The sequence below is a fragment of the Idiotropiscis lumnitzeri genome, chromosome 12 (genome assembly GCF_059441095.1).
Source record: "Idiotropiscis lumnitzeri isolate Australia: NSW breed Sydney's pygmy pipehorse chromosome 12, RoL_Ilum_1.0, whole genome shotgun sequence".
In the NCBI taxonomy this organism is placed as follows: Eukaryota; Metazoa; Chordata; class Actinopteri; order Syngnathiformes; family Syngnathidae; genus Idiotropiscis; species Idiotropiscis lumnitzeri.
The window spans coordinates 9,746,087-9,886,354 of NC_142402.1; the positions used below are offsets into that span (position 1 = coordinate 9,746,087).

The 140,268-nt window shown below is 39.6% G+C and overlaps 12 protein-coding genes and 1 long non-coding RNA gene across 19 annotated transcripts in view; 8 read left to right on the forward strand and 5 right to left on the reverse strand.

The window, feature by feature from the left end:
• Positions 1–9,779, reverse strand: part of LOC148325825 (uncharacterized) — an 11,214-nt gene extending 1,435 nt beyond the window's left edge. The window contains exons 1-3 of the long non-coding RNA XR_015846099.1: positions 9,676–9,779; positions 832–1,195; positions 589–700 (exon numbers count right to left, since the gene is read on the reverse strand). This is a non-coding gene — a long non-coding RNA (uncharacterized LOC148325825). The remainder of the gene's footprint in view (positions 1–588; positions 701–831; positions 1,196–9,675) is intronic.
• hs2st1a (heparan sulfate 2-O-sulfotransferase 1a) overlaps positions 1–13,295 on the forward strand; it is a 38,197-nt gene extending 24,902 nt beyond the window's left edge. The window contains exons 2-7 of the mRNA XM_088310512.1: positions 3,294–3,547; positions 4,530–4,615; positions 5,593–5,731; positions 5,814–5,911; positions 7,447–7,604; positions 10,761–13,295. Of these exons, the coding sequence (XP_088166638.1) occupies positions 3,294–3,547; positions 4,530–4,615; positions 5,593–5,731; positions 5,814–5,911; positions 7,447–7,604; positions 10,761–10,984 (959 nt within the window). The 3' untranslated portion in view covers positions 10,985–13,295. The remainder of the gene's footprint in view (positions 1–3,293; positions 3,548–4,529; positions 4,616–5,592; positions 5,732–5,813; positions 5,912–7,446; positions 7,605–10,760) is intronic.
• Positions 13,296–17,510: 4,215 nt separating this feature from the next.
• pkn2a (protein kinase N2a) lies at positions 17,511–45,476 on the forward strand. Of its 3 annotated transcripts, none has more exons than XM_088310511.1 (23): positions 17,511–17,847; positions 27,385–27,549; positions 27,890–28,025; positions 31,693–31,847; positions 35,508–35,637; positions 35,731–35,876; positions 37,188–37,401; positions 37,695–37,880; positions 38,391–38,500; positions 38,591–38,734; positions 38,861–38,936; positions 39,083–39,239; positions 39,323–39,452; positions 39,760–39,917; positions 40,407–40,482; positions 40,737–40,828; positions 40,917–41,093; positions 41,296–41,358; positions 41,441–41,517; positions 41,668–41,810; positions 41,885–41,992; positions 43,102–43,182; positions 43,370–45,476. In XM_088310511.1, the coding sequence occupies exons 1-23, from the start codon at positions 17,827–17,829 to the stop codon at positions 43,571–43,573; spliced, it is 2,949 nt and encodes a 982-aa protein (XP_088166637.1). In that variant the 5' UTR covers positions 17,511–17,826; the 3' UTR covers positions 43,574–45,476. The 3 variants fall into 3 exon arrangements, with proteins under 3 accessions (XP_088166637.1, XP_088166635.1, XP_088166636.1); XM_088310509.1 differs by lacking the exon at positions 17,511–17,847 and adding an exon at positions 25,190–25,435; XM_088310510.1 differs by lacking the exon at positions 17,511–17,847 and adding an exon at positions 25,190–25,435 and having other exon boundaries at positions 39,781–39,917.
• Positions 45,477–46,685: 1,209 nt separating this feature from the next.
• gtf2b (general transcription factor IIB) lies at positions 46,686–52,437 on the reverse strand. Its single transcript, XM_088311213.1, has 7 exons — positions 52,297–52,437; positions 50,266–50,378; positions 49,568–49,701; positions 49,086–49,232; positions 48,748–48,877; positions 47,118–47,399; positions 46,686–46,827 (listed from the first exon to the last, which is right to left on the reverse strand). Exons 1-7 carry the CDS (start codon positions 52,311–52,313, stop codon positions 46,694–46,696), a joined length of 957 nt encoding a protein of 318 aa, XP_088167339.1. The 5' UTR covers positions 52,314–52,437; the 3' UTR covers positions 46,686–46,693.
• A 2,615-nt stretch (positions 52,438–55,052) lies between these two features.
• On the forward strand, positions 55,053–62,650 carry lrrc8da (leucine rich repeat containing 8 VRAC subunit Da). Its single transcript, XM_088311819.1, has 3 exons — positions 55,053–55,240; positions 55,359–55,510; positions 59,660–62,650. Exon 3 carries the CDS (start codon positions 59,662–59,664, stop codon positions 62,182–62,184), a length of 2,523 nt encoding a protein of 840 aa, XP_088167945.1. The 5' UTR covers positions 55,053–55,240; positions 55,359–55,510; positions 59,660–59,661; the 3' UTR covers positions 62,185–62,650.
• Positions 62,651–64,997: 2,347 nt separating this feature from the next.
• On the forward strand, positions 64,998–72,895 carry LOC148325829 (uncharacterized). Its single transcript, XM_088311410.1, has 11 exons — positions 64,998–65,177; positions 65,473–65,600; positions 66,493–66,586; positions 66,883–67,426; positions 67,759–67,834; positions 68,678–68,744; positions 70,074–70,221; positions 70,501–70,561; positions 71,425–71,555; positions 71,646–71,735; positions 72,615–72,895. The coding sequence occupies exons 1-11, from the start codon at positions 65,080–65,082 to the stop codon at positions 72,633–72,635; spliced, it is 1,458 nt and encodes a 485-aa protein (XP_088167536.1). The 5' UTR covers positions 64,998–65,079; the 3' UTR covers positions 72,636–72,895.
• znf644a (zinc finger protein 644a) lies at positions 72,508–81,981 on the reverse strand. 2 transcript variants are annotated; one of them, XM_088311409.1, is made up of 6 exons: positions 81,688–81,981; positions 77,448–79,869; positions 76,342–76,917; positions 75,414–75,539; positions 74,717–74,819; positions 72,508–73,683 (listed from the first exon to the last, which is right to left on the reverse strand). In XM_088311409.1, exons 2-6 carry the CDS (start codon positions 79,864–79,866, stop codon positions 73,479–73,481), a joined length of 3,429 nt encoding a protein of 1,142 aa, XP_088167535.1. In that variant the 5' UTR covers positions 79,867–79,869; positions 81,688–81,981; the 3' UTR covers positions 72,508–73,478. The 2 variants fall into 2 exon arrangements, with proteins under 2 accessions (XP_088167535.1, XP_088167534.1); XM_088311408.1 differs by lacking the exon at positions 81,688–81,981 and adding an exon at positions 81,388–81,650.
• Positions 81,982–83,721: 1,740 nt separating this feature from the next.
• Positions 83,722–97,135, forward strand: hfm1 (helicase for meiosis 1). The gene is made up of 40 exons (XM_088311355.1): positions 83,722–83,801; positions 83,889–84,004; positions 84,219–84,462; positions 85,652–85,980; positions 86,384–86,425; positions 86,753–86,823; positions 86,893–87,025; positions 87,745–87,896; positions 87,975–88,052; positions 88,186–88,341; positions 88,424–88,624; positions 88,715–88,803; positions 88,902–88,945; positions 89,070–89,171; positions 89,305–89,450; positions 89,578–89,672; positions 89,860–89,993; positions 90,101–90,148; positions 90,912–90,992; positions 91,143–91,234; positions 91,347–91,453; positions 91,655–91,702; positions 91,813–91,910; positions 91,995–92,129; positions 92,206–92,291; positions 93,699–93,782; positions 93,918–94,075; positions 94,151–94,254; positions 94,353–94,538; positions 94,606–94,671; positions 94,776–94,900; positions 95,050–95,129; positions 95,205–95,302; positions 95,786–95,863; positions 95,970–96,007; positions 96,082–96,265; positions 96,382–96,427; positions 96,689–96,761; positions 96,820–96,953; positions 97,084–97,135. The coding sequence occupies exons 1-40, from the start codon at positions 83,722–83,724 to the stop codon at positions 97,133–97,135; spliced, it is 4,413 nt and encodes a 1,470-aa protein (XP_088167481.1).
• Positions 97,136–97,747: 612 nt separating this feature from the next.
• cdc7 (cell division cycle 7 homolog (S. cerevisiae)) lies at positions 97,748–105,889 on the forward strand. Of its 2 annotated transcripts, none has more exons than XM_088311050.1 (12): positions 97,748–97,972; positions 98,076–98,154; positions 102,013–102,099; positions 102,209–102,344; positions 102,460–102,553; positions 102,665–102,807; positions 103,069–103,384; positions 103,885–103,986; positions 104,179–104,336; positions 104,410–104,492; positions 105,198–105,347; positions 105,415–105,889. In XM_088311050.1, the coding sequence occupies exons 2-12, from the start codon at positions 98,076–98,078 to the stop codon at positions 105,765–105,767; spliced, it is 1,701 nt and encodes a 566-aa protein (XP_088167176.1). In that variant the 5' UTR covers positions 97,748–97,972; the 3' UTR covers positions 105,768–105,889. The 2 variants fall into 2 exon arrangements, with proteins under 2 accessions (XP_088167176.1, XP_088167177.1); XM_088311051.1 differs by having other exon boundaries at positions 103,069–103,132.
• Positions 105,890–106,877: 988 nt separating this feature from the next.
• Positions 106,878–113,318, reverse strand: glmna (glomulin, FKBP associated protein a). Of its 3 annotated transcripts, none has more exons than XM_088311047.1 (19): positions 113,276–113,316; positions 112,940–113,001; positions 112,517–112,642; positions 111,707–111,820; positions 111,531–111,639; positions 111,133–111,427; positions 110,947–111,046; positions 110,538–110,719; positions 109,755–109,808; positions 109,532–109,562; positions 109,345–109,434; positions 109,207–109,248; positions 108,828–108,901; positions 108,410–108,494; positions 108,217–108,326; positions 107,931–107,994; positions 107,337–107,472; positions 107,192–107,262; positions 106,878–107,111 (listed from the first exon to the last, which is right to left on the reverse strand). In XM_088311047.1, exons 2-19 carry the CDS (start codon positions 112,976–112,978, stop codon positions 107,022–107,024), a joined length of 1,812 nt encoding a protein of 603 aa, XP_088167173.1. In that variant the 5' UTR covers positions 112,979–113,001; positions 113,276–113,316; the 3' UTR covers positions 106,878–107,021. The 3 variants fall into 3 exon arrangements, with proteins under 3 accessions (XP_088167173.1, XP_088167174.1, XP_088167172.1); XM_088311048.1 differs by having other exon boundaries at positions 113,217–113,304; XM_088311046.1 differs by having other exon boundaries at positions 112,940–113,318.
• A 15-nt stretch (positions 113,319–113,333) lies between these two features.
• Positions 113,334–121,187, forward strand: rpap2 (RNA polymerase II associated protein 2). The gene is made up of 12 exons (XM_088311049.1): positions 113,334–113,437; positions 113,507–113,552; positions 114,177–114,291; positions 114,427–114,525; positions 114,767–114,832; positions 114,930–115,018; positions 115,431–115,466; positions 115,856–116,798; positions 117,173–117,270; positions 117,744–117,824; positions 118,878–118,946; positions 120,957–121,187. Exons 1-12 carry the CDS (start codon positions 113,371–113,373, stop codon positions 121,099–121,101), a joined length of 1,854 nt encoding a protein of 617 aa, XP_088167175.1. The 5' UTR covers positions 113,334–113,370; the 3' UTR covers positions 121,102–121,187.
• A 1,497-nt stretch (positions 121,188–122,684) lies between these two features.
• Positions 122,685–128,853, reverse strand: gfi1aa (growth factor independent 1A transcription repressor a). The gene is made up of 6 exons (XM_088311136.1): positions 128,677–128,853; positions 128,386–128,562; positions 126,451–126,821; positions 125,778–125,915; positions 125,347–125,512; positions 122,685–123,017 (listed from the first exon to the last, which is right to left on the reverse strand). Exons 1-6 carry the CDS (start codon positions 128,786–128,788, stop codon positions 122,839–122,841), a joined length of 1,143 nt encoding a protein of 380 aa, XP_088167262.1. The 5' UTR covers positions 128,789–128,853; the 3' UTR covers positions 122,685–122,838.
• A 7,954-nt stretch (positions 128,854–136,807) lies between these two features.
• On the forward strand, positions 136,808–140,134 carry rpl5a (ribosomal protein L5a). Its single transcript, XM_088310689.1, has 8 exons — positions 136,808–136,954; positions 137,249–137,318; positions 137,718–137,833; positions 137,908–138,042; positions 138,171–138,373; positions 139,134–139,311; positions 139,739–139,830; positions 139,972–140,134. Exons 1-8 carry the CDS (start codon positions 136,952–136,954, stop codon positions 140,072–140,074), a joined length of 900 nt encoding a protein of 299 aa, XP_088166815.1. The 5' UTR covers positions 136,808–136,951; the 3' UTR covers positions 140,075–140,134.
• The last annotated feature ends 134 nt before the right edge of the window (positions 140,135–140,268 follow it).

Sequence of the window (140,268 nt, forward strand, 5' to 3'; positions counted from 1 at the left end):
TGAGAGGAAAATGAAAGGTTCAGTGGCTATAAGTAGTTAACTCAGCCCTGTCAAAACACCCGTTTTTTTTACTAACGTGAGGAATATAAAGCTGAACACATACATTTGAAAAGGAAACTGATTTGTTGAATTTAAAAAGAACAAACAAATAATAATAAACTGACTGCATGACCTCTCTCAGGCAGGTCATCAGGTGTACTATGAGAAAAGATCCATTTTCATTCAAATGGTCAAAATATGATTGATTTCCTTAAAATAAATGTATTTTGTTCATTGTCTGTTTTCACTCATCCTCCATCCTTATTACTCCACCCCAATCTGCCTCATAATGATGTAATAGTGAAAAGTAGTGCTTTGCCGCGATCTTGTGGTATCAATAGGCAATTAAGTTACACGAGTTATTCGAGGCCTTGAGATACGAGTGACCCAACTTACGCATTTTTAGAGATATGAGCTGCCATATATTTTTTTTGCACTGTATAAACAAATTTACAATCAAGATAATTACATGTGTATTTATAGTAATATAATAGTAATAATAGTATTGGTCTCACAACACATGTAGAAAGACAACGTAAGAATACTCACAGGGATATATTCTTGATCCACTTCCAAGAATTCTCCAGCATAGTGAGTTTTGACCAGCTCAGCATATCCATATGTCAGTATCATACTGCCCCTGGTGGCCAAGGAGTGTACACTAGAAGGAGCAGCACAATGTCCATTAAACTGAAGCATAAAACAATGCTTACCGTATGTTTTTACATATTATACTACTATAGAGTGCTATTTTTTTTTATTAAAACACATTATAAACATTTTTATGAGTACCTTTTGATTTTATTGCAACATTCAGTTGCTTTTTGCGTGGGAGTCTATCAGCATGGCACATCTTGACTTAACCATTGTGAGCACTCGTCCATGTAAAAGCCATCCACATTTGCGAGGACATCACTTGTGCACAGCCCTCTTGCAACTGTCAACTGGCTTGCCTGGGCGTTCGAAAACCTACATTTCCCTCTAGTGAAGCCATTCTTTTGTCAATTTGGATGTGTGCTTCGGGGTTGTCATGCTGAAAAGGTGAAATTCGCTCTTCATCTTCAGCTTTGCAGTGGAAATCCCTGGATGTTCTGTGACAGATTGTTTTTGGAACTGTTCATAATTCACTCTGTCTTTACTCGGGCACCAGCTGCACCTGGAAAAAAAACAAAGGCATGTATGTATGGTTGACTTTTTAACATGCGTTTTAATGTGAACAACACCACTTTCAAACATACTTGTACAACCACATTATTTTAGCTTTGGAAGTTATAACTTTCCTTTCGAAACACAAAGAATTTCATTGTTAGATTCTATCCTAAAAATGTGTGTTATTTTAACTAGGTGTACATGGTCAACATAACGAACGAAAACATACAGTAGTTATATAGAAAGTTGTCCGAGCATGATTTTAACAGGCTTGTGGGACATTTAGCACGCGGATTGCCAGAATAAACAAAGATGGAGCATGTGGGAGGAGAGCACACTGGTGTTTTTGTTCAACCCTTAAAACACTTGAAATAATATGTCAACTCACCAACAAACATAAACATGCACAATTTAATGCAAGTTTTCAACACAGACATTTTTTTTCCCATTATTATCATATTATTTATTATTGTAGTTGCATTTTGCAAAAGTTTGCTCTGCATCATCCTGAGAGCTGCTGCAAAAACTCTTGAACGTTGGGAATGATTTTTTCCTGTCTCATAGAAACGCATGGCAGGCCCAATCCAGGCCCTGAGGCAGCAAAGCAGTCCCTGCAGTTGATGGTGGTGTGCTGTGCTTTCCTCACACATGATAATGTGTCCCTTTCAAACAAATTAACTTTAGTTTAAACTCTCCAAAGAGTAGTTTTGCCAGAAGTACAGGACAACATCGCGGCGTATTCCGCACTGTTCTCTTGCAGTCATTCGTACCGATAATGGACCCGTAGAGTGGAAATTGCACTGAACTTTCTTCATTTAGAGCGGTGTGTCTGTCTTGCAGTGGAGTGGTTAACATCAAGGCTTTTAGAAATACTTTTATAACTCTTTCTAGCTTCATGTAAGATAAGAGTTATAAATTGTTGGTATGTGAAGAGGTGTTTTATGTGAGACATGGTTCACATCGAGCAATGCTTGTTGAGAAGCGCAAAGTCAAAACTGGTGTGATTTCAGTTTCAACCAACACCTCCAATCTCGTCACACTAATTGGACTCTGGGATGGTTGAATTTCTGACTCCAGTTAGCTTTTGGCGAAGTTAGCAGTTCTAATATATATTTTTCCAAGTTTGTTCTCTGTGTACATCAGGAGTGTCAAACTCAAATACACAGTGGGCCGAAAAGTAAAACTTGAACAAAGCCGGGGGCCAGCATTTAATTTTTTAAAAGCAATATAAATGCAGATGTTTGGGTTTTTTTTAATTGAAAATGTTTATTATAAGTGGTTTTATTAATGCAATACAATGTTTAGTTTTTAAAATGACTATTATCAGATAGAATGTAAAATGGTATAGTAGTCATTTGGGTATAGCCTCGCGGGCCAAATATAATTACACTGCGGGACAAATTTGGCCCACGGGCCAGAGTTTGACACCTATGGTATACATATTGTTTTCAGTAGCGCCCTAAGTTTCTGATGATATTTTTTTTTTCGTGACTTGCGAGCACAGATTTGAGGTATGTTGTGAACTCAACTCACTTCACAAAAATATTTATCAGATTCATTCAAGTCATAAAAAAAGAGGCTTCAAGTTATCTATTGCCACTCCCAGTTGAAATTTATTGTAAACTGTCTATACAATATTAAATAGTGGTATTTTCCTTAAAACTCACATTACATAACATTTCATTGGCTTATTTTATGGCTGCCAGGATGGCCGAGTGGTCTAAGGCGCCGCGTTCAGGACCCAGTCTCCCCAGGAGGCCTGGGTTCGAATCTCGAATTTCCCCATTGTGGGACTAATAAAGGGAGTATTATTATTATTTTAAGGAGCCTGGAAAAATATTCATAGGTTTTCTGTTGATTTCAATGGGAAAAGAGGATTTCAGGTATAAGTCTTCAGTTTCAAGTGTGGTGACAGAACAAATAAAACGCATATCTCAAGGCATAGCAGTGATTGTTTGCAGGCTATTCATTTAAGTAGAGTAATTATCCATTTTTGTGATCACATTTTATGACGGATAAATACAGAAATCTATTCAATTCCAAAGTGTTCACATACTAATTTATATCTATTTGTGACACTTTTCAACTTCCTGTCACCTTTCCAGAGCGGGCCATTGCCAGGCACGAGGTACGGGAGATCGAGCAGCGGCACACCCAAGACGGCTTGCGGGAGCGGGACTCATCATGGACGTCTGTCTCCGAGAGCGACAACCACGTGGTCATCATCTACAACCGCGTGCCCAAGACGGCGAGCACTTCCTTCACCAACATCGCCTACGACCTGTGTGGGAAGAACCACTTCCACGTCCTGCACATCAACACCACCAAGAACAACCCCGTCATGTCCATACAGGACCAGGTCACAAGCTATTGCCTTTTTAAAGTACTCACTCTACAAATCCCAATTCCAATGAAGATGGGATGTTGTGCAAAAACATAAAAACAGAATGCAATCATTTGTAATTTTTTTCAACCAACGATATTTTATGAGTACAACGTATTCTAAAAAAAAAAAAAAAGAAGCTTGGACAGGGTTAACAAAAAACTGGGAAAGTTGATGAATATGCAAACAAAACCAACATCTGATTGGAAGAATCCACAGGTGGAACCGGTTAATTGGAAAGCGTGACGTGAATGAGTATCAAAGGAGCGTCCCCGAAAAGTTCAGTTCCTCACAAGGACTGGTTGCGGTTCACCACTTTGTGAACAATTGTGTGAGAATAGTCCAACAGTTTAAGAACATTTCTCAACTTATAATTGACAGAATTTTTGCAATTTCATCATTTATGGTCTATAATATCATCAAAAGAGTCAAACAACCTGGGAAAATGTCTGCGTAAAAACGCAAGGCAGAAAAGCAACGTTGAAGGTACGTGACCTTTGATCCCTCAGGTGGCTACAGAGGAAAAGGACCATCCAGGCTGTTGTAGTGGCGCCTTAATTTAGGATCTCAATTCATTCCGTGACCAAATTCGTACATATCATACATTTTGTCCCCAAATTTTTAATCAAGAAAAATAGCAGTGTAGTGTTTGAAACGAATAAAACCAAAATAATGAAAGAATGTAAGGATAAATTTGTTTAGTTGGTGTTTTTACTGAACCTACTGTAGTATTTGTGTATTGGCGGCTGCGTGCATGTTTCTCTTTACTTGCTCACAACACAAAGCAAATGAGATGGCTCACAAAAACTCGGAAATTAAGGCACTCTTAATACAATGCAATACAACTTTATTTATATAAGTGCATTTAAAGTCAGGATACCTCTGTATGGTCATTTGCGGGGATTTACTGCACACTATTCACAATGCAGCACACTAATGAGTATGTTTCTTGATTCAGGTGCGGTTTGTGAAAAATGTGACAGAATGGAGGGAGATGAAGCCTGCTTTCTACCATGGCCATGTCTCCTTCCTGGACTTCACCAAGTACGAACGTGTGCACTTGACTCCTCCTTGTGGTGATCAAATGCTCTGTACTTGCACAGAGGAGGGAGCCTCTTGCCCTTATGTCAGGGACGGGTGGGCAAATTTGAGTGCTCAAGGGCACCAATGGATTTTTTTCAACAATTAGACAAGATAAGATATCCTCTACTGGTCCCCATAATGAAAGTTCAGGTTTTATAGCAATAATTAAAAAAAAATTTTTGAAAAAGTCAATAATATATTCTTAGTGAAAATATTCCCTTTTTTAAGAAAACATGGTTTACTGTTCTGTAAACTATGAAAAATCTGTTCGTATAATAGCATAATTATGTATTTATTTAGAAATACAATGTAAATTGTGATTAATTGCAGTTGTTTTTGAATATGCATGACATGTACAAATGTTTATGGTATTTTTTATTTTATTATTTACAATAAATGAATTAACCAATTATTTCCTGAGATAAATTAACACAAAATATATAAAATGGTTTATGATAATGTAATTACATTTAGATTTGTATTATTTAGATTTAAAATAGTTTTAAATAAACATTTTTGTGGATACTTTTGTATTTTTAAAATAAAACAAGTAACTAATTAATTTCTATTATATTTAGACTTGTAATTGTGATTAGCCATTTTTAACATAACAAATCCAAAATTGAGTTATGTGGGCCTACATGTAGAATAGATAATTTTATTAATATATGTGGGTTAATATTTTTAATACCTTTGTCCACCAATTATTGTAAAAGGTAAATAAATAAATACATGTAAAATGCTTAAACTCCAACTACAGCTGTACCAAAGTGCTGTACATTAGATAAAACACAAAACATAAACCACAATAGATAAAATAATAATACTGATAAAAGTTAAGTAAATGCGTGTAAAATGAATGACAAAGAAATCAATTGAATGAAACCTGGAGTTTCGTTTACCAAATACATTTTTAAGCCAAGCAAATCACTTTTCAGATTTGGGGTGAAGATGAAGCCGATCTACATAAACGTGATCAGAGACCCCATTGAGAGGCTGGTCTCCTATTACTACTTTTTGCGCTTCGGAGATGACTACCGACCTGGCTTGAGGCGCCGGAAACAAGGAGACAAAAAGGTCTCAGCCCTAAAACACCCCTTACACATATTCATGATACGTAAAATGAATGCACTGATTAAATCTTTTTGCCACGTTTCAGACATTTGACGAATGTGTATCAGCCGGCGGCTCAGACTGCGCCCCAGAGAAGCTTTGGCTCCAGATTCCCTTTTTCTGCGGGCATTACTCAGAATGCTGGTCAGTGGTGACAATGACACCCCCATAAAGATGAGACCAAACAAAGCGATATGTGGTTTGCTGTTTGAAACAGAAAAAAAAAAGTCAATTTACTAACATATTTGTCTGTGTGTCACATTCCATTAAGGTTGGAATGGAAGCCAAATGTGACATTTTTGCATCAGCGAGATTTATTTGACCACGCAGACTGCTCGCCACAAAGAATTGGAACAATTCCATTTGAGGCCAATTCCATTTTTTGCTGTCGGCTAAAAAGAATTGTCTGACTTCAAAAGATGAATCAAATTGGCATTTCATCTATTAATTATCATGATTATCTATGACGAAACAACACATGTTTAAGCTGAGGAACATTATTGGAGTAGATAAACTAAAAATAAAAAAATATTGCCTTGGACTTAATATTTTGTTTCAATTAACTTGAATAACTGCATCAAGCCAGTGAACTGGAGACATAATGATACCATATAAAAAAAAACTAAAATAAAATTGTGGTCAATATCACAACTTTACATTACAAAAGTAACTAGAGAGCACTGAACAATTTTATAAACATAGACAGTCCATTTTCAAAACAAAACTAAAGAGCATAAACAGAAAAAAATAAAAATATTTTCACTAAAAGGCGAAGTCAACGCCCCCAAAAACTATTTGTAATAATATCTTCAATGTGCCCTCACTAGTCTAAACATGGAATTCTGATTAATATTGTGTTGGTGATATGTGAGTTAAGCAGCAAAATCTTCCCGTTTTTAGCCATCTCAGCTAAAGCTCACCAGTTTTCTAAAGCAGAGCCATGATTGTTTGTTACCTGAGCAACTCTGATATCATTTTCAGTCGACAGCAAGTAGCAAAATGGTCGCCCCGTGTCATGTATAAAAATGGGTGGATTTTACTGTTTAACTCATATTCCACAAACGCAAATTTTAATCATAAGCCATTTTTCGACGAGTGCAGCCGCATATTCTTCTTAAGAATTTTTTGGGGTTGACTTCCCCTTTAACAGTACAACAAATGTAGAACAATAAAAAATAATTGTGAACTACTAAAATTTGCCCGCTCAGTATAATGAATATAGTCAATAATGAATATATATACCGTGTCCAATGGCTGCACGGCTAGTTAGAAGCAACTAAACAGCTAATGCTATGTGGGCAGGCTATGGAAACTTAAACTTACTTAAATCTAAGTAAAATATTCTAGACACAAATATCTGACAAGAAGGAATATATTCTGCATTGATTTGCGATACTTAATATAGATTGGATTTTCGTTTTTACAGTGTGAGCCTTGTGGGAGTGAATTTAGTACCCCCTGGCAACTATTTCCAACGCAGAAGATCAAACAGCTCCCAATTCTTGCCAGTTTTTTTTTTTCAACAAAAAGTTACACCTACCCACAATATTTCTTCGTCTTTATCCTTCCCTTTTGTCCTAATCCTTCCCTGTGTTATCTTTCCTCCTTCCCTTTATCTTGTCCTGTGAGCATTTCCCTGCCCATGCGGGATTAAAAATGCAACCGTTTGTCTTTTGCAGGAACGTGGGTAGCCAGTGGGCTCTGGAGCAGGCTAAATACAACCTGGTGAACGAGTACATGTTGGTCGGAGTGACGGAAGAGCTGGAGGACTTTGTCATGATGCTGGAGGCGGCTCTGCCGCGCTTCTTCAAAGGAGCCACTGAACTGTACAAAACAGGTGCGCATCCGAACCGCTAACCGTCAATTCGTTAGCCTAATAGGTCCATTTTGTATTTATTTATTTATTTTTTTTAAATGAGTCAAGTTGCCTGAAGTCAACATTTACAAATTACCATGACTTGGTTGACTAACAATATTCAGAGATTATTAACAAAAACAAGTTTTTAGTGAGCACTTTGTTTTTTTTTTCTCTGTTTTTGATATAGGACAGTAAGTGAAAAATTATTCAATAAAGAAAACAATTTACTAGCCTTTTTTATGTGCATTCTTTTCCAATATTGACACCCCCATATGTCTGATTTATTTATTTTTATTTTTTAACAATATTGTAATTTTTTTATGAGTTTTGAAATAATCACTGGTAGAGCTAGAGGGGGGAACTGGGGGCACTGCCCCCCCCTGAAATATACTTGGACCCTCCCAGGAGCCAGGCCATATTATTACCTATTGTTTATTTTCTGTGAATTATTTTCCACATTTCCTTCTGTTCTCCAGAGGGAACATTAGATGAAAATTTCTCAGCATTTTCTAAAAAATTTTCTCAATTACTCCTTTTTTTTCTACTTGACTGAAGAGATGACGTGTTGTATTTACTAAGTTTAAAGTGTGCAACGAGCTATTTTAAGGCTATTATGGAAAATAAACTATATCGCTGAGTTTCACTTATCATGCATGTATCATGTATACAAATGAGTGCTGTGACTTTATATTTTTGCGGTCTGAATGATTTATCAGACTTTTGATAACGCCACATGCACTCGTGCTTCACACTAATGTATGTGCTAATTAGTTTCAAAGACGGCAACTGGAATGAATAGTGGAGAGCCATGCAAGAATTAAATCCTGCTCAGATATTAAATACATTTTGAACAAACCATTGTCAACACCAGCTGCAAAATGTCATGGTATTAGATGAGGATTGACTTGATCCCTTTTCAAAAATGATTAAGGAGCGTGGAGGTTGCATCAAAGATTTATTTCATTGTTGTTGCCTTTACAAAGCATTTTCTGAATATATCCCTCATATTTATACATACAGTGGTGACATTTTCTCAGTCAAACACATAAATACAAAATGAGGACAATATAATATGCCTTGTATAAAAAAAAATATACAGACGTTTAAATAGCGTTACAAGCTTGGTCACTGATCGAATTGTATTGCTTGTAAGGCACCACTGCACAGTTTTTCTCCTCTTCTTGTAGCCATATTGATGACATGCCAGAGGCTCTTGTGCACGCCTCTAAAAATATATTTGTATGTCAGGGGATTAAGTCTTGTTAAGAATGTGACTAATTATTAAGCTCAAATTTTAAATCTGGTAATATAACCTTCTATTCTGCATTCCCCTCACTTGTCTTGTGACAGATGTCATAACCCGGAGGCGTTAGAGTCTCACATCACCTCAGCTCAAATAATTGTTAAGCACCTTCCAAATATAGACGTTTTCTTTCCTCGTGTAATCATTGAAGAGAAGCGACATCAGAGAATAGGGTGAAGCGAGAGGAATAAAAAACCGTGACAAAAGTGAAGTCTGCTTTATGTTCTTGACCTTATTCCTGCCTCCTTGATTAATCATGTTTAATTAGTGTCGGAGCAGATCCAAGCAATTACCAATCACTCACTGAAACCTGCCGTTTTCCCTAAGTACCTGCTAAGCCTCATTTAACCAAGACCGATCTGCATTCTTCTATTTTTAGGGCTCATGCATACAGTACATATGGGCAGATCTGAGAGGGCATGGGAACTAGTCAGTTTTGTCGTCATGTGATTGCATAAGTGCGTGCCCTCCTAAAGCTGGGATGTGGCTGTTTTCAGAATTAACAAGTCACATTCAAACTCATGTTAAATGGGATTCAGCACACACCTGCTGCAATCTACAATGTCACTGATTTACCCCAAATATATTTGTGTCGTCGCAGTAGCTTTTTTTTTTTTTTTTTTTTACTTTTTTGCTTTCTAGCAGAAGCCAAAAGGTTGTGTGCAAACACTGAATGATAGTTGGAACTTTTGTTGATTCCCTTCCTCAACACAACGCTGCTTATCACCAAAAGAAGACCATACTTACAATCAAGCACGATTTGGGGCTGTTTTTCTTCAACTCTAACTGGGACCTTAGACCAGGTGGGGAAAAAATAGAAGTCTGCCTGAGCAGAAAACCTTCAGGCTTCTGTGAGAAAGAAAAAACAACAACAAAAAAACAAATGTCATGAAAAGCCCACTTAAAAATCTGAAATGCATTTGCGGTTGATCAGAGGCACTTTAAATGGTGACAGAATCTCATTTAACATGAGACTGGTAAATTCTGAGCACAGCCACGTAAACCGTTATAAGGCGTATTTATATTGGTGTCGTTTTTTTTCCATCTCAAAAGTCTGGCATTTGAACAGGCAGGGGTGTGTAAACTTTATAATCACTGAAGTGTACATCTTCAGCGAAAGTCAGACTTTTCACGCATTTAATGTACTGAAGCCAGTTAGTTCAAATTTGGAAATGTTATCTTTTTGGTGTACGAGGGTAAATTACAGCCTATTTGTTTTTATAAACTAAAATTGAGATGACGCCGGCAATTACAAAGCATCTTTGCCGATTGTGCAGGTGCACTTAAGGTGCTTTTTTAAAAAAAAAAATCAAATCAAACTTAAAAAGCTAATGTAAGATGTGTTTGAAATAATATTAAAGTGTTTTCATCATCATCTTATTCATGAGTCTGAGTTTTCCACTCTTAACAGCTGGGCTTGGGCCCAATCATCCCCCCCCCTCCCACAATGATCAGTGGAGCAACTTGTGAGCCTCCAGCAAGGATGTTTTTGCCAGGACTAATTAATAGCCAAGTGCATTACTTCGTTTTACTTCAACTGGCTTGGGGTGAATAACAACTTCAATATGATTGAGGCATAAATCACTCAGTGTTGTCTGGAGCTCCTCCTTTCATTAACACAATGGATACGAAAATTAATTCGATTCAACGCAACGGGTTTTTACTTCATTCTCTTTACAAAGTGAGAATTTTTTTTAATTTTTTTTACCATCCTGTGCTGCGATCTGTTGAGCTTCATGTATGCGTCCTAAAAGTGTATCATCTTTAATGTAAATAGTAATGTCATATCTTTTATGGCTATCCTCAATCCCCACTCTTTCTTATGATCACAGGGAAGAAATCCCACTTGAGGAAGACCAGCGAGAAGAAGCCGCCCACCAGGGAGTCCACGGCCAAACTGCAGCAGTCAGCCATCTGGAAGATGGAGAACGAGTTCTACGAGTTTGCCCTAGAGCAGTTTCAGTTTGTCAGGGCCCATGCGGTGCGGGAAAAGGATGGCGAGCTCTACATGTTGGCGCAAAACTTCTTCTACGAGAAGATCTACCCCAAAAACTAACATGGTTACTCAGAGGTTGGGGCGAGATGAGGACGACACAAGGGCGAGACGTCCAGGTGTTCACTGGTGGAAATGTGATGGCAGTTAAACTACTTGACCGAGCTCTGTTGCTGTGAACATTCAGTCCGACGGGATATGCCATCAGACTGCAAACAGTTCGTGTTGCTCACGCAACGGGAGGCCGAGCTCGAGTTCCGTCTCCTCCCTGCAGGTCAGCGGCTTCCTTTCACTTCCCGGTCCACAGAGGGCCTCGGGGGGGGGGCCCTGAGACAGTTGATGACGAGAGACGAGCAGATGCCCGGTCCAACGGGCTGAACATTAATCCGACCAAGACTAAACTCCTGCTTTTTGACATGGGATAGGGATCGAGCCCTGCTGTGAATAGTACTTGATGCCCGTTTGTAATTGCCTAAAGATGATACAAGTTGGTAGCAAAGCACTATTTTTGCCTAAATGAAACTCCTTATGTCACTTAAAGATAGTTCCTTGTCACCAAGATCCCACAAGTTAGCGTCAAAGCACTACGTTTATTGCTTTGGCCTAAGCACAAAAACACAATAGTTGTGCGCTCAGTTTTTCAACGAAGGACGGAGCATAGTTTTATTGCTTTAGTTGAGGCTCTCTTAATTCAAGGTAACACTATACTACTTTTTTACCAGCCAGTGCTTTGGCGGCATCTTGTGGCATCTTGCGGCGTTAAAAAAACTCACAAAAAACACGAATGGATGATTGTTCCAACAAATAACTGAGAATAGGTTCCACCGAAGGGAAAAAAAAAAAAAACACAAACAGGTGAATTTGTGAAAAGCAAACCACGAATAGGTGGAGCTTCACTGTATTGTCTCTTGGATGTGAACATGGCGCCATGACGTCTGCCCTGTCTCGCTCCCACTTAAATATTACAGAGCTGTAGTATTCGGACTTAAGTAAAGAAATTAAGAGTTTTTTTCATAAAATTAAGAAGAAAAAAAAAAAGAAGTGTGTTGGTTTTATACAGTATGTTTTTGTTGGCTCTGGTAAGTGTGCAGCTTGATAGCCACGCCGCTTCTTTCCATGTGCTTTTATTACAGTGTGTATGAAGGAACACAGTGAAGATGCTGCTTGTTGTAAATATACATTTTAAGTACGTTACTCTATGGTGAGACTGGTTCCTGTTTGAAATTACTTTGGTTTATTTACATATTTAATTAAACAAGTCTGTGTGTTTGTAATTACTCAGTAAATAGTCCTTATGTATATAACTGATTTTATTTGTTACGCTAAAATGCCAATGGCCTGAGGACTAACTGCCACCTTTTGGAAAGAAATGTCTAAAGTCTGCAACAAGAATTCATGACACTTATTTGTAGTCGCAATCACAACTCGTTGACGAGTTGAATACAACTAAGTGATTTTTTTTTTTTGGGTGAGTGTGTGCCTTCCTCGTGCCCAAAACAGCGCTGCAGCTGTTTCTGATACAAAATAGAAACAAACATGGCTGCATTTTTTTAAAAAGCTTTTTTGGGGTCAATATTAAGTGACACTTGAATGTTCTAGTATGACGGCATTTATTTGATATCCTTTGTGTACTAGTACACTCTTTGTATACTAAGATGATTCAGTGGCACATAACTACTGTTTCACTGACATTTCTGCACACGAGTAGGACTCGAAATGTTATGTTATAAAGTAAAGTAAGCAACAATTCTCTAACAACTCTTAGACCTTTATTCTTCTATACTGACGTATAGCAATAATGAAGTAAAAACATTTGAATTTTTTTTTTAAATGAACCCCCAAAAGCTCATGTACAGTATGATATTAACTGAAAAGATTAAAACAATTGACATGTTTAAACTAGCTTTATAAATGTAAGAGATAGTTTCAGGGTCATTTTTTAAAAATGTTTTTCCTCTCAATTTTAGAATTTTTGTTTTTGTTAGTTTTCATTAACCATTACAACCTTGCTAGTAACACACAATTTGTCAACTAGTGTACAGCTTTGCGAATTGTTCCACTCGAAAATGAACCGTCCTTGAATTGCATCGCTTCTCTTGTATCAAAATACGAATCGAATAATTAAAGACATGTTCCGGGTTATGGTTAGGACAACTAGATGTTACGAGCGAGGCAAAATCACTTAATTCGTGTGCTGAATTGTCTTAACGGTAAAGACAAAGAGCATACTTGTACATTAAACTGCATGTCAAGGATATTGAATCAAATGGCTTTCCAAAGTGGAGGGCTCAGGAATGTTTTACAACTGCTGACCGAAAGAGGGAGACAGAGAGCTAACATTTGTTGTCATTAAAGTTCTACTCACACGAAATGATTAATGACTTGATTTGTTTTTACATGCATTATATTGTATATTATTATTAAATTATCTGCTACAAAAAAATTGAAGATGAGAAGAGTAAAAGGATACGAGTGAAAGTTTAGATGGGCCAAAGCCCTTCACTCAAAAGGGCTCATCTAATCCCTGGCCAGTCATCAATAGTGGGACTCATCCCCCTTAATCTCATATTGTCGTTCCGTAAAAGCTTCCCGGTTTTGGCCTTATGACACATAAATACTGTACGTCTATACGCACTTTTGGTCTGGATGTTTGAGCAGTCTACTACATTGCTTTCGTTTCAACGGTCACTGTCATCTGTTTTAGATTTTTGTCCATTTTCACACTGTGTTGTTTTTAGCATGTGAAATGTGAATTTGCATCCAGAATGTTTGAGGCTAAAATTCCATTTCCGAATAACATAGCTGTCACATATGCGGTCGCTATGAAATGATATTTCACCCTCAAAGATGTACTGATTATGAATTTATATGCTCGGGTCCTTTACATGCTCGTCACGCGACTTGAACCGCTTTAAAAATACTGTGGGAATTTACACCTTTCCGAAACATGTTCGACAGCATTTGGAATGGCAACATATGGTTGAAATTCCTGAAAAACCAGGGACGCCACAATGTCACGGGGAGGATTCCAAAAGCTGTATGAAGCTGACTGGAAAACCACACATTTTTAGTTTAAGACTGAACATTCATAACTCTGGTGGAGCAACAGCAGTTTCCTGCCAACTCAATTAAACTAACCAATCATTATATTACTCTTATCCAAAGCAATAATCCATTTTATTGTGGGCAAACAGCCATGAACCAAAGTGGCTGTTGAGAGCATGATATCCCTCATTGCTTGTCTACTTGAATTCCTCAAGTGTCAATTTCATTTAAGCTTAATCATAGACAAAAGTGACATTATCCGTCCATATTGTTTATCCTGTTCAGGGTCACAGGGAGTTTGACCCTATTCCAGCTGACTTTGAGCCAAAGACTGCAATCATGGGACGGGGCAGGGTGGCCATTGGGAATTTCGGCAAAATATATACATTTTGCCGAATGGCCGGTGTATTTCCAGGATGGTCCTGACAATAGCCAACTTTACGTTCTGTAAATTGTGGCATCCAAGGAACATGCGTTTTTGGGGTGTAGGCATAGCTAGCTACTAGCTAGCATCACGGTATAACAAGCCAAGTAATTATACTGTAACTGTGTAACTCGAAGTTGCGCACGATAACTACTGTTGTGAAGTTGGACGTTCGAGTTTTTATATGGGAGGCAAGGGGCGACTCGTGCCAAACACCCAAAGTACATCACTGGACAGAGTTAACTCCAACATTTTAATGCTACATCTCCACAATTCAGCACTATCCACTGTAGTTTTGCATTCTTAGCACATTTTAGTTGTTTGTTTTCAGAAATTATTTTCAAACATGTATAAGGTATTTAGAAACAAACCAAGGATTTATTTATTTTTTCTTCTGTACTTGTTCACGTTTACTTAAGGAGCTGAATCGGACTCTACTGTTACCAATCTTTTTTTTCCCCAACACAAGCATCTCTACTTCTACTTAAGTACAATCCAGAGTACAAGTACTATTTTGTACAGTAAATGTAGATGTTGCAAAACATGCTGACGTTTGCAATGTGACGGCTGCGCCAAACAAGCGAATTTACTATGGAGTTGCCAAGTCAGCTGGATCGGCAGGAGTTGCTATGACGAAACCAATGGACGAGAGCTTGAGCCGTGTCTTCTGGGGCTGCAGCATGACATGTCACACCTCGATGAGAAGACTGACTTGACTCTGCATTATCTAACTCGCTACGAAACAGTCCTCACATGTCTGCGACTGGAAGCTCTTTGTGCTCGTACTGCCATCACTTAAATATGTAATGATGTGGACAACAACAACATTGTGGTCTCATAAGATGAACATTGTTCTGTTACAGAGTAATAAAAACCACAGAGGTCTTGTTGAGTCGCTGTATCTACCTTGTGCATCAATCCAAGCCCATGATAATGTCTGCTCTGTTTTCATGTCTCCATGGTGACCATCCTCAGAGGCTGATGGGGGGCACAGGTGCCCTGGACAGGATGCACCATGAATCATCCTTATGATGTAACAGCTATACGTCACGATCATTCTCACTCAGTCGACACAATCCAGGCAATAGCAAGCAGAGGTGGAAAAAGTATTCTTTTGCAAACAAAGTGACAAGTATTATATGTGAACATATTTAAATGATTTCAACTTTGATTAAAAACTATGTAATTAATTACATAAATTTAAACTAAAATATTGAAGACAAAAGACAGATATCTTTGGTTGAAATATTTTGGATTTACTAGAAACACAAATATTGACTGAATCCAGATCAATTTTTCTGAGAAAAAGTGGACCCCCACTATTCCCAGGGGATTGGGACTGAGCCGTTGAGTGAATTGTGAATACCCCAGTATAAATAAATACAATAAGAAGAAATAAAATTAAATAAATGAATTAATAATAAAAAACAAAATCAAAAGATTGTTCAAAAAATGCTGATACAAATTTTTTCCACCAAAAATGGAGTTGAGGGAGAAAATACAAATAAATATATTCAAGAAAATGAAAAACATGTGCAAATCTGTGGGTCCTCTGAATTTACTATAAACCTATCTAAAAAAAAAAGTAATTTAGATACACCAAACAGCTGAGTGGTTTTGAGAAATGAATGTTTGACTTTACTCTTATCTAGATGAAAATGATTTATATTTACCACATACTTGGATGATGATCCCTTTCTCCATTTACGTCTTAATTACGTCTCAGCAATATTTTACAGGCAATAAAAATTGTTGACGCAAGGCACATATTTGAAAGGGGGAGTCAATTCAAGTAAAAAAAAAACATTTACAATAAGTTTCACACAGCCCCACTAGTCTAAACACGGTATTCCGATTACTAATAATAAAAGTGATGTTGCATTTGTGGAATATAAATTCAGCAGCAAAATCCACCACTTTATATCCATCTCAGGGTTAGGCCATTTTGCACTTGCTGCCAACTAAAAATACCTTCATGGTTGCTCAAGGCTCAGGTAATGAGCAATCATGAGTCAGCTTGCGAACGTCACATGACTAAACTCAAAAAACAGTCCCCCCCTCTACCAAAAAAATGCTAATGGACATTCAATATAACTTTTTTCCAAGAAACACAGGGGGAGATGTGCAAAATAAATGCTATACTACAAAGTGAGTACACAAAATATTTTTGGGTGGATTTGGACTGATATGAAGGACAAAGCTAGCACCTCTATGATATAACAATTTTGAGTGAGTTCATGTTCGTGAAAAAAAATTACAAATTATGTTCTTGCACAAAATGTTGCTCTAATGTACAGGAGTTTTGTGCCGTCCTTGAATGATACATTTTATGAGGGCCCCTGCTCTGGAAAAAAATACAGTATGGATATTATGTTTTTTGCTCCAAACCCTTTGTTCCTGGGTCAGGCTGGTGCATCTTATATGCAGTCATTGAAAAAAGGATTATCAAAACTGAAATACATGAATACATAAAATATATATATTATAAAATAGATATATGTTGAACCCTTGCACACAACTACTGTTGCCTTGTAGAACTTTTTCAACACTCTTTTTGTTTGTGTTTTTGTTTTATTTATTTTTATACATTATTAATTTATTTGTATTATTTATATTTGCACTGGAGAGGGGAGCTCTCCAATTCCGTTGTACTCTGAGTATAATGACAATGAAGAGCATTCATGTTACTGATATGAGATTCAGGAGTTTTGAGAAATAAGCTTGGTCACAGAACAAATCAAACTCGTATCTCAAGGCATCACTGTATGTACTTTGGGGTTTTTGGTCCCCCGGTGATGTGTTTTGACTTTTTTTTTATGTAAAGTATGATTCTCGGCTCAATGTTGGTTAGAAAACACTGGGTTAATTGCACCTTCTGCCATGTACCACTACATGCTAAATAATCAGGGTTTTGCGAACAAAAAAGTGAATATGAATGTCTGCACCAATGAGCATAGTGATTGCGAATCACTGTTTTATGTACTAAATTCAAACAAAACACAAAGCAGCTTTTGGTCCAACAGGGTATCCCCCCCCTTCCCATGTTGGTGTTATGTGTCAACTTAGTGTGTGGACGTGATTAGCACCGGGCTGCTGTGTACAATTCTTACTTTTTAGGGAGGCTGAGTCGTTTGGAGGTGGTCGGTACTTGTTGGCGTTGACTCGGCTTCTCTGGGCGGACGCTTCCACCCTTAACCACCGCCTCTTTCTCCAACTACACTGGGACAGCCTTTAGTCTTCACTTTTTTTCCTTTAAACAAGCGAGCACTGCGGCGCGGGCGGGCGCGGAGCAAGACAACCATGAGGAGTTTATCTTAACCGAGATGACCGAAAATCGACGTTTGTGCTGGGAAACGTCCAACAAAAAAACTTGTTTTCGGAGTTCCACCTCCCCTCCTGTCTCCCCGTAGGATTTGATTCAAAGGCGACAAGCAAGATGGCCGCCGACTCCTTGCAGGTAGGAAAAGTTGACAACTGTTGACGAAAAAGTGAAATAAGTTACTCGGGCATTGGGATAGAAAGTCAAGGGGGAAAGTTTGACTTCTTTCGGGCTTTGTCAACGAGGCCAAGCAGTATGAGTATGAGTTAAGCCCAGAAAAGTTTGTCTGGTGGTCGGGAATGATCCTAGGATTTGAGGCCTGGGAAACAATTATCCAAACTTTACAACTTATCCATAAACTATCCCACGTTTTAAAACAATGACGTTACGTTCATTTCACGGCCACGATATTATTAATAAGAAAGGGTCACTAGTTCCACTCGTGAGGTGGTTAAACGTTAACTTTCAGCTTGCTAACCATAATGTTTTCTTTTTTTTTTTTATTTGCTATATTTAGCGTTATTGGCAATATCGTCAAGCTGTCTTTTCTTTTACACGCCAACTGTACACAACACTTGGACATGTCATTTGTAACTGGGTCACTAGTTCCCTTAAGTGGTGGTTAAAAAATAACTTATAAGAATATTGCTAACATTGTCATGTTTTCCTGTCTTTATGTTTGCTCTATTTACATTGATGACAATTTTTGTAAACTTGGCTTATCTTTTTAATGCGAAATATACACAACACATGGACATGTCACTTGTAATAAGGCCACCAGTCCCCTCCAATGGTGGTTAAAAATTATCTTACGTATTTTTTTCCCAACTTAAAGACATGTTTTACTGTCTGTTTGTTACATTTAGTATAACTGACAAATTCGTGCTCTTGTGTTTTCTTTGCAATGTAAATCGTACACACCACATGGACATGTCACCTGAAAAAGGGTGACAGCAACACACAGACCGCATGGGGACATTAAAAGTGCACGTTGTTGCCTCTTTTGTGCCATGCAGCTGAGTGTTTAGAGGTATTCCCTCCCTCTTTCTTATGATTTAGTCATAGAAAAAGCATGAGTCACGATTGTATGTGGTTTCACTTGAGCGACGTCACACCCGAGGTGACTTTCGCATAATAACCTGCAGCTGTCGTACACCAATAAAGCATGATATATTGAATTTTGAGGACATGTCCGCTTCTTTTTGTTGTTGTTGTTGTTTTTAGTTGCCCTCCTGGACGTTAAAGATTAGGGGATGTTAATCTTTGTTGACTGTGGGCTTGTGAAGCCCTTTGAGACTCTTCTATATACTTTGATTTGACATCAGGTGTTAGGAGACTACTAGATTGTTTATAAGTATCATTGTGACTATTTTGTAGTCAAACTTAAACGGGAAGTCAAACTCCAAAATGTTCTTAATGTACTATGCAGTCCCACTAGTCTGAGCATTGTATTCTGATTAAGGTTGCCTTTGTGGAATATGATCCCGGCCGGCTCAGCTAAGCCGTGATTGATCTTTACCTGATCCCAGAGCAACTGTGGCTACGTTTTCATGCAGTCAATAAACCTTTTAGAACCCGAATTTTAAAGCCCAAACATCATGCCTGGGCTACTCAATTTCTAACCCGGATATGTGCGCATGTATACACCAATTGGAATACCCCGCATGGAATCTTGGTCTTTGTAGTACAGGAAGTGGTTGTATGCGCAGTGGTCAGCGCGCAACCCAAATACAGAATTAGTTATAAATAAAACGTGGTGAAAGTAAGTACTCCACACTCATGGAAGCGGAAGAACATGTGGAGATGACTTATAATACGTGAACAAGTCCGTGCATTGCCGTTTCAGTCGGGTTATTTAAATGTGGGGGGTAACGGCTCAAGCCATGTGAACAGTGAATTCAGAATTACTCAGAAATTGACATTTTAACTTTAACCCGAATATTGACTGTGTGTTTATGTAGTCTGATGTCATCTTCAGTCAACAGCAAATGGCAAAATGGCAGCCGCTTGAGATGGATAAAACAGAGGGAATTTTGCTGCTTAACTCGTATCCCAAAAACACAATATTAATTAGCATGCCATGTTTAGTCTAGAGAGGGTGCTTACCGCATACTAGTGTGAAGAATTTTTGGGTTGACATCCCCTTTAAGGCTACTGTAGACAGAAACTTGGCCATCAGGTCAATGGGTCAGTGTATATAAAGTATTTATTTATTTTTTTTACTGTCATTTACGCTACATACTGTACAATGCTCATTTTGAAAACTTGTTTTTCTAACTGTATTGACGCACATTTGACCTAAATGTACTGTGCAACGCGAGGCGTTACAGATACGGGACGTCTGACTCTGAACGCTATTCGGGGCACGATAAAGGAAGCACATAGATAAGTGACCTAATAATGCTCAGTTTTGACACAACTGGGCATATGTTTATTATTTTGGTTGCAATTTACATTGGGGAACTGCACTGCACCATACTGAACAGTGTTTTCCCCATTTTTGGTCACCATATAAACTAGATGTTTTATTGTACATGGACAAGTTCTCAATTAATTTAATTACATGGCTGCTCCTGCTCTTTTCACTCATATTAAACCTTGTACAAATTTGACACACAGCTGACCATTAATTTGTTTCAAGACCTATATGGGACTTGATATATAGATCTCTCTCAGTGTTAGTGGCCAAAGAAGAGCTGACCGTGGGATGGAAGGCAACTGAGATAGGCATCATGCCGAAGGGAAGGCGCGGGGAGCGGGAGCAGGATAATGGCCTCAACTTTTCCATTGTCCTATTGTTTGAATGAAGCGCTTGTTGTAGGACTTTGAGATTTCCAGATTTTGTGAACAGCATAGGCTTGGACCTAACATATTTTCCTACGCCTGCCAATCTTCTCTCATGTGATTTAAAAGATCAGTCGGGTTGGACACGTGCAGGTAACAGTTGTTGACCTTTTGTCAGAATGGTATCGTGCAGTACCCTAGGGGGCTGTCTGCAAGTCAGTTATAGCTTTATATTTTTTAACAGGTGCTACAGCATGTGGCTGGTATTGTTTTCACCATGTGCTGATAAACTCCAACAGTGACTTTTTATAATTCGCATTGTGTATCTCTAAATGTGCATTGAACACAAAATAAGACACATTCGCAAGCATTTGTGAGCATTTTAAAACCCCGGTTTGTTTTGATGTGGACATTTTCCAGATATGTTTGAATTTGATGGGTTGAACCAATTGTCAAGTTTTCTGCGATACAAGCCGGCCTGTTTATTTCTCCGGCTATTTGTAGTACATAGTCACGCTAACAAAACCAGCATCAACCTCAAGGTAGTCCTAACTTAATGTTATAATTATAAATAGATTTATGCACATAAAAATAATAATCAGCATAGTGTCCTCCTTTAAGATAAGATCATAGTACACATCTATTCTCGGAAAGATGATTATGTGATGTCTCTAGGTATGGTTGTGCTTGTAAATGTATGTCTGTCTGTTTGTGCCCTGCAATAGGCTGATAATCAATTTCGGGTGTACCCCGCCAACCGCTCAAAGACAGCTGGTATAGACTCCAGCACGCCCACAACCCGCGTGAGGAGAAGCGTTCTGGATAATGGCTGAATGGATGTTTTATGCGTTATGTGTTTTTAAAATCACTAGGTGAATGAAGAGTCAGTGTGAAGAGCTTTGAGTTACCTTTATGAATCAGTAATCAGTGTTTTTTTTTTTCTGCCGAAATTCAACATCGGTCTCCAAAAATCCATATTGATTGTGCCCTATACATTATATAAAATAAAGAGAATTTGGACGTTCACTTTCTCTTTGAGCAATGGATATTTGAACACAACTGTTGCAGCAACACACCTAGACAGACAATTATACATTACTCTGAGGCATATATTCTATATCGGCCTGGTGACCGGCGAGGCAACGGCTCTCATTCAAGTGAATGGGACCCAACAAGCGGTCCGTGCATTTGCCAAAATTTTTACCCAAAGTTTCAATGTTTATAATATTTTTATAATATGTTTTTTGACTGAAGTGGTTGTACCTGTACAACCTATCATTTTTTTAAATTTGTCACATCTTGAAAATTGGGCGCAGCCTAGCGCATTGTTACACTCATTTTATTTGAACTTTCAATGGGGTGAAAAGTTTAAAGCTGGTCATCAGCTTGTCAGGGTTGGTGAGTCCCAGCTCTCTTTTTTTAATGTAGTTTCTGTTGTTTGATGTTCAATTAAAACGAATACCTTTGTAGGTTTTATCAGCCTATTTAGTTCCGTCTTATCTGATTGGCCTTTCATGGAGTTCCGTGCATTGTGGCTCAGTAAAATGGGCCCTTCAGGGTGTCCTCACACTGTCCTGGTTCAAGCTGGGCAAATATGGCAATAGTGCAGAGCAAATACGTTTCACAGGGCTGCAAGCGTTTTTCATGCTGCCATTCTTTTCACTTCCCAGGGGTTTGACCTCTATTTCACCGATGAGTCATCAGGTTAGCGTCTTGACCAGGATATATACAAACTATAGTTTCCTTAAATTGAGCAGCTTAAGGTTTCTTAATGGCATGTCAACATGGCAGTTCCACGTTCACCTGGCTTGAATCCAAAATGTTCCCACACTGCTGAGGCTTTGGAACTTATTCCATTTATGCCGCTCACCTTTTTGTGATTGTACAGTTCTAGCCTTTGGAGAACGTAGCTATAGAACGGCTTTTGAAACCTGTTTAAACAGTTTGGTTCGACTGTGTCAATTCGGTTCTTGTGTCTCGGTTTAGGCTTGTGCACCTCTTTTTTTTCTTTTCTTAATAAAGTGCTACAGTGTACTGTAGTGCTAATAATAGCCAAGTCGTGTTAATGCTAGCTGGTGCAACCAATGCTTTCGGATAACAATGCTGCAATACTCCTTTTGTAGTATTGCATTGCTTGTTTATGCATTATCGGTTCTTCAAACATTTTCTACGCCCGCCAGGATCTTAAAAGGAGCACTGACTGTTTATAACATTGCTATAAAGTGCCGTTGTTGTTTGTGGGCTGTTGTTTTTAGCAGTTGCAGCGATGAGCTCTACTGTTTTGCCTTTTCAATTTGAAGCAGATTATGGTTACAGACCTGAGAAACGTGAAGAAGAAGTCCGTAATAAAAATGGAGATCACAGACTTAGACATTTTGGTCATGTCTCTGTCTGAATGGATCCATCTGTCATAAGTGGTGAGCATTGTTCACTTACAGATGTCAGGCTGCTTGACTGGCATTTAGAGTTGTTCATTTCCTCTGTGTTGAATTCGAGGGGGTGGGGGGTCATCCTTAGCTGCAGCTACTGAAAATATAGAATATGGCCGGCACTGCATTTGGTTTTAAACCTCGTCTACAGCCAGGGACTCGAGTAACCTCTCTCATGAGCTGAGGACAACTAAAGGCCCTAAATGCATCTTGGCTAAAACGACACGAGAGTTCAGCTTGGGGTCTTTAGGCACGTGGGCTTGTCCAACTGCATCCTCCCTCTGTTTTTTTTTAATGTCTTTCTTTAGGAAAGCTATCGAGGTCTACCCCGCTTTCTTTATTCCCATTTGATTGAAAATTATAGCCAAATATCAATATATCCTCAAATAATATATATGTTCTCCTTTTTGCTGATGCTAGTTGAAGTTTGCAATTGTTTTGGTTTCTTCCGCGGACGGCTGCAATGAGGACAGCAACCATGCTGTTTCATTTAATTAAATGAGAGTGAGCCTCGCTTTTCAACATATTCACTCTTTACTCATCATTATCGCTCACGACCTGTATTTGTCGTTGCCTGCCACCATCTTTTTTTGGATTATTGTGAAGATAGGCGGTTCAGATAATGGATGGATAGGAAAAAAAGTCATACAATGCAACATATTGAATAGGAAGCCTCAAAAGGTGATCCAGGCTGGTATAGGTCTTATCGCTGGGAGTCCACAAGCTGGACTACATATCTATCCAATTTCTGAACTGCTTATCAACACCAAGGTCATGCATGGACGCATTTGTATGAAACAACACACACGTTGATGACGTTAACACATGCACCTACGCAAACACAACCAACAATTCTGTTGTAGCATAAAAATCTCTTCATCCAAGCACAGTTGTAGTCCAGTGTGAATTTAGTTCTTTTTAATTTACTGCTCACTTTGTTAATGTTGAAAAAAAAACTGCTACACTTCCCACATCCTTTTGGACTGATAGTCTGTCTTTTCTTTTAAAAAAAAAAATGCTTGGTTTTCACTGAACCAATAGTAATATTTTATCTTTATCGAGGTATCTGGCAAAAATATTGAGATTTTGATTCATTTATTGCACAGCCCAAGAGTGGAACAAAACACACTCACTGTTGATATCCGAACGCACCCATAAATGTGGCGTCTGCTACTCTAGTTCCAACAGGAGAGCGCGCAGTAGGAGACTGGCTAAAGCAGTGTAAAAAGACAGCAACTTTCACAAACCTTTTTTTTTTTTTAACCGAATGCAGAGTGAGCATAAAAACATCCACTCGTGCTGTACGACTGGATAAAATTTTTTGCCGCAGACACTGAACAATTGCCGGCATTTGCGAGCATTTTGGCTGCAGTCTCGGCCCAGCAAAGTTTTGAAGAGGGACACTGTTGAATTTATTCATTAAACTTTAATTCAATCCCACTTAAAACATAAAGCATGAATTGGATATTTGTGGTGGTAGTAATAATTCAGCCTCACAGACGGTTCAATTTGTTACATACGGCAATGACGTGTCGCCATCTTTAGCAGACGGCTCATTGAAATTAAAATGGAGGAACGTCGTCTCACTTCTACTTCCACCTCACGCCTTTGTCAATCTGAGACTGTGTCACCCGCTTTGTTTTGTGCCGATCACGGACGCATTCCGTTTACATTATAAGTCACAATAGTTTTTGTAACGTGAACAAATACATAAAAGGTTAGGTTTGAACATAAAAATAATCTGAATTGGCGATTACGAAATTGCTGGGGATAGGTTTCACCGGAAAAAAATGGATGTAAACAGATGAATTTGTGAATATACGGTGAATGACTGTATTATTATCTTCAAATTCAGTGCTAGTACTTTTCCCATCCATTTTTTTCTTAAAATAATTTAATTGATTGATATCCCCCACAGCCAATGCCCATTGCTCATTCCTACCTGTTTTGAATTAGCAACTTAATATATTCTTGCAAATTGAGTCCGTGCTGAGCTTTGAACAGCGCTCTTATCAGCAGAGTGAATTGTTATCGTCTGGGTGTAGTTTAAATAGTGTTTGTAGTGTTTGTTCCTCTCCTGTACCAAACCAGCATGGGAGGTCGTGATGGATGGCCAATGTTATGTTTTTAACTTGGGTTAATTTTAGCCACTGGAGTGAGATTAGGTCCCATTCCGGGCTGCTCTGACCTCACAGAGTGAGAAGCTAATAGGGATTTGGCCGTCGGCGCTCAGACGGTTTATCTTCCACAGTTTATGTCACTGGCGCGTGTGAGAAAGACAAAATGAGACGGCAGGAGAATATCTTGTGGAGTGAATGAATGAGAGTGGCGTTGAATGGAGCGTCTGCTTGCGGTGATTTCCTCTTCATAGTGAACGTTGTCATCACGCTTTTACAATGGCAGAACTTCAATGGGGCTCCTTTGATGATCAGTTAACTTGTCAGCACAACTTGCCTGGGATGCTTTGGTCAGCCGATCTTGAGATGGAATTGGCTGAAGCTGATGATGTGATGGTAAGGTGAAGAAATTATAACAATTGTGCTTTTGTTCAAACCTCTTTGAATGTCATTTAGTTAGCATGTTGCTTTGAAGATTCAAGATATTCAAGATTTTAGAGCTGCTTGCTTTAAAAAAATAATAAACTTTGTTCAGCTGAACAGTCATTTTGGTGGAGGAAATGACATTATGACAACAATTCTCCCGAATGTCTGTCAACTGTTATATGCGCAATTATTTTTTATTACCAAATAATGAAAGCCAACAAAAACTTTGATCCGAAGTGAAAGTGATTGAACCGTAATGTTTTTTGTTTTTATTTGCAATTAAACACAATGCTGCCTTGACATAAGAGTTAAGAGAGAATTCATTCTGGGATCGCACATGTAATTCAAAACACTAGGATCTCCAGTCATCATTCCCCATTGAAATTAATTTAAATCCCATTCATCTATTTCCATTGACCCAAAATGACTTTACAAATATTTGTAATATGTTTTTTTCAGAAGGAAAATCACACTCTATAATATTGTACTTTATAAAAACATACAATACTCATGCAATTAAATAGAATGTAAAGAATAGAACATTTTTTGCCATATGTATTGCTGCAATTTAATGGACATTGTGCTGCACTTTCTGGTGTTCACGTCTTGGACACCTGGTGTTCGCATAATACAGATAAAGAGCTATACTGTACATGGAGACGGTTCTCCACAAGCGGAAGTTATATGAAGCGTTTTCGAAGTGGGGAAAGAACACTATGTATGCCTGTGAGTTTTATGTTGTCTGTCTAAATGTGTTGCTCCACCGGACAATTATCTGTTGTTTAAAGCAGTGGTCACCAACCACTGTTTAATTTTTTCAAAGCACTGTAATTTTTTTTTTAGAACATATAGCATTATTTTCGGTCCTGGGGGAGCCAAATTTCTGAAAATTATTTGTGTTACTACCGTATTTAATTATTTTTACTGTTTTAAATACTTCTTTGATTAGCTATAAAAGGGCTATTTATTTTGAAAATAAGACTTATTTGCAGCCTCTGTATAATGGGATCGGCTAGTAGTACGTCACCACTGTTTTCACGATGACCTCTGACACTAGAAAGGAAGAGCCTCCTAATCCTTCAGTCACATATGTAGAGGCTTCAAGAATGCAAGTCAATAGTGACTGTAAATATTGATTTGCCCGCAGAGCATTCATATTTACAGTTATGGAGCTTTGGCCCCCAAGTTTGAGCTGATACCAGGCTTGTCAGTCTTTTCTCCTTTATCACATCGGCTTATACCAAGACATTCAGAAAGTGTTTTGAACAAGTGGTTGTATGTTAGAATAGCGGCCAGGCAAACCTGGTGGAAAAAAGGAGGCAAAGTGTATGGTGTGCACTTGCCACATGGAGCTGCTTTGCCTGTACGTCACAGTCTGGCAAAGAGCCCTGTGCCAAGTACATCAGCTAATCTGTGCATCTCATTGTTAAATTTACACCCACCAGCTGGCTAACACGGCAATGCTGTAACACGCCAGTTTGAATAATTGGCAATTTGTTCACCTTTGACTCTAACACTTATTTTAAGCATGGGGGTGGGGAAATTATTTAAAATATCTTTATTTATAAGGTATTGCTTTTTTTTTATCTTATGTTGATCTATTATGAGTGGGTCTTGATGGAATGTAACCCCCATGATAAACGGGGGTTCCTGTGCTACCTTCTCAGCCAACGTTCCATTCTTGTGGAGCCAAATACTACATGGGTGTCAACAGCGACATGCCGAGATATAAAGACAAGAGATGTTGCTTTTCTTCATTGTTGTTTTGAGAATGTTTCAATTCAATTGATGTATTAGCTGCAGTCTGTTTTCCTCAGTTTCCTGTGCTACTATTTTGAACTGCAAAACTAGGAATCTAGAACAAATTATTTATCATTTATTGTCGCTCATCTCCTCCCTTTTCTACTCTCCTATTGTAGGGGGATGCCAGGGGCCACCTGGTGTCAGAGCGGCTGGGTCTTGGCAACAATCTGGACCTGTCAGACACCATGGTCCAACAGAAACTGGAAGAGATCAAGGAGCAGATTCGGCGTGAGATCCGAAAGGAGCTTAAGATCAAAGAAGGTGCAGAGAATCTGCGCAAGGTACTGTCACTGTCACTGACAACAAGGTCTGCGTTTACGTGTAACAGAACCAAAAATATAAACCACTCCCAAAACGATAGAGATAATAGGCTTTCAGGATGTAGTGGATTTTGCCATTCGACTCCTTATTCAAGTACAAGTTATGAAAAAGTACTAAAACATTGGACAGTTGGGCATCCCTGTTGAAAAGTTTATCGAAAATAAGTTCACCTTAAAAGGTTACAGTGTATCCTTAAATTTAAAATAAGTAAAATATCCCAAACTTTCTGCGAGTATATGTCGAGTGTGGAGTGTTATGAGATTCCCGAAGACTGACTGGATTCATGCCAATTCTCCTCAGGTCACGACAGACAAGAAGAGCCTGGCTTATGTCGACAACATGCTAAAAAAATCTAACAAGAAGGTTGAGGAGCTTCACCAGGAGCTGCAGGAGCTCAATGCCCACATTGTGGTTAAAGACCCGGAAGAACTGCAAGGTAACTCATGCAAACGTTGTTCACTCTCTGTGCAAATAGTTGTTAGGCTTTACAAGATCACTATTTTGGAGCCGATAAGGCATCAGCCAGTTTTTTTTTTTTTTTGGGGGGGGGGGGTCACTGATTCGATCTTAAGATGGACCAGCCTATACAATCTGTTTAAACAATTTTTGTACACTGTGCAGTTGACCCATAACATTCTCGGGGTATTGTATATTAACCATTTGAGAAGGAAAATTGAAGAAATATCCAACTTTATGTGCTGTGTACCTTTTGGATTATTATTTTAGCCGTTCTATCTGCATGAAAGTAATAAAATAAATTAATCATAATGCACAAATTGTCTAATTCTTATTTTTATATATATATATATATATATATATATTTTTATTTTTTTTTTTTAATACAAACATTTTTATCAAGTACAATAATACACAATGTGATATTCCTTATTAAAAACCACATTGAAAAATTCTTCCTTTTTGTTGGGGCATGGGGTGGAGGCTGGAACTGATCAATGGCAATTCTCAATTTTGAGATAGGAGCGTGGTTATATAACAAATGAAGCTCATTTCTCCAGGCACCACTATTTAATTTTTGTAGTTTACACAATGTGCTTCAACTTATCTTCTTGCTTAAGTGTGTGGCCACTCTGTTGTTTCATTAGCAGCAAAGTGTCCCCTATTACCGGGTACTTGGACGCCAAGTATCACATAGTAAGTAATTTTGACAGCGTTGTGTCAGAACACACCAGTATCAACATCAGCATATCCACGTACGCACACACACACACTGCCGCAGTCAGCCTTTGGAGGTGACTCAGTCTCAAGAGACTCACATTGTTGCATTCCACATTCCAGCGACAGTTACAATGAGATGACGATTGTTCCCCTCCAAAGCTGTTGAAAGCTTGCTCCCGTGCCTCTGTCAACAACGGCCAAACTCCCTAAGAGTCCACCACCAGAGCAGCGTTTGTTACACCGGCGTACTCATGAGGCAGTTGTCCGGAGGCGAGTGCTCGCATGAAAGGAAGTGAAGGAATGGTGTTTGTCTGCCTCATGGCGTTGACACCCCCGGTTCAGTTGACGTTGGGAAGTAAACGAAGAGGGCCGTGGGTTTTGGGGGAGGGAAGCAGTGTTGTCTTGGTAAATGGTTATCTTGAGTGGGAACAAATTTTAGCCTCACTCTGTGACCCTTTGTCTGATGAACAAGGTCTTTCTTTCTTTGTGTGACACGTCACCACCGGAATGTCGCTGACCATGGTGAAATGATGGGAGAGCTGGGAATTTAGTGCGTCTCGGCTCCGCAGTCATGGGACAACCTCTCGACATGCTGTCAACTCTTGAACAGCACTTGTTTCCCAAATTAGTCAGAAACAGAGTCTGTGTCTCTTCAAGCAGCCAGAATGGATGGGTTTTGTTGCTTGTCAAGACTGAGGATCGGTGGGTTGTATGCTTATCTGTGGTGCTCGCTTTAGGTTACAAATAAACTCTCTCGGGCACTGATGGAGGGTCACCAACAGCATTTACGCTGCCACTTGTGAGTTGAATTCATTACGGGGCAACCTTTGCAACTCAAAAGACTGATATCTCAAATCATCTTTTCCCATTGAAATGATTGGAAACGCCATTAATATGTTTTAGTCACAAAAAACACAACTTGCAAGAGTTCACTTTTGTTAAAAAATTGTGGACTAACGTGCGTACTGGCATGACCTCGCTTGCTTCTTTCTTTTTTTTTTGCTATATATTATGACGTTGTTTTTCTTCATGTCTTCCTTGTTGGCTAATGTGTGTCTATTGTCAGGTCGTAAATTATACACGTAACGTCTTGTTGGACCCATCATAGACAGGTCATACTCGTATGTTGTAAATGTTGCCATAAAAGTGAAATATATAGACATGTATGTTTCAGCTCGTATGCTTTTTTTCCCCCCAAGTTGCACTACTTAGTTACTACCAATTAAACCTTCCTTTAATTTATGTAACCACTTTATGCCAACAAAACAGCACCTAATCTTCTATAATGTTTCACAAGATGGCAGAATACATAAAGAAGGATCTCAGACCATTCCACTTGGCACAATCTCTCTAAATCATCCAGCGACCCGGGTCCTCTCCTCTCCACACCTCTATAGCTCACTCCATAGGTTTTTGTTGGGGTTGATTGAGGTCTTGAGCCTGAGATGAGAGCCTGAGAGGTGCATGATTCTGTGTTGTGTGAGCCGTTTCTAGAATTTTCAGTTGGAGAGTATGCTTCTGCAATAAAAAAGGTAACTGTCATTAGGTAACCACCATCAGTTGCACGTCTCTCTCTATGATGTCATTGCCGAGGTACCATTTCTCTTTGCATTCCCATCGGAAACGGAGGGGAGCCTTGCCTTTGTCAGCTGTCCAGCAATGACATCATCCCTGCAGCTATTTAGTAACTCAGTGTCTTGTCCTCCTGTCTAGTGGGGACTGAACCACATTTTGAGAGAGGAGGAAATTCTCAACTTGATTCAACCTTGACCAAATCAACCCCACCTCCACTTCCTCTCCCAGGGAGAGAGAAATACCCAAGCTTGAACTCCATGGCTTGGGGAGCAATTCTGCACACGCTAGACATGCTTTTGGCATTTGTCTGCAACGTTCACATCACACTCATTTAGTGTTGACTGACTTTATTGAACACCTGGTGAGAAAACAGAATGAGGGGATAAAAAACATGATATGAAGAAGTAGTCGGTGACAAACTTTTCTGAACTAGAGTGGAAGTTTTCCCCAGTAATATTTCTGATTCTGTTTCATTAGTTGACTCGTTTTGATGTTAAGTTATAATATGAGCACAGTTCCTCATTGTTTTTATGAACGAAGAGAAGACTTGCTGGTTGGCTTATTTATTATTTACTTGTCGGTTAATTATTTTAATTTCCGTTTGAAACATCTCCGGTATTATAGCTAGGTATTTTTACCACGAAAAAATGTCTTAAGTGGGGGCCCCCTTATTATGCGGAATTCAACAATGATACAATGGACACAGAAACTGAAATTGAACTTGCAATTCCTGTCCGGAGAAGTCAGGCTGGTTTTCTTGTGCGTATGTACGTGTGTAAGGACATGTTCTGCTCTATCTGGGAAAAGATCACCGTGACTCTTTCAAGTACGCCAGTGAAAACGTATCCATTGGATATTTTTCAGTTCACAGATTTTGAGAAATGTTTTCATCTGATGTATTTCACTCAGGGTTTGGTCTGTTCAAAGTTCCTGTCGCAATTCAAAGAAGCTTGTTTAAAGAAACATTTCACCCTGTGACTTTATTATTTATAACAGGTTATGAAAATTGGAATTTCTTGTCTCCTGCCTTTTATAAATCTTAATGTTATTGCAACAGTGTTGTCTTTGTTCTTCGAACAAATAATGTCCTGTAATAACAAATTATACTCCATTGCCCTTCCTGAAGTTGCTACCTGACAGGCTTTCTGTAAACAAACTTTTAAGTAATCATGCTAGGCTGCAGGATTGTTTAGCTAACCTCAACATGGCCGCATGCCAAAAATAGTACATATGAGCAGAGTTCAGTTTCAAGTCTATTCGTGACAAACTCCAGCAGCAGTCATATCCTGTAGCAGTGCTTGTTTGCAAAATGCCTTAAGTACCAACTCTTGCTTTTGTATCTTTCTCTTCAGAATGCCCCCTGACCCCAGATACCCCAAACAGTGAGAGCAGAATGTGCACAAGCAGCAGCCGCCTGGCCGCCCTGAAAAGACAGAACGACATTGAGCTCAAGGTCAAACAGGGTGCCGAGAACATGATTCAGATGTACTCCAACGGGCCGTCAAAGGTAGGCTTCACAAATACCTCAAGCTACCTAAACTATGCATTAGATATAGGCGCCTGACAAAAAAAAAAAAATGAAACAACTCCCTCTCAGACTCAAAATAAATTATTAAACATCTGTTATTAAATTGTTGAAAATGGCGTGAGTCCATGTAGAAAAATTAGCACTGAGAATCTTCAAAGCAGATTTTTTTTCCCCCTTCAATTTCTTTTGTAAGCGCCCCCTCAATCCGTGTACCCTCATCGTGGATGTGTTCGGCTATACGCACCTTGCGCGCTGCTTCACTCAGACTATTTGGAAATTTTCAAATGTGCCGTTGGGTTATTCAAAGTGCCCCATAAAACAATAAAAAATCATTGGCAGGCAGTACAAGGAAAGTAAATAGCGGCTGTGTTAATAAATTAACGTGAGCGGAGCGCGTTCTGCACCTCGGTAGCGGATAAGAAAAATGAAACATTGGTTAATAACTACGTTTAAGTTTTTATCTTAAAACGGGTTTCTTTAACTAGAATCATGTGTTACATCGTAGCCAAAGAAACAATCCATTAGGCCTGGGCGATAAACCGAAAATTTACCGTTACCGAAATTTATTACAATGACCGAAGTCATTTTGCCCATGTCGGTAAATTCGGTGTTAAAAAAAAAAGAAAAGCCTTTTCTGTCTGCGGCAATGTTCATGCCCCTTTAAGACCGCAACAGCGCCTCTAGTCACGTGACTCTACCAGTCTGCTCGAGAAAGAAAACAGACGTCGCTGTCGTAGCTGGGATTCAAATCCAGAAGCTTTTTCACCACCCACAACACAACCATGCTGTGCTGAAAGTTCAAAGTGAGAAGCAAGGTTCGACAAGTGACAACAGCCCATTAACGGAGGCAACACCATACGAGAGAACGTCTCAGAGGTGGACGCGATAGCCTAGCACATAGCTAAAGATAAAGCTCTTCTAGTTACAGTGGCGCGCACAGGATTTAAACGCTTCATGAAAGCCGTATTTCCCGGGGGGGGTTATCGTGCATTTATCTTTATCGAGGTAAAATTCCTCAATTTCTCGTGATATTGATTTGAGGGCATATCGCCCAGCCCTACAATCCATGGCCGCTAACTTTCATTTTGCACAACAAGGATTTAAAAGGCGCATTAACCGACCCGGATTTGCAATAGCTTAATCCTACTTTACAGACTTCGCCTATTGCGGTTAATTTTTGGAATGTCCCCGCCACGATGAACGAGCGACCACTACGTTTGAGTTAGTTGATTAATCTTTTCAATACCCCTTTCAACCAAGGGTTATATTACACTCTACCATCTGCTGATTGTGACCTTCACCAATATTTATTTTTTTTTTTAATGCTGTAATGCCAACTGCATTGTAGCATTTTCCAAAACCCCTTATCCTCACCAGGGTCGCGGGCGTGTCCTTTGACCCCGAACTGGCCTTTTGAAAGATTTCTATGTAATGACAGAAATTTGCCATATTTTCTTTCAATTCTGTAAAACCTATTGAATAATTCTTAAAAAGAAAAAACAAATCTGGGTTTTGTTCAATAAAACACCCATTCTTATTGAAGCCAAATGAATCATTGATTTTCAACACTAGCATACTCGATAATATGTCACACAGTGTCGTGGATATAAGTAACCTCAGTGCACCCAAAACAAGGGACAATCACTGAAGGAATGGCTGAAAGTAAATTTTTTTCAGTTTCATGGCTTACGCTGTATGTTAATGATGTGAGATGTTAATCAGTATTTACTCTTCAATAATAAAACGCATTGAGTGTCTTGAAAGCGGATTGTTTCCTGAAATTAAAAACAAGCACACTTCCACTTTGGAGATGAAACATGTGCTGATACATGGTGTGTCATGTTCACAAAGCATTTACGGGCATTGTTGCTTCCGTCATGCTCAAAGTAACGTTATAAGCTATAATTTAGGTGGTGTGTGCTCGATTTAGCAGAGGCACGTCAAGCCACCTGGTTCCTACTAAGCCAAGGCCTCATTGCCGCTGTGACAAAAGTTAGATATTCATAGTAAATAGAGGAAGCAATTTCTGTATAAATTTGTGTGATTGCTGAGAGATGGACGCTAAACTGAACTGCCTTATAATTAAATTCACATGTTGAAATACCGAATGAGAGATTACATTTCTTTTAATAATAATAATATGTGTAGCTTTAACGTGTTGAATCGGTTGAGAAATGTCTAAAGAGGTGGTCAGTATGTAAAACTGTCTACATTCATTTGTTGTCATGGAAAAATTAGGAAATTTTTAAAGTTAAAAATTGGTTTCAATATGGGACAAATGATCACAACATAAACAAAGATTTTAATGGGCTTAGTTGTTTGCATTTCGATTGCTGGTTAACGAATTTGGATGGTGTTTGTTGTGGTTTTGTATTTGTTGTGACCTGTCTCAGCCACCGTAGTATCTTACTGGATGTTGCTACTTAAAGAAAAGATATGGTGTGTTGATGGCCAGTGTCTCAACTGTAGGGCTGGGCATTAAGAATTTCACAATTTGGTTGGATTTTGGTTCTTAAGGGCACAATTCAATTGGATTCTTTAAGTTGCAATATTGATTTTCTGATTTTGATTCAGTAAGACATAGAAATGTACAAATACGGATACAGCTTGACGATTACATTATATTTATTTTTAATGCCATATCAACGTGGTATGTCTCATCACATTTTAGCAGTAAAAAATCAGAAAATAAATTCAATGGAATAATTAAGAGGATAATCGATTGCAAAACGATTTCTTTGCGACCGCTGTAGTCTGTACCATTCTGTCGATGGATAGAACTTGGTATGCAGGAAAATGATCTGTCAAGTGTCATCGGTTTTGTGGTTGTACAGGTTTGTCGCGTTATTGTAGTAATTCTGCCTGACGCAGCGCCAAAAAGACCTTAATGCTCTCCATTTTCTGTGTTCCCGATTGACACCTCTTATCACCTCGAACATCATAATTCAAATAAGGCACTTGCTTCGCGCAACTCCAACTTGCTGGAGCTGCCTTTATTGTTGTTTGGTTGAATATTTCTTCTGTTTGTACAATGTGAAGCACACTCAAAAGCGACCTCAGTGGCCAGGAGGTGAATCGCTTCAGAGGTTTTTCGAATCCATTTTGAATTGTGCGAGATGTGTTGCTGAATTGATTTGTGAATTGCAGGGCCAAGTGTTACAACTCATTGAATCGATATTTTTACCCACCCCTACGCTACTGTCTGTGACTTTGCGCTGTCACAATGTTTTGTCATCGGTCTGACAGACAGAAGCTCCGAGCCAGCTTCTAGTTAGAAATAGTCCTGTCATGATGTCAGAGAGGAAATTCCTGTTGGAGAGACTCCGTTTCCTCCAGGCGCCGCCGTCAGTGACCTGGGGTTATGTTCGGAGGAATTCTAAAGTGTATCTTTGTGTGTTTTTAAGAAAGGCCAGTTATTACGCACACTATGCCATGACTGTTGTTTTGGCCAATCAAGATTTTCCAGTAATCACAGTTTCATAAGAATTTGTTCCACGCTCATGACAACCAAAGTTTTTTGTTTTTTTTTTCCTTTTCTGTTGCATCAGATCATTTAGGATTACATTATTCAAGTAGTGCTTTGCTGTTATATCGAGCAGGTCCTTCCAGCGGAGATAAATGCTCTGATTTTGCCTCTAGGACCGCAAGCTGCTGGCAACGGCGCAGCAGTTGCTTCAGGACAGCAAGATGAAGATCGAGTTCATCAGGATGCAGATCCTCAAGGCAAGCCAGGCCAATGAGTTGAGCTTTGAGAACAACGACGTGATTGGTAAGATGTGCTTTGTGTCAAAGTATTCAACAATTTAAAAAAAAAAAAAAATGTAAAAGATGTAAGTGAGTCAAGTTCTTCATTGTCCTCCAGACAAGGCCATCATCAGCCCTTTGGACCTTCGGGTGGAGGAGCTTTGTCACCATGCCAGGATAGAGTCTGCAGTGGCTGAGGGAGCCAAGAATGTTATGAAACTTTTGGGCACAGGAAAAGTCACAGAAAAGAGAGCACATTTGGAGGTAGAATGTCATATTTACAGATCATCAAAAGTAGATTACCGTATTTTTACGGCCAAAAGGCGCGCCGTATCAAAGGGAGCAGTTCCAGTTGAGGGTGCTATTTCTTTATTTGATACGTAGATAGAACGCACCGTATCATTGGGATCAAACAGAACCGAGCAGTCGCGCTAGCGTGTTTTTAAAATGGCAGCGGGAGTTCGGTGGTACTTTGTTTTAGCTTTTAACAACGTGCTGAAGTTGTCCTCATCCAAAAATGCACCAAGTCCTTGTCTTCTGTATCCAAGATAAACAGCTGGACACGTTCTCCACCAAACACGAGAGTCATTATCAGTCTGCCTCTCCGTCTCGTTGCCACGCAGCCCCTCAGATGGGATGCCGGTGTGAGCAAGTCACTAATCAACAAACGATGTGCGGTCACGGTGTTGCATCAAAACTAAAACTATCACTCCAAATCAACTGAATAATAATAATATTCCTTTATTAGTCCCACAATGGGGAAATTCGAGATTCGAACCCAGGCCTCCTGGGGAGACTGGGTCCGGCACGCGGCGCCTTAGACCACTCGGCCATCCTGGCATAAGAGTGTAGGCCCAGCAAAATTCCGCCTCCCAGCCTACCATACAATACCTTAGTTTGCATGCATGCACACTAAAACAGGCAACAGGAGCAAAACTGAGCTTGGTTGTATTTTATTGAACTATTTAACAATGTACTCACATTATTATTAATCAGTCATCATCCACAAATCCATCAAAATCGTCTTCTGTATCAGAAATAAACAGCTGGGCAAGTTCCCCCACAAACACGCCAGGTTCCCTCTCGTCATTGTCAGATTCCCCGTGTCGCTGCTGCGTGCGGCTCCTCATGACGCCGGCTTTTGCGAAAGCCCTAACAACAGAGCTAGCAGACACGTTTGCCCATATAGGGGCATTGGGGGCGTGCCTTCGCGTTGTCATTCACGCCCATCTCCCCTCTCACGTCCGCCTGCTGTCGTTAGCCACGCCCGCCTTCTCTCTATATAAGGCTAAGCAGTGTGCAGACAGTTAATGTTCGCAGTCAGCCCAGCGGTGCGCTTGGTCCGCATAATGGGCGCTCCGCCTCAAAAGGCGCCCTGGCTTTTTTGGACGCGTTTCAGGACTTTAAAGTGCGCCTTATGGCTGCGAAAATACGGTATGTATGCCAAAGTTAAACGTTTCAAATAAACCTCATGGTTTTATAACAGTACCAAAACTCCAACTATTCATGGGACGTTGCTGTCTGCTCTTGCCTTCCTTAATCTACAATGTGCATCCTCTTTCGCCTCCAATTCAGGCCCAAGCTCGCTTTAATGAATCCAGCCAAAAGCTCGACCTCCTTCGCTACTCTTTGGAGCAGCGCCTCAGCGAGCTCCCCAAGAACCACCCACGCAACAGCAGCATTGTGGAAGAGCTGTCACTCCTATCCACGCCAGTCCTCAGCCCACGATCCAGCATCATCTCCACGCAGAATCAATACAGCACGGTGACCAAGCCCGCCGCGCTTACAGGTACTGTAGGGCATTTTTGGGATTCAAATGTGTTTTTTGTTGAGACATATGCCTTTGTGGGTGCCAAATATGATATCTACAAAAGTGGTTCAAAGCGAAAAAAAACTACTTGGCTGTCCAGGTCCCGCCATAAATAAATATTTGAAAGCAAACAGTGGTAACAGATTAAATTCAAATTATTTATGCATCAGACGGTTGTTTAAAGTTTATTTGACCAAGCAACCCGCTTTGTAACTGGATTACTGAACAACCATGACAAAGTTTGTGTGCTATTTGTCGCCCTCCACAACCAGGCACCTTAGACGTCAGACTCATGGGCTGTCAGGACCTGCTGGAAAATGTTCCCGGCCGCTCCAAAGCTGCATCTGTCCCACTGCCTGGCTGGAGTCCCAATGAAACACGCTCATCCTTCATAAGCAGAGCGAACCGAAACCGTAGCGTGAGTTCGCGGAACATGACGAAAAGCGAGGAGCTCTCCAGTAAGTCTGTCTAATCAAGTAGACAATAACGCGTACTGATGAAAGGACTTGCAGTAGTATTTTGACTTGCGAGTGCCCCAACCTTTGAGTTACAAGGTGTTGCTTTGATTTGGTTGTTTTGCTTCTATAAAAGGAGCAATTAAGGTACTGTGATGCCTCAACGTGTGGGCAAGGAGAGAGACGGTTGCAAATGCACTTCAAGTCAATTATTGAACATTTTGTGTAATTAACTAGCAGTTTGTTAGCATCCTAAATGAGCGACTGAATACGATTTCGGGATAGCGTTCTGTTGATGTTGGAGGCAACTATGTTATGTCAATTAAAACTGCGATAAGACAAGCCGAAACTAAAATTTTGTTTATTTATTTGGTTGTTTTTCTATACAGCACAGTGACATTCTTTATTAAAAGACAAAACTACAGATTAAGCAAACTCATAAGTCAAGATACCACTGTAATTGATTCTATCAAGCAAGGCCAGTGTTTGTAAGTAAGGGGTGTGTTTCCTCAGACGAGATAAGTGCAGTTTTGAAATTGGACAACACGGTTGTGGGTCAAACCAGCTGGAGGCCGGTCAGCAACCAGGCTTGGGACCACAAGTTTACATTGGAGCTGGACCGGGTAACAAATATGCGCACATCAACACTGAGTCGACATTACTGATATTAGTTTTTGCGAACGTGTCTGTGACCTATTGCTGTGCCTTTCTAGTCTCGTGAGCTGGAGATCTCGGTCTACTGGCGTGACTGGCGCTCGCTTTGCGCCGTCAAGTTCCTGCGTCTTGAGGACTTCCTGGACAATCAGCGTCATGGCATGTGTTTGTACCTGGAGCCACAGGGCATGTTGTTTGCTGAGGTCTGTGCACACATGCTCACGTTCACTCTCATACCTATTCTAAAGCATTGCTGGTCAAAAGCGTAAATTTATAAGCTTGCTAAACCGTTAATGCTGTTCAATAAGAAGATCATATGTCTTGTTTAGGTAACATTTTTTAATCCCGTCATCGAAAGACGACCAAAGCTGCAAAGACAAAAGAAGATTTTCTCAAAGCAGCAAGGTGAGCGGGCAAAATTTCACTCTCCTTTTTTTTCAAGAATCCTCAATTTATAAGATTTAACGGCCCATTTAATTCCCCTTGCGTTGGCCCTTATCTTTTAATTATATTCCGCTTTCTATCCGTCATCCTCCCCGCCATGTAACCAGGTAAGACTTTCCTGCGAGCCCCTCAGATGAACATCAACATCGCTACTTGGGGCCGTCTGGTGAGAAGAGCCATTCCTACTGTGAGCACCAACTCCTTCAGTCCGCAGGCAGCTGAGACCGGGTCCAGCAGCATCCCGGGTTCACCCACACCCAGCAGGCAAGCAAAGGCACCATTCCATGCCACGAGACCTGCTGCTTCAACCGGACTTTAATAACTTCTAAATTGTATTGTTTCCATAGCGACCCACTGGTGACCAAGCTGGACTTTGACCGAGAGCCAACCCCAGGACCCAAGTTCTACCCTGCGCCCGACAGCATACGAGAACCTCCGGAGCAACACCACATGCTACCTCACAAGGAGGAAGTACAGGTATTGAACTCAGGAGTTTTGTTATGTCGTCGTGAATGATTTAGCAAGGAAGAAGACCACGGAGGTTCATTATTGTTTGGAGAAACAACCTTACTCGCACACAGTAGATTTTAATCATTTGGATACCAGATTCTGGGCAGGTTTCAACTGTCAGCACTTTCCAAATATGTTCCTCGATTGTCTTTTGTGTAGCCTTAAGTAGTTCCAGTAAGTCAACCCAGGCGCCGATGTTTATTTCATTGTTTTGTATGATTTCTGTTTGATTTAAAGCTGTCAGAGTCACTGACTAATTTCACCTCATGCGCAGCATTTCGGTCCCTCCCTCCAGGACGCCCTCGCCTCATTCGACTTCCTGAACCAGAGAAACAGCGTGGCGGTGAAGCCCGATCTGGACCTGGTGGCGGAGACGGAGCTTCAGCATCCGGACTTGGAGCTCACGGCCTTCCCAAAAGATACGGAGATAAGGTAGACCTGGAACCTCTCTTGGGGAAAATAAAGTTGGCTACAAACACTTGACGCTGAATAGAGTTAGGAGGATGTGGTCATAAAACTCTTCTGTTCATTTTAGCGGCCGGGGGCCTTATGGTAACTGTGTCGTCCAAAGTTGCAAATGTGAGCGTCAATAGTTGTTTTATATGTGGCCTGTGATTGGCTGGCAACCAGTCCTGAGTGTACCCCAACTCTCACCCCAAAGTCAGATGGAATAAACTCCAGCTCAGTCTAATGAGGACAAACACTGCACTAGTGAAACTAGATGGCTGGAAAATATATGAATTTTAAGAACTGTTATTTTTTTTGTATTGCTGTGTGACTTGTTTCTCACACTGGTGTATAAACAGCACCTCCTGGCTGTCACTGCTGTTGCTTTACTTTTTATTCAGGCACTTAAAGCGCCTCACACTGATGTTGCATCTACGTCTTATGTAGAATTGCTTACTCAAATGTGTTTTTCAGGGAAGAGGAGCAGTTTCACTTCAGTCTCAAAGACTTCAAATGCGTTGCCGTCCTTGGACGCGGCCACTTTGGAAAGGTCAGTTTCATGTCATTTCCGTTATGGAACTAAACAGGGAGTTTTTTTTTCTTTTTATGATCTCATTTTGAGGTTGAGAATAACAGGCAAAATTCCAAGCAAAATTCATGCTTTTTTTTTTAAATGTGTGGGGCTCGGATGTATTTGAAGCAGTAGCACAGTGGTACAGAGTTTTGCGCCGTTCCCTCCTCAGTCCGCCCTGTGGCTTAAATAAATCATCGACGGCTTGTCTGAGACCTTTCTGTGTGTCGCAGGTGTTGTTAGCTGAGTATAAAAGTACAGGCGAAATGTTCGCCATCAAAGCTCTGAAGAAAGGCGACATTGTGGCTCGCGATGAAGTCGACAGGTAACCGCAGACCACCAATGAAAGTTCAGCTACGTGAAATATTAGCAAAGCACACAAACCTTTTGACCTTGTCATCGTCTTCTTCCAGTCTGATGTGCGAGAAGCGGATCTTTGAGACGGTCAACAGTGTGCGCCACCCGTTTTTGGTCAACTTGTTTGCATGCTTCCAGACGCAGGAGCATGTGTGTTTTGTCATGGAGTATGCGGCGGGAGGCGATCTGATGATGCACATCCACGCCGATGTCTTCTCCGAGCCGCGGGCCATGTAAGCGTCGTTGTCAGACTGTGCGTGAATGAATGAATGAATGAATGGTGATTTGATTGATTTGAGAAGATAAGATTTACTTAGTGGTACTTCAGGGACTCAACTATTTGCATCAAACAAAAAGTGATTTTCTTTTTTCCCTTGTAATTTGTCCACATTTTAGTGGATTTAACTGATTGAGCCTTTTGGGTTTTTTTTCCAGATTTTATGCCGCCTGTGTCGTGTTGGGGTTACAGTATTTACATGACCACAAAATTGTGTACAGGTGAGCCCTTATTTCATAAATGTAGTTGTGCTGTCCTATGTGTTATGTTAAAAAGTTAAACGTGGATACTTTTGTTTGCCAGAGACTTGAAGCTGGACAACCTGCTCCTGGACACTGAAGGTTATGTGAAGATTGCTGACTTTGGCCTTTGCAAAGAAGGTGAAATAGAGCTGTGTGCCTTTACAAAGAAAGTGATCTTTCTATAATGCTCTAACATCCCCCAAGATGGCGCTAAAGCCTCGGCTAAATGGGAAAGGTGTAATTGGTTATTTAATTATTTTTTATACTAATAGTACTTGTTGTTGTCAGGAATGGGCTTCAGGGACAGAACCAGCACTTTCTGCGGAACGCCAGAGTTTCTGGCCCCCGAGGTCTTGACCGAAACGTCGTATACGCGCGCCGTGGACTGGTGGGGCCTCGGCGTGCTCATTTTTGAGATGCTGGTGGGGGAGGTGAGTGCACGTTTGGGCATCACGCTCACTTGATCTTGGCGGTGTCTTAAAGCCATCTCGATGTGATCTTTCAGTCGCCGTTCCCCGGCGATGATGAGGAGGAGGTGTTTGACAGCATCGTCAATGATGAAGTCCGCTACCCAAGATTCCTCTCCACCGAAGCCATCTCCATCATGAGGAGGGTATGTCGGTAGAGCAACAGTGGCTAAAAATAAAAAGTCTGCACACACCTGTTCTGTTCAAATAGCAGGTATTTGACCAAGATTAATCATTTCAAAACTTTGTCCAGTGCAACTCACGGTGGGTGTTTTTTTTTTTTTTTTGAGTGTCCTTTTATTGTAATCAGCCTAAGAGCCCTTTGCAATTATCATCGTCGAATCTGCCTTCTATGGTATGCCACACCAGTGAGGTGATTAGATTGGTTTGGCAAAGAAGTGCTCACTACACTGACAGTTTTAGACGTGTTTGTGAACATTAATTGAGAGAAATTGACTTTCTTTTAGTTCATGAAAAATGGGAACAAAAATAAAGGTATGGCTAATTTGAACATTGAAATTCATTATCATTTACATTGACTACACTTCACTTACTGTGATATTTAATGTTTTTTCAGTGATTATCGCTTACAACAAATGAATGATTTACCCCCCCAAAAATTATATCATCGGAAAAACAATGAAAAATAATTTATTAATTAAAAAAAAAAAAGGTTGGAATTTACATTTTGGATAAAGCAGTTGCATTTTATCAGTTGAGCTCCTAAAATACAGTGAATTAAATTTTCTCCAATGTTCACGTTTTTTTTAAGATGCAAATACTTATACACAGGCATTAAAAGCGGCGACCGCATTGTCTGCGACACCTTGTCAATTATAAAAGAAGAGTGACCTATTTTCATCAGTGTTCATTTTCATTCACGAACTCGGCCGATGCAACAAATTTATCCTCTTAATGTGACCACTGGCAACTCTGCGGGGGTGGCTGCCATTTTCAAACCATTTGACCGAAGGATGCGTTTTGATTGGTCACTGCTTGAGTAGTGCACGCAAGTCAAACACTTCTTGAGGAGAAAAAGACCGTTGGATATTCGCCTCAAAGGCTCGTGAGACATAAAACTAACGGCAATTAATTACAGCATTCACATATCTGCCTTTGAAATTAGCAAATCACATTTTATGATATTTTTATTATGTTGCAATTGCAATTAATATCTAAACCTGATTCTACTATACCTTTTTTGGTGGGACTTTTTTGTTTATATTTCCTATTCTCTACCTATATGTGTGTTCAGCTTTTAAGAAGAAGCCCGGAGCGTCGTCTTGGAGCTGGAGAAAGAGACGCAGAGGAAGTCAAAAAACACTTATTCTTCAGGGTGAGGAGCTCAATTCAAAAACATCATTAAAGTCTCCTTTGAATCCATAAAAATACATCTGTCTGGAATCAATCTGTCATTACCAAGTCCCTAATCACTATTTCGGGATTTTTGGTGGACTTTACGGAACTAGGTCCATTGTATATAAATCTGACTCTCCTGATTCATTCTCCATGTGTGCGTACAGAACATGGACTGGAACGGCCTCCTGTCCAAGAAAGTCAAGCCCCCATTTGTGCCGACCATCCAGGGCGCAAACGACGTCAGCAACTTTGACGATGAATTCACCTCAGAGGCGCCCATCCTTACCCCACCCAGGGAGCCGCGGGTGCTCAACTCGGATGAGCAGAACATGTTCTCCGACTTTGATTACATCGCCGACTGGTGTTAGCACCACACGCGACTATGACGCTCGTAACTTTTCTGTGCAAAAAGGCTTGAGGGATCGAAGACGCTTCTCTGAGGAATCCCACTTTAAAAAAAAAAAAAATTGAATCATGAAGAATTTTTTTAATGAAAAAACAAACTTGTTGGGGAAACTAAAGGACGATGAGCATGCTGTCTGACCACTGAGAATGTTTTTCATACGAACTCTGAGACTGGAGATGGCAATGCCGACCATTCGCGGACACTTATTCATCATTATTTTTTTTTTAATATGTACAGTTTCTTCAGTGGTATATTTTATTGCATCGTGTTCAACTATTATGATCTCTATCGGAACTGGCATTCAGTCAATTAAAAAAAAAAAAATGCTAAAGGCATCACTGAAGCCCAGCAACACATCTTGACTACTACTATATATATTTTTTTCCAGTTTCTTTTATTTTTGTTTTGTTTTACTTGCATATGAATTCAACAGCTGTCCATCCAGTGTTATGATCCATTCTGTTGGGAAAAAAAAAGATTCATATTATTTTTTGGGACTCCAGATTTGGAATTAAAATATTTGAAATGAGATGATTTAAAAGCCTTCAGGCCAGGGATTCTCAAACTAGGGTTTCGCAAAATTATTTGCAATAAATTGTCATATCAAGAACGTCCAAAATAAACCTTACTCCTCCCTCGATACAATTGTGCTTCACGATCTAACAGTATTTTCTATTTAAAAAAATCTTACAGGAATAAAGTGTTAATTTTAAGAACATAATCATTTGGGGTTTTTTTTTATAGAAAATACTCCTATATTTTAGAGAATAAGGGTGTTTTAGGGAATTAAAGAGGTGTAATATAATGAGAGTACGTTTGAAATTTGCATGTTAAAATGTGGCTTTCTTCTCTTGTTATGCTTTGACTTTAAGAGCATATTACAACTGCATCTCAGGAATATATAACTGTACTCTCGCAAGAATACAACTTTTTATCCCGACAAAATATTGTTAGCCAAATAGCATACTTGCCACAGTCATTTATGAACGTTTTCCGAAAATGTAGACAAAAAGACGAGTCCAATTGCCGTAGTTCAACCTTTGGGGATTTACACATTGTGATAACTATTGTGATTTGGGTGGTACATTAAAAATGACTGGACTTTTCATTCCTTGAAAAAAAAAATGCGACTTTATTATGACACCCATCTTTCTCTAAAATAATTTGTAATTGAAACATTACTGCGCTATTTTCTTCCCACTTTTCCCTCAAAAACCGGAAAGTCTTTAAATTCCTATAGCATTTAGGTATGATTGTTGGGGTTAAATTAGTGCCAGGATTTTGATTGGACCCTAGGAGAAAAAAATATCCTAGGCCGAATAAGTTTGAGAACTCCTTGCTTTAGGCTAGATGCAACCCAAACTAGGTTGTTTTTGTAATACTGGGCTAGCTGAGATCAGTCTGACATTTTTCTAATTACCTCAGTTAACGTGACTTGCAGCTACGCCACCAAATTAGTGTTGAAGTGACAGCTCTTCATGAATGAATTGTACATAAAACCTGGAGACCAATTAGAAAATGCTTCCTCGCTGTTTCGGGGATAATTTCTGTCAATTTGCATGGTTTATGTAATATAAAGGGGTGGTCTGTATGATATATATATATATATATATCATGTAAACAATGAAGCTGAAAGCACTAAGTTTATCAATAGATTTAGATAATTATAATTTCTCAATGGAGATTGTACAGTTTTGTTTTTTTACTCCTTATTTGTGCATGTTACCAGAACAGACACAAATTTGATGGATGGTACAGCAATATGTTTCAATTCACGACTGATGCCCTTCACCCTGGTGTAAATTTTGCAGTCATTGTCGCCTATCAATAATGCACAAATTAAACGTAATAGTGGATTATGTGTATATTGCATCTTATCACTCTTGTCAATGTTATTACTGTTGCCCAACCTTCATTGAGAAAAGCCACATTTTTCAATTGAAAAATCACATAATGCCCTTTTCCAGAGTAAAAAAAAAAAAATCTTAGATGTTATTAATGTAGGGTGGCACACTGTGGCCTGACTGGTTAGCACAACGGCCTCACAGTGAGAGACAGCATCGGTCATGGGTTCAATCCCGACTCCGGCCATCCTGTGTGGAGTTTGCATGTTCTCCCCGAGCCTGCGTGGGTTTCCTCCGGGTATTCTGGTTTCCTCCCACATTCCCAAAACATGCATGGCAGGTCGATTGAACACTCTAAATTGCCCCTCGGTATGAGTGTGAGCGTGGATGGTTGTTTGTCTGTGTGTGCCCTGTGATTGGCTGGCAACCAGTTCAGGGTGTCCCCCACCTACTACCTGAAGATAGCTGGAATAGGCTCCAGCACCCCCTGCGACCCTAGTGAGGAGAAGTGGTACAGAAGATGGATGGATGGTATTAATTTAAATAAAAAAATTTGTCTGAGTGCTCAATTGGATAAACAGTATATTGATTCTAAAAATATTTGACAATTGTAGCCCTATTTCTCTTATGAATGCCCAGTTCTATGTCCTGCGTTTGGCTGGCAGTTCAGGGTGTACATAGCTGGAATATGCTCCAGCACCCCCCGCGACCTTTGTGAGGAAAAGCGATACAGATAATGGAAGGATGGACAGTTAATTCTACCTTCTGCCATTAAGTGGAGGAGCATTGAATTGTTGTCGGTCATAATAAATTGCTGGCACAGATTGCTGAACAAAGACACAATCTGTGAAGTTGGATTTAGCCAACATTGAATACAATGAGTAAAAGGTGTAAAGTGACTTGAGCAGGACTGTGCTTTCATCTCCAATGAAAATGTTTTTTTTATTTTTTAAATTACAAGTTCAAACAAACTAACAAAATATAAGCAGATCAATTTCCTACAAAAAATGTATGTATACAGTATGAAAGCAGCCTAAAATCGCAAACAATTTCTCCACTTGAACATGATGTCCGTTCGATAAAGAGAGTTCACTGGAATGTGTCCATCTTTCTGCTGGGAGGGCGCGCCTTGTAGGCTTGAAATCTTCGGTACAAGAGAAACCAACGACAAAAAAAAAAAAAAAAAAAAGAACAATGGTGGAAGTAGCAGACACTCATGCTGCTGGGGGGGGATCTTTTCACAGTTGGGGCAGCTTGTCGACAGGTGTGTCGAATTTGAAGTCTGGAGGGAAAAGTTCTGCGGCGCGAGGGTAGATGAGCCGGTACGACTGTCGGATGGTCACGTCTGCAACACCGGCGATGTCACCAATTTCTGTAGTGGCACATGATAACAAGTGTAGTACAGTCATTACACAAGAAAAATCTCTGCACACCACCAAACAAAAATGGCAAAAAGGTCTATACACTGAAATTGATATTTATAAATTATTCTAGTTTAATTCTAACTTCTGTCATCTAATGGAAGAGAATTGCATTGTTCTGCTTGTCACTCAACGTCGCTGGCATAGAAAGATGTTTTGTGGTATTCAGTTAGGTGTTGGATAAAATGCCTCGACTAGTTGTTTGTGAACGGCTGATTAAAGTCCACTACTGGATCGTCACCTTTCTGCGTCTTCTTCTCGGCGGAGGCCTGCGAGGCCATGTAGATGGCAGCAGCGGCCACGGAGATGGGGCTCCTGCCGGGTACCAGGTCCAGCTCGACGGCCTTCATGGCGATGTAGGTGGCGGCCATCTGCACCTGCTTGGGCAGGCCAAGGTTGGAGCAGAAGCGGGACATGAAGTCTCCTGTGGTGATGAGGTCCACGCTGGTCTCCAGGGCCTTCAGGATCAGCTTGAAGCAACGGCCGATCTCCTTCTTGGAGATGCGGGATACGGCGCAGATCTCTGTGGAGGAACATAAGTTCGAAAATGAAACTGACAGGACAACTGAAGTTATACTGGGAGGCAGCATTTGCAGTGCTCTTAAATTGTCACGTTTTGTTCCTCATTGCACCTATATATGCGCCCAAGTTTTTTTTTTTTTTTTAAATTAGCGTTCTTGAATATTTTTTGTTGCTGAAAACCTTCAGGAATATAGTTAGAATGAATTGAGTGACTATTTGCTGCAAAAGATGATTTACAGTGAGTGACCCTAGATTTTCTAGTTGTGCCCCTATAATTTTAATTTAGTGGCCACTGTTTCTAGTAAAAAATAAATAAAAAAATAAAGTTGGTCTGGGGCCCTGCTGTGAAGTTTATCTGGGTTTTTTTCAATTCGTATTTGGGGGTTTACGAGATAAGCTTTTATTTTATTTTTTTTTTTACATCCAATACTTAATAAGTGTCCATTGTAATTGGATTTACAGTATTCACTGGAGAATAGTTGGGGTCCACTATATAGTTTTAAGTAATAATACCACCATTCACCACTCGATGGCAGACAAGGCCTAATAGCACAGCGTCTTATATTGCCTTATACTACAACGTGAGTTGGACTAATCACTTTTTGAAGATTCAGAATGACATGCAGTACAAACATATTACAGTCCTTGAATAATAATACAATTTTGTGTGTGTTGATGTACAAAATGAGTTTTTGCACTCCATATTGGTTTGCTGTTGAACAGGTTTTTTTTTTTGCTGCTCTTGAATGTTCATGTTTTAATGCACAAGAGCCCATGAATTGGAAAAAATAATGACTGACAACTTTTCGTTGTTGAAGGCTGCATCTTTCAAACGTGATCCCGATCTCGTCCTTTCCAATGGGGACCGAGGGACCGATGTGTTTTTTCTCCAAAGTAGGGGAGGACGACCCCCACTGTGATATGCAAACATTCCAGGGATTCTCACACCCAAACGGGGATAGCCGCAAGAACTGCAAATGCCATTTTGCATGCGCCAGAACAAGGAAATACCAAAATTTCCTGCCTATGCAATTTCAAGCATCACCCCTGTAAAGTATTTTGTGATGTTTTATGTCTGTGCAGTTCTTCAGCCTGCATTATCTAGATGAACTAGATTACATGTAGAAGAATTCCATTTTTTTTGTTCCCGCAGAATCATTCTTGAAGGGACTGATTGAATATTTGTTGGTTTTCAAAGATGTATTAATCTGGTTATGAAGTGCGTGGATGAAAAATTGTGGCCCACTCCATCGTTTAAGGTGCCCATCCCTGCCCTAGAATCTTGGAGAGGCCCAAACTTGGATGCTCAAGTAGAAGCAGGTAGTAAACACAGATGCTTGTGGTCTGACCTTTAAATGTTCTGGGAACACCTTCTTGTCTGCAGGCGATGTAGAGGCAGGCCGATGCGATGGCGTCGTTCGCGCGGCCCTTCAGGCTCTTTTGTTCATAAACTTGCTTGAATAGGTTGTTGGTTCTGTCCTTTGAGGCAAAACACATGGACACCGTGAAGAAGACTGATCACGTACAAAATGCTGCAGCTCCTACAATCAGCGTAATGGTGAGAATTTTATAGATTTTTTTTTTTTACGTGAAAGTGGTCCATGGCACAAAAAAGTTTGGGGACCATTAGAGTAGAACGCTGAGGTTCCCCAACTGTACCATGATCGTTTCAGTGCCTAATACTTACTATAATGTTCCTTGGCAGGTTGATGCGGTCCGCCATGGTGGTGATCTCTTTGAAGGCGTTGAGCATGGCACGGTCCGAGCTGCTCATGGTGCGGCGGTTCTGGTACTTGGAGTTACCAAACTCGTCAAAACTAGCTGCGCCTGTTCCCTGTGGCGGTAACAAAGCACTTTGACTTCAATATTGTCGTATTGTACATCACTACTTCTTCAAAGGGGATTCTAATGTATGGGTTCGCAAATTTTGGGGGTATGGGGAAACCTTACACGGAAGACATTTTTCCAAGGACCCCATCTTAAACCTACCGCCAATTATATATTACTACAATTAGTACCCACACTATCAATAGGTATTAAAATGGTGCCAAATTTTGGGAACAAGTCCAAACGTTAAGAACACAAATTCAGAAAACAAGTCTTAAATATGTCTAAGGACAAAAACATTTTGTCGCACAAAGAAGTGATCATTTTCATGACAAAGTTGACCTTGCTGATCATGGTGGTGAGGTCTCCTCCATTCAGCAGTGGGTTCTGGGCGTCTCCCACACGGGACGGATCTTTTAGGGCTTTCTCGTTGGAAAACGTCCTCCACTCTGAGCCAACGTCGATCACACGATCGCCTGAGAAGAACCCAAGAAAAAAAAGGACACTTAAAACTAGGACAAAAAGTCTCAAAGGCAATGGTGTTGGTTCACGCACACACGCGCTTGCATCAGTACCAGCCGGCATGCGTCATCTCCCTCCTGGTTAAAAGCTCAGGAGGCTCATTAAAGAGACCTGTGTTCTGCTAAAGCTTTAACTTGAAGGTTGCATCACAAGACGGCATTGTGTACGTCACAAAGATTTTATCTATTCAAATACAAGCTCGAGTAACGTAGTACAAGTGCCATGTATGTGTGCAGAAAAGACATCTGCACTGAGTGGAACAAATACTCCGCTGTGGAAATGAAGGTAGCTTTTTTAGTTTTACATAAGAAGCGTATTCACAGCAGACATGGTGACAGTCATACATAGTAATCCATTGTATTAGCGCTTTAGAGCAGTGACTCGCAACCAGTGCACCGAGCACATTCGGGACTATGTTGTACCCCGCCAACTGCCTGAAGATAGATGGCTGGCTGGATGGATGTTCACTTGGCCCTTGTGGCCCCCTTCGAAAAACTGGAGTAGGCTGCTATGCATACCTACGACAAGGCCGCACTCGGGGCAAATCATGTCCCCTGCTCGGTAGTCCTCCACCAGGATGGCATCGGGGTGGTTGGGACACTGAACTCTGGGAAGGGTTGATCCATCTCCACTGTGGAAGCAAAACGAATGATGAGAAAGAGACAACCATTCACTAAATGAGCTTGGTCATATTTTTCAAGGCCCAGCCGCGATAAGAAGGCATAAATACAGTGTCGGTGTGAGGATTTCTTGTTTGTATATGAATAGTTGTGTTAAATTGGAACTGAAACAGGGAAATTATTACGATGAATTAAGGCTCAATGGTTTTGAAAAACAATTTAATTGCTGTCTTTTCTCCTCAATATTGGAATTGCAATTTAATACGAGATTTATCATAGGTACTTTCCCCATTTTTTTTTCTTAAAAGCGACGATTTAATCTGTACCATGATAATATCAGATAGGGCTGTCCCAAACTAATCAATTATTCAATCGATTACATTTGGTTTTTTTTCTTGTATTACCTGTACAATGTTTGTGACTTTTTTATTATTATTTCACCCATGTAAAGCACTGTTCGAGAAGCCTTATACAGTTTTTTGGCTCATTTTTAAACAAACACTCAATAAATACATCGCTTAAATGGTCTCTCTCCGGTTCTTCAGATGGGGCCAAAGCAAGAACACACACACCATACATTGTGTTTTCATAGCATCAGAATCCACACGGTTCAAGCTCACTTGTCTGCATCCTTCATTTCCTAAAAAGCAGCCTAGCCTCGGATAAGATTTAATCTATAATATAATATAATAAAAAATACTGTGAAGATAATTGAAAATGTCTAAAATTAATGCAAACAAATTATTTTATTTTTTTTATCTTCACCAAATATTACTCAATTTCCATAATCTACACATTAAATGAGAGCATTTCAATGCCCTTACATAAAATGTATCCATCCCAATTTCTTAAAATTGACCCAAGTTCTTCATTTTGTGCAGGAGGGTCACATAATACAAAATAAATCATCAGAATATTTAGGGATTTGTTCTAACCAAGATGCACCCTTCATTGCCTGAATAGAAAAAAAAACATTGATGTAGTCCTATCTTATTGGTTTAGCATTATGGTGAGTTATGTATTTTCATGCGCTTTATATTTATTCTGTGATGGTTTATATAGGTGGATTTCAAGAGGACACTGCTTATATAGTTGCATCAAAAAGTGGCGTCATATTTGATGTTATATTTAAAAAACATTTTTATGGCTCATAGAATTTTTGCAGTTGATATGAATTCTGTGGTATCTGTTGCACGTTTAAGCGTTACCATAGTGACCATATTAAAGCGTTTTTGTAGCCCTTGTTATGGTGTTGGTGCTGCTAGTAAAGGTAAATCAAAATACAGTGAAATTATTTTGTCGCACTTTTGTAACTTAAGGCCACAGTGAACGGTGTTCAAAAATGTTTCAGAACTCTGCACGTGGATACAAATATAGATGTTCGCACTTTTGTTCGCTAGTTTTAACAAACTGAATAAGCAACGTGGCAAACGGTGATTTTATGCGTACTCTTACACTCCACGTGATTACCACGCTTAATGATACTTAATTACAATGTGAACCGCAATTATTAAAGAAGTTTTACACCCCTGGCTTAAATACAACATAAAAATGTTCCAATGAATGTGATGACGCTGCGCAATGCCTGTCAATGAAACAGAAGGACAGCTGCTGCGCAAGCTACGTAACTAGTATTATAGAGTATGAGGCGGAAAAAATACATCATTTAACATCGGTGACAACTTGGACTCATTATTTGCTTTTTTTCTACACACTCAACGCCAATGAAAAACAGTGTGTGGGCATAATGACCGGAGAGCTAGCACGCTATGCTAACCTACAAGGTGCTACCTTATCGAGGGGCGCGAAGTGATTAAATGAGCGGCTGTGTCGTCTACGTCTTCGGTCGCTTTATCTCGCCCGCGTGTCCCAAACGAAGTAAATAAAGTCGTTGAGTTATTTGTGACGAAGAATGAACGCCGTACTCACCGGCTTGTCGACGCCATAGCACAAGAGTCTGTCAAAGAAACAAACCACTTGGCGTAGTGGTACCAGTATTTATAGATTTTTGATCACGTGGCTTTTTCGGTAAGGCAAACCAGAGAGCACAAATGACCTCCTATAAACCGAATGAATACGACCGTAAAATACTGCTTTCGTATGTCTCCAACCTTTATTGAGGGACGTATATTACCTTAGAAGCTGAAACTATTATACGAAAAAGTAAACATGCTGAAATTATAAACTTATTTTTTGTTATAAATGTGACTAATCACAGTAAAATATGAATTCTGTACTTGTTGAAATGTGCTATATAAATAAAGTTGTATTGTATTATTTTATATTATATAAAAATACTCTTGTTTAACTGGAATTACTTAACTCGAATTCCACTTTTACTTAATTAAAAACATGTTTAAAAAAATGTAGACTCCACTCAAATTTATTCATGTTTAAAACATGTTTAAAAAATGTAGACTCCACTCAAATTTATTCATAGAGCAGTTTGAAAACAAAGCTATACAATCCGTAGTTGTGAACCGAGCAGAAAAAAAACCCTTCTCAATTTGCTAAAAGAAATACACTATGTGTATGTGTGTGTGTGCGTTTTAGACTTTTTTGGGGGGGGTAGAAGCTGTTGGGTTTTTAGGCTGCCAGAAGACATGACACATTCGCCACAAATCATTCTTTCAGCCCATATCGAACTTCCTTAATAATGCCATGGATGGGGAATATCTTGCTTCTCTATCTGTTGTGCCATGAAATCAGAACCCCGAGCCTCTCAACTATGAGGCGGATCACCTTGGCTTCCAGGTTTAGGCCATGAATCTTTTGGAAACTCTTGTTCCAATGCACTCCAAGACCCTTTCCAAAATCTAATTATAAATATTGGTGCCAAACTAATTAGTGATCAGCATTAATGATTGTATAAATGGATGTACTGGCTTGCGACTTGACTCATCCTTTGTTTTCTTTGCCCATGTCACCAAAAATCATTAAAAATAAAAACATTTGTTTGTAAAGCCACACCCAAAGCTAAAAAGGAAGGTTAATTGGTTTACTGTTTGTTTGGAAATGTCGAGATACGCATTTTTTTAAAATGATATGACATAATTTATTGCAAATTATCTTGCAGGCCCCAAGCCAGCTCTTGAACCCCAGTTTGAGAAACACTGTTCAAACAAATTGCTAGCGTGTGTTTCTCAGGTTATGCATTTGGATTGAACACTTAGTAACTGCATGTTTTGCATCTGAGCACCTCCAATTCAGCAGTGTATTATAAATATACATATACTGTACTTGCATTCATTTTAATTATGTTTTCATGCATGCCGATATTATTGAGGGCTATTTAATAATCAATTACAAATACTTTTGTTCTTTTTTTTTTGCAAAGGCTGGAATTGATTGTCATTTTCATTCATTTCAATGGGGAAAGATGAGTTAAGCAACAACTGCTGCGTGTTATAAGCGTGGAGACGGAATAAATTGCACTTGTATCTCTCTCGGCAAAACTGTATCGTAATTCCATGGTAAAAATGAATCATCCATTTAGTTCCTAGCCACCTTCACAGATTGTTCAAAGGTCCACTCCAGATTTAGCACACAACTCTTGATATCCTTGAGCAGATCTAATATAACATACGGATAACAACCCTCTGGAGTCTGTCAAGCAGACAAAACTACACTAGTTGTAGAATAAATCTGCATTTGTCATCATGCATGACTTCCATATTTGATTTTGTAATACAGACTCAGAGCAGAACACGCTCCAATGCTTGCTTTCTTTTCCCTCTTTTAGCCCCCCCTCCATCAAAGTACTGTACATGAATACCGTGAGAACAGAGTGCGGGCAAACAGCAGTCAGCAGCCCAAGACCGGTTGGAACCTGTATTGGTCGCAACTATGGAGACACTTCCTCCCTCAAGTGCATCATCAGTGAATGATGCATGAGCAATGGGTCTATACGGACTGTTGATACAGTGCTTCTACTGAAAGACCCATACAGATACGTAAGGTTACAGCTGAAGACAATAAAAAAAACAATAAAGCAATCAAGTCATGAAGTATTATCGCAAAAAATCATCAACATTTGACCTGACTGAAAAATATAAGCAAAATAGTATATTTGGTAGCAGAGTTAAATAATTGCAGTCTCATTTGAGATCCAGGGACTTTTGTTTTTACCAGGATGCAAAAAAAGGTCGCAAGTCTTAGTTTAACACAGTGGTTCTAGAACTTTTTTTTACACCAAGTAGCACATCAAAAAAACTTCTCTCCAAGTACCACCATCATAACCGATATGAAATTACACTACGTGTAGCAGAACAAAATGATAATCAAAAACGCTAAATATGCAAAAACGCGACTAACACTATGCACAGTTTGAACACTAACACTATGCTTAACTATAAGAAAAAAACTTAAAACCTGCTTAAATATGGATTCAATTAACATGTATTACACATAAATTGTAACTAAATAAGTGATTGAAAAACAGTTCCCAAAAATTAAATGACAGCTAAATACAACTGAAACTAACAAATGTACTGTACTGGTTTCCTGCCACATTCCAAATACATGCTTAAAATGTTAATTGCACTTTTTAATTTAGGCACATTTTAGGCTTGGGAGTGTTTGTCTTTGTGTACCCTGTGATTGGCTGGCAACCAGGGTGTACCCCGCCTACTGCCCGAAGACATCTGGGATGGGCTCCCGCCCACCCGCGACCATTGTGAGGATAAGCGGTTTGGATGAGGGATGATGAATGAACGTTTGGTACTTACTCACAGTTAACCACTGGTAATCGAACTGTTAGCCGGTGTCGGTGTGACATTATTTTCCCCTCATTCACTTGAACGCAGCATGAGATAAAGTTAGCAGGCAAGGGCCGTCTTCAGGAAGTAGTCTTCTTTTCATCGTCCAATCAGAGGTGAGCAAAGCACAACAACGGTTCCATGTTGGATCAGCCTTCTCTTGTCTCTCCTTCACCTGCCCGTATCGCCTCTCTTCTCTTTTGTCTGTCTGCGCAAATTGTCTGGGACCAACAGGCCTCAACGGAGCTCAGTTAAGCGGGGAACGAACACTTGATGGATGTAGTCGCCACTCTCACCGACAAATGTCAACTGAACCGTGGAATTGGCGAAATGTGGAACGCGGGTTGAAGAAGGAATCACCCAGGTCCTTTAACGCCGCACCGGCAGTAAGTGATGTATACAGTATATTTGTAATCATTACTCCTTGTTAGTTATCAAGTATGCATTTTTTTGCAACACACACTAAATTACATTACAAAGTCAACAAATAACCTTACAAGTTAATCTTAAAAAGGTGGCAAAGTCTGCCCTGATCACTAAGGGGAAAAAAACTAGCTGTTCTATTCTTTACACGAACTGTTCCTCTTCTTATAATTATAAACTCATGGGTGTATTATGTCACAAGGTACCGGATACGTAAGTGTTGTCATCAGTGAATGGGTTTGTGTGACGCAAAGGCCCAGTTTTATTTGAACGCATTTCCGTTAAGTTTGTACCAGGAAAAACAGTTATTGGCTCTCTTGATACGATACGTCCATTCACTGCTAACAGTTACGTCACAGAAAAGCCTTAAACCCAAGACAAAGAAAACAATCCTGGAAATAAATGTACAGTTTTTCCACTTGATTAGCCCTCACCTCCACCACACACACTAACGCGCGCGCTCGCACTCACAAACAAAGAAGCGTGATAAAATATATGTCAAGCTCACAATGTGACGACATAGAAACATAAATCCCACAACTCTCCGTCCCATATGCGCCGAACAAAGAATTACGTATGTGTCTACGCCATTAATAAAAGTGTGGTGTGACGTCACATTTTTGCGCGCTTGGGCACAACATCGTAACCACCGTTAACACTAGTTAACTAACCTATGGGGGTATGTGAGTTTTTCTATCGCGCGTTCACGTTATTAACTGTTAAGCCCATTTTCCTGTTTTTAAGCTTACAAGCATGGATTTTATCCATAAAATTAAACCATTACACGTTACAGATAAGTATTGCACCCATTTTGATGATTTTGGTCAACGTTAACGTGGTTAAACAGACTAACCTTAACACTCATTGTTGATACATCTAGCAGTCTGTTGCGTTTAATGGCCTGTTAGGTAACTCAGACTTTTCAAGATTCCATTTTTCCCAGTTGGAAACCTAGCGCAAGTTTTTGCAAACTTTGACACAAGTCACACATTTAACTTGAGAAAAACCTCACCATCAAACCAAAATGTCATAGAAAGAACGTCACAACCGATAATGGATTTTTTGAGGCAGAGGTCGATGCAGAATTCTAGCAGAAAAAAAATAGATTAGCGATTAATCCGACTACATTGTTTAAAACAACATAAAATATTGTAATATAAAATCTGACGAAATAAACACATTTAACAAAGTACCATCACTGCATATGTTGTGAGTTGGGTGTGTGCCTGTAAGGGGCGTGACCTAGTGAGATCTGGCAGGAGCTCGTTCGTGTTCACGTGGCCAGTTACCAGTTGTGAGTTTAGTTGATTACAAGTGCCTCGACTTAACATGTTTTCAGGTTAAAAGCTATCACTAGTTTGTTTTGTGTCATAAGCCCAAATGTCAGATACTAGGGAGCTCAGATGCGCCGCCCCTAGTGAAAGTGATAACAAAATGGAGCAATTAAGATAACGATTTTGGTGTGGAGAGCCACAGTCACCAGTGCACATTCAACCGTTTATTGAATGGGACAAAAATATAAATACAAAATGTAAACACTTGCAAAGGGCTGCTACGGGTCACAACTCGCATCCCTACCCTCACACGCAGAATAACGGCCCAACACGAATCCAGTCTCAGACATCACTCACTAAACCACACACTTTGAGTATGCACCCAACACACGGATATTACTGTAAAAACAGTAATTATGCTCTATAAAACCAGTGTATTTATTTACAGACTCCTTAATTTTTTTATACAATACAGTACAGTTTTCCTTAGGTGTTTTTTTGCTGCTGGAACAAATAAACGGCATTTCAATCCATTTTAAATTGATTAGACGTGAAAGTAAATTGAGTCATGAGCTAGGTAGCAGAACAAATTAAATTCCTAACTCTCAAAGATTCAATGAATTAAACAGCTATGTAAGGGAATGTGAAAGGTTACAGATTCATGCCATGTAAAGGCAGCTGGACTAAGTAATTAAGAGTTTTAGCACCTTTCTAGTAAGCACCTGTGGATTTAACCCTCTGACAGGTTTAACTTTGTGACCTGCGTCAGGCTTCACAAAAAGAGAGAGGCATGCTGAACAGGGAGGATTATTCATGTTGGACCGTAAGTAACAAGTAACAGCATTTCACAGGGCAATTTAAAGCAGGGCTACAATTTAACATCCATTTTCAAAGGGGTTATTCACATATCACGAAATCAGTGGGCCTTGTCTAAGATTCTGTCGCATGATGCAATGTAAATGTAAGTACAGAGGAACCTCTTAAATGATCAGGAATTCATTTGAGCATGCTGGCTTATTTCCAAAGGGAAAAAGTAGGACTGCCACTAACGATTATTTTGATAATCGATTAACCTAGCAATTATTTGGTGATTTTGAATCATATTAAAAAGCATGTTTTAATTTCCATGTATTTATTAAAAACAAGATAATTTCAATTAGACAACAATTGATTATGATTCAGTTACTGGTTTGTTCCAGAACATGTCACAAATAATTTATGTTGTCTCACTGATGCGCGTAATATACTCCAAAATAGTTTAATTCTAATATTTTCAAACTATCTATGGCACTTGCCTACACGGGCGCATAAATTTCACAATTTTTGTACATTTGATTTATTATTATTATTATTATTGTTATTGTTATTATTATAATTATTATTATTTTATGTGAGTTAATGTTTCATCACAACAAGGCAACTTGGAAAGGCAACCCTAAGATGTGAATAGAATGAAAAAATATAGGTAATTTCGTTCTAATATTTTCAGACTGATTATCACATGCCTAGAAATGTCCACCGAAATTTTGGTGAACATCTGTTTCGTGCTATATTATGCCACTGTAATGTACCACAACATTGCACAGTCAATCCTGCAATAACATCTCACTTCAGAACAAGCAACTTTTTTTGAGATAGTGAACAATTCTTGGAAAATGAGGCCCTTTTGAGTTTAAGTTTACCGTGTAAACATTAAACAAAGATGTGTACTTAGAAGCACATAGTTTCGCCGATGTCAAAGTCAGTTTAGCTTAATACTAACACACAGTGATTATTAAACAATGATGAGTACTTTATCCTATTTGACGGTCCGTCCTTCGTCCGTGACCTGCGCACCTTTCCGTTATTGACCCTCTATACTTATTCCTTATAGAATAAATGTTCTGCGCCCCCGTCCGTCCTGCGTGCTTTTAAAGCGCTTCAGCATTTCACAGCTCTCAGTTAAAGGGGCAGTACATGCCAAAATATTACACAATTTCATTTTCATTCTGCTCCAAGTGCAAATATTTGAACTCCATACACGCTGTACTTGACCCAGGTAGGGACGATTAAAGGGACGGACAAAAACCCACTTCCGTCCTTGCTTCGTCTGTCCTGTCAAAAAAATAAAATAAAATAATTCCCATCCTCTGTCCCCAAAATGGGCGTCCATTTCTGTGGCGAAATACCCATCTGTGCTATTAAATATACAGTCCACAACAAATTGATGGATAACTCATTTTGAAATCAGAAGTCAAGAAAAATAGCTTGTTCAACTATTAGTCAAATTGCTGTAATAGCGTGACTATTAAATGTTTGCTATTCCTCAGCGATATATATATTTTTTATTACATGTGACAATTTGACATTTTGGCAAGTTTCAGTGAAGTTGGCATGGTTCATTTGTTTTGCAGGCTACATATAAATGATGTCGCAGGCCAGATATGGCCCCCTGGTCTTTAGTTTGACACCAGTGATCTAACGGTTCTACTTTGAAAGCGTTTGGAACCAAATTTGACCCACACAAGCTTATAGAAGAACTGAAATTCACTTTAAATTCGACAAAGGCAGAACTTTGTCATTCTGAATTAAACTGAGAACACTACAGATCGGACTCGTACCCAAAATTCCCATTCACTTTTTGTGTTCACATTAATGGGTTATTCATTTTACTTTTGAATTTAATGCTCTTTACAAGCCAGCTGGACATTCCCATTCGCGAGAAAAAACTTCCAGGGGTCGCTGTAGGAGGCTTCACGCGACGCTGTGCACCACCTAAATACATGATATATTTTCTTAAATAATCACATGTTCTTATACAAGTACACGGGTCACTCATTCTCCTTCCTCTTGTTGCAGTAATGTTCACGGTGACAGAGTTTGCGTCCTTGAATGACGTCCATCCAACGTACCGCATCTTAAAGCCATGGTGGGATGTCTTCATGGACTACCTTAGCCTCGTCATGCTCATGTTGGCCCTATTCGCCATGACCATGCAGATCACCAAGGACCAGCTAGCTTGCCTCCCTTTCATGGAGGACTCACCGGAGAACTCCAGAAATGACTCGGATCCCACGCAGAGTTCACCGCAAGTGGCTGCCGCAATGGACACCCAAGGCATGTCGCAAAAAGCTGTACAAAATGTTCAGACCCTCTATCAAAGTGGTGATAGGGGACGAGAGAAATGCAGTAATCAGCCTCAAGCACCAGGAATCATAACCAATTTGGATTTCCAGCAGTATGTATTTATCAACCAAATGTGTTATCACCTTGTCTTGCCCTGGTATTCCAAATTCTTCCCCTACCTCATCCTGATCAACACCGTTATCCTCATGGTCAGCAGCAACTTCTGGTTCAAATTTCCCAAGACGAGCTCAAAAATAGAACACTTTGTCTCGATTTTGTGTCGCTGTTTCGAATCTCCGTGGACCACTAAGGCTGTGTCTGAAACAGCCTGTGAAGAGTCTGAGAAGAACAAGCAGAGGTTAAGTGGCACCTCTTTTGCACAGCAGAAAGTGTCGTTAGAGGGGCATGAAGAAGGTTCAAGTTCCACCTCAACCTCCCCTATGCTTGAAGGTGTGGTCTCTGCGGATAATCCCATTGCCGAAGCCCCAACGGCCAGTATGCCCATTTTGGATAAAAAGGACGGGGAGCAGGCCAAAGCCCTGTTTGAGAAAGTGCGAAAGTTCCGAGCTCACGTGGAGGACAAGGATTTCATCTACAGGTTTTACGCAGCTCAGACCATTTTCAAAACAGCCACATTTATTTCAATGCTCTCCTACACGTCCAGCTTTTTGGTTAAAATTAATTTTATACACATCTGTGAGACTGACGTCAAAGCGCTGGTGGGGTACGGCAAGTTCTTTTGTACGCATAACATGGCTTTCATGTTAGACAAAGTGCTTATTTGTTACATAGCTCTGATGATAATGTACGGGATGGTGTGCCTCTACTCGCTCTTTTGGGTATTTCGAGGGCCTCTGAAAGAGTATTCTTTTGAAAAGGTCAGGGAAGAGAGCAGCTTTAGTGACATTCCAGATGTCAAAAATGACTTTGCATTCCTCTTACACATGGTCGACCAATACGACCAGCTATACTCCAAGCGCTTTGGCGTATTCCTGTCCGAAGTGAGTGAGAACAAACTGAGGGAGATCAGCCTCAATCACGAATGGAACTTCAAAAAAGCCAGAAAGTGCGTGACCCGTAACGCACAAGATCAGCAAGAACTGCATCTTAAGAATCTCTTTGGTCTTCCAAACGTGGTCTTTGACCTCACTGACTTGGAGGTACTCAAGCTCGAGAAGATTCCTGAAGTCAGATTCACTGCTAATGTTTCTCAGATGACAAGTCTGAGAGAGCTGCACCTCTATGAGTGCCCCGCCAAAGTGGAGCAGACCGGTTTTGCGTTCCTCCGCGACCATCTTCACAGCCTTCACATCAGTTTCACTGACGTCGCAGAGATCCCGACATGGGTGTTCTTGCTGAGGAATTTGCGACAGCTTTACATCTTTGGGAACCTGAGCTCGGAAAATAACAGGATGGTGGGTCTTGAATCCATGCGGGACTTGAGGCATTTAAAGACATTGTGCCTGAAGAGCAACCTCCCAAAATTGCCCACCAACATCACCGACGTGTCGCACCACCTGGTGAAATTAATGGTGTACAATGATGGCACAAAACTATTCGGATTGAATACTCTGAAAAAAATGACCAACCTCATTGACCTGGAATTGCACAGTTGCGAGCTGGAGAAGATTCCTCACGCTATTTTCAGCTTGCTTAACCTGCAGGAGCTTGATCTGAAGTCCAACAACATCCGAACCATCGAGGAGATTGTCAGCCTTCAGCACCTCAAGAGGCTGACGTGTCTCAAATTGTGGCACAACAAAATCACAGCAATCCCGGCCTCCATCGTCCAGGGCAAGTCCCTGGAGGCGCTCCACCTCTCGTACAATAAACTGCAGTCCCTACCCCCGGCGTTGTTCAAGCTACCTAAACTGCAATACTTGGATTTGGCCCACAACTTAATCCAGGTGCTCCCGCCGGATGTCGGTCTCTTGGTGGACCTGCTGCACCTGGACATCACTTCCAACAAGCTGGAGACGTTGCCCAAGAATCTCTTCAAGTGCACCAAGCTGAGGGCGCTTTGCTTGGGCCACAACGACCTTCGGGAACTGTCGGAGGCTGTGGGCGAGCTGGTTCTGCTCAATCATCTGGAGCTGAAGGGCAACAGTCTGGAAAGGCTGCCCGCACAGCTCGGCAACTGCCGCCGGCTGCTCAGAAGCGAGTTCTTGGTGGAGGATCACCTCTACATGACTCTGCCTGTGGAAGTCAGGGAGAGCATCAGCCGAGACAGCACCGTGGCCAGTACGAGCGTCTTATAGCAGGGTCTCGCAAACCTTTTGGGTCTAGGGTGATTTGTTTGCTACAAACCTCTTCAAATTGCCAACTCCAAGTCAACATAACTACCACATGTACCGCGACCCACCAGAATTTGATTAGCGATCAGTAATTGATGCCGATTCCAATAGTTTGTAATTGCCTATGAATGACACGAGATGATGGCAAAGCACTTTATGTCCATTTAACAAGACAAAAAGCTCCTCCCCTTCAACAGAGTCGCTTGGCCAAAGATGCCATATGATGGCGCTAAAGCAATATTCTTTTTTTTTTTTTTTTTTTATAAAACATGGCTTTGGGGGATTAGAAAAAAAATCTGTGAATGCGGAACCACGACTATGCGGGGTTTCACTTTATTCCTTAATGACGGGAATTAAGAAGTTGCCTATTTTGGGAAGGAATAAGTCTGACAAACAACAAATTAGTATTTTTAGAGAAGTAATAAGACAAATTATAGCTTTACAAGAATAAATATTTATTTTTCAAACTAAATAGTTGTTGCTGTGTTTGGAGTTACTTTCCTCTACAGTTAACTCCCGTATATTCAAGATTCAGCATTCTTGTATACATATTAGCAGATTTTTTTTTTGTGTGTGCTGAGGTCAAATCGATAAAAGAATTGCTTTGTCACCATCTTGTGGCATTGTGGTTCTTGGCGTCAAGAAACTGTTGAAGTTCATTGAGAGGCATCATGTTGACATAAGGAGTTCTTTGGCACCATCTTGTACTTTGTTTTTTTTTTTCAAATGTATCCCGTAATGCATCTGGAAAAACGATTTTCAATTTGTGGGTTATTGTCTGATTTCTGGCGAGGAAAAAAATTCATTAAATTGTGGCGCTAAAATAACTTTAATATTAGCGTTTTTATATTTTTGTAAAATACACTCATCTTAAAGCATCCATCCATTATCTAAGCCGCTTCTCCTCACTCGGGTCGGGGTGCTAGAGCCTATCCCAGCTGAAAGTGTATTTTTTGTTCCATCTTATCTTCATTTGTAAGCGACAGCAATGATGATGTAGTAAATGCGCCCGATTAGTGTTCCAAAACGTCTTTTCATTTCCCCGATGAGAGTATTACACAGTCCACTATACAAAAATCGCATGTGATGATAGCATAGGCACGCGTAATGATTCCAAACACATAATGGGGAACGAGTGGATAATTCTGAACACAACCACAGTTTCATGAGAATAAAGTAGATTTTTTTCCTTAAAGTCTTAACATTGTAATAGTAAACCTTCTTGGAAAAACAATTAACTCAAACGATAAGCCCTTTATTCCAGCAAGAAGAAAACAAATTGTGCAGGGATGTCAGATACATGATAAGTCAGTGATATTAAAGCTTTTAAGTGTAATCTCTGATCATTTTTTGGGGGGGGCACGTTTAATTTATAAGCAAGCACTCTTTTTATTTTTTTTTATTACATTTTGTAAATGATGCAAATTATTTTTGATGACACCTAAGCTATGGCTCATGTGCCCAATTTGAGAACCACTGTTTAAATCACCAAACATCCAACGGCTGGGCAATGAATACTTTATTTTATGATGACATTAATAGATTGTCTTAATTGCGCATTGTTAAACAGCATGAATGTGTACCCGGCATTTAGTAAACTTTTTTTTTTTTTTTTGCATCAAGCCTAAAAAGACCTTGAATTGGTCTAATGCCAGACCTGTTTTCTTTTTTTTTTCTTATTATTTTTATGTAGACCTCTTGTATTTTATTCTCTCAGGAACAATTAAAGTCATGGATTAAAATTTGTTTGGAGGGATTTCATTTTCTCCAAGTGGTTTTGCTTTTTTTTTTTCTTCACAGGGCCCAAAATAAAAATGACATTATCTTGTCCATTGTTTGTTGTGCTCACTACTTGAAGAATATTTTCTGCTCTTGCCTTGATTCAGATTATTAGTGGTGGTTGTTGATCAATGTCATAAAGGAAGTAGCAATTTTAGAAATTAGTAATCATTGACCACTATGTTATAGATGTATGCAATTCACTTTCACAAAATGATCAACGAATGTTCTCTTGATGCTGTTTTCCTAGATGAGCAATTCCTTTAAAACCTTTTCTCCATGCGCTGAAATGTAAACATGTACATTTGTCTTCCACTTTGACTAATTCTACATTATCGACAGTTTTCTGACTTTAATTTCCCCTCATTGTATTTTTGTATACTGTAGTTTGATGTATTCATTCAGAATTGCTGTATCACCTCAGTGTCCTATGCTCAAAAGTTCACAGATTTTATGGCTCAATAAACACTGAAAAGATAAGTTGTGTTGTAGGTCATTCGTGGGGAATTTTATAGATGATAGATGAAACTAATTCAGTGTCTCTTAAGTTTGATAGTGAGAAAAGAACACTTCATGGAGTGAATTGGGAAGACCATGGTGCATTGTTGCCATCCAAATCTCTTTCTGAGTCTCAGTCACTATTGTGGTGTCACAAAAACAAACAACAATCGTTTCAAGGTCACTGTTCTAATTTTGTGTTTCGCAAAAAGCTCGTTTTATCCCTTTTTTGAGGGTCAGAAATTTTGGGTGCAACTAAATCATGTACTGCTGGTAAAAGACTGGGAAAATTTAGAAACTTTTTATTTTCCTGGTGGAAGACAAGTCTTCATTTGGCTTTGGGTCTTGTGAGACGGTACTGTGTCCTACAGCAAAATTAATCCATACGCCTAAAAAAAAAACGCCTAAAAAAAAAAAACGAGACTTCGTCGTAACTCGAGGACCTGCTTTACGTTATCACCAATTCTAAACGTATACTGTAGCACCACCTACTAGTCGTTTAGGGCAAGGCAAGCGTGAGGGGGTGGCCACTTTGTTCTACACGGCTGTTTGTATCGCTACTGTCACAAAGCAAATCAAATAATGAATCCCCACAAAAACACAGTTTCAAGTAACACTCCACGGTTAGGAGAGACGAGGACTCGGAGACCTAGTCGGTTCAGTGACCTACACCCGGGCAGGTAATTTTGTACTCGATTAGCAGTTAGCAGTGTGTTAGCCTCGCGTTTTCTTTTGGGGCGATAGACTTATCCCGTTAGCAAGTCCATTTGTTGTTAAATAACACAATAAAACCACTTTGGTGCTGTTATTCATTCAACTTGCATCTATGTATTGAGTTTTGTAGCTAAACCCATCATGCTTTGCAGCTAGCTTGATACGAGTTGTACTTAGCATTGTTAAAACGACAAGCCGTGTTTAGCCTCGTGCATTTGGCCCATTATAATAGCATGTAACTTTTTAATGTATAATTGCCAGAGTGCCTGAAGACTTTAAAGAAAGCATGGTGCACATTCCAATGAGAGCCGAAGATGAGTCCGAGAGTAGAAGCGCGTCATCTGCGGTGGTGATCGGGACGAGGACAGCTCGGCCTCACACTCAGCCAGGTAAACAAACAAAAAAACATTTGGGTTTTGGTGTCAGGCCAGCATATGACACATGTCTAAACATGTTTTAAGTGTTGTAAGTACAATGAGTTAGTGGCCACACCGAAAATAGAAAAGATACATTTAGCATTACGAGATTAAACTTGTAATTTTACATTAAAAAATTGAGGTTATGTAACACAAATGAAAGTATTTCAAATTGTGAAAAGTGGTATATTTTTTTCGCTAAAAATAAAGTATTTTCAAGTTAGATTTTTGAGATTGAAGTCATAATATTACAAATTAAAATATATACATATATTTTACAGGAAGTGGTTATTTTATGAAAACATTTCAACATTAAAATATTAATTTTATGAAAATAGTCATTTTTTCGAGAAAAGTCCCATATTGTCTAAATAGAAAGTATTAATACAATGAGAATAAACGTGTACATTTTTTAGAAAAATGTGTGTTTTTAATCAGTCATATTTTTGCTATATCATCATAATTATAAAATTATGTATTTTCAAAAACAGAGTTTTATATATTTGTGTGCTATCTTTTTTAATATTATTGACATTGAAGTCCTTAAAATTTTACTGGCGGGCATAAAGGTGTGTGCTTTTATAACAAAATTGTGTATGTTTTTAAGCTAATCATTCAGATATTTTTGTAGTACAAAGAAAGAATTCCCCTAGCTCCATCCTGACTCGGTTTACTAAATTTCATGACTTAGCAAAATGACACCCTAAAAATATCCAAATACTGTTTGTTGTATGTGCTTAAAAAGATACCAAAGAAGTGACCATAAATTAGGGGAAAATGCAGTGTGCAATCAAGGATTGCAGTTAGCTATAAACAATAAATGTCCACTGAGTCAAGATAATATTTTCTCATTTAATTTGTCTAGGGAAATCAACTCCTGGTAAATGGAAGTCTTCATTCAAACCGATTGATCAAGAAAATCCTGAAGATGAATCAGAGAGGGAAAACAGTGATATAAGGTAAGTTCCACGCCTTCTTTAAACACCAAATACAGCAGAACCGATGAACTCAAATGCCCTTGTTGTCTCTCAGACAAAGACACACGCACACACACTAAAGTCTGCTGGACAGCGTTCATATCTCTAAAATCTTGCATGTCGAGACGTTTACATGTATCTCAAGACAGCCGTATTAAGAAAAAAATCAGACAACAGTGATCTGTTTTTTTAAAAATGCAAAATTACTGTTAGGATGACAGAGAATGACTATGCCAGGTCTCTTACACTAACAGTCATCCTCTCTTTGTTGCCTTCAGTCCTGAACTTTACGACCCCTTTGACCCTCCTATGGAAGGCTTGCCCAATGTCAACTTGTGGGACATAAGCTGTGACTCCCCGCCCAAGGAGGATGACAACCTTGAGTGGCAACGCTCCCCACCCAAGCAGGATGGCACCCGAAAGTGGCAACGCTCCCCTCCTGAGCAAGATGGCAACCGAAAGTGGCAACGCTCCCCACCCAAGCAGGAGGACAACCTTGAGTGGCAACACATGTCTCCGAACAGAAGTGGCCGTGTCACCCCCCCGTGGATGACGGGCCGAGCTTTGGACGTACGTGACTTCAGCCCAGAGAGCAGATTTAGCGAAAGTCGCATTGTTAGTCCAGGTCATTTCCGGCTCTCTGAGCGTCGGTCCTACAGCCCAGACTTGAAATCGACGGAGCTTCTACGATACAAATGTAGTCGAAGACCTTTAAGCAGTGACACTACTGATGGCTCATCTAGTCGACAATATTCGGCATCTTATAGAGGAGAGCCGACTAACGGGGAAGAGAAGATGACTACGTCTCAGTACAGGAGCCAGGTACACCTTTGCATTTAGTCAATAATCCTCAGATTTACCCTATATTGCTGTCATCAAACCTCAGAATTTTATTCCTCTTCTACATTTTTACGGTAATTGATTCTGATGGCTCTTCATAGTGATATTGACCTCAAAGCTAATAGTTTGAACCGTAACTACACTCCTAGCTATAATCTTAAAACACTTGATCGTTGCACTCGCATTGGGGCAGCAACCCACCAGATCCAGTTGATTCCATTATTTCGATGTCCAGGAGTGGACAATTAACATGACTTTTGTTTTCATGCACCTCAGGTTTGTCTAATCCAACTGCCTCGTTTTCACCTCCGCAGATGCTCCCTCGTGTTAGATTATCCTCGCCCACGTTGCGGCGGGACTTTGAAATGAAGGAGGACCCCACAGAAGCAGGTGAATAACAGTTTTGTTTGTCCAAGTCCATGGCATATAGTTTAAGTATAATTTATTTACAAAAATGAAAAGATGTGCATTCGAATAAATATTTAAGTGCAAATAGGCCTAAAAGAATAAACTTAAATTTGTTTACCTTATTCCTATAAACCTTTGTGTGAAATTGGCGCATGACTTCCGATATAGCGTTTTGTTTACAAGGAAACTGTTTGTGCGAGTCCCCCTGCAATGACTGTTACGCCAGTTGTTACAGCTTATAAGAGAAAGCATTTCAGTTCCGCTATCTTCTAATATAACAAGGCAGGAGGATGACAAAAAAAAAAAAAAAGAACAGCAACAAGGTACTGTCACGTTTAATTCTGTCGCTTCAGAGGTAATGAGCAAGCGCCAAAGGTCGGAAGCGTATCAGTAGCTACACTGTAAAATAGTTGGTCGCGTTTTCTTAAGAGAGCTTGGACACATCTTATTTAGCGGCAAGCAGACGTACGAGCTAGCCAAACGGACTACTTTCCACTTCATGGTAACCGCATGAGCGGGATTTAGAATGTAATCAAGCTTCATGTCGATGTCGGAAAATTGCAATGAATCTTGAACGTTTGTGCACACTAATTCTGCCCACTGCAAATATCACTACAATCTGCCCAAATATTTCAAATCTTACTACAGTTTACTGACAAAAATGCTCGTCCTGGGTGCCACTTCAAAACACTGCTCTTGCAATCACAGATTGAACATATTTTGCTTGTTGGTGTATCCATCCTCATGCCAAAAAACCAGCTGGGATAGTCTCCAGCTCACCCGCGACCCAAATATGTTTAATGTGTTTTTCTTAATGCTTTGCAGAACCGCAGCACAATTTAGGGATGGCAAGGAGAAAAAGACAAATGACAAAATCTGTACGAATGGACCAGTGAGTACGACAAAGATTTCTCCATATGTTACATCCTCAGCCGAAGATGTGGCTTGCTTGTAGACGTTCTCAATTCCACATTCATGTTAATACACCAAAATCACTGCATATGAAATATTTCATGAACTCCATGCGGAAGTGTTAACGTAAGTCTCGGTGTCATCGTAGACGCCAATGTTATCTTTGCATAAACATATGTACAACCCGATCAGCCTACTTCCCCTTGCGTATCAGTCTCACATCCCCAACATCTATTCTTGTCACCTCCCGTCTCAACTACTGTAACTCTCTCCTCTTCGGCCTCCCTCACAATTCCCGACATAAGCTTCGACTGGTACAGAACTTTGCTGCACGTGTCATCACAAGAACGCCCTCCTCCCATCACATCTCCCCTGTCCTCCCGCAACTTCGCTGGCTCCCTGTCAAATTCTGTAACCAATTGAAGCTTCTCCTTATCTTCAAAGCTATTCATAACCTTGCGCCACCTTATCTGTCTGACCTCGTCTACATCACCCCTCCAGCCCGCGCCCTCAGATCCTCCTCCTCCTCCTCCATCCACCCGACTGTACCACCTGTCCGTCTCAGCACCCACTCTGCTTCCCAGAACTCTGATTCCGCAACTCACTCTCGCTTACCACCTTCAAATCCTATTTAAGACTGTAACGGCACTGTCATTTTCATTCGTATTATTTTTTTTGTAATCAAATTGTCTTGATTATTTTGTGTAATTCTGTTTTTAATTGTTGTACAAGTGTCCTTGGGGGTCTCGAAAGGCGCTTCCAAATTTAATGTATTATGAATATTAACTGTTCACATGTTGATATCACATTCCTTGATGATGCATTTGAAACAGTATTCAGATCTTCTTTGCTCATATTCAGAACACAACATCTTGTTGTTGTTGTGGCACACGCAGTAGTTTTACTTCCGTGTAACTTTGTGCTCTTTCCGTTGATTTCTTTCTTACAGTATGTTTTTGTTTTCTCTCGTACTTTTATGTATTATGCCCTACCTCAATTGACGCTGTTTAATTCAGCAGATGGCTCAAAGTTCTCCAAATTACCCTAAATTGGTCCTGCTTCAAGATGGCATGCAGGGGGAAATGCCATTGATGAATTAACGGAATTAGGGTCCCAATTGTGATTATTTGTAAAGCAACGAAATCAATACAGCTGTTACTTTAGCATCAACACGCCAGTAAAATATACAAATAGAATATCCGGCGATACTCCCAGGCTAATCTATTTCCCTTTTATGTTTTAATTAACATGTTTCCAATAGGACACAATGGTTTTACAAATATTACCATATTATAATTGTCTTTTGAAGGATAACCATCAACTGTGACCTGTGTGACATTGAAGTCAGCAATGGGAATGAGCTGGAGAAACATTTGCAAAGCAAAATTCACTGGGACACAATGGAGCATGTCCAGGAGCAGAATACCTATGACGATATGACCATTGCCTTCCTGCAGGTACGAGTCATTCACACTATGACTGTTTTAAACTCACGATTACTCAACACATTTGTGTCACCAAACACTACAGCGAATAGTGAAAAACTCCGCATGATTGCTGTCCTATCCGGTCTACAGATTAAACCATGAATAAATATACGACAGGCTGTTCTCCCAAAACACGTCATTTCAAATCATTTGACATCAGCCTGCACCAGTATTGAAAGTCAACGTATAGATACAAGTAGCTTTAGTGTCTGTATTTCATTTTCTTTCTTGTTTTTAATATATTTGCAGGACGTCATGCTGTATAAAAGCATCAAGTGCAGCCGAGCCATCGATCACAGCGCTCTTCAAGGTATTAATTAATTTGGTAGGATTTAAACACCCTACTTTCAAACCACTGTTTCCCAAACTTGTATTGAGTCAAGGAACATGCGTATATTTTTAGTATGAGAAATCTCATGGCACACTATTAAAAGTGTGTAAAGAAAAAAAAAAGTGTTGACAATACATCAGTTTATGGGGAAGATGTGACCCATCCACAACTGATGAAAATCCACAATGTGGTGCTCGCTGCGTATCGTGCAGAGCGAACGTCGTACGTGGTGTTTTGTAGTCATTGTGGTAGTTTTTGGGTTTAATTGCGTAATGCGATCATGACAATTAGCGTCTTGACATGTGTCACTTTTCCAAGTCAAATAATTTTTATAGTTTTTTTTTTTTTAGTAATAAATAAACCAGAATTTCTGCAAGTTCTTTTTTCCTTCCTTTTATCCATGCGGCCCTGTCCAAAGTGGTCCACTGCCCGGTGGTTGGGGACGGCTGCTTTACACAGTAGTTTATTGGCCATTTAAAGCTTTTCAGTGTTCCCCCTCATAATCACAATTCCAGAAGGCTTCACATCCTCAAAAATCTGCAAATAACTGATGCTGCCTAAAAGGGGTTTGAAATTGCATTTTGATGCCAAAATGAAAATAACTTGTACACAATCATGAACCCATGTTAGATAACCGACTATATTCAGTGATTAGATTTTCCAACTCAAACCTCCTTTGCATCAGGTTGATCAATCCTATTTGCTAGCAAATGAGCCTAAATAACATTAAAAAAAATCAAATAAATGTTTACACGAACAGTATTAAGTCACTTTTTGAATTTGGAATCATTTCCCAAGCTATTCCAATATGGTGGTTTTTTTTTTTTCTGTTCTGTGGTCAGCTCTGCAGGAGAACGAACACATGACAAAGGTGTCATTGTTTCACTGCGCGGCATGCCAGGTGCTGGTGTCCACGGCGGCAGCAGCCGTGCACAATCACATATCCTGCCCGGAACACCTCTCCAATACTAAAGTAACTAACATCCATCTTCATTTTCGAACCCGATTGCTGAATGTGAAATTTTGCTAAGAAAATGCTCCCAATTTTGTTGATTTCTTGAAGGAATTTGAAGCGCAACAGAAACGTGCTTCACTTGACAAAGCAGATACCATCATGAGAGAGTTGCAGTCTCAGTTTGAAAATTTCCTCAAGGTATAATTGGAATATTAATGAGTCACATTATGTTTGCAGTTGATTATCCTTGATATCCAGCTTCATGTCCATGTACTAATATGCACTTTGAGATACATTACTTAAGTGCAAGCGTTGGTTGCGTGCTAATAGTACATATCGCAAAATTACAAAATTCAACCTACCAGTGATTAACTTCTCGCATTTTACTCATACTAGTAGTACCATGCAGTTGTCAAATAGTACGCAGACTAGTAACATGCTCAACTAGTATGCCAATGTTCTGCTAGTGTGAAAATATACCATAGTAGGTAGTGGGAAAAAAATTACTGGCAAGGCACAGTCAACTTACTGGCATTTTGAACTGTCTTATTAGTGAGAACAAGTAGCGTACGAGCACATGGACCTTAAGGTAGTAGGACATATTTAGCATACCCGTACTACTGTGCACTAGTTTACAACTAAATTGTTATTAGCACACAGTCATCTAATGCAGTTTTGTCCCACTACATGTCGGTTCCCTACTAGTAAGCCAAACTTGTCCTACGCGCTTAGTGTCTTTTTCTTTACTGTATGACATTTCGGCTTAATAATAGGACAAATAGATGTTATTAGTGAGGCAAAATTTCACGAGTTGACAGGCTAAAAGTTTATTTTTTTAAGTAGAATTTGATATCACTTGTAGTCCTTGTCAACGAGTGCAGTTTTACCTCACTGGCACAGTGTGGATGGAGTCGACTAGTCGATGGCCCTTAGGCTGGATATCAAATAAATGCTCCAAGTGCTTTCAAGGCAAAATTCAATGGTTTAAGACAGATGCATTGATGTGCACTCATTCATGTTCTATCACTGCGTTTTTTTTTTTTTTTTTACCGACTTCATCTTTTTTTTTTTTTACAGGGTTTCAGACAATTTGAATGACAACAGGCTTCGAAAGATGAACTACACCTGGTGCTTGTAAAATTTGCCATAAGTTAAACTTCCCTACCATAACAACAAACGTCAATGCTTTGCATACACGAGCTGTAGAGGTAAATAAACTTGTCTGCCTGAACCAACCTTCATTAGAAAAATACCATCAATGAGTTCACTTGTGCATTTTTTTTATTTAAAACACAAATGTTTTAAGCCTTGTATTTGTGATATAGTACATTTGAGAATTAAATTATTTCAAAACCGTATGTTTCATCATTAAATATTGTTGATGTGTCAAGTGTGGGATGTTAGGGTTTGTCTTTTCTTAAAGAAATTTAACTTGTTCAATTATAAACACGAACACTGAAATACTTTTCAAAAAAGTTTCAAATATATAGGCCTTTTGTTCCTGTCAATTTTTTTTTTTTTTAGAATTTCCAGATTCTTGGAATACTCAAATTGTGTGCCATAAAAAGTGGCACTAGATTTTTCATGATGGAGTATAAAACAAAGTTGTTTTTTTTCTCTTCATATTTTATAAATCGATACAGTAGAGGTGCTCCCAAATTTTGAAAAAAAAGGTTGAGGTAAAAGTTGTCTTGAAAAGACACGTACTGCATGAAATTAACTGTCCCGTTAGGAAGTGTACTCCAAAATGGTGGAAAATGTGAAAACGGAAAAAGGGCAATATCCAAAATAATTGGCGTAATCGATGTTCTTAAAGATAAGTGTACTTTCGGCAAGTACTTGTTTGACTAAAAAAAGTGAAAAATGTACATACACATACAGTCTAGTGAAAAGCTAACACCCCCTAGTCCCCGCCTCCCCCCCAAAAAGTGCCTTTTGTCTTCAGGAGGCATCATGTGCGGCAGTCTGTTGTGAGCTCTCTGGGTCGGTCTTGGCGCAAGAAGCTAAGTCGGCGGCGGGTAGAGAAGTGACATCCACCATAGCCAGCCCAGTGTGGGGAACACCGGTGTTCATTATGTGTCTCTGTAAATGCTTGACCCAGTCCTCCTGGACAGACAAGGGACCCTGGAACACCAGGTCGCAGAACCTGCAACCATAAAAAAGAAATTGCTAGTACAAATGACTTCAAATGGATTGATTTATTTTGTATTAATTTTTAATCAATATATCGAATGAAAAAAGGTTTGTTTTTACAGAGCATTTATTTTTTAACCAATGATTTAATTAGCATTACAACAATTATAAATACAATTTTTAAAAAGAGCATGATCACTTCAGAAAAAAATACTAGAACATATTTTTAATTATGATGAATATTATTTACGATTATATTATTTATTTAGAAAAGTGTAAACTTAAACCATAATAAAATAAAACATGATTTCTTAAATTAAAATTGACCATTTTACATAAAATTTAGTAATGGTTTGTATGCTTTTATTAAATAATTGGCTAAAATTAAAGATAAAATAAAGTGTGAACATAAAACACCATAGATTATTAAAATAGAAAGGTAGAGTAAAAAATTATTTTATTTTTTTACCTAATACAAAAATAATATACTTCAATAAATTAGTCTTATTTTCAAAATTGACGAGGAGCAATATCAATGAGCTAATCTAATTTAATAGATTTTCATACATGAGGCACACCAGGTTATAAGGTGCATTATCTTTGTGAATCATTGCATTTTAAATAGTTTATTGTAATTGTACTGTATATTTATTTGATAGATTCAGATTATGCTGGGTTAAGAAATATTGGGTGGTGCGGCATGTCTCGCTTTCTTTTGTTTGCTGTGCAACTACGCGGGGGATGCTCCTCGCAGAGAAGCGGTGGGGATCCTCAGACAGATGACCGGTGGTTGCGTGATTACTGTGGCTAATGCTAAATGCTATCTTGAGTGACAGTTGTATTTGTGTTTAAATAAATGATTGACCTGATTAAAAGCAGACTAAAATGACCATGAATTATATTTAAAAAATTAACTATTTTCCATAATATTATTCAAATCAAACCTCAGCTACAAATGACCTGGGCTCTGTTTTAAAAATGTGTTTCAAATGTGGTCCTTGAACAGAAAAGTTCTGCCTCCCCTGAAAACAAAGAAATACATTTACCTGCATGTTAGTCTGTACGTTTCCTCAGGAGTTTGCGTTAACGGAAGAACCTTCTTCTTTGAGCTTGGCCTTAAACGCTGTCTCCTCGTTTTACAATCAAACTCTGAAAGAAACCATTTACAGTAGTTAAAAAAAAAAGACTCGACTATGGAGGCTAACATATAATGGATTGATTTCAAACCGCTTTTTGACGAAACAAAATCCAAAATGATCTGGAAACAAAATAATGCCTCCAAACTTGGGACAGGAATTTGGAACTCAAGCATGATGTCACCTGACGTGAGACTTCATCAAAGAGTGAGTCATTCCACTTTTTATTTCCCATTTCTTATTCTTATTTAACAGCAGTTAACTAAATGTATATATACCAGCACATACTCTCCATACACACGCAGAAACTTTATTAAATAAAATACATTTTGCCTACCAATTCTTTTATGCCATGAATTCAATTAAACCATATTGCCTTCCTGTTTTATAATTATAATTGATACTGAGATTTTGGCGATTAGCGATAGACCAATTCAATCAATCAATTCAATTGAGCCGATTATCACTGTTGTCAGCATTCTTACATATGTTTTGTTTTTTTTTAATACGAGATCAATTTAAAACTGTTAACTTCAGTGGACTATTTATTCAAATTTTCCTGACCATTTGAACTCACTGCACCAGTATAGTTTTTAGTATGGCTTACCGCTTCCTTCGAGCAAAGCAATTCTTTTCCTTTTTGCACATGCCCGCAGGTGGTTAGACAGGCTAACGCCACTGTGGAAAGTTGCTTTGCAGTGGACGCACACCTTCCGGTTGAATTCGCCTTTCTCTGGAAAAGGCACATTCATGAACCAGCTTAATTAGCTAAACCGAGACAATTTGCTTTGTGCAAAATACTAACTGCTCAATTTTATTATAGAAATACGGCTAGCGGTAATGATAGTAGTACGAGTGGAATGTAACAAATTACAAATACTTCATCACTGTATTTGCTCAGGTTGTTGATCATTTTCTCACTTTTGAAAACTTCCAACTCCTTAACAGGCTCAACAATTTTTTTCAAATTAAAATAAAAAAAAGATGTACAGTTGAAGGTGCTTTTTGTTTCATTAGTTATCATTTGCTAATTTACCATTTTTGGGGTAGTTTGCAATGTTAGCAAAGCTATGGGAACACAAAGTTATGTCACCAGTGGGGTTTTTTTTCTTCGACTATGTACCACAAAGAAGTATGATAATGGCTAATTTTTTCACTTCACTAAAGAGTGGAGTGTCTGAAACACCACCGTAACTCAAGTTAGTGTACTTAAGTCAGGCAAAAAAAAAAGAAAGAAAAAAAAAACGAGACAAGCGACAACTCGTAGATCTTAAAAATTTTGAAGGACTTATGAGTACTTCAGTGAAAGAGTTGAATTGGGGCTTCTACTTTTACCAGCCTTTTTCTTTTTTTTACATGAGTATTGTTACTTCTGCTTAAGTACAGATTGTAAGTACTTTTCTCTGGCTACCAGGCTACAGTTAACAATGAGCTTTTTCTGCACTAAAAATCTTGATGTGTTGTGAAAAATGTGACTATTAGATCTATGCTTCAAAATGTAGGCAATGAGGAATTTCATTTCCTCTGTGACTTACCTGATATTGGTATTGGCAGAGAAGACGTGACCCTTGGTCCTGAACTTTGTTCACCAGTTGAGGAAACTGCAACCGAGTACCTTGATATGGGCACCAATGCCTTGGGCTTATTGTCTTCCTGGCACTTTCTCTTCTTCAGAATTCCTATTAATGCGGTTGTGTCCGTGAGATAATCTTGCTCCTGTAACTTTGTCAGTGATTGCTTTCTGTCAGAGTCACTTTCCGAAACTGAAAATGGAGGCATGAGTGGTTTGACATCAGCGCACACACTTGAGTCAGAGTCGTCTTGGGGGAATCCAAAAGAGGATGGCATGAAATGATTAGCTCCGTAATGAAAATTATTTCGTCTCTTTCCAAGAATGTGAACGGCCCTCAAGTACTCCTTCTTGTTGCGCATCAATTCCTTGAGTATAATTAATGGGGATTTGTTCTTTGATAAATGGGCTCGACCAATCTTTTTGAGGTGGCCCCGTATGTGGTTGGACTGTCCTTTCCTATTATCAAACATGTCCCCACATAACGGACAGGAGTGGATGCCGGTCTCGGTTTCCTCCGAATCGGGCGGCAACTGCAACACTGCAACAAGACAACCATTAATGATCGTACAATGTCTATTTATTTCTAAATACACCACACGTTTAAAACTTGTCTTAAAACAAATTTGTATTCATTGGTTTTTGAATCAGCATGAGACTTGCTTTTGGTTTTTACTGTTTTTGTACTTTTTGTCTGTCTTCATTATTACCGTAATTTTTTAAATAAATTGTTTAGTTGAGCAGTAAGTACATTTTCAATGCAGATTCGTTGTCGGCGACGCAACAAAACGTTCACATTTGCAAGCCCTGGCAAAATATCGCTTCATCCGCGCCACTTGGCATCCAACCGCACCTGACTGCGGAAACTGCATTGACTATATATGGAAACGCGTTGCCAGAAAGCTTCTATTTGGTCTAACCGCAGCACAAAAAGATGCTTGACAAAGTAGCATCTCTTTTTCAGGTCATCATAGTGTTATTTGATGGATAGTTGAGCAGAGACATTTTCACTTTCCAGGGACATAAAAACAACAAAAACCAGTCATTGAGTCACAGCAAACGAACAAATACCTTTTTTGATTTTCCGGAATGCTGTAATCTTCCGTCGAATTTTCGGCCTGTCTTCACAAGCCACTTTCTCAGGAGTCAGAACATGGCGCGCTGTGTAGGTCAGTCCGACCCTGTGAAGATGTCCTCTCACGTGATTGGACAGGCCCACTCCCGACTGGAAAATAGCTGGGCAATACGGACAGTTCTTAGAGTCCAAATCCAACTTTGGCATTTCGTCCGCAAAGGAGTCGATCAACGGCATCGGGTGCGAATCGAATGCTTGTTGGAACACTTCAGTTTCAATGCATTCTTCTTTTATTGCCGGCTCCATTTCGTCCTGTTCTTCATTTTTCACTTGTTCAAAGAGCCTCTTTGATGCCTGCAGAGCACCACGTATTGACATTCTTCTACTATACGTATAAATTATATTATTATTTTCATGATTGAAACCACTGTTAAGATCATTTTCTTCTTCTTTAATGTGAGGAATGTCTTTTTTGTTGCTGTCTTCCGAGCTTGCCAAAGGTTTTGGCGAGACAAAGGATGACTCTTGGTCAGACGTGTTGCGGTACGGTGTTGACATCTTTCTTTTTGATGGAGACTTCTTGACGGACGATTGATATGTGGTGCACTTGGGCAAACTACCTCTGTTTGGAACTCGGTCAGCCTCATGGGATGACCCTGAGAGGCCATTTGGAGATAAAGTCATATCATCCTTATCTGGTGTTGTTGCTCCCTGTTGGGAATCTTTATTCCCATTAGTTGAATTGTGAGCAGATTTCCTCTGTTGCGCAGTGTTTTGAACATGTTTTTGTCGAGATAGCAGAACGTTAATGGATTTGTCCAATTTGGATTCAGTGAGTTGGGACTTTAAACCTCTTTTGATCTCATTACTTTTGAATAAATCTGAAATGTCGTTTGACTCTGCGGGAGAAGCTCTATTAGATGAGACCTGATTCTTGATCATGATTTTTGACGTTAACTCTGCGTCTTCGACGGATGCGTAAGGAGGAATGTGAAGCTCTTCGGCTGTTCGAGTGCTTACCTTGCCAAACTGCTCGACTTGGTATTCCTTCAAATCGAGCTGGTGGCGACGCCAAAGGTGATTTTTAAAAATGGTTTTGCTCAAAGCTTTATAAGGGCAAATGTTACAAGAGAACATATCGTATTGATTGGCCTGAGTTGGCTTTCGAACTGCATTTTGCGTGTGCAGTATGATGTGTCCTCGGAGATCGTGCCAACTCGACGCCCTGAAGTTGCATTTGTCACATTTAAAGTTTTTCTTTTCTTTAGCGTGGGTTTTTGCATGTTGCACAAACGTGTTGGGGCAGCTCGTTCTGAACGGGCACTGAGGGCAGAAAAGCTTGGCATCTTTATCCTCGTTATTCGCATCGCTCCATTCTTTCAGTTTCTTAGGTAGTGTTGATCTTTTTTCATGGTGCATGTTCACATGCTCAATAAGTACACTACTTTGACTGAAAGACTCTCCGCATTCTCTGCAGATAAACGTCTTTGGCAAATTTTTGGGCAGGTCTTCGTGACTTTTCATATGCCGTTGCAAATTAGAGCGCCTCTTGAAAATGAGCTTACATTTGATACACGAATAACAAGACGCTTTTTCTTCGGAATGGGAATTTAATGTGAGCGTCCCCTTAAAGGACGAAAGACTTGGGTTGTCCTCTTGGGAATGTCTCCCAGGTGCACTGCAAAGAACATGCTTGATAGCCTTCATGGTTCCATTGGGATAATTTGGAACGTTCTCCACTTGGGATGACTGCAATTTGGAGAAAGTCCTTGACTGTCTGACATTAAGAGAAATGGAGTCCACATGGTCTTCTTTATCAGAAAAATTCTCCGATAAATTGTGAGGCAAATCAGGGCATAGTTCCTCTGAGGGATCCACCATCATAACCATGTCCATTTTCCGTTTCCTCCGGCTCTGGCTATTTAGAGGATGTACTTCCTTTTGAGGCTCGTCACCAGAAGAATCATTGTGATTCTCCCACACAAAGTGCATAACGTCTCTACGGGGTTCCCATTTGAGGTCACTGGTAGTACTTAAGTCAGCTGATGATTTCTCAGGTGAGTCTATATCAAACTCCCAAATTCCAGCAGTGTCAATTTCATGCACAGTTTTTAACTGGGTTATGCTTTTCTCCTCATCTTTCTCTGTGGTTATGCTGTTGAGTTCATCGGCCTCTGTTGCCTCATGTAAAGCAAGTCCATTTCCCAGGCCAACTGGAGACAACATATCCGCATTTGACAGAACATCGAGGACACTGGATTGCTTTTGAGAAGGCTTGTAAAAAGAATCATCGCAAGGGGTCGAGTCTTCTGTCATTTTCACAGAGTCTTGCAGACGGTTGAGGGAACTGATGTCAGGATCGGCATCTTTGTCATCTCCATCAACACCAGCCAGACATGACATTTCAGCTGCCATGACCTAAAGAGAGTAAAATCCATTCAGAATTTTTGCAATCACAACTAAGTATATGCAGTTCCATGCACAATTCGGATAGATTTCTGTCAGAACATATGCCTATAGGGACATCACTCCTTGGTTGACACGGACTGATTACTGGTTTGACGGTCCACCACCATTTTGAAAAGTCTTACTTTCAATAACAATAAAACTGTCTGTCATTGGTGGAGGTGTAATTCCAATAACTGAATCCTTCTCGTGTGAAGTTGCTTAATTGTTGTTTTTTTACCAAACAATACCACATATACGTGTTAAAAAGCAATAAATTGGTTACAGTAAACCGGAAAACGTTTTGTTGCAAAGTAACATTTTATCACATTATTTTGTCCTAAAAAACAACAACAATGTTGCCAGGGTTCTACAAGTTAGCCCCATGGACAACTTGAGTAATTCACGAGTCTTTGAGCCCCTATTCAGAATGGTTTAGATCTCCCTCCTCCAAACACACCTGATTCAAATGATCAGCTCTCAGCAAGCTCTTCGGAAGTCTGTTAACAATCCTAATGATTTGAATCGGGTCTGTTGGAGGAGTGCGACATCGAAAGCATGCTGGATCGGGGCACCCCTGATTTAACGCTTCTAGATGTAAATACAAGCAAGAGTTCTGAAATTTTTCTCATTTAACCCAAATGTCCTCAGTATACAACAAAAACAAAGGAATTCACTTTGTTGGTCCAGTAGCTTTGGAGGAGACTTCTAAAGAGGGGGTGGGGGATTCACCTGAAGCACAAAATCCTCTAAATTGCTACAAATGAGACTAGTGAGGGGCCTGCACAGTATTGCAGTTTACCATGTGCATCACTTCACGGACGTATTCCATTCACATTAAAAGTAGCTTTTCATCGCTGTTCTGTGAAAAACACGCATGTCGATTTGTGACATTTTATTAAAAAAAAAACTTCAATGGTGAGTCTTTTTTTCACAGAGCAGCGCCAATTTGTATTACTAACATAAATGACTAAAAAGATTGGATTTAACAAAAAAAATCCAATTTGGGAATCATGCTTTGTTGTCAATATAGCCTGTGTGACAATTTTGTTTGTGATGTCCTTTGATTTTTATTTATAATGCTAACTTGTAGGGAAATACTGACTTCAATAAACGTTTTTCTTTTTTAGAACCAGATTTTTGTACCAAATACTTATGTCACCGGCCAGAATTGCAGAAACTAAATCTGGTTAGTCCAATATTAGCTGTTTTGATGTTTTTTACAAGCTCGCCTACAAGCTAATACAGCATAACTGACCATGGCTTGAATATTTAATTGTAACCATTTTCTAAAGAACACAAGGTCGGAGCCAGCGAGGTATTGTAACTGCAGGGCAATAAATGTGTCATAACAACCGAGGGAGCCACAACAAAACACGTTGAAAAGTTTCACACAATATTGCAAAGGTATAAATCACATGAATTTATTTCGCTAAACGCCTGAGAATTGTGTGCAAAACTGAAACTTGCGTCACAGGAGTTTATGCATACCGGCTCACAATGTAGTTGGGATGCGTTTCCAGAGCAGCTTGGCTGATTCACATTGTTTAGTTTTGTTTCGTATCCTGAAAAGCACGTCATATTTAGCAGGAATATTCGATTGTATTGTTGGATGCTGCTTGGCACGAGCTGCAGACCATTTCCAACAAGGCTGCTCCATAACCCCCGCCCTCCTACTCCCCAAAACCTCATTACCTTGGCTAAACTAGAGCTAATGACAAAACACTACTCGCCACATTCGACACGGATAACACGGAAATGTTGGGAGGGGAAAAAACAAGCACACATTACCCCTCAACGAGGTGGATGGAGACTGGAGACGAGGAATAGCGCGCATTTGATCATTTCTGACTTTCGTCTTCCATCTACTTCACAGTCGCCATTTTCCGTGGTGGTCTGGTGTGGCACAAATCATTTTGTTAAAAAATTGGGTAGCCGTGAATACGTCTGTCTTCCTGGTGATAAAATAAAGAAACTCTACATTCTTGGCTTTTAGACCAGAAAGAAACATACATAGAAGCTCAGAATAAAAGTGAGCGGGGTTACCGTCTTGTTTAATTTTGTCACGCAATACTACGAGTCGGCGCGTGCACCCCCAGGAGATGTACTAATGGTTTGATCCAAATAGGAGGCATAAAAAGGAGGTAATGAACCTATTCCCTGGTGTAATTTTGGTAGCTTGATGGCTCATAAATATATATTGGTTTAATCGGCGCCAATATCACTTTACAGATACGTGTTGTTGTTTTTTTTCTCTCAAAATAATATAAACCAATCGGTTTACGTAAATAAACTTTGTTCTGTCATGATTAATGAACCCAGGATAGGCTTTGCTTTGTTGTTGTGCTGCATAGCTGTTAGTACACGCACCACACGCACACATATATACACATATATATATATATATATATATATATATATATATATATATATATATATATATATATATATATATATATATATATATATATATATATATATATATATATATATATATATTTATATATATATATATAATACTCAATTTACACCATCATAAAAAAATCCCCTTCCTATTGTTCACTCCAGAATAAACATCATGATAATATATATGATAAAATTCCCGCCTACTCATTAAACATCAGTTCATCCTATTCAACCCGGCATAAGTGGCGACTCCTAAAAATCTCTCAATCCGATTCGGATAATTTTAGCATCGAAGGACACACCATTTATGAACAAAGGTGGAGTAATAACATTTCCTATCATTAGAATTTTATTGGAAAATATATTGTACATCAAAATTAAATACAGTTTGTTGTAATGCGACTAAAAAAAATGGCAACTACAGACGTGCCGTGCTATTATTTATACTGTTAGCTGATAGTTTATTTCTCTCAATTAGCAATGCTAACTCATTTTCAGTCTGCTTTGAAAATGACCTCTCGTAAATTCAGCAAGAGTATCTATCAATGTGGAATGTCTTTTACAAGTATGAAACTTTTAATTTCATTCAAATATAGAAAACAATGACAGCTGTTAATATATGAATAGCATACAGTGTTGTGCTAAAAACAGGTGGAAAGCTAACTTGCTAATTTAAGAAGCAACTGTTACATTAATATGGATTCAAATCGATATTGCATTGTATTGTATTGTATTTACAACTTTCTTACGTTTCTTCCCACATTCCCAAACCAAGTATGTGTGGTCATTGAACACTAACAATTATCCATAAGTATGAGTACAATTGCGAATGGTTGGACATATCGCAGCATAGAAATGGATAAAAAAAATAATGTGACTATTAAAACTACAGAAGAAAGCTTGACTGGCAATTTGACAAATATTCTGTTGAATTCAATAGGGTCCTTATACTCTACTCAATGTAAATAGTTTATCGCCACCAAAGTCAACATTTTCAAGACGTAAATATTTATATTCATTTACCTTAATGTTGATATGTCACTTCATGTATAAATATATACTTTTGTTTTTGTACTGACAGTGACACACCATCACTATTCTATTTGATCCAACTTCATTGTTTATCTTTGTCTATCTGTACCAGTGACTCATAATGAGAGGTAGGACAATTAAATGCTTATCTAATAGATGGCAGAAGCTACAGTTAATCTGTGTACTCATCCTATTTCCATTATTATGACTGAATAATAGCTTTGTGTTCTACTAAACAAGCTCAGGTTTTGAGTGACAAATTTGTCAGCAAATTGAGATCATCATTATTCCAGCATAAAAAATATATATTTTTGTTGTTTGTCATTTTTCTCGGTGTGGTGTACTGAAAGATTTTTCTCCTGTCAAATTTGTCTTGGTTCAAAGTGAATGAATAAGATGTTGGACTCAGATGACTGCACACTGTCCTTGGACAATCTATTTTTTGAGAAACCTATCGTCCACAAAGTGTGAGTACAACAAGAAAGCCCTGAAACTCGCTGTCATCCCTTTTATTTCAATTGATATTTGTGCCCCTTTCGGGTTGTAATCAACAGAAAACCACTGAACCGGAAGGTCAGTCCATGGCAACTGGAAGCACCTCCAGCTCTTTCCCAGATTCCCTCCACTCAAGTTATGCAGGAAGAGGCCGAGTCACTTGCTTCCCTGTACAGTAGGTTATGTTCTGGAATAGGGTGAATTCCTTTTCACTTGCCTATCTTGGCAATTAAAGTCTAACTATGTTGAATTGTGTGACTCACAGCGTAATTGTTTTAATAGGCTTGAAAAAATTTACTCTTTCTTTATCTCATAAACAAATTGGGATGTGTTTTAAGTAGTATTCACATAATAGCTGCTACACAACTCAGTTCTTCTAACAGCTTTAGAATTTACAGGTTGCCAACGACTGTCAAACAATCTCTTTGGGAGGAAGGATGAAGCGATCCAAGACAGCGCCCACGTCAGTAGCCTCGATGGCCTTTGGGGAGGTGAAGGTTTTGGGGACATCTGTCGTAGTCCCCGTCAGAGTAGCATAGATGAAGATGACAGTCCACTCGATATTGATCGAGGAACCATCAGCATGAAATATTTACCCGTGGGTGACAGAAAAGGACCCCCTTTGCAGAGAAGGCAAGTGGAAGTTCATACTCTTGTTAGCTGTACATTTGCTTATGAACAACTGTATACTTTCTGGCACTCGTGTTCATTTTGGAGACTGGTCTGCTATTTAGGGAAATCGGTTCATTGCAGGTTTAATGTCTTAAAAACAGCATTTGGTTTTTATAGTGGTACCTTGAGAGATGAGTGACGCAACTTTCTTAAATTTTTATTACATTTAAAAGTGAAAAGTTTTTTTTTCTGGGGAATATCAGAGTCTTCGTACTGTGGTTGCAAATCATACGTCTCAAGTATTAAATATGTTTCAAAATATGTTTCAAACAAATTCGAAGTAACTGTGCAAAAATCTTGCATATAAAGACACACCTTAACTTTTCTTCAAATTACAATGTTGCTTTGTTGCCTTTACAACATAAAAGTGTAAAATTGGTGACACCTAATGCTGGAACAAATGAGTTCACTTCACATTATTTCTTATGAGAAGAATTATTTCCAAATTGGGATGACATGGAAGTCTCATTTCCACTTGGGAGTTTATGTGCCGATAAAGACATTATTAATATTAGTACACTTTGTGGAAAGGACTCATATTTGACATTAAAAATATCTCACAGTACACCAATTTGTAGTGGTGGTTTCAAATGCAAGTTTGATTCTTTCTGTTACGTTTGTCATGCAAAACCTTCACATAGCAAATTAGGTTGTTTTAAACACACTAAATGTAATTCTGCTGATTTTATGTTTTTTACTCTGGCAATATACTTCCACAGGGTGTGTCAGTAAGAAAATTCAGGCCTCTGTTTTGAAGATTTGTTCGCTATGTTTGTTGAAGTGAAAAGAGCCCACTGCAACCATAAAAGGCTCATATCTCTAATTTTGTCTGTCAAGAAAAAATGGCAGGAATGGTATCTCCTATTTTGAAAAAAAAAAAAAAAAACTCATGATTTGGGTCACTCATATCTCAAAGTACCACAATATCAGTGAAACAACGTTCGTAGTCAAAAATTTGTAGTCAATAAATAATAATTTCTGGACCTATTCTGTAACTTCTGGCACAGTGTTTTCACAAGTGTATTTCATGAAGCAGCTCAATCTTCAGGTTACTAATGTTACTGGAAGTCTGCTTTTAAAGTAACCGTCACTGAACTGCAGACACGAAAGTCTTCATCTTTTTCCTCTGCTGTACTCCCGCCACCAACAGCTTGTTCAAGGTTCCCGTGCTGAGTCGCAGAGGTGACTCGTCAAACACAAGCGACCTCTGTAGTCGTCACACAGCATCCAGACCTCAAACTTTTCCCAGTCCGGTTACCATGGCAACAGCGCCTCCTCCTCTTCAGCCACTGACGGCGACATTGAGCCAGGCTGCTCCTCCTTCCCCCTTCCAGCCAGCCTCCCTCCTCCCCCCTCTTCTGGTCTCATCTGCAATGAGCGTCAATCCCTCCCAGCAGGCGGCCCATGTAGAAAGGCAGGACAAGGGCACAATGAGAGCCTTGGTTCCACCCAACATCCCCCAGCCGCTGCACATCCAAGGTGCTGCACAGCGATGACACACTTAAAAAAACGCACCTCTGAAGAACTTGCCGACAGATTACTGTATAGCCTCAGAATACGGTTGCCGCTAACGACCGTGCAAATGTGCAGCCATGACAGCAGCTAGCTCAGTGTGTTTGGGTTGCAATGAGGTGAACCGAGGTGAGCTCCTCCATTGACTGTCTTGTTGTTGGTGAACGTGCTAACCACTAGGTGGTAGAAAGGAGCAGCGGGCAGATAGAAACAATCTCAGTATTTTTGTTTATAAGTTTTTTCCAACCCTTTATTGAGCCATGGCACATCTATTTACTTTAAAGAATATATCTCACAACACTCCAGCAAACAAAAATGTCCCAAAAGATCGATACAATATATTTTAATGGCTGGATTGTGTGTATTGTAGGGTCTTCAGGATCTGACATTTTGCGCCCTGTCTCTGAAATTCGTATCCTTTTTTTGACAATTTAAAAGCACAATCATTAAAGTCCCTTTAAGTAAAAATATGTCTTTCAATTTGACACACTCCAAAATGCGGCACGTGATGCGGTTTTAGCCATAACCCAAAAATATAGTAAACTGAATAAGTGAAAAATAAGAAGACTTTATCACCACAATTGAGTGCTAACAGTTTTCTCTGTTTCTTCTTCTAGCTTTGTGTAATGTATTTAGAAACAAATTTCTGAAGTCACATTAAAGGGCCTTTAAAATAATTATTTTACTCTTGGGTTTACACAAATACTTGACATTTTCAATTCTTGACCAATGCGAACAGCAGCTAAGTTCAGACCCGTCTTCAGCGAGTTCCCCTTTTTTAACTATGTCCAGTCTAAGGCTCTTGATGACGTAAGCATAATTTAAATTGAGTCCTCTTAGAATTTGAGAAAATTGACTTTGATATTGTGGGCATGTCAGATTCTTTACACAGACAAGAACTTTGTGGCATGTGCTCCTACCGGATCTGGCAAAACTGTGCTGTTCGAGCTGGCTATCATCCATCTGTTGATGGAGACCTCGGAGCCTTGGAGAGGCATCAAAGCTGTATATAGTGAGTTGTCTGTAGAATTCACACGAATCTTCGTTAAGCATTAAAAAAAAAAATACTTCACTAACGCCTCTTTGAAATAAGCTTTTGTGGGTCATGTGGGATGTATTTTCGCATCTTAATTGATGTCCAATTTTCCAGTGTTATCACGATTGTTAGGATTTCTGCTCTTTGACAGCATTTCTTGGCATTCCTACAATTTATTTTTATATAACTTCAACGAATTCAGTTCCATGCCAGTTATAAGCCCGCAGCTAATGTATTAGTGTATTTTAACATTTTAAGACAATTACCAAGCATCCAACGCAATTCAGTTAAAATGATGGTACTAGGGTAAATATTTTTATTTATAAAGATATACAAATAAAGTGAACAGTGAGAGTAAGCAAATGTATTTGTCGAACACCCTTCATGTACCAGGCAAACCCAAAGTGCTTTACAGAGGTAAATAAAAATAAATAAATCTGAAAAAATGATTAAAACAAGATTCAATGAAAAGATGTAAATCAGATAACATTGCAACATAAAAACAGGATAAATTAAAACATTAAAACTGTGAAATGGCAAAATGATTAAGAAGGTAAAATCATAAAATAAAAGCAAGATGTTCAGCTCAGGGAAGTGAAAGAAAACATCAGTATTATGTTAATAGGATCAGTGGAATTTTTTATTTCAAATTCAATCAGAAAAGAAGATTTGATACATTTGTTTTTGCTCGCCAGTGGCCCCCATCAAAGCTCTCTGCAGCCAGTGCTTTGAGAACTGGACAAAGAAGTTTGGCCCTTTGGGGCTGATCTGCAAGGAGCTGACGGGCGACACCGAGATCGACGACTTCTTCGAAATTCAGGACTCGCACATCATCTTGACCACACCAGTGTGTGACTCCAGGGGACAAAAACGGATGCCAAAAGCTTACTTGAGTACATCATATAACAATGTATTCTTTCCCCAGGAAAAATGGGACAGCATGACCAGAAAGTGGAAGGACAACTGTCTGCTGCAGTTAGTCAGACTCTTCCTTATAGATGAGGTGAGTGTGTGAAATTGACTTCCTTTTTGATCACCACAGATAGAAAAACTTTCATTTTTAGTGTCTGACTACCAGCATCCCATGAAGCGACTGCTCTCATTAAATTATTCGAGATGATCTTTTGTTCTTCCAGGTTCATGTCGTGAAGGATGCGACCCGTGGTGCCACTCTTGAAGTGGTGGTTAGCAGGATGAAGGCGGTACATGCCGACAGAGCAGTCCTGAATCAAGACGCTGGCATCTCTATGAGGTTTGTGGCTGTATCAGCCACCATACCCAATATTTCTGATGTAAGAACACTAGAATTCTGTTCTCATTTCGAGCTACAGTGGAGTTAGTTTACCAGTCATTTTATTATCGTCCTGAGTTTAGATCGCAGACTGGTTGTCCAATGAAAAGGGTCCAGCTTCATATCTGGCATTGGATGAGAGCCACCGCCCAGTGAAGCTCAGGAAAGTGGTGTTAGGATTCCCTTGTAACCCAAACCAAACAGAGTTCAAGTTCGACTTGTCTCTCAATTACAAGATGGCCAATATCATACAGACTTACTCTGACCGCAAGCCTGCTTTAGTGGTGTGTCTACTCAAACACTAAAGTGATATTGTGTTGTTGAATTATTATTATACTTGGCAACCCTGTGACAACTTTCACCTTCTTCTATAGTTTTGCTCCACCAGAAAAGGAACCCAGCAGTCAGCTGCTGTTCTGGCTAAGGATACTCGCTTCCTTATGGCCACCGAGCACAAGCAAAGGTGTATATTCAACAACATGATGGCAAACTCTTGCATGTAACATCATCAAGATAAAAAGCTTTGAAAGTCTGTCATCTCTTTGTTTCCTTGACTTACAGGTTAATTAATTATGCACAGTCCGTTTTGGATTCAAAATTGAAAGGTGATTTTTTTTTTTTTTTGGTCATCTAAATTTCTGTGTGCTTCAGCTAAAATGTGGTATTTTAATTCACTGTGAATTTGGCCGACAGTTTGACATTAATGACGCAGTTTTATTTGGTGTATAGATCTGGTGATGTTGGGAGTCGGTTACCACCACGCTGGAGTTGAGGCGTCAGACAGAAAAGTGATAGAAAAGGCCTTCATTCTAGGAGACTTGCCTGTCCTTTGTAAGATTGACAGTTTGTGAAACGTGATCCTGCTTTCCTTTCTGCCACATTTTCCAACAACTGCTCCACGTAGCATTACTTTTTCTGTCCCTTGTTTACTGTGTTGTTGTCTGTCTGTGTTTTTATCTTGTAGTTACCACACGCACTCTGGCCATGGGTGTGAACCTACCTGCTCACCTGGTGGTGATCAAGTCCACCATGCAGTATGTTGCAGGCTCCTGTGAAGAATACAGTGAAGTGGACCTGCTGCAGATGATTGGCCGGGCTGGAAGACCACAGGTAATGCCGGAATTGGTTACGCCAACGTACTGGCTTGATAATGAAAAAAAATGGAATGAGAAAATTAACTATGGTCTTTGGATGGGCTACAACTGTGTTTTTTGCTGATTTTATATTCTTGTCTTAGTTTGACACATCTGCCACTGCAGTGATTATGACCAAAATGCAAACCAGAGACAAGCATATGAAACTCATGAATGGGATGGAGATTATCGAGAGCAGGTATTGAATTTTTCTCAGAGTGAAAGTTGATATGACAGTCTTACAGTGAAACCCAGTTGACACAGGGATACATTCCTTGTATACTGTTAAAAAAAAACATTTAGAAGAATTTGAGATGGAAGGGATGCTAATGGTGAACCGCGAGAAAACTCTGAACATTACAGAACACCAAATGTGTTTTGGACAGTTTGCATAGTCATCTGGTGGAGCACCTGAACGCAGAGATAGTTCTCCAAACCATCAGCGATGTCAACATGGCTCTGGACTGGATACGCTCCACCTTCCTCTACATACGAGCGCTGAAGAACCCAGAACACTATGGTTTGCTCCATGTAGAAAGTCTCATCATTAGGAGACAACTTTAAAGTTGTTATGGTCAATGTTGCAATGTTTAATACCAATGCAAAATTTGTAAATCACCCTTTCAGGTTTCTCTGCTGCCATAGGAAAATGTGGAATTGAAGCAAAACTTCAAGGTAGGCTTTTACTTTGATTCTTGGACTGAATTTTCTATGGCCACGCAGGTGCTCAGACAGCCTCCCACATTCCAAAATAATAATGTGAGTTCAGTTGAAGACTAACAACTCTATTTTTCATAGAGCGGTGCATGTGAACTTGAGGTAAAATTGGGTGCATCCGGGGGCAAGTCTAGTTTACCATGTTTGGAAATTTGGCAGCCCAGAGTACACCATGCTGGGTGGAGGTCTACTAGCAGTTCCTTATAAACATGCTTTGCACGCTTCAATCTTCTACATGCGGTCAGTCCGGTTATGCTTTTGCCATATCGACTATGCGCCTCTCCTGTGCTGAATTTAAAGGGAATCAGTGAGGTCGCTTTCGTTGGTCAGGAAGTTAAGTTAGCTGTTTGCGCTCCCACGACAGCGCAAACACCCTTTACTACTTGCCCCTCTCCATGAAAATACCAAAAGAAAGAAAACTCCCCCCATGTGCACACTTAGACTGCACTTTTTGCTCTACTTGTGCTGAACACGAAAATTAAGGCTCTAAATGTACCCCTGTGATGTCCCCCACCTCTTGGTCAAAGTCAACTTGGACTGGCTCAACTCACTCGTGCTTTCGAAGGATGAATGAATTATCCATTTTGTGGATCGTTTGAGATTATTCAAATAGATTCGCTCAATCCTCATCTTTTATTCTTTGTTACGTTGTAGGAATTTTGGAGGATGTTACTATCTCCCAAATTTGATTTAAAATTCGTTTACTCCTGTCCTATTTTAGAACTCTGTCTGAAGAACCTCAACTCTCTGTCCTCTATCAATCTGATCACTATGGATGAGGACATCAATATTAAACCTACAGGTAGCAAAGCCCTTTTAGTAGGTCATTGGCATAAATTTACGTTGTTAAATCTGTATTTCTTTCTTGTATTAGTGTTTGAGTGGAACGCGCAGGCTTCAGTTTCGGTGCCCTCACAATACCCCAAGTGTTTGATTTTTGTTGTGATTTTAGAGGCTGGAAAGTTGATGGCAAGGTACTGTGTTGCCTTTGACACCATGCTGCAGTTCAGCAAAGTATCTGGCACAGAGAACCTGTCTGACCTGGTAGGTTAATTGAGCAAGCTAACCAGCAACTGCAGTCCAAATGCGCGGGTATTTTGACTTTGATGCAATTCCTGTTGTTCTAGCTATCAATCTGATATGTCTCTTTGTACAGATTGAACTGGTGTCCAAGAGTCAAGAGTTCAGTGACATTCAGCTGAGAGTGACTGAGAAGAGGCCCTTGAATACCTTAAACCGGGACAAGAACAGAACCACTATCAGGTCACGTCAAAGACAATAATTGTTAATCATATCATTTGATAATTTATGTGTCATCATTTCAATATGGTGGCTATTGGACAACCTACGGACAGACAAATAGCATTGTTTAAAAAATGTAACGGTTTTTGCCCGACAGCGACGATGTGTGTTTCGGGAGGTAGATTCATGTTTAGGTGAGGTAAACATGCATGTATTTCTTAGGTTTCCGATGGAAGGAAAGATCAAAAGCAGTGATATGAAAGTGAACTGGTGGGTGATTTATTTTTCCTTTTATCTTTGCCAAAATTATGTCCGTTAAAGAGGAACTAGAGAAACTGCTTTAAATTTTATTCCAAGACTGTCATTTTATTGCCTTGCAGCTTGATTCAAGCTCATTTAGGGTCCATCTCAACTCAAGAGTTTGGCCTCACACAGGATACAGCAAAAATATTCAGGAATGGGATGCGCATCAGCAAATGTACGTCAGCCAAAACAGAGACAACAAATACGTTTGGGCTTTTAAAACAGACTCCAACTTCAAATGTGTTTTGACTCCAACCAGGCCTTTCTGATTACCTGAGTCAGCATTCCAAAATGGGCTTCAGTATTCTCCTCAACTCTCTGATCCTGGCCAAATGTTTCAGAGCAAAACTCTGGGAGAACTCTACGTATGTCTCAAAACAGCTTGACAAGATAGGTGAGACTGCCTCTAAAACAAATCGCATTGCCCTTGCCCAAACCGTCCACGTGAAATATTTAATACTGTGTTTCAGGACAAACTCTGTCAACTGCTATGGTGAATGCTGGACTCACCACGTTCAGCAAGATTGAGCAAACCAACCCGCGGGAGATTGAGCTGGTCAGTCTTAAACTGTGAAGTGCACTCCTCTACGTCAGTAAAGAACACACATCTCTGTATAGTGCACTTTTAAGGGGTTACGCCATTTTGTAGGGCACTCAAAATTACCCACAATACACTTATAAAAGTAGTGTGCATCGTTGTTCACGCTGTCAACCAGTGAAACCACAATGCATTGTTAGCAGGAAAACAACATGGCACAAGCGCGAATAGCAATGCGCTAATAATTATTTGTATTTAATTGTGGGCTGCTGCATGCCCACGACCCTCGTGAGGTTAAAGGATGGATCGATGGATGAAAATATGTTTGACGAATGAAATAAAATACAGTTGAGACTAAATATTTTTTTATTGACAATTGATAGTCGGAGATCTTAAGCTGGTCACGCATAATGCGACAAGGAGAAAGTAGTTAGCTGGCCGTCCGAATTGCCAAACAGAGATTGAGGGAACTATTATAATGTGCTACATATTATGTGGAGTGAATGAGGGATTCGGGGATAAGTGTTGGCATGAGGACACAACTGAGGAGGTTTGACATTCCGAAGAGGCCCCCACCCCCGGTTGTGTGCATGAGGAAGTGCATCCAGCGTCCAAAACAAACTAAAAAAAAGCAAACAAATGACGCGTGTGATTTACTACAGCGACCCCTTATTGGAATACGCTAACGCTCCTTGCTTACTCACCAGAAGCTGAGTCGGGCATTTTGTTTCCGATGCTTGAACAGTCAGGAATCAAGAGCCACCTGAACCTATTTATAGATACAAATGACTAACGATGACATGTAATGTTGTGAAGCAGAGTGGCGCAGCGGAAGCGTGCTGGGCCCATAACCCAGAGGTCGATGGATCGAAACCATCCTCTGCTAATTTTAGATGTTGGTATATTACACTATTCAGTAAAGTACAACTGGCAGGCTTACAGCTTTTATAGCGCAAAGCAGCTTCTGTCACAGTTACAACAAAATATACCTTAGTCTAGTTTCTGCACTCAAACACGCTGACTCTTCTGAGTTCTTGATACTCATATGAATTTAGGTATGTCATCTAGAGTGCATTGTTTTTTGTTTTCTTTAAGAAAAGAAAGTTGTTTATTGAAATAAATATATGTATATGTATGGTCATGTGTTCAAAGTACATGTGTCAAAAATATCAAATTTATTCAGAAAAATGCAATAAAGTCTTTGATTTTTTTGCTTTTGCAATGCCGTAATGACTGTTCTGTTTATAGCTAATTTAGGTCTGCTCATTAGAGCACAGACCTCCACGCAGGCTTTGCATTTGGGTCTGTGTCCTACAGCGTTTACATTTTACAAGTAATTTTGACAGCAATGACTTTGGCAGAGAAATGTCATTGTGCATATTTGTTTGATAATATGTCTCAAATTATATCACATGTTTTTTGCAGATTCTCAACAGACATCCACCATTTGGAAACCAAATCAAGGAATTTGTCCTGCACCTCCCAAAGTATGAGGTCACCTTGGAGCAGGTAAAAAGTTTTGGTAAATGTTAGCATGTCTGTGAAGAGTGTTATCATGTTAAGAAATGTTAGGATGACTTTCTTCAGCATTACAGTCGTAGTATGTTTGACAATTTTCTTTCATATCACGACTGTATTACGCAGCTGCCAAGATACAGCTGCAATATCGCTGAAATTGTCGTGAAGGTGAACCTCAAAAACCGAGATCTGCTGCTGACCAAGAGAACAGCTCCAGACCATCACTATGTTTCTCTGCTCATTGGAGACTCTGACAACAATTGTGTCTTCCATCAGAAATTCACGTAGGGGATGTTTGACAAACTGATATTGATTGTATACTAATTTCAAAAATAAGCTTTCTATGTTTTTTTCCCCAGTGACTTGTTGCTGTTGAAGTGCAGTAGCTGGTCAAAGAAGGTTGAAGTGGCAAAGGCCTTGAAGGGAGATGAGATCAGTGTGAATCTCATCAGTTCAGAATATGGTGAAATTATGTTTCATTTTAACATAATGTCCCAAAATATATGCAATTGATAACCGGGTTGTCTTTTCTGTTTTTTTTTTTTTTTTTATCTTGGACAGTTGGCCTAGACATCCAGCACAAATTCAGTGTGCACTTCTCGGGAGCACGCAAATTTGAGACTGATAATCTGTACAATGAGTCATATGATTCTGCTGGAGAGCCACCACATCAGTCAGCAGCAAACCTACACTGTGTTGTCAAAGATGCACTTCTAAAGGGAAACGTAACAGCTTCCACAGATCAAGGTACAAGCATAGGGATTAGTGAAAATGTCAAAAAGTAAGCCCTTTTCATCGTCTTCGTTGTGCTTAGATGGAGGTAATAAAAGACAATGCAACCACCTGTGCAAGAATAAGGACCGGTGTGGACACGACTGTTGTAAGTACGGTATCATCATTCATTATTGTATTTATCTGCACAAACCTTTGTTCATAAATACCCCCAGTCCATTTTTTTACTGAGCATCCTCCATCCGCCCCAAGGTAAGAACGGCGTAACTGTGGTCCGAAAGAGGCTGGCAAGTAAAGCTGGATGTTTTTCTTCATATTTGAGCGATCTGAGGAGTAGGTGTGACACACTTCCACCCACCCCAGTCAAACGACTCAAGGTGAGATGGTAGGAACATGGCAGGGGGTGCAACGTAACACAATATTATTTTTGCTGGCTCACGAGAGGATAATTGACATTGAACAGAGCAAAATTTACGATTGCTGAGATCTGAGTTAGGCTTGAATATTGGCTTTGTTTTCTTGTCAGATGAAAATGATGGAGCACTCTGTGGGTGTCAACATGCAGCAGTATTCATACAAAGCTGAGAAACGACACAACTTGTCCAGGTGATCTTGTGGGGCAATAATCGACAATAATGACATTTTCTTTCATTTTACTTATTACGTATATCTTGCTTGAAGTGATGACGGATACAACCACAATGCTTCCGTTTTGACGATGGATCTGACCCAAGAAGATTCTTCACAGTTTCCGCAACAAATGGACGACATTGACAATGGTACCAATATTACTCCTTAGAATTCCTCACCTCCTCGTCATCGCAGGGTTAAGTATCAATAAAGACATTTCCAGGTTCAATTTGAATTTATATTTAAACAGTTCTTTTCTTGATGCTGTTCATATTTTGGCATCATGAGACCAAGACAACACCTGACAATTGATCCGCAGTCGCTCGATATTGATCTTAGAGTGCCATCACGTGTCATCAGAAAAGCACAGAAGTGGATGTCCTTGAAAATGTATGATCGATTCCTACATCAAACGTCTGTTGTGGATTTTGCGATCATTTGAGAACAGCAAATTAAACTTTGAACAGTTGGGAATCCATTCCAAACTTTAGAACAGATCAAATTATATGTCAATTCCACTGAAGAGGTTCGAGTGCATTTCACCCGAAAGCCCGATAACCTTACCTTTTTGTGTGTAGTGTATGTTCTGTGACCATACTTTTTTTATTTTGCATCTGGAACTCCCTCTTTAGATGATGTCATATTTATGGACATGCACAGAGCAATAGAGAAGCCAGTCCCAGCTAATGTTGCACCCCGGACCAAACAAGGTCATACACCCTAAATCTCAGTTTTAGATCAAGTTGCCATTATCTGACAGAAACAACTCTCATGCAAAATTAATCCTGTCTGTCATCGGTTTTAATTCATATTCAGCTTCCGTCGGGTGGAGGAATGTCGGATTACATTCTGCTGTGAGTAAAAGCGCCAAAGCGCACATGAACTCAATCAACACTGCCGGCTGCATCTAGCGTGTACTACCCCTTAGGGACCCTGGCAAGTGTCAAATCAGAGCACTCGCAGCAACAATGAGACATTGTCCCAAATACCAAGCGTCAGCTTTGACCTCGGTAACGATTGGGACGACTGGAGCGACTTTGATGATGAGCAACCAGTTCATGCCAGTGATGCATTGCTGACTCAAACTCAGTCAACTGAATTCAACAAATCAGGTAGTATTTTTTAGGTTTGATTTACTGTTCGATGGTGTATGCATTGTGTTTTTATTTATTTATTTTTTACAGACTTAGTTCATGCACAACAATGACATTCACATTTGTATATGCAGGTTTTGTGGCTAAATCACCACATCTCCCCACCGCCATTGCACTCAGGTAGGGTCAGATCGTGTACACAGCGGACGTGTAACGTCACATTTTGTTATTCTCTGTAAATATATTAACTATTAACCAAACTTTAATACACCTCCAAAGTATTTATGTTGTCACAAATGCTATTATCCATATTTGATTTGAGTTCAGTTCAGGGTGAATTTTTAGTGGAGTTAAGATTGGATTTCCCTCATTTTTTTTTAAATGCATTTTTATTTCTTTAGTTGTTTTTTTTTTTAAACTTTTTTCACCCTTTTTCCTCAGGTCAATTTCCCAAAATATAATCAACATTCCTGAACCCTCTCCTTTTACAGTTGGAAAACTGAACCAAACAAAGGTATGTGTATGCTAATTAACATGTTGTGCATGTGATTCATTGTTTTCTTCATGTGCAGAATCCAAGCATGTTCAGTACAGTAATCACAACAAAGTCACCAGAAAGAACAACTTCGAACTGTGTGGCCCCAACAACCCAAAGATTCAATTTCTTCTCAACCATGAGTGACGCCATTGCGACTGACGGCAGCAGGTACAGGCTCATTTAATAACGAGGCTTCAGCTTAATTTTTTTCCCTTGCAAATTTCTTGACATTATTTCCATGTAATTTTATTCAGCTAAATGCCCACCTTATGCCTCCTTCTATTCTCAGAACCAACAGCAAAGAAGAAGAAGAAGAAGCGTTTATTGGAATATTTGATGGCATATTTTAGAACGTCTGGATGACAAAATGCCAAAGACTGTTGTTGGATGTTGTCTAGTTCCCAAATATGACTTCGCATGTTGTATGTAATTGTTCCCTTGTTTCTTCTGTATAGTAGAGACAGTGCAGGCTTCAGATAAAAAAAAATGTTTATATTATTGAATATTTAAATTGTTTGGAGACTAAGAATGTTCGGATCCTAAATGATGTTTGTGCTTATGTCTACTTCTCAAGAAGAGAACAATGGAATTGCATTGTTTACATTTCATTATACAGTATTTCTTACATATATTTATTCATTAAAGATATGTATGACTAATGCAGACATTGTGACAGTATTATCATCCATTTCACTGATTTTTCAAGAGAATCCTTATAGGTTCACTGGATTTTTTTATTTGGTACACCTGCATAATCTAATCATTAGAATCGAATGAGTTATAATAGAATCAATTATTTTAGAGAGATAATTAGGCACATTTTGTGATCATAGTTTTTATGTAATGTTACCGAATTTCTAATCGTTTTTTGTTGTTTTCTTTATTCAGCAAATTTCTAATCGTTTTTCTTTTTTTTGTAAATTTCTAATCGCGTGAGCGTTGCCATGACGTAATCCGCTGGTCCCTCTCTTGCCTATCGCGAGATCTCGTTATTGTCACGTCATTTTAGCGGGTAGTTCGTTAGCGGAAAAGGAATCGGTCGTCGAAAGTGTAAAACTTTTTTGTTTATTCCTAAATTTGTAACCATCATTTTCTGAGTGAACTCAATCCCTCCGGTCTTTCGAAAGTGTATGACATACATTTGTGTATAGTCTGGAGACCGACGCTCTTTGCGTGGAACGCGTGAGGTCAGTTTCTTTTTGTTTTGTTGTAACTTCGCCAACACACTGCATGCTGAATTGATGTTAAAGTCTCACATTGAGTCTCTTTTTTCTCTCTCAAAAATATTAGATGGATTCTTCTGTCGTCTGCACTGAAACGTTTGAAACAGACGGCTGTGTCAAGTCTGGAAACGACAAAAACATCTCAAGTGAGTTGACAATGTTGAGATTTAACCCATTGGCCCGCAAACGTCACCCTGGGTCTTTGCGACCCAGTTTAGGAGAATGAAGAAGAATAAACACGCGTTGTTCAAAATATCTCCTTTGAAAACAAAGTTGTGGTCGCAACTCATAATACGGTAGAATTTGTGAAATACTTGAATTGAAAAAAAAAAACCGAAAGTCGGTGTAATGGGGTCGAGCTCATGATTTTCTTTTGTTCAGTTTGAAGAGTCAAGTCAAGTAAATTTTTTTTTGTATAGCCCTTAATCACAGACAGTCTCAAAGGGCTTTACATAACCACAATCGACATCCCCGACCGATCTTAACCCCCAGGAGGGCAAGGAAAAACTCAAAAACCCCATTAGGGGAAAAGTGAGAAACCTTGAGAAGGGACCACAGATGGGGGAATCCCCCTTCCAGGATGACCAGGCTGCAATGGATGCCAACTGGGCAACATTTGACACATACAATGATGCTATGCAATAATAGATGAGATAATGTGAGAGTCAATTGAATGAAGTGCTGCAGGAAGATGACTTCAGTGGAGTGGGTCCTCATCCAGGGCCGTAATATCCATGGCAGCATATCCGAGGATGAGCCTTCGATCTTGTACCGGTCAGTTGGTGTAAATTCAGAACAGCCACTTCCAAGTGAATCACCATCACCTAATTCCCAAGTCGGGGAATTGGGAACAGAAAAGAAAGAACAGAAATATTAAACAGGCCAACAAGTAGTTCAACGAAGTGCTGAAATATAAGGAAATCAGAAGAGGCGCTGCATGAAGACGACTTCGGCAGAGCAGGTCCCTTCCCGGTTCGTCAGTGCAATAATCTTCAAAGCAAGTCCCCATCACCTAATTCCCAAGCAGGAGAAGAGGGGGCAGAAAAGAGAAGAAACGGCAGTAAACGGGCCAACAAATAATTAAATTAGATGCTAAAGTATATAAATAAATTGATCAAATGTCGCGCTGCAGGAAGACGACATCACTGGAACAGGTGCATGCCCAGTTGGTCAATGTCTTAAACAAGCCAACAAATAGTTCAGCTAAATGCGCAAGAGTATAAATGCGTCTTTAATAGTGTTTTGAACATTTCTACTGAGGTGGCACCTCTAATATCTGAGGGTAGTGCATTCCAAAGCATTGGTGCCCGAATAGAGAACGCTCTAGAACCTGCGGACTTCTTTTTGGCTCGCGGGATCACTAAAAGACCAGCATTTTGTGAGCAAAGGTTTCGAGACGGAACATATGGTACCACGAGGTCAACGAGATAGGAAGGTGCTAAGCCGTGCAATATTTTAAAGGTAAGTAGCAGAACTTTAAAATCACATCTCAAGTGGACCGGAAGCCAATGCAAATTGGCTAATATCAGGGTAATATGATCAAACTTTCTCGTCTTAGTTAAGAGTCTAGCTGCTGCATTTTGAACTAACTGCGGACTTTTAATACTAGACATGGGGAGACCCGAGAGCAAAACATTACAATAGTCGAGGCGAGACGTAACAAACGCATGGATTAAGATTTCTGCGTCACACGTTGATAGAATTGGGCGAATTTTAGCAATGTTGCGCAGATGAAAAAATGCAGTTCGAGTAATAAATTTAATGTGCATTTGAAATGACAAATATAACACCGAGATCTTTTGTTGAATCCTTTTGGGCAATATTACATTTATCGATACTCAGAGTGGTGTCTTTGAAAAGGTACCGATGACGCGCTGGTCCAATGATGAACATCTCGGTTTTATCTGAGTTAAGACGCAAAAAATTGAAAGACATCCATTGTTTAATTTTGGCAAGGCATGCTTCTAATTTATAGCAATCACGCGGATTCGTTATATCAAACGGCATGTATAACTGCGTATCATCAGCATGACAGTGAAAACTAATGTTATATTTCCGTATAATATCACCAAGCGGTAGCATGTAGATGCTAAACAATAGAGGTCCAAGTACCGATCCCTGCGGAACTCCACATGTGATCTTACAAATATCCGAAGTTGCAATGCCATGAATTACACGGTGCGTCCTCTCCGACAGATACGAATTAAACCAAGAAAGCGCTGAACCTGAAATGCCAAAACACGTTTAAAGGCGTTTTAATAATATGTTATGATCAACGGTGTCAAAAGCGGCGCTAAGATCGAGTAAGAGTAATATTGATGAGGTGTCGGCGTCCATAGCTATGAGAAGATCATTAGTTACTTTAGCAAGGGCCGTCTCAGTAGAGTGGTCGGCTCTAAAACCCGATTGGAAAGGTTCAAATTGATTATTAGCAGTCATATATTCATTAAGTTGTTGCGCTACGACTATTACAAGAATTCTTGCAATAAACCAAAGATTTGAAACCGGCCTATAGTTGTTGAGACTCTCTGGGTCAAGGTTTGGTTGCTTAAGTAGCGGTCGGATAACGGCGGTCCTAAAAGCTGCTGATACTATACCCGTGGTAAGCGATAGATTAATTATATTTAAAACAGACGGTCCTAGGGTCGTAAACAGTTCTTTAATTAGTTTGCCAGGAAGCGGATCGAGCACACAAGTTGTCGGTTTTGCCGCACTAACCAATTTTGTTAGGCTTTCAAGAGATACTTTTTAAAATTGACATAAGGTTATCGGACAGTTATCAGCCCTAAGAAGAATGGTTTCTTTAATTTTACATGGGCGGCTTGATCGCTAATAATTAATTAGTTTATCTTTTTAAAACGCATAAGAGCTGAAAAATACTCTTGCGACATTATTAACACACTTGTATTAAATATTTCACTGTTCCGACAGAGGCAACATAATTATGGCTATTAATAGCTTTACCTATGTCTTCAAGTCAGACGCGTCATGGTCTATCACTAACCTACGTTAATGCAATGGTAATGTCACAATTTCAGTACATCTTGTAATGAGAAACACTTCAAGGCCATGATTTAAAATAATCCGGTGATAAACTGTAACTACTATGGCTGCACGATATTGGAAAAAAATTACATTGCGATTTCTGGGGAGGCTGCGATGTACATTGCGATATTACAACTAGAAAGAATTTCACCGGATGACTCAAATAGCTCTGTTTGGGAAGACTTTACTTTGTTTATTATACAGCTCTGGGATGGCCACTTGATAGAAATACGTGCGCCACGGCATTTTATACCTTTTGTCGAGCGTGCAGATCTTTTTTTTTTTTAAACCTCTCTTTTGTGAAGGCGTTGAGTTTCACTTTCACTTTTGCCCCGTGAAAAGTTATTGCATTTGTGATTTGTCGATGCTGTTTGGACTACTTATCATAAGGTGTTATAATAAGGGCGTCTTAGATCGCAGCGATCGAGCTGCTCTGCTATGTACGACACCCCGACCCAGAATCAGGTCGTCTGCAAGTCTAATTAGCGTGGGGGTGACCAAGACGGTCTGTGTAGTCTCTACAATGAAGAGCATAGTGTAGCGTGCTGCTTTTATGAAACAAACAAAAAGTTTCCGTGTTCTAAAAAAAAAAAAACATTGCACGTCCTACGATGTGACTATTGTGCATGCACACATCGCAATCGCGATGTTAAAACTGCATATCGTGCAGGCCTAGTAAATACGGTGCTGATTGAGCCAGGTGAAGATATATTTTTCTGCCTTAAAATGCCTTATTTTGGTACCGTTGTAACACAAGGGAGCCCTTTTTTTTTACTACCTGTCCGCTATCTCGCCAAAATTGCTACGTGATCCACTAATTGAGAATCACTAATTTAGCCATTATAGGTCAACCAAGTGTGGAGTTTGCATGTTTGCTATCTGCTTGCGTGGGTTTTCTTCAGGTACACTGGCTTTCTTACACGTTACAAAAACATGCAACGTTTGGTGTTTTCCTCCAGGGGATGTGGAGTCGGACATTGAAACGCTCTACGAGGCTGTTCCTCAGCTTGCCAAGACTTTTCGCATCATTGAGAAAATTGGAGAAGGTGCACTTTTTCTAGTTTTACACTGTTCATTCATAGTTTGCTTGGCATACATTCCATTAGAATTTTTATTTGACCTTTGTTGACGTTTTTATTAAAACTTACACACCAGGGACATTCAGCTCCGTCTACCTTGGTGAGGCTCGGATGCGGGATGGACGCAGAGAGATGTTTGCCCTCAAACATCTCATCCCTACCAGCCATCCTACTCGGATTGCCGCCGAGCTGCAATGTCTCACTGTTGCTGGGTTAGTTTATTTCAATTTCAAGATTTTGGGTTCACAGATATGTCATTTTATTGTATTTATTTATTAATTTCCTGTTGGTTGAATCTGAAAAACACACTTTTCATTATTTTTGCAGGGGCAGAGAGAACGTGATGGGTGTGGAGTACTGCTTCAGGAAGGAGGATCATGTAGTGATTGTCATGCCTTATATGGAACATCGAGCAATAGTGGTAAGAAATATACTACATACATCAAAATGTTGGGATCACTTAAATGTCTTTATTTTTCAGCAAAAAGCATGGTTTGATTTCAATGTATTAAAATTAAAATGTTACAACCAGGACATCATCGGCTTATTGAGCTTTGAAGAGGTTCGTCTGTACATCTATCACCTGTTGAAGGCTCTCAGACACATTCATCAATTTGGTATAATCCATCGAGACATCAAACCGAACAACTTCCTCTACAACAGGAAGGCCAAGACGTGAGTAGTGACAATGCAAAATGCTTTCACTTCCTCTCGAATACAATTTGAAATCATGTTTAATTAGTTGACAGTTAATTTGTTTACCTCATACCAATGTGAAACACACCAACATTTTTTTTCCTGCTTCAGATTAGATTTAGAACGTAATAATTCCTCCTCCTCAAAAGCTGCTTCCTGTTTTACATACATTATCCTGCCTCAGGTGGGCAAGGCACAATGTCCCATGTAAATACATACATACAATGTGTGTGCGTGCAGGTTTGCATTGGTGGACTTTGGCCTGGCTCAGGGAACTGCCGACACTCAGATTGAGCTGCTCAAGGTGGTCCGACAGAAGTGGTCACTGCCGAAAGCTGGCTCTAAAGAGAGACGAGACAAAGCACCACCTCGACCTCCCACTACCATCACAGCCCCCGCCTCCTTTCCTCCACCGCCATCCACAGCTCACCCACCTTCTTCCTCCATCACCACTACCACCACCACCCCCTCAGCCGCTCGGAAAGCGCTGATTAAAAAAACACGCTCTGTCACAAGCACAGCGGGGGCCTCTACTTCTCGCCTCAAGCACACAAAGGTGTCTGCACTGAAATGATCATTTTCCTCCCTGGTGATTGGTGGCTGGCTGTTTTCACTCCCTATTCATTACATAGCGCTGTATATACAGTAGAGTGACCTCACCATTTTGTTGTGATGTTCAAATGTGTGGTGAATATAGGTTATCCCTTTACATATGTATATATCTTACGAGAAACACGATGTAGCAGTCATTCAGTGGAACAAACTGGCGAGACATTCAGACTGTTGCTTCACTTGATTGGAACACTCAAAGGCTGTTGACAGTCATCTGACTCCTTGAAAACTTGGACAAAATACAGTTAAGCACACATTTATGCAATAAAATTTGTCTTGTCCACTTGCGTATCCAAACTTGAAAAATCACTGTACAGTGAGTAGGGGTGAATGATTCCACACACAGCCCCTGTCATTATTTCCTGTCGTGTTTTTCTGCAATTATATTTAATTATTATTTTTTTTTTTTTTTTTAATGACTAAACTCATTGCCGTTTGTTGCAGGATTTAGTGAGTTTACGCAACGCGCCAAGGCCCGTGTTTAGTGAGAAGAACTTGAACAGCTGCGATTCAACTGCCACTACCAAGCAAGAAACTAAGATACAAGTAAGCCTGTTACCAAATCATATTTGAACATCCATCCATTTTCAGTTGTGCTGCAATTTTGGCCTCAATTAGATCATTTTGTGGCCAATTTTTTAATTTAAGAAAAATAAGGATCGCTTTTGGTTTGTCCCACACCACTGTAACCACAATCATACATGTATTGTTATATTAACGGTTTCCCCTCTCGTTCAGCTGGTAAAACCCATGAAATCAGGGGCGCACTCGAGTTCAAGGTTCCCTTCAGCCCGAGGGGGACCAGCAATGGTCAGGAAAGCTCAGAGAGGTGTTCATCAACCCCACACTTGTAACTGCTTCCAGACAGACCGTGTCTGCAATATCTGTCTGTCTAGGTAAAGTGCTTCATGTAAAGGGCTTTTCGTTTTCTGATACCGTACATGACATGCTCCTCTTTTGCTTTCAAAGGAAGCAGCAAGTGGCTCCCAGGGCGGGAACGCCAGGTTTTCGAGCACCAGAGGTCCTCACAAAGTGCCCAAACCAAGGCACAGGTAGGGTGTCTTGGACCAGGATAAGAAAAGGAGTCACAGAAACCAATCTCTGCTGCAAATAGTCTCCTAAAAATGTTTATAATTTCTCATGTCACAATTCAACCGTAAATATACTCCAAAGACACTAATATCATTTCAAACTATTTTTACATTACCCTTAAAAATGGCTTACTAGTAACTTAATTGATTTAGCTTGAAAATAATGTACCCGAAATGCAAATGTAGCTCCTCCCCGTCCTCCAAAACACTCACTTCAACATTCAACAGTGACATCAATTTTGACAGGGCTTTACCACCATCTTGTGGCATCTGAAGCCATTTCAGAAAGCTCAAAAGAGAAGCATTTTTGACTGTTGTTCTGGCTATTATCATAATCTATCAACTTTCCAGTGACCCTTTACAATGATCATAGTCCTAATGCCAATTATACCAAATGCACACCTGTAGACAAATTACATTTAAAATATTATATATATATATATATATAAAAAAATGTAATTTTTTTTATATATATATATATATACATATATATAAAAACATGTAATTTTTTTATATATATATATATAAAAAAATTTTTTTTTTTTTTTTTTTCTTTCTTCCGCGTCGTTTTTGTCTAATCTCCCGCCATCCCATTGATTTCACCCACTATATGTTGGCTGTCGGTTTCTGTATGCTCTAAACAAATGTGTTTGGTCCTTCACTCAGCCATTGACGTGTGGTCAGCCGGGGTCATCTTCCTCTCCCTGCTCAGTGGACGCTATCCATTCTTCAAAGCCAGCGACGACATGGTGGCTCTCACTCAGATCATGACGATACGAGGTTCCAGAGAAACCGTACAAGCAGCCAAGGCATTTGGTGCGTATCAACATGAATGTGAAATGGAATTGTGGCTTGAGCTATAATCATCACCCACTTTGATCAGGCAAGACGGTGCTGTGCAGTCGGGAGCTTCCCCGGCTGGACCTCAGGGTCCTCTGCGAGACGCTAAGGGGCCAGAGGCCAGATGAGGAAGTCAAAACGATCAGTCAACGCAAACTTGATTGTAAAATTCAAAACGAACAACCACAAAACCAACCTTGCGAGACTCCTCTGAAAAGCCAGGATAAAACTCAGAAAGGGTCCTCTCTGCGGCACTGCCTGGTCCACGATGAGCGGGCGTGGGACGCAGTTCCCGACGAGGCCTACGACCTACTAGACCACCTACTTGATCTCAACCCGACTAGCAGACTCACAGCAGCACAGGCCCTGGAGCACCCGCTCTTTAAACACTTGTAACCCTCTGTTGTTTTTGTTTATACACAACATTCACATAAAGGTTGGAATACTGGACTTTGGGGTCACATTTTAGGATGATCCCATTCTCAGGTAAACTTCATTCGACTATCTGTGACGTTGAATTCCTTTCTGTGACTCTTCCTGTGTCTGTTGATGACATCCTCTGACACTAAATTTAGAACATGTTCTCAGAAGAAAATGGCCACTGAGTTTACAGTGCCATCAGCAGGTTGCAACCGCGACTGGAAGAGTTATAGAAAGGCAAATAAGTGGACATTTCTAATTTCAACGGCAGCTATGGTGTAGAAGAGTAAATTAAAACTATTATTTGAAAAAGCTAATGGTATGACTTCAGACTGGGGTGGGCAAAGTATAAAACCATTCTTTACTACAGCTCACTGAACAGATAAATTATAGTCTTGCAATGTTTGTTGCCTTAATTTATTTAGATAAATTGTCATTTATCTATTGGAATAGGTTAACAATTAACTATAAAAACATGACAACAAAAATGTAATTTGAGAACGTTTCATTTATTTTAATAAATAATTGGTAAATTTGTTCTGACTAAATTATAACAAAACTAAGTACTTCCCCCCCCCCACCCCCAGAATTGATTAGTTATTTTTTGGGGCATTTTTTTATCTCATGAAATGAGTTGGTTAACCAATTTATTGTAAATAAAAAAGTAATCAAACTTTAATTTTATTAAATGTAGGCAAATTAATAATGAAACTGGCCTAGTCAGCTTTGTTATACACATCTACAGTAAATTTAGAGTCTTAAAAATGAACATAGATTTGATATATTTTGCAGATTTTTTTTAAACCTCATCTACAAATGATATGGCCCATCCGTTCATATAAAAAAAAAAAAATCAAACATCGTCCTTGCTCCCAAAAGTTTTCCCACCCTTGCCTGAAGAAGCATCAGTGTTCTCCACCATCTATCAAATTTTATTTTAAAGGAAGTGTTCAGATAATTTATTTGCTAAAAGAAAACCTACCCGTCTGTCTGGTAGGACTTCTCTATTAAAATGGAAGAGGAAAAAAACAGTATGGCTGGTATCTATTTTCCTGTGTGCAGCAAGATGACACATTTACAAATTGATGCTTTCAAAATTGTTCCAAATGGCCATAATTTAATTACGTATAGAAAACATGTCTTACACTGCTAATAGCACTGCATTCTACAGAAATGGTATAAATGTCATTTCCATGATTGAAATGAAACAAGTGAAAATGTTGCTGATGTTCAGATGGAGCTCTTCACCTCCGTGAGCTCCTCTACCCGTACCAGTACGCTCTCCATCATGTCAAAGGTGTGCAGGGCTGAATGGAGTGCCTGGTGGGTAACAAATTAGAATCATGTCATTACAATGCTCTTCCAAGTATAATTCAAACAAAAATATCACAAGCAATCACCTGAATCTGAGACTCCGAGGTCATGTGTGGCAGCTTCTCCTCACCGACGGACACGGAAATCACTGATGTCTCTGGAAAGGAAGGTACGGCACAATAACAAGAACTTAGTAATAAGTACATTATTACATGTAAGTGTTGGACTGACCTTTGACATTCTTCTTGTTGTTCTCCATGGTGTTGCTGAGCTCCTTCTCATAGTGCGCTCTAGACATGTTAATCCCAACACGCAGGGGTTTCATAAACACATCTTCTATTTTATATAGCGTTGTCCAGATCCCTGTCTGGAACATTGAAAATGGAAATTACTGGATAAATTTTACTTTTTTTTTTATACCAGTGATTCTATACATTTTGTTAACTGTGATGTCATTTTCAGTCAGTGGCAAAATGGCCACCTCCTGAGACTGCTAAATATGGGTAGATTTTGCTGCTTAACTCATATTCCACAAACACAATATTGATCAGAATGCTGTGTTTCGACTCATGGGGCTACATGGAACATAATCGTGTAAAAAAAAACAAAAAAAATTGGGGGACAGCGAGTGACCTAATGTTCAAACTGCGTAATAGTTGAGGAATAAAATCTAGTTTTTGATGAACGCCTACATTATTGTTTCTGAATGTTGGTCATGATAATGGTACTTGGAGGGTCAGGTGTTTTTTTAGGTGGTACTTGTGAAAATTAAGGCACTAATGTAGATATAATAGTTGCAGAATGTTGTGTTGTGTTGAAGCGCACCTTGTTCTCTGTCACTTTGTCTCTTATGATGAGGTAACGCAGCAGATTCAGAGCCTCCATTAATCTGGTGGAAAACAACGCAGAAAAAAAAATTTACTACTACAACTACTACTTCAATTACAATTTAGCCCTACAAGTCCCAAAATGAGACCTAGATATAAAAATAGAAAAGTATGCCAGTCATTCTATTAGTATGCCCTCACTGTTCTACTAGCAGCACTAGTAACTAGTGCACTAAATTGCCATACTAGTGAGGAGAACGAGCGCACTAGTACATGGACCTTACCTGTCCAGGTACTGCAGGAGGTCGGTCTCCGGGCCGTCGGGGAGAGTGAAGACCAATTGCAGCAGAGGGAGCAAGCGAAAGCCCTCAAACCAGATGTTGCCATTCCCAGGCTGCATACAAGTGCACAAAACAAAGATGATGAGAGGAAAAACGCCAGGTGACACCGGGAGTGATGTCGAACGAGCCGCCTCACCCGCAAGGCCACATCGATCTGACTTCTGATGTTTTTGATGATGTAGCCTTCTACTCCGGAGTGATTACTTGTTTTCAGCATGAACCTGAAACGGGGTGACCAGGTTAAAAAGTGGTACTCTAAAATGCAGTGCATTTGGAAAGTATTCAGAGTGCTTCACTTTGGTTATTTTGATGGAATAAATCCATCCATCTGTTATAAATTCAGTCAATATCAATAATAAAAAGCTATTTTTGGAAAGGGAAAAAAATCATATTGTCATTATGGGATGTTGTGTTATAAATTCTGAGGGGGAAAAAACATTTTATTCATTTTGGAATAACGCTGCAACAAAATGTGGAAGACGTGAAGCGTTCAGAATACTTTATAGATACAGTATATACCGACGTAACTTTTAAGGCAGGGAGGAGGAACGTACCTGAAAAAATTGTACTTGGCTTCAAGATTGAACTTCTCAATGCTTAGCTGGAACACCTTCAAACCTTTGCATCTCTGAGATTCAACAGTATGCAATTGATGTTAATGCACATGAGCCACAACAATAACTATTCAATTCAATATAAGAATTAGAAGTTTCGAAATGATTTATCTTCATCTTGATTTTTATATTCCCAAAACTTAGCATTTCAACTGGAGTGTGTTGACTTTTTTTTTTTTTTTTTTAGATCTGCTGTGCATTTATTCACCTTTTGAGTTACTATCTTTCCCCAAATTTGTTGCAGTTCTTTTATTGGCTCTCACTACAGTTGCAAATGTGGTAGGATGATGGCATTGGCCTTGGGAAAAGATCCACTTACCAAATCACGTCTTGGACAAATGGTCATGACCTTGGTTAAGTTCTATAAACAAGCAGATAAACAGTTACTGGGATGTACTTTTAGCCAGGCAAAATCATAGTTGCACATCAAAAGAAAAAAACGTTTATCAAAGTTTACCTGAGGCACAGTAAGGAATGTTTTAATTTCCAGCAGTTCTGAAGGCAAACTGTTATCTTCCACACGCACAAGACACTTTTCATAAAGCTCCTGCGGCATAACATACACATTGGATCAACGAGCTACAACTTGTTTTTATATTTGTGTGTATTCAACACATTATATATATATATATTTCATAACTTACCAGTCCTTTCTGAATCCTGAACTCTTCACTTCTAAAAATAAAAAAACATCAATCAAAATGATCTAAGGAGATAATGCTGACAAGCGCCACATATTATATGAGCAATTTCTAGCACTACTATAAATCACAGATGTGTCAAATGAATGACCCATGGGTTGGGTTTGAATGTTTTTTATATACTATATACTACAATATTTAAGAAGGAGTAGTGGAATTCATTCACCTGGACAGCAGGAGGCTGACGTGATCCATATTACACTGGAGACAGAACACAGGACTGCAAGACAGAGCACCGTATAAGCATGGGCACAATTTATCATTCTGCAGCTATATATATCATGGCTGTATTCATCTTAGTATCACCAAAATCTGACTAATTGAAATATTCCTGTGATAAATACCTTGCAAGAAAACCTCCAACTCTTTTATTTCCGTAATAATTGTGGGCTATTCATTCTTTTTAATTTCCTCTGTGAATATATTTATCCCCTCTTTTGAAAACTGCTTTAACAGGCTCATCGAGGCCCAGCGACAACTCAGTGACTGTTCTTGGCCCACGGTTTTAAAGACCTGCAACGATTTAGTGGGAGTTACTCGCATCGATTTTCACAGCTGAAAAATGTACCGTGGTAATCCGTAGGCGTAAGAACGATGCTTGACAAAGTAGCATCAATTTATCCTGGTAGGAGCAGTGGCATTTGATTGACAGTAGAGCTCGCTTTGGTTTCAACTGATATTTCATGAGTCTTGAAGTCTTGTTTTATTAATTTGGCAATTTTGTAAATCACACAAATTTGGCAGAATTGTTAACAACTAGGGATGGGTGGTTACCGGTGCCAGGTATCGAGCCGAGTCTTATTTCAGTGTGTCAGGCACTCGCAAAGGCTGCTGATAACAGACATCCATGCTTAAGCAAATGGACATCCCTAATAACAATCCGCTCATCTGTGGTGTTTCTAATTAAAAAGAGATTTATTTTCACTTGACGGGAACTTTAGGGTCTTACTTGAAGACACAAGGGAAGGTGTCAACAGCGAGGTGATGAACGAACACAAGGTGAGCCAGGCTGGCAAGGGACTCTTTGGGATAGCGCACTTCCTCCTCTAAAAAGCCTGCCGCCTCTTTCCTCTTGGATAGAGGCCGATACACGAGGCTCGGCGTAGACTCGCCGATAGCGTTGAGGTAGTTCTGTAAGATGCACACATAAGCGCAGTCAGCTGCAAAGCCTTATTGAAGTGTGGTTGAGTTGGAGCCCATCGCAGCTGCATTTTTGTGCTGCCAATAATGAGCTCACAATATTTGCACTTAAATGTGTTTTTATGGAATATTAACTCATTCAGTTATTTTAGTCAAATGGAATCCAACTACAGAAAATTGGATGGATGGCGATTGAAAAAATTAGGTTCGAGTCATACCAAAATCTCTGTGGCAAAATCCCTCAGAGGAGACGAAGCCAAAGCGTCAGGGTCATAAAGTTGCACCTCCAGAAGAGGACGCCATAAAGTACTCATACAGCTGCAAGACAAGATAGAAACACCATTCAATCGGAGATAAGGAGGTCAACACAGAGAATAAAGGGAAAACTCAAACTTAATACTCACAACTTCAGAAGCTCTGTCCTCAGCTCCTCTTGATCCAATAACACCCCGTCAAGTTTGCCAGACTTTTTGGAGCTTTTGCTCGGCTTGCAGTCGCCTGTGCAGGGCTCCCGTTTCGCTTCTTGGATGAAGGGCTTGACAAAAGTAGTCAGGTCAGAGCAGCAACGACCAAGCAGGAAGGTGTCGTCCTCCTCCTGCTCTTTGGTGTGAGGGACAGGCAGTTTGGCAACCTGCTCCAGGGCGGAGGACAAAGCCATGCCCAAAGACGGCGCCTTACGGCTGCCCAGACGCAGCAACACTGATGACATCAAGAGACAAAAAAGTCACAAGAGATTTTCCCGATGTAAAATATGTGCCTTGGCGCAATGAAGGTCAGGAAACACTGACATGAAATCCCAAACCTTTCTGCAAAGGCTTCAAAAGCACATGGAGGCTCTCCGCTATGGCGACAGGTTCCTCCTGCTCCAACTGCTCCAATAAGCCAATCAGCAACTCTTTAGGTCTGCAAGTCTGAAATTGAACAACTATTAAATTAGCATTTGTTCAAAAACCAAGACACAATTTGATATATTTTAACCTCAAGTAGGTGATTGAAAATGGCCAGACAGTGAGGAAGGTTCTTGTCCTCCTTCTTCAAAAGAACCTGAACCAGAGGAGGCAGCAGGTTCCACCCCATATATCTCACCATCTCCTACATAGGAGCAGACATTTTTTTTTTAAATATTTTTTCACAGTCTACATCTGAATTTGGAGTTGCAAGTTTAAGCGAGGTATTACATATGCCGCAATATGCCGGAAAGCTCTGACATTTACAGGAAGACATGCAACATAATAGAAGAAGAAGAGGCAGAGAAGGTCCTCATCTAAGCTCTTGTAATAGTCGTTTATTTCCACAAAGCGGAACGATGCCTTTGAATATTGTTTTAGGTGCGCGTTACTTCTCCACGTGTGTCAAAGAAGCAGTTGTTTAGTTGGCTGTGATATCTGTGCTAATTTTCTTTAGCCCACCTGTTGCTTTTTATATTCTATGGAATCATTAAGCTAACGGGGATAATTACATGAAATTATATGGTTTGATTGAACTTTTTGGTGTTTAAATATACAATGTTTAATTCCCTTTTGTAGTTTGTGTCAGTTTTACCTTAAACTTCAATTGGACGTGGGCAAGTGCTTGACACAGGATTGCTTTGCCTACATTTGTTTCCTCAATGGGATGTTTAATGAAATATGCCATTTCTTGACAGCCAGAGTGTGACAACAGGTGCCAAGGAATAAGAATAGCTTGAAAGTTTTTACGTGTGTGTGTATAGGGTTATCAAAACTACTGAAATGATTTTGAGCGATCTATTTATTGATCTCTGTGGGTCTGGAACGAATATGTTTATACCTGATTTGTGTCATCCAGGACAATACTGAGCACTTGAGCACTGTTTCCCTCCTCGATGCATGACCGACCAGCAGTCATAAAGACGCCGTGATCTTCGGTGGTGTAGCTGTCAGCCGGGAGGGCTTGCTGGATGGAAGAAACACAAATGGATGAAAAACATCTCACATTGAAATGTTATAACTTCGTTGATGTATAGTTACAGGCAGAGAATTCAATGGCTCTTCAATGAGATGACAATTAACCTGTGTATTCACTTTTTGTGGCATTTCTGTTTGGTAGTGTGGTGTGCCATGATTCAAATTTCAAAATATTTATAGAACAATAAAGGCTGGAAGCCAATGGACTAGATTATGGAACACACAACACGGTTACAATTTAATGAAAATGTAGAATTTTTGTAAACAATTAAAAGTTTGAACTTACACATCTTTGGACCACATCACTGAACTGATCCAGAGCCATTGCTTTTGTTCTCACACGGTACTCTGAAACACGAAATGACGAACAATTCAGGGGAAATAATGCGCTCGTCATACGTATCGAAACGAAAGATAGTAAAAATGTAGTACACTGTTAATTGTAAACAGTCGAGTCAATGCTAGCTTTGACGCATCATTAGCTTAGATACTGAGTACACAATAAGGTACACACTAACACAAATGTACACTCCTTGCTTTCTAAAAATATTTCAAATACTTGCATATATAAATACTCGTGTAGTTAATACGTTACGAGTACAATGTGAACAGACTTGATTACATTGTGCAATAAAAAAAAACCCACGCCGGGTCAGGAATGGAAATTTGGCTCATCTGAGTTGCCGTAGCTCTGTGACGTCACGGGTTAGAGTTGAAATGGTGCCAAACAGAATCAACATGGCGTCGGAAGAGGAAAGAGTTGCCTCAAAAGCGACGAAAAAAGGTAATTTAAGAGTTTGTTTTCACAAATTACTTGCCCTTTGTTCACTGTGATGTCTGTTTGTCGTGGTAGGTGGAAAACATGCCAAGATGTGGTGTGCGGAAGAAGAAGGGAGAAGGTTTTTATCAAGGCTTTTTAATTTGTGTGTATTGGGGTGTCTGTTTCTCTAAACCTTTTTGAGCCAAGGCTTATTTTTACATTATAAAACTCAAAGGTTTGTGATTACGATGGGTGGCCGTTGTATTAAATAAGTGGAAGTCCTGATTCGAATAAAAAGTACAGACTCTTAAATGTTCTTATATGCAGTTGTAAAAAAATATATATATGAAAACACTATTTGAGTTAACTTGTCAGTTGTGCACAATATCTGTTTTGATAACTTGGCACAACGAACAAAATGGTTTCACTCTTTTACCAAGTTGCATAGTGCATTTTGGCTAACTGCCGGAAAAACATCAAGAAAAAGAATCACCTCATACATTAGTTTTTTTTTCCCCTTCAGCTCTGACAGGATTTATGAACGTCATTAGATGGTGGTATTTGGCTGAGAAAAGAGAATACCTTTTTCACATTCCTTGCCTGTCACTATATCTCCCCGGCATACATAAGAGTAAATGTGTCATAATTTTCTGATTGCTTACTGATTAAGGAGTATTGGAGAATTCAATGTTACACGTTAATTGCTGTGTTGTTTTTCATTAGCTTTGTTACAGTACTGTAATGCTTGTATGTATGTACTCAGGAGAGAAGCCATCCGGGAGACACTGAGGGAGAGACTGGAATTGGAGAAGAGAGCCCTTCAAGTGGTGGAGCGTCTCCTAGAGGACAGCGTGTCTGATGACTTCTTACTCGATTGTGTGAGTTAAACCCAATTTTCTTTACTCTGACCTCCAATTTAAAGTCAAGAGTAACTATTCTATGGTTCCAAGGCGTTTAGACTTTAATGGATTTATAATTCATATTTCTTAACATTTTATTGTTTTCCCATACAGGCCAAGTTTATCACCGGCGCCAATTACAAAGATGCTGTGGAGGAAAGATTCATCACCAAATTGTGTGGTTATCCTTTATGTTCGAATAAACTGGGAAAGGTATGTGCATCCGATTATTATATGTTTACAGTGTTGCGTTATTTTTCGCAGGTTATACGTTGTAATTTTTGACAGGTCTGAGGGAAGAAAAATAGCGAGGTAAAACTGCAGTAGATTAAGTTCTGGTCACAAATGAAAATCTGCGATAGCTGAATCCACACCAAACCGCAAAGTAGCGCCAAAACACCGTAATGCCAAATGTAGAATAAAGGTGTCATTCTTGAATTTGTTTACCTTACAGATCCCAAAGCAACAGTACAAAATCTCGACTAAGACCAACAAGGTGTATGACATCACAGAGCGCAAGGTGAGTGCTGCTGTATGTGGCAGAATAGAATAATTTGGGAAATATACAGGACATGTTGCAACCAAACATGCTGTGCTTTGCCTTTCTCTCTGTGTAGTGTTTTTGCAGTAACTTTTGCTATAAAGCATCCAAAGAATTTGAGCTACAGATATCAAAAACACCACTTTGGCTCAGGCAGGATGAAAGGTATGTGTGCCATACTCCAATTTCAAACACAACTATGACTTCACATTTTCAAATGCATTTATTGTAGGGCCACACAAAAAAAAGAAATCAAATGAATTTAATTATTGAATCAGATTTGTTATAAACATTTCAAACGATCACTTCATTTAGTTATGTCCAATTTATTCATAAGAATGATAGTAAGCCTGCAAATTAGTATTTAATATTTAATTACGTCTACTTCAGTTGCCTCAAATAAGCATTTCGTCATACCTAAAATATGGCCTCAATTTCTTTCCCTCCCATGTCTTGGGTTCTGCATTATTCTCTTGATTCCATCACTTTGTTCTTGTTATTTTAACGGCCTTAGTATTGCTACTTATACAGTAAGTGTGCACAACGCTTAGGTGAAAATAATTTTATTGTCTTGCAGACCTCCAGAAATCAAACTGAGGAAGAAAGGAGACATGTATGTATATTTACGTCAGTGACAACATTCCGTCACTGTATGTTTTATTTTTCTTTATAATAACTCATTAGGGTGAGTGCAGCCCTCACATTTTGTAAGTATTTTTTTCTTTTCATGGTACAGCAGTGATGAAATGACGCTTTGCTACAATGTCCAGTTCAACAAAAGTGAGTACACCCCCAAAGGGAAAATGTCCTAACAGGGCCAATCGGTTTTCTTCTCTGCTGTCGTTTGACTCATCAGTGTCAATAGGTACCAGTTATGAATGAGGAGCAGTTGTGTCGAAAAGTGTCATTTCTTCAATGCAGTCGCATGAAAAGAAGTATTTACAAAAAAGTATTCACAATTGTGTGATACTGTATATAACCAAAAATATATCTTGTGTCCAGTGGGAGTTCTGGTGAGGAGGTGTGTCTGACAGCAAAGCGCCTCCAGGAAACGGACATTGAACAACTGCTGAATATTCAGCATGAGAACCATCAAGAGCGTTGCTTCACACACAGCAACAGCGACAGTAGCGATGACGAAAGGGATCAGGACTTTATTTCCAGCGTGGTCTCCCAGGAACGCAGACCCAAGGTGCACTGGGGTGACCGGCCGCAACGTAAAAATGAAGGCGAGGGAGTTGGACGGATGCAGGCAGACAGGAGAAAGGTAGTGAGCAGACGATGTCAACAAAAGCAGAGAGCGCATAAGGAAGACAAAATGAAGCGGGCTGAGTCTTTTGCACATGAGACGAATCATGAAGAATTTCACGAGCCAGCCAAAGTGGAAGAGGCGATAGATCAACTGATTTCATGCAGCCTCCACGCTGCATCACCACCTCCAAGCTCTCCTATTTCGGAATCAATTCATTCACAACACGGCAGAGAGCCGGCCGAGTTAAATGAAGACAGCAAGCCGAGCCTCAACATCGTCCAGGTGGGGATGAGTAAGAAAGGGGCGACTGGGTTACGTAGCCTTCTCAAGAACCGTACCCCCGAAGCAAATCACAACCCGTTAGGACAGACACTCCTTGAATCCTTAAGAAAGACACTCAACGAATGGCTCACCGACGAGAGCCTTAAATTCTTGCACGGCGCTGACTGTACTCTTGACTCATCCTCTATATTCCTGAAAGAAGAAGAAGAGGTGGAGGAACTTGATGAAGATGACCTTGAGGATGATTTGACTGAGGACAATGGAGGAGGGGAGCGGAGGATCGCCAGAGCGGCGGTTCCAGACTATGAAGCGCTCAAAAGGGAAACCCAGCAGATGGTGCTCAAAGTCAGAGAGTTTTACAGAGGCACCTGGATTGTGTCTGAGGACGCGGAGGGGACAAATGGAGACGTGGTGAGTGAGCAGAGAATTATGAGAGTGAAAGTTAGTGGCCACAAGGGGGCGTTGATTAAAAACATTAGCGAGGCAAGTATGTGTCAGAGATTTTTCTGGTTTCGCCTGGAGTCTTATCCTCCAAGTTTCAAGGAAGTCAGAGCAAGTTACTTTAGCAAAAAAATCAGTTCTAAGTCAAGTCTTGCAATCTTGCTCAGTGGCAACATATATTAGCACACCTTGCTTAAATCTAACTCAAGTCCCCAACTTTTTCATTTTTCTATCAAAGTGTCGTTCTATGCTGCCAATACTTTGATCGTTAACACATTTTTAAATCTCTGATTTAAAAAAAATAATTGTCATGTGCTTGTTTGTTTCACTGTGCGATCTTCCAGGACCAGAGCACAAGTGACTCTCCAGCTCTGCCATTGGTTGACTCCAAAGCTCAGCACCTCATCCAGAAGCGAATCACAGTGGGGAAGCTTGCCAGCTGGTGCGTGTCCACAATCCTCTGGATTTTATTCATGGATTGATGTTCAAATATTTGTCTTTTTGTGTGTCTCTTCCGAATGTGAATCTGTGATCTAAAGAGGTTTTACTTTGGCTTTCTGAACATGACTAACGTATCAAAGGTTATGATCATGTGTGCCGAGGAAGAGGCAGCTGAACTGTATTATGAATTAATGCTGCGCTCTGTTTACATTGTAATTGCTGCAAAAAAAAAAAAAAAAATTATGATTGATCAATTGAAATGGATAAATCTCAAAATGTTGAATATTGAAAAGCAAGTACATGTGTGAGTCCATGGTTGATTGCTAAAACTGAATTGGTGAAATTCCTGTCGGGCGGCATCGTCACCTAGTGGTCACTGTCGATCGAGCCCTGCCTAACAATTGAGGCTGGAAAAATGCTTAGGTTAATCGATTGTCTGGCTGTATGCTAATTTCTGTCATTTTTGATGCGCAGTCTCAGAAACATTGTGGGCCCGCTGAGTCTCACCCTGAGTGACATCACCAGTGACCTCAACAACCTGGTCAGGACACTCAGGTCGGTGCAACACACTCACCTGACACGCCGCCGTTGGGACATATTCATGTTTCACGGTAGTAACCGATGCCATTACTCATATTACGGGATGCTCCGCTAAATGCAAGCAATACTAAGAACTATGCTCTTGACTAATTGAGATTTAAAAAATATATATATTGAATTAATAATGATATATAACAGTTTTTTATATCATTGTCATCAGATCCTGTCATATTAGTAAATGCAGTGAGTATTAAAATATGATGAAACATCATTAATAAAAGTTCTTACAGCATTTCGTGTTGTGTAAGCAAAGTGAAACATTCAAATTGGCCAACAGAGCCAGATCGTCAAGATGACTCAGCGTGACCCTGTTGGTCAAAAACAAGGAAGTGATGGCTAATTCATAGAAAGGAGGAGAGAGTAGAAGGGAAGGGCTGTGCCAAACCCTAATTTCAAAATATTCTGTGGGCTTGAATCTCAGTTCTACCCATACTAACATGGATATTCTCCAGGTAGCTGTCTTCCTCACACATTACAAAAAGCATGAACGTTAGGTTCAATGAAGACACTAAAATGCAGAGAGGTGTAAATGTTAGTATAAATGCTCGTACAATACAATACAATATATGATGACTAGTCCGGCGTATACCGCGTCTCTCACTCAAAGTCAACTCGGACTGGCTAATGAGGGTACGATATGTGCTGTAGGAAATTAAAGAATGAAAATTACAAACATACCCTCTTGTTTCTTCCCAGTGACCGTCAGTCGTTTTCAACCGCGTCTGTGATTTAAGAGAAGTTCGGCTTCCAGGAATTCTTTTGTTTTCTGCCGAGAGGCCCCGCTGACACACTTGAACAAAAACTAAAGGATATTCGTTGCTGCCAGAGAAACATACATCATGCGCACTTGTACAGCAAAGCCGTGTTTGTTCCACTTCCTCCCACCGTTAATGCTTTAAATTCACCCAGCAATCACATTCGAGCTTTTGCACTTGCGAACATAACAATGTGTCATATGGGGGGGACTGAATTAACCTTTTTCTTGTTTTTTTTTTTTAAATATCACAGGTTGACCAACACCAACATCATCCACAAACCTCCCGAGTGGACCCTCATCGCCGTAGTGCTTCTTCATCTGTAAGTGTGGCTTCTACTTAAATCAGTGGTTCTACAACTGTGGTCCATGAGCTGTAGTATGGGTGTTGGCAAAATATTTTGCATAGGGATATGCGGCCTTTTCTGGCTCGTAAGAGTATAAATTGAGTTTGGTATGAAGGTGTTCATTTAATTTGTATGATGAGGCTTTGTTTACAAACAAAAGCAAGGAAGTCTTTAATCTCCTGCGCTGTGCCTTGGCAGCACAGCGCATGTGATGTTTTCTCGCCTGCACCATATGGCCTGCGAGGGTGCATGCACGTGTGCTCGTGGCGACGGCAGTTCACGGACAGTTCCGTGCTCCTCCCATCTGAGTACACACTCGAGCTTTGTGGCCTTATCTCAACCAGATTGTCCCACTCCAGATCCGTGAAGAAGGACGGAAAGCACACAAGCAGCCCTGTTCACCTCTCGTGTTAAACACACACACACACGCATTCATGTCAAACTGGCACTTGGGAAAAAGTTCACCTGATTTCAACTGGCTCTGATTTATGAGACCCAAGTAACTTACGTCAAGTGCCTCGCTGACCTACAAAACAACATTTGGTTATTTCAAAAGTGGACAAAATGTTTGTGTTTTAGGAAACTATCCAATGGTGAAATACAGTTGTGCCTTGACTTGTGAGTTTAATTTGTTCTGTGACCCAAACGCAGGTTGGTTTGACAAGAAAGAAAGTGCTCTACAGCATTGTATTCTGTATAAAGAAAATACATTTAAAAAAAAAAACTGACATTATAAGCACAACTAAATGTACAGAATCACACAATTTTCGCAACATGATTTCATGTTTTAATTCAGTTTAATTTGCATATGCATTAAAAGAAGATGAAGACGGTCACAATCACAACTACTCAGACTGCTGCAGTCATATTGGTCAATTTTTTTCTTAGAGGATAAAGAATATATGCCAGGCTTTGAGTACTCCTACATTGTCTACATTTATTTCTGTAATGTTTCTGTTTAAATACCTGTTGCTTAAAGGGTTATGGATTTTTTTTCACATTAATATAAATATTGTACAGCAATAAAAAAAATTGATTAACTGACAGTAAACTGTCTGTTATGCAATGCTGTACTTACACAGTACAGTTCAACAATGGATTTCTTTTTGCAACCCATCCTTTGTTATTTATTGAAAAATTCACCTATTTGATGTTTTTGTGTTCCGGCTAAAGGAATAAAAGTAATGCTTTGGCGCCATCTTTTCAGATCATTATGTCAAGGTGCAATGTGGAAGTAATTTGAGGAGCTCCATTTAGGCAAAAGTAATGCTTTGCCATACTCTTGAAGCATCTTGGTGCCTCAGAACTTTTGTTTCGTTGTTTAAGCGGCTTCATTTCTGCCTTGTCGGCTCTGATTGGTTGCTGGTAAGATGATGCATTCTCCGATAAAACACTTTTAGTTTTCAGCTCTATGACGGAAGGTGCGCTTCTGGTTCATTATCCAGTGGGTGCGTTAATTTAGATGACCTGCTGTCATTTCTTTCAATTTCCGTAGCACCCTTGTATCAGAACCAGTGCCAGTGGTACCACATGATTTCATCAGTCCCCATTCAAATCCAAGCTACTATTTCTCCACCATGAATAATTTGGTGTGGTGTGGTTGTCTATCTGCTGTGCAGCAGCTGTGGAGCTGGGCTGGCCTCTTTTGTTCAAGTCAGTTGAATAATAGATGCCCCCCCCCCCCTTTGCAACACGGGAACCTGAGGAGAACCACAGATAAACCGAACTCCACGCAGATACGTAGACAACCAGAGATGGAAGACAGGGACGGGCGGAGGGGGGCAAGTGTCTAATTAGAGATGTGCTATGTGGAATCATTGTCATCATCTTGATTAGCCACATGAGGTACATTAAGATTCAACACAAAAGCGGTCTAAAAAAAAAAAGTAAAAAACTTGAGTGTAAGTTTCTTTTTCTGTTGCATTATAGTGTTATTTCAGATTGTTAAATACAAATCTTAAATAATTATAAATCTACCCAATCCAGGTTGTCCTTCGTGTCTCCAGTGGTTGCAGATGCAATGAAGATGCCTTCATCAATTTCCCATTTAAACACCCTGATGGAGGAACTTGGCCTGCAGCAGCAAGACGTCTTGAACCTGCTTCAGGCGTTTAAACCCCCACCGCACTGACACACACACACAATACAATTCAGGGAACGGACACTTGCTGCATAACGCGTTCTGTAATTGAACCAAATAAATTTATTTTCCCTCTGGTTGTTTATTCAAGAATTATTTGGGGGTTTTCTTTCTTTCTTCGCTTGCACTTAAAACTTCTTTAGCAAACTGAACAAGTTAATACATGTAATATTCTGATGATTATGATGCTATTTTATTAAACTATGCGGGAAACACCAGTGGTCTCAGTTTACTAAAAAAAAAAAAATTTCAATCCAGGTTCCTACTTCGTATTCTTATAAGATTTAAAAAAACCAAAACAAAAAAAACACCAAACAATTGTCCGTGACTGTGCAGTTATCACACTACGACCAATTGCTCACATCCTGATCATCTGCTTCTGCAAAGTTTATTTTGCCCAAACAGACCATCCGGCGTCGCATCTTCCACAAGTCGAATCCTCCTCAGTCTGCTTATTTGTCATGTTGGCTCGTAACAACGCCTTGTTTACAATGTAGAATAAACGTTGGCACATTTTTTTTAAAGTAATTTTTAAAGTTCTTAAACAGTAGTAAATTAATTATGCAAAAAAATGTGACTGCTGCAAAGAGATTGCAGAGGTCTCCCTTTAATACTTGTCTGTTTTTATGAAACAAATATTGGGCAGCATCAGCCACATAATTGAGTGAGATGTGCACAAATCACTTCCTTGAAACTTTGAGAGCTTGGAATCTTGCATGTGTGTCCAAACAAATCACACCCAAGATTTCTCAGTTAGAAACCGCATGATGTGTACTCGCTGCATAATTGCTCCTCTGGAGGATATTTGATGTTGGTCATAAAAGTGACGCTAGTCCAGCAGACTTCCTTCACAGGCTGCTTTATGGCACTCTTAAATGCGTTTGCTATATGGGTATGGTATTTGATTTTGACCAGATGGCACTCACAACAAAATGTTTGGATGTGATTGATGGCTCACAAAGCAAAGTTTTTTTTTATTTGAGTTTTTTTCCATCTTCACAATCATTTGATTAAGCCAGTTATGGTTTCTGTTCTTATTTCATTTCATTGTCATTATTTTTTAATATATATAAATATATATATGTAATTTTTCTTACGTAAATACAAATTTCCTTGTCATTGTTGCACTTAACAGTAATTGTAAGACTAACATCCAGTATTCAAAACCAAATGTTATTTTCTCTCCTTTTTTCTGTGATGAATTAATTTTGAATCATTTGTATCAACAATTGATGGGACAAAGTCACAAAAAAAGCAACATTGATATTCCGTTACGATGTGATAAAATTATTTAGGTTTCCATATAATGTTCCATTTGAAGATTAAAATGACAAAACTTGGACCGGGGCTTCTGACTGTTTCGGCTGCTTTAGAGTGCCTCGTTGTTGGCTATGAGTGCGCAAAACAACAATGTGGAACTACGACAAGTTGATGGTTTTGTGTACTTCCGCATTAAAGGGTTAGCAGAGCAAAATGGATTCTAATCTATGTGTTGGAAAAAAAAAACACAATCCATAAATTTAAAATCAATTGTTTTTACAGATAATTTATTGAGGGATACAAGCAAATACATGAACATAATGAGAATAATAGCATCCAGTGCAGTCTTGCCAGGCTTAATAATAATAATAATAAATAGTCCACAACACAATTGTGTTTATATGCGTCTGTCTCGCAAAACAGCATGGGGAAAAAAAAAAGTGAAAATGGGTCTTGAAATAAAAGCGTTTATTTCAGTCCGTGCTGGGTCTCCTTGTGCCTCCTCAGGTCCACTTTCCTCTGGAAGCCTTTCCCGCAAAGGTCGCAAGCGAAGGGCTTGAATCCCGTGTGTTTCCGGCTGTGCGTGATCAGGTTGGAGCTCTGGCTGAAGGCCTTGCCGCACACTTGGCACTTGTGCGGTTTCTCGCCTGTGAGGAAAAGGAAGCGCGTCATATTGTGCACTTGCGGGGCTTTTAGCATTTATTCTATGACAATTACGTTACGGCCCATATTCTAGTTAGCACTTTGTCCTTACTAATAAAAAAAACAATCAGCACACGAGTAGAACTATTGTGTTTTCTGAGTAACCCTTCTATTACTTTATGACATTTCTGTGCATGAGTAGGACAATTTTAGCATACTAGTAGGACAACTGCATGCTACCAGTGAGACTAAACGACTAGCAGGCATTGTGGTGCTACTAGATGGGTTCATAAGGCTGCATGAAACATGCTTCCTACTTACGAGTGTTACTAGCGCTGCAGCTGCACAGTAGTTTACGTGGAAGATTTAATTGTGTAATAGTAGGTAAAAAATGACACAAGTTGTGGGAAAAATGTCACTTGTAATCATTGTTCTATTAATGCAGCCTAGTCGCATTACTAGTGCACTGAATTGTCTAATAGTGTGGACAAAGTGCAGACTAGTACATGGACAGATTTCAAATGACAAAAATTAAAATTTTGCTGTGCTTGCAGTACTCGTTGACAACTGTGTGGTACTTATACTACTAAGGAAACGCTAACTAATAGAATTTTGTAATGACTTGTCAGTGGTTGCACATATTTGTCTACAAGTGCTATCAAGCAATAAATGGTCAAATGGCTTTCCATGAAGCCGTTTGAACATTTATTGTATAGCCATGATATTTCAGATGGTTTACACACATGCATGCTTTGTCCTCACTAATGAGACAATTCAGTGCACAGGTAGAACAACTTTCTGGCTAGCAAAATCCCCCCCTCCCCATTTTGCCTTCCCCTGACATCACAGGACAACTTTGGCATACTTGCAGGATATGCTACAAGAGAGGCAATAGTGTGCACTAGTTTAGAACCGTGTATTACTAACTAGGGCTGGGTGATAAACCGAAAATTTACCGTTACCGAAATGTATTACTATGACCGAAATCATTTTGCCCACGTCGGTAAATTCGATGTTTAAAAAAAAAAGAAAAGCCTTTTCTGTCTGCGGCAATGTTCATGCCCCTTTAAGACCGCTACAGCGCCTCTAGTCACGTGACTCCACCCGCCTGATCGAGAAAGAAAACAGACGTCGCTGTCGTAGCTGGCGATTGAAATCCAGAAGCTTTTTCACCACCCACAACACAACCATGCTGTGCTGAAAGTTCGAAGTGAGAAGCAAGGTTCGACAAGTGACAACAGCCCATTAACGGAGGCGACACCAAACGAGAGAACATCTCGGAGGTGGACGCGATAGCCTAGCACATAGCTAAAGATAAAGCTCCTCTCGATCCAGTGGAGCGCACAGGATTTAAACGCTTCATGAAAGCCGTATTTCCCGATATGGACTACATCGGGCCGGGAGCTTTGACATGTCAAGCATTTTGCATCCACATCCGACTTGTGGTCGGGTCGCAACATGGATCCCTGATTGAGCCTGACTGTGCATTACGTAGATGACGAGTGGCGGCTGCGCACCAGAGTACTCGAGACGGCACATTTTCCCCGATGATGCACACTTGTTTATTTGGCTTGCATTGACATTATCTTTCATTTTATTTAGCATTCTTTGGTTTGCCATTATTTACATCATGACAGCATCTTGGTGCAATCTATTTGCAGAAAAAGATTTTGCAAGAGGTACCCTTTTTCTTTGTGACCATTGTTCAAGTCATGCAAAGCAAGCTATTTGGAATGTTTATACAAATGATTTTTGTACTTTTATTTTTCATTGAAAGTAATGTGTACCAGTTGGTCAATAAAAAAAAAACAGTCAATATGCATTTCCTGCATTTATTTTGATTTTAGTCCACGGGGGGAATTTATCGTTATCGAGGTAAAATTGCTCAATATGGATTTGAGGTCACATTGCCCAGCCCTATTACTTACATTATTTATTAAAGTGCCAGATATTAATGACTAGAATTTTATAATCACTAGGAGTACTAGTAGCACAAAATTGTCTACGAATGCTAACAAGCAGATTGAATAAATTCCCGAATGGGTTTCCCTACTGGTTGCACAGGATACTAGTGAGGCAAAACTTACTCATTGACAATTGTGAGCTACTAGTATAGTAGTGCCATTATAAAATTCTACTAGTTAATAAATAGTGCCCGACTAGCAGCACATCAATGTAAACTATTTCACAGTCTTGCTAGTACCATTTTATACTCGTGTGCCAAAGTTGTCCTACAAGTGAGAAGAAAGCGGATACTAGTGCAAGGCCCTTAAGGTGGATATGAAGCATGTGGAATAAATGCTCCAGGGAGGTTCCATATTGTATCTGTCTTACCGGTGTGGATGAACGTGTGCTTTTTCATGTCCGACTTCTGATGGAACCTCTTCCCGCAGTACTGGCATGGATACGGCCGCGTGTCCGAATGGATGAGAAGGTGCGTGGAGAGCGTGGACGAGCGCTTGAAGCTTTTGCCGCAGATTTTGCAGCTGAAGCTCCTCTCCTGTACACACAAAAACATCTTTTGATTTTTGCATGCGCATACATGAAAGCATCGCCTTTTGAAGAATTTGGCATCTGTAGGTACATCCCAAACTTTGAGCCGATAAAAGATTCACAGCACACCACTAAACAAAAATTTCCCCCAAAATACGCTGAATGCAAAAAGTCTACACTTTTGGTATCGTGGGCCGTGAATCCATATTTAACTGACCAATTATGTGTAATTGAATACAAACCCCTGGTAAACAAATGTATAACACACATACCTGCGAGTGGACCGCCCTGTGTTGGTCCAGGCTGACCGCGTGGCCGAAGGTTTTGCCGCAAATACCACACTCGAAGGGACGTGTCCCGCTGTGTGACCGCCTTACGTGGACCTCCAGGCCGTGGGGCGTGGAGAACACCTTTTGGCACAAATGACTGGCCATCAGAATCTCATTGGCAAAACACACTTGTTGCCATCAATTGTGATCGATACTGAAATGGTACAGACAAAAAGAACTTTGCCTTTCTAATAGCATGTCAGAGAGGTATGAATTCAACATTATTAATAATGGTTACTTTACATGACCTTTTTCTACATTATTATTATGACAAAATATGAGATCATTTTATTATGATGAACCACTGAAAAATACAACCGCAGTATTAAACATCCTGTTAAATAAATATCTCTATGACAGGAGTAGAAAGTAACAGTACAAATACTTCTTCGGTAGAATTTTCAAGTGTTTGTACTTTACTTGAGTTTATATTTTTTCTGATTTTTATTTACGAACTGATACAGTAGCTGTACTTTCTTCTCCTTAGTCAATGCACAACCACCACAATTAAAAATTCCTTCGGACTTTCAAGCACATAAAAAAAAATATATTTCTATATTTAAAAAAATAATAAAATCTATCTATCTATCTCTCAAGGCAGGTAATGTAACGTTACCTTGTAACACTTGATGCACTTATAGGCTTGGTCAGGGTCCACCTGGTTGACGCACATAAACTCCTCTTCACGCTTGATGATTTCAGACCCTCGTTGTTTCTCTTTTAGGTCCCCAAACATGTTGTCAGCATTCCTCATCCCGCACATGCGTTGGATTTGGATTGGAGCCGAGCAGTCCCGGTAGCATCGTTTGGTCCGAGGCTCGGCGCGGCCCTGCTGCAGGTCCAGTTGGTGCAGGTGTCGGTGGTACGGAGCCGGGACCGCGTGCCGCAGGTCTGATGTCGGGTAAGAGGACCAGGGGTAAGCGGGGAAGAGGGACATGCTGAAGTGCTGGCCGTCCTCTACGGTAGGTGTGGAGCATTCCTCTGAATCTGGAATGTGAGCAGAGTGGTACCTTGACATTTCAAGTTTTTCACAATACAAGCCATCGTTCAGACTATTTTTTTTTTTCAGCAAAAACAACGAATATTATTAGTGTTTGTGTCTTCATGGCTGTAATATACTGGCCTCCTTGACCAAGTTGCACACATGAGAAGGAGCAACAAATTAATCATGATGCACCAAGTATTTAATTCTTGATGTATTTTTATGCTTTTATGAAGTACGATTATATAGAGTGATATTTTCCTAATTGAAAAGCACATTCCAATTTTGGGGAGAGGCTGGAACAGATTTATATCTTTCCTTTAATTCCAATGGAGAAATGATGATTTGACAAATGTTTTGAGTTACCCCTCAAAATTGCTTTGTTCTCTTCTTCTTTACACTTGCAATAGCTAAGATAAGTTTTAAATCAGTTAAATTTATATGACTTTGTTAATGTCTTTCTTGTAATTATTAAAACATTTTGTTTTAGCACTGATATCTTTGAAATAGTTCCGAAGTTGTGTCTCTCAAAATACACGCTACCCTGGCTGTTACTAAAACCTTGTTAGCCATCAAGAAGGAAGAAAAGAAAAAAAAATATGACTCAACAGAAATGGCATCATCATGTTGATTGCACTGACCATCTCTTCTATTTTCATATTCTTTTCAAGTTTTGAGCCATAAGGGAGTGTATGATTCAAACTAATGCAATCATGTTCCACATATTTTCAAGAAAAGATTTATTAATATCGAAGCTATTGCCTAAATCGTCCCCCAATTATTTAAATTAGATAATCTTTTACAATCTTTGGAACTAAAAGCCAACTGTTACATGTTGACTCTTTATATGTTTTTAAATATAATATAACACATGTAGATGTATTATGTGAATGTCAAAGTATGTCTAATTATTTTTTTTTATACAATTGACCAAAATTATTGTAAATTTACAAAGGCATCTACAAATTTAATTTTTATACTTAACATGTTTATATCATAGCACAAAATATACTCACTCTTTCATGGCCATTACACATAGGCATATATTTCCTTTCAATGGAGGTGTTTTTTGACATGGATGATACTCTCATGAGTTAAATGGTAATTTAAGAAAAAAAGTAGTCATCATATTAAACATTAGTGTAACAAAAAATATAATAGCCTATTATATTTCGTACTACATGTAAGATGATTCAGTGGCATAAAAGATAACAGTCTAACCCCCCAAAAATTTAGCATAGCAGCTATAGTTCAAGTAAAAGTAAAAATGACATTAAAAGTAACATAAATATTTTTGGGGGAATGTCTTTGTATAATTATGATTTGATTTTTTTCCTGTTGATTTCTGTGTTATTTACGTGGTGTTTTATGCAAACAAATACATTTCCATGTGTTGGTCCGATTTCTTTTATATAAACAGCAAGTTTTTAACGGTTGGCATTCATCTACTTTGTCAAAAGTTAATCAAAGTTTTCATAAACTACGGTAATTATGGTAATTACGTTTGACTGTACGTTACGGCAACCTCAAGAAAGTTTGAAAATAAACATAAAACAAGTTGAATGAAACCTGGAGAAGAGGACGGGGACGGAGGACGCCACAAATCACAGTCCGAGGCTCGATCACTCGCTCCGAAGCTCAGCGGGGAGCTTGACGGCAGTGAACCCGGGGACAGCACCTGGGGCGCCGGGGACAACCTGAGCGTGGGCACGGCCTCCAAACTCGAGTCCACCTGACATTTTGTCTCTAAAGTTAGCGACAAAAGACACCACTTAAAAACACATATATTCATTTGAAATTGTCTTTAAGAATTCTGTTCATTCGGTCCATGAATTCCGTGCGTAATTACGCATGACCAACCTGCGCTTATGTGAGCCAGAAGCGTATCCAGGCCGATGTAGACGTCATCCAGGCATCGGTGTTGGTGGTAACTGTGGGCCCGCTTACTCTTCACTAGGAAAGACCTCGGCATGTTGCTTATAGTGAGTCAACTCTACTTGTCACTGCCTCTCACTGGACTGGAGCGCTTCTTGGGTCTTGAGTCACTTGGTTGCGATTTTTCTTCTCCGTTTTTTGACTATTACGCATGCGCAGAGAGACCGCAGTGTTTGCCAGGTGTTGCGTGGCAGGTGGCCAAATCCACCCCTCCCAAAACGCATGCACAGATACATTTAGCCTACTCACGGTCGACTAAATCAAAATCATTTGAGACACACACTCAGAGCCAAAACACTAAGGACAGTACATTATGTACATACTGAGCATTAATAGCTAAATTTATTTTTATGTTTGCATTATGCTTTGCTGGGGCTGTTTTTTTTCTATTTTATTTTCAAACCAATTTGTGTTTGTTGTGAAATGCACATCGTGGTCAAAACATTAGGTACATGTGCAAAAACAGATCATGTAAGAGCTGCGTCAAAAACAATGTGTTTATATTCGTATTATAAATATATGCAACGGAGTAAAATATATAAATTGTTAAATTATGGCGGAAGTGACGCAACGGCACACAGTGTGGCACCTGCACCCCGCTTGGCGTCAGTTAAAACTACGAGGATTGCAGAGTGATTATCTAGAGCTGTTTGCGACTTCACTCTTGCTCTTGTCACATTGTGTTGCAGAATTAAATGAAAGAAACTATTCTAAAATCCACCTGAGTGTCCGTGGTGTGTCGGAGCGACAGCGACGTGGTGCTGCATATCGCCACACAAGGAGTGGTCCGTCACATATATACTATTGTTCTAAATTTTGGGGTCACTTAAAATGTGTTTATTTGTTTTTCACTGTTGTTGTTGCTGTTTTTCTGATGAATTTACTGTCATCTTCATTTCTTTTTTTTTTTTTAAAGAATTGTAAGTGACCCAAACGTTTTGAGTGCTAATACAGAGATATTAACATTATAAATTAAAGCAACTTGCCATTTTGTTTTTTTAACTTAAACTGGTTAAATTAATTTTTACAATGTTGAATTATTTTGGGGCAACTGGTTTCCTCAAACTGTTTCCGTAAATTCAACTACCAGGTTGACATTTCATATGCACTCATGATTTTTCTGGTGTATATTTATTAGTGTGGTCATTGTTTGCAGTAATGTACAACTGAACTGCGTTGAATTGGTATCTGAGTATAAAAAGACAAACCCCATTTTTTTTTTTTACTTGAATGATTTTTTTTCTAAATTCATCATGTTGTGAAATGCTTCATATCCACATCAGGCATGCACTGAGATCTTTAGGGTTGTATAAAAGCCAAAAGGTGTTTGTAATATTTGGAGTCACTTACAATGTAAAACCTAATAAGTCGATTTCAATTACAAAAAAAATATATGTGCAAGCGATGCGTCAAAAAAGTAAGTGCGGCTTCAAAAAGTTATTCAAATCTGGTTTTCACAGGACTCTTTTTCTCAGGCAATGAGTTTGCACATTTTTGGGTAAGTGAAGTGAACTTATTAGGTTTTACAAAGATTATGGAAATGACCTCTTCTTTTAAAAGAAAAACACATATTTTTCATTTTACTTTAACTATAATAGCACAAATTTTAGTTTTGCCACTACTTTGCCCGCAATCCCATTGAAAGAAATGAAAGCCCCCATGACGCTAAGACAAATGGAGAGTAACTGACATGAATACAATCAGACCTAAAATGATCTTGTGGATGACCCAAGCAGGTTGATACATAAAGAGACCTTTTTGTTTGGCCGCTTGTAAGCCGATCCTGTTAACGAGCCGGCCGGCAGCCTTGCACAACAGCCTGCTGGTGGAGACTTGAGGTGTAACTTTACAGTTGCTCTGCTTCAGCTTACCGCCACTGACTTCAGCCTGATTGTTTTACACCATTAAAGTCCCCTACCTGCATGCACTCAATTAGCCCACGATGGCTGGGGGGGGGGGCGGACTTTGCCGACTGGAATCAAACACAAATATGGTACTGCGACAGGGCATCTGTTAGGAAATCTGTCAGTTTCAAATCCTATCAGAGATTTGGGCTGTATAGCCAAGGTCAAAGTGGTGTGGATTTGTGTTCCGTGTGGGAACTGAGGTTGTTTGATGCAGGTGAAGCGAGTGTGATATAGGCACCGCACGTTAGAGCACATGGGCCCGTACTCACAGTGCACCGATACTGGAGCCGACACACAGACATGCAAACACACCAACAATCCTCATCTGTGTACACACCAATGTTGCCAACTTGTTTTTAGGGGGATGTTGCTGGATGGATTTGTTGCTAAAAAGTTGCTAAATTACATTGACGTTTGATGATGTCATTTGAAGCCAATCGTCTCAGAATTTCAGGGGGAAAAAATTACAATAATCCCTTGATTCATGAGTTTAATTCATTCCGTGACCATGTTTGTAACTCGATACATCAAAAAGAATTTTCCAAATTAAAATCGATAGAAATGAAAGAAGTTGGGCATTTCAGATAAATATTTAAATTTTTGCTGTTGTGAAAATTGGCTTTCCTGCATCTGTATTCTCCTCCAATGTAAACATATGAGGAAAAACTACTCTGCAAATTGTTTTGGTGCAAAGAATTTGCTTGCTTTGTTGTGCTAAACCAATATTGTTGCAATAAATATCAATGATTTATATTTCAAAGTTGTTCTGACTTAAATACAATGTAAAGAATTAAATAGTTTGTGGGTCATGATAATGCAATGGGCATTGTGCTACTCCTTCTGGTGTACACGCTTGGGCCACCGAGTGGCAATATCACAGATATATATCAACATCAGTCCATCCGTTATCTGAACCGCTTGATCCTAACGTGCGTTGCAGAATGCTACACATGAATATCATAATAATACACAGAATAAAGCAATCACAACTAAACTGTAATAAGCGTTTGTGTTCAAATAAACATTTAAATATTTTTAGTTCCATGGTGCTAATTTCATTAGCCCATCTATGACGTTTTGGATTGTGCCACTAGCTTAATGCTAACACACAATTTGTGGATTAGCATTTAGCTACTTAATTTAAATGAGACAAAGTCTAAATGCTGCTTGTTGTGAAGTTGGATGCCACCATCTCTGAAATTATTAAAATGTGTTAACGTTGTTTAAATTAGCATGTTTTTAGCTGTAAATATCATTTAGACATAAAGCACTCCAGGTCATAGGCTATTCATAGCTGACCTAACATTCATGTGAGCTGAAACATATCGTCAGCCAATCGCACGAGACATTTTCTAAACAGCTATTCTCATTCACACCTATAGCAAATTTTAACTCTTCAATGGAGTTAACTCGCATGTTTTTGGAAGGCCAGAGCCCAGATTCAAACTCCAAACTATGAGACAGAAGAGCTAACCACTCTCCCACCATGCTGCTTAGTCAAAATCATCTTGTAAATATTTTATATATATTCATTAGGTTTAAACTGGTTGTTGAACTATTTTACAAGTAGTGTAAATTGCAAAAAACCTAAAGTAGTATAAAATAAACTATCACTAAACAAACAAAAAAGGTTGCGTATTCAGTCTTATAGGCTCCTAAGAGCCTTCATTGTCGCCTGAAACTGATTTTTAATAAACATACACTGGATTTATGACCCACAAGCCTGAACTGTCAAACTTCTCCCTGGTCTGAATTTTTCTTAAGTCCGTTTGTCCTGCATCTCAATGCGAACCACAAATCGCTATCTCATCCCTTCACAGGTTCCTTTGACTCCTGCAGCCTAACCGCAGAGTGACAACTCCCCTCCCCACCTCCCGCCCACCCTCACCCTCTTGTAAACCATCTCTACATGACGCTCGATTCTGATTTAAGTCCTTTTCCTGAACACACGCTGCCCCTTTGAGCGACCAGCAGTGGTGGGTTCCGCGTCAAAATGTATCTAATAACAGCACAAAAAAACTAAAGTGGTTATAGTTTCAAGTAGTTCTAGTTTTAATTATTGAGCGTATTCCTGTGCACAAGATTGCCACAAGGTTCGCTCGTCCAACAGTTTTGCTCTGCTCAACCAAATCGGGTTAGAAAATGCTGACATTATTGTGGGCCAGCAAAGATGTGAATTTTCATATCTAATTGGTTTCAGAAACCGTCCCATTGCTTGCTTCGTTTCAGTTACATGGGCTAACACTACTGCTTCTGAAGGACCTGAACAGATTAGATTGACACGGCAACACGGACGGGCTGAAATCTGATTGGATGAAAGAAAAAAAAGTCCCACATTCACCGACTGAAAGCAGAGAAATGCTACAAAATGAAGTCAATAGATTACTGAGGATTAATTCTTACTCACCATTTTTAACCACTTCACCTTTATGGTGACATGACTGCAACTCTCAGAAAGGAGCAAAGTTTGAACCCAGTGAATAAGATACTTCTTTTTGCACACAGGAGCTCCTCTGATCCTGATCCCACACCAAATCTTACTTACGGTCCTTTTATTTGCTTTTTATTACTGATTTGATTCAAGTATTTACTTGTTGGGCTTGAGTCTTGGACTGTTGTGGGAAGTAACACCTGGCGGATTTACTGTACGTACTTGAATGGGGAAAAATCCTCAGCAGTAATTTTAGTCGTTCTTTCAGGAGGATAAAGAATATATGACTGTGAGTAGTGTTATATTTTATATGGTGAACATACAAAGCATTCATTTACTTTTGTATCTCAGCGCATTTCAGATGCTAAACCTTTTCACTTTCACTTGAGTTGAATCTGTATTTGTTCCTTTACTAATCTCTGTTTTACACAAGTATCAGTTGGTCTACTTAAGTAGAGAATGTGAGTGCTTTGGCCACCTTTGCTCTGCTTAAACTAAGGTCAGATCCTTGAAAGTGTGAACAACGGAAGAAACACTCCACACCAAACTGGATGCTGGGATTTATGATTTCAAGAGTCCACAAATCAACCCCACTCATCCATCACATGATCAGCAGCTCCCCTTGTTTGCAAGTTGCCCGTTTCTGGTTGTAAATCTAAATCGCTTCGGACCTCATCCAAGAACGTTGGAGTGTGGATGTAAAGAAAGCTGCACAATACTTCCTGGTCATTGTGTGTCTCTGAGAGTGTCTTTTGGATAGGGTTGCGGGGGTATTTGGGAGGTCAGAGTTCATGCCTGTGGCTCGTTCACATGTTTATACAGGTGTTTGTTTTCTGTATTTGACATGGAAAAAGCATTAAGCAAAGGATCTGTGTCACTGTAAGATTAAAAAAAAAAGTGAATGCAAAATTTCAAGGCAACAAAAAAGATGCAGTTCAACTAAATGCTTTATGTTTCGTTTTTATGAACGTCGGCTTTCCTGAAGTTCAATACAAAGAAATACAAAGAATTTACAGAACTGTTATCCGTTGTGTTCAACTCCGATTTGGAATTATAATTCAAACTAGACCAGCAAATTATTTTGGAACAAACAAATGGTTTGCTTTGTTCGGTTCCCATAAATGTCCAAAATGTATATTTTAAAGTCTCTCCAATTTAACTGGTTAGTTTTGTTTCTTTTCTACCGTGAAAAAAGTCATTCTTAAGTTAGTCCTAGAATTTCTTAAAATGTTTCTAGAAATGGTGGTTGCAAGTGTGCACAACGGGAACGTGGCTGTGATCAGAATTATCCAATCAAATTCATGTTAAATGGGAGTCAGATGACGCCTGCCGTCATTTACTTGGATTAACCGTTATTTAACTAAATGAATCAAATTCAGATGTTCTAGTAGGCTTTTCTTGACTTTATTTTTGCTTTCTAACAGAAGCTTGAAGGATTTTACTAACACCGACTGCCATGTACTCTTCCTAATTCCTTCAACCTTCAAGGGCCTCATGTGTTCTTTTGATGTTGGGCGACCTTTTGAAAATGTGGTCAAACAAGTTCAATCTTGGTGTCACTGGACCATCGTAACTGCTCCCAAACATAAGCCATACACATAGAATTACATGACACAACACGATTGTACATTGCTTTCATTCTGGTGGGACTGAAATAAATGAATAAAATTGCTCCAAAAAAAATATAAAAAATGTTTTCACATTTTCACACCAGAAAAACAAAAACAAAGACAGTTCGTGGTCTTAAGGCCCAATGTGAACATTTAGAATCCTAACGGGAACAGAGACTCAGCATCGTTTACTGTGGAACTGCAGAACCGTCTGTCAGTCACATGACTATACATGTGCTTTCTCCTCATTGTGAAATCAGTTCTGCAGAAACCAAACTTATATATGTATGAGAAAAGCGGCTAGCAAGAGTGACTTTGACTTTTCTTATCGCTCTATGAGAGCGCCAGAGAGTGACACTGAGATATTTTATCTGACTGGAACTGTAAAGCAGAAGATTTTGGTTCTGCTTTTTAGTCGTGTTTTTATCAATTCGCTGTTCAGAATTCATCATCTGATTAAGGAAAGATTTTTGCACAACGCAGAGGTTGGCTCGAAAGAAATATCAGAGTCAGCCAGTTCGACCCTCAAACGTCTCTAGTGGGTTCAAACTACTGGCCTCTTAACTGGAAAATGTAAGAGAGAGCATATAAATTCGATTCTGGCTTCCTTCCACTGACCACCCGTGTATTTTAGATTTGATTTCAGATTTTGCTGGGCGTTTTTAAATCTCTAAATGGCCTACTGAAATAAAAACAGAAGCTCAGAAGGGAATAGGGCCTTTTCTGTCGCCAATCCCAAACTATGGAATTACCTCACAATGTATATTACACATCTTCACCTGTCCATTAATATTAAGACCAGTCCCTCCAACAAAATGAAGACCTGTGATATCATTAAACTATATACATTTTTTTTCATGTTTTACTTTTCAACACACTTTAATGGCACTTAAGCACAAAAATGTTTGTCGCAAGCATAAACTGTATAAAAAACTCTGTACATGTAACATCAGCGTTCAAGCATATGGCCTTAAAGAGGAAGGGATTGGCAGGTCTGCATTTGACATTGGGGAGTTTTCATGTGAGTGTCTGGGTGTGAGCTGTGGCTGACGGCAGTTAACTGAGTTTTCCCAGCATTCAATAAACAGCTGAAAAGTGTATCAGAAACTGTGGCTCTCCACGTGTAAGGGCTACATTGTACTCACACATTAAAACAATGGCTTTCCTATATTAAATGAAGTGCAACATTTGTGCAGGAACGTATGCACGGGACCATAGCAATCGTGACTTTGATGGGTGTTTGTTTGTCTAGGAATAGGTGGATCCACAGTGTCAGCCATGTCACATTTCCTCTTTCTGTTGCTCATGTTGTTCACTTTAAACCACCCCTGCTAAACTTTAGCTACTTGCTTACTCCTTTTGTATTAGTCACATTGGCAGAATAAATCACTAAAGTAGACAACTCTGATTGAATACTGAGGTTTAGGCTTTACATGTTGCCTTTATTGCAGTGGCAGAGAATTACACGTTATTTTGGATTCCTGGTTTAGATAAACATGTGCAAAATGGTTTTATTTAGCTGTGTTTGCAAAAGTACACTCAGGACGTTTTATCAAACATAAAAGCCGATACTAAGCAGGCCATCCTAGCAAAATCTAATGTACACATTTTTTCTGACGGTTAAATGACTCAAGAAATAACGTCATTACTTCTCAAACGTAGAGTCAAACGCAATAAAATACAATTCCTAGACAATGGTACTTCTTTATGATACTTTTTAGTAAATGTGAATTTTCTTAAGGTTATTTGATGTACCTTATTTGTATCTTGTTGTTTATTGTGAGTCTTGTTTATCTTTCTGTACCTCGTGTCTGTCAAATAAAACTGATTGTTTGCCTACTTGTCCTTACTTTTGATTGGTGGTGGGCTGTAATGTTAAATAAATAGGCGCGTTGGCAGAATAACCCAGGTGAAACAGTAGCGATCAAATCATAATAATTATTTACATTGTAAATGTTTATTTCTATTATTGCATTATTTATCTTAGGGTTTTATTTGTCACGACTCTGAAGTTGGTAACAAAAATATATGCGATATGGATGTTTTTTCGTGTAGAGAGGATTAAAAAACAAATCTGAGGACAATCAGTGAGTGAGTACTGTATGTTTGTATTCTGCTGCCCTCTGTTGGTTTGTCATGTCGCCTCCAATGCTCCAGGGGGCGCTCATGAACCGAAGCCATAAATTTCCGCGAGATACTCCAAAATAGTATCGTTGAATCGGGGAAGAAAGAGTGAAAAAAAACCCTCTAAAATGGTGAGTAAACGGTCATAATTTCAAAAGTTTTCGTCCTTTGTGTATGTATACGTGTAGTTTTTGATGTTCGATGAGGATTTGCTATGATTTGGTGGTCAGATGGCGTCTGATAAATACTGGGTGTTCAGTTCCAGCGTGGCGCTTTTCCTGGCTGACCAAACTCAAGATGACCTAATAAAATCTTCGCAAAACCATGTTTGCATGCAAGTGTAAACTCTCCAATGTGTATACAATATGTTTGAGTCCGTAAGCGTTTTGGGGTTTCCTAGCAGTCAACACTTCGTTTTTTTTCAGGGGTTCGTGAAAGTAGTGAAGAACAAGGCTTACTTCAGGAGATACGAAGTCAAATTCAGGCGACGAAGAGGTATAAATTAATGTCGTGCGTTTGCTTACTAATTTAAAGTGCGGTTTCATTGACACTTTAATACCAAATCACATCGAACACCTCGAAGCCTGAAGTGGCAAATATAATTAAGATGCAGTAACTGATACAGAAATTAACACATAAGAAAAAAATGCTACGCTATTAGTTTTAAGAAAAAAAAATAAAAAACTTCTTTCAAGGCTAATCCTAACTTTATGTATGTATACTGAAAAAAAATATCCCGTCAAAATTGTCTACATTTGAACAACCTAGTCGTGTACATTGACATTAACAGTTTAAAAAAAACAAATAATTAAAAAATAAACTCGACAATGGCATGTCCTCTAATACACTCCAACTGTATTTGCCTTGTGTGAGAGTAACCATTTTGTGTTCCAGAGGGCAAAACGGACTACTATGCCCGCAAACGCCTCGTTATCCAGGACAAGAATAAGTACAACACACCCAAGTACCGGCTGATCGTCCGCTTGTCCAACAGGGATATCTGCTGTCAGGTCAGCTGTGGGAAGATGTGAGGTGTGTCTCATGTACTCTGATGACTCCTTTTAATCATTATGTCTCTTAACAGATTGCCTATGCAAAGATCGAAGGAGACCACATTGTGTCTGCCGCTTACTCCCACGAGCTCCCCAAATACGGCATTAATGTTGGTCTCTCAAACTATGCCGCCGCCTACTGCACTGGACTGCTGCTTGCCCGCCGGGTATGGTCCTTGCTATTGTATCATTTCATGCTCATTTTACATTGCTCTTAAAAAAAAACAATGAATATGATGCAGTTTGGAGCCCAGTCTGAGAAGAACTGTTCTAACGAGTGTTTTCTTTCCCCTAGCTGTTGCACAAGTTCGGCATGGATCAGGTGTACGAGGGTCAAGTGGAGGTGACGGGCGACGATTTCAACGTGGAGAGCGTGGACGGACAGCCAGGGGCCTTCACCTGCTACCTGGACGCAGGGCTGACCAGAACCACCACGGGGAATAAAGTTTTCGGAGCGCTGAAAGGAGCAGCCGACGGAGGCCTGGCCATTCCTCACAGGTCAGTTGTAGACAATTTCCAATTGAAAGACTCTTTAGGTGGTAACTTTTGTGTGGACTGATTGGTCCAATTTGTGTGAGGTGGTTCTCTGCATCTTGATGATGATCCCAAGCACGCTGAGCAAAACGTAGTTGGTCCTTCGTTTGCATTGGCTGATGTTTATTGTCCTTTCAAGACGGGGCTGAGAGAAGCAACAGAACCAGCCGACTTGATTTGAAAATCGATGTTTTACGACTGAAAAAAAGTCACAAAAAGGGAATCTACTGGAATAAGATTCTTTTCTCAAATTAATGTTTTAATAACGTTGGGATAGAAAAAAACATGCATCTGGCAACAATGTTTTCTTTTCAATGACATTTAAGAAATTCAGTGCCATCAAAGTCTTGATTTCCTCCAGACAAGACAAAGGTGGCTTCAATGAGAAAGGGACTTTTTTTTTTTCCGAGCAGCAGCAGTTGGTGGGAAGAAAAATTATCTTTTAACATCAAATTTAATTGTTCTGCCTCTCACTATATGTCTCTGACATACGGTGTCGATGAACAAGGATACTTTGTAGCAAATAAGTTTCCGACTAAATTATTGAAATTGGATCATGGATCATTAATAATCCACAATCGCTGATTTAGTATGAAAATACGAACCACAAATCGTTTCTTTGCTCATGGCAATGTGGTTGCAAATCCGTGATCCATTCAATTTGTGTGACATAATCATTGGCTGTGAATAAGCTACTGAAGTCTTGTCTGCTTGTTGTTTCCAGCCTGAGACGCTTCCCTGGTTACGACGCGGAGAGCAAAGAGTTTAACGCCGAGGTGCATCGGAAGCACATCATGGGCATGAACGTGGCCAACTACATGTCTTACTTGATGGAGGAGGACGAGGACACCTTCAAGAAGCAGTTTTCACGCTCCATCAAGAATGGTGTCACACCGGACACGGTACGACCAAGGCGAAACTTTCGCTTTTGTGGCCTGTCCACTCAAACCGCAACTAGGCAAGCTTCACTGAATTATCTTAATTCATCTAAGTAAAAAAGAAATAAAATAATTGATAAATTGAATGTCCTTCTTGACCACATTGCATTTTGATAGATATCAATAAGCACCTAATTATAAAACATAATGGCCGCAATTTAAGAAGCTTGCTTTTTTTTTTTTTTCCCCTCTCATTATAAGCGAACTGTGGTTTGCTTGCTTCTCTGTGATGATCCAAAACTTGCTGAGCAAAACGTAGTTGGTCCTTCGTTAGCACCCGGTGATGTTTACTGTCCTTTCAAGACGGGTCTGAGAGAAGCACAATACTGCACTTTAGTTCAACCACACACTAATGTAATGACAGTAACATTTTTTTCAAAACACTTTTCAGGTAGAGGAAATGTACAAAAAAGCACACGCCGCCATCAGAGCCAACCCCGTTCATGAAAAGAAACCTAAGAAAGAGGTCAAAAACAAGAAAAGGTAGGGTTTTTTTTGTTAGTTTTATTTCCCTTCAAATCAAGTGACAAAACTGCATGCCTCACACAAAACAAGCTTGTGACGTTGGAGCCAAATCCAACTATCGAATGTTAATGGTGCAGCTCTTTACTCTTCTTTGGGCAGATGGAACCGCGCCAAAATGTCGCTGGCACAAAGGAAGGACCGCGTCGCCCAGAAAAAGGCCAGCTTCTTACGAGCGCAAGAGCGAGAGGCCGGGGACGGTTAGCGCCCCCGGCCCGGCGCATCAGCGCTCAACACAAACAAATAAATGTATTCCAAAATCGAATTCAGTGTTTGTCATTTGATAATTTGTGTTATAATTATTTGGGCTCAATAAGTCATTAGTGCAGGGGATGGCATACTTGATTTAGTGTTTCACATTTGGTGCCATGATATACGTAGTGTGTACACGGTTTTCAG

What these genes read in the sequence shown, in the direction of transcription:
- pkn2a (XM_088310509.1), top strand. Translation starts at nt 25,319, where the DNA reads ATGGCAGAACTTCAATGGGGCTCCTTTGATGATCAGTTAACTTGTCAG. An exon ending in CTGAAGCTGATGATGTGATG is followed by an intron (nt 25,436 to 27,384) that starts GTAAGGTGAAGA and finishes CTCCTATTGTAG; the next exon opens with GGGGATGCCAGGGGCCACCT. An exon ending in GACGCGGCCACTTTGGAAAG is followed by an intron (nt 40,483 to 40,736) that starts GTCAGTTTCATG and finishes TGTGTGTCGCAG; the next exon opens with GTGTTGTTAGCTGAGTATAA.
- gtf2b (XM_088311213.1), bottom strand. An exon ending in CGAGTGCGGCCTTGTCGTAG is followed by an intron (nt 49,702 to 50,265) that starts GTATGCATAGCA and finishes GGTTCTTCTCAG; the next exon opens with GCGATCGTGTGATCGACGTT. An exon ending in ACCTGCCAAGGAACATTATA is followed by an intron (nt 48,878 to 49,085) that starts GTAAGTATTAGG and finishes TTTGCCTCAAAG; the next exon opens with GACAGAACCAACAACCTATT.
- lrrc8da (XM_088311819.1), top strand. Translation starts at nt 59,662, where the DNA reads ATGTTCACGGTGACAGAGTTTGCGTCCTTGAATGACGTCCATCCAACG.
- LOC148325829 (XM_088311410.1), top strand. Translation starts at nt 65,080, where the DNA reads ATGAATCCCCACAAAAACACAGTTTCAAGTAACACTCCACGGTTAGGA. An exon ending in AGTGACCTACACCCGGGCAG is followed by an intron (nt 65,178 to 65,472) that starts GTAATTTTGTAC and finishes TATAATTGCCAG; the next exon opens with AGTGCCTGAAGACTTTAAAG. An exon ending in TCGGCCTCACACTCAGCCAG is followed by an intron (nt 65,601 to 66,492) that starts GTAAACAAACAA and finishes TAATTTGTCTAG; the next exon opens with GGAAATCAACTCCTGGTAAA.
- znf644a (XM_088311408.1), bottom strand. Translation starts at nt 81,588, where the DNA reads ATGAGGTTTTGGGGAGTAGGAGGGCGGGGGTTATGGAGCAGCCTTGTT. An exon ending in TCTGCCAATACCAATATCAG is followed by an intron (nt 75,540 to 76,341) that starts GTAAGTCACAGA and finishes TGCCTTTTCCAG; the next exon opens with AGAAAGGCGAATTCAACCGG. An exon ending in TGCTTTGCTCGAAGGAAGCG is followed by an intron (nt 74,820 to 75,413) that starts GTAAGCCATACT and finishes GGTTTCTTTCAG; the next exon opens with AGTTTGATTGTAAAACGAGG.
- hfm1 (XM_088311355.1), top strand. Translation starts at nt 83,722, where the DNA reads ATGAATAAGATGTTGGACTCAGATGACTGCACACTGTCCTTGGACAAT. An exon ending in CCAGCCGCTGCACATCCAAG is followed by an intron (nt 85,981 to 86,383) that starts GTGCTGCACAGC and finishes TGTGTATTGTAG; the next exon opens with GGTCTTCAGGATCTGACATT. An exon ending in CATCAATATTAAACCTACAG is followed by an intron (nt 90,993 to 91,142) that starts GTAGCAAAGCCC and finishes TTGTGATTTTAG; the next exon opens with AGGCTGGAAAGTTGATGGCA.
- cdc7 (XM_088311050.1), top strand. Translation starts at nt 98,076, where the DNA reads ATGGATTCTTCTGTCGTCTGCACTGAAACGTTTGAAACAGACGGCTGT. An exon ending in CATTGAGAAAATTGGAGAAG is followed by an intron (nt 102,100 to 102,208) that starts GTGCACTTTTTC and finishes CTTACACACCAG; the next exon opens with GGACATTCAGCTCCGTCTAC. An exon ending in CAATGTCTCACTGTTGCTGG is followed by an intron (nt 102,345 to 102,459) that starts GTTAGTTTATTT and finishes TTATTTTTGCAG; the next exon opens with GGGCAGAGAGAACGTGATGG.
- glmna (XM_088311046.1), bottom strand. Translation starts at nt 113,050, where the DNA reads ATGACGAGCGCATTATTTCCCCTGAATTGTTCGTCATTTCGTGTTTCA. An exon ending in AGGACAGAGCTTCTGAAGTT is followed by an intron (nt 111,047 to 111,132) that starts GTGAGTATTAAG and finishes CTTGTCTTGCAG; the next exon opens with CTGTATGAGTACTTTATGGC. An exon ending in GCCAAGTACAATTTTTTCAG is followed by an intron (nt 108,495 to 108,827) that starts GTACGTTCCTCC and finishes ACCCCGTTTCAG; the next exon opens with GTTCATGCTGAAAACAAGTA.
- rpap2 (XM_088311049.1), top strand. Translation starts at nt 113,371, where the DNA reads ATGGTGCCAAACAGAATCAACATGGCGTCGGAAGAGGAAAGAGTTGCC. An exon ending in ATGACTTCTTACTCGATTGT is followed by an intron (nt 114,292 to 114,426) that starts GTGAGTTAAACC and finishes TTTCCCATACAG; the next exon opens with GCCAAGTTTATCACCGGCGC. An exon ending in GCCGTAGTGCTTCTTCATCT is followed by an intron (nt 118,947 to 120,956) that starts GTAAGTGTGGCT and finishes TACCCAATCCAG; the next exon opens with GTTGTCCTTCGTGTCTCCAG.
- gfi1aa (XM_088311136.1), bottom strand. Translation starts at nt 128,788, where the DNA reads ATGCCGAGGTCTTTCCTAGTGAAGAGTAAGCGGGCCCACAGTTACCAC. An exon ending in AGTGCATCAAGTGTTACAAG is followed by an intron (nt 125,916 to 126,450) that starts GTAACGTTACAT and finishes TTGTGCCAAAAG; the next exon opens with GTGTTCTCCACGCCCCACGG. An exon ending in ACAGGGCGGTCCACTCGCAG is followed by an intron (nt 125,513 to 125,777) that starts GTATGTGTGTTA and finishes TTGTGTGTACAG; the next exon opens with GAGAGGAGCTTCAGCTGCAA.
- rpl5a (XM_088310689.1), top strand. An exon ending in GACTGCTGCTTGCCCGCCGG is followed by an intron (nt 138,043 to 138,170) that starts GTATGGTCCTTG and finishes TCTTTCCCCTAG; the next exon opens with CTGTTGCACAAGTTCGGCAT. An exon ending in ATGGTGTCACACCGGACACG is followed by an intron (nt 139,312 to 139,738) that starts GTACGACCAAGG and finishes AACACTTTTCAG; the next exon opens with GTAGAGGAAATGTACAAAAA.